Source organism: Natator depressus, chromosome 3 (genome assembly GCF_965152275.1).
Source record: "Natator depressus isolate rNatDep1 chromosome 3, rNatDep2.hap1, whole genome shotgun sequence".
Taxonomy (NCBI): domain Eukaryota; kingdom Metazoa; phylum Chordata; order Testudines; family Cheloniidae; genus Natator; species Natator depressus.
Window position 1 is genome coordinate 106,677,367 of NC_134236.1, and position 144,179 is coordinate 106,821,545.

At 42.8% G+C, this 144,179-nt stretch overlaps 2 protein-coding genes across 2 annotated transcripts; both read right to left on the reverse strand.

Moving 5' to 3' along the window:
• Positions 1–20,889: 20,889 nt before the first annotated feature.
• Positions 20,890–78,025, reverse strand: TXLNB (taxilin beta). Its single transcript, XM_074948526.1, has 10 exons — positions 77,889–78,025; positions 69,050–69,505; positions 64,923–65,014; positions 53,474–53,644; positions 44,121–44,315; positions 41,795–41,914; positions 37,046–37,120; positions 33,214–33,306; positions 25,507–25,602; positions 20,890–24,319 (listed from the first exon to the last, which is right to left on the reverse strand). Exons 2-10 carry the CDS (start codon positions 69,489–69,491, stop codon positions 23,774–23,776), a joined length of 1,830 nt encoding a protein of 609 aa, XP_074804627.1. The 5' UTR covers positions 69,492–69,505; positions 77,889–78,025; the 3' UTR covers positions 20,890–23,773.
• A 21,582-nt stretch (positions 78,026–99,607) lies between these two features.
• On the reverse strand, positions 99,608–102,380 carry CITED2 (Cbp/p300 interacting transactivator with Glu/Asp rich carboxy-terminal domain 2). The gene is made up of 2 exons (XM_074946977.1): positions 102,063–102,380; positions 99,608–101,505 (listed from the first exon to the last, which is right to left on the reverse strand). The coding sequence occupies exon 2, from the start codon at positions 101,496–101,498 to the stop codon at positions 100,794–100,796; it is 705 nt and encodes a 234-aa protein (XP_074803078.1). The 5' UTR covers positions 101,499–101,505; positions 102,063–102,380; the 3' UTR covers positions 99,608–100,793.
• Between the last annotated feature and the right edge of the window lie 41,799 nt (positions 102,381–144,179).

The following is a 144,179-nucleotide window of genomic DNA, read 5'->3' on the forward strand; positions in this document are numbered from 1 at the left end:
ACGAAGGTCAGAAGGGAAGATAGGCACATGACCCCTATGGGACAAGCATAACCTATTGGCTCAGATGGATGTGATGAGAATCTGAAACGAGAGATTGGGTAGTGAGCCAGCAGAAAAATTGTCCAGTCTTAAATTTGGAGGCAGATGTTGCACTGAGGTGATGGATACAGAGGTGGCACAATGATAAGAACCCTGTACATCATCTACCTCCTGAGTAAGGAAAGATGTACCCATACAGTGGACTAATGTATGGAGTATTTGAAAAAAAGAAAAGAAAAAGGAATACAACAATAATGAATCTGGAATTATAATTTAAAATTTTAGAGAGGATATTAAACCTCATGCTCGGGGCTTAAACCAATCTCTTATCTGGTAGAGACAGATTATTCCACATCTTCCTACTGCAGGGTTCTTACCCCTTCCTCTAAGTCACCTGGTGCTGGCCACTCTCAAAGACAAGATGGTAACTAGATGGACCTCCGGTTTAATCCAGTAGAGCAATTCCTATGTTCCTAAAGAGTAATTATTATGAGACTACAGAGGAAGGCTAGAGTCATAGGGGAAAAAAATCCTACTGTTGCATGATACAGTAGGTAGTTAAGTGGGGGTGGTGTAGGTAAATTGGGTTAGAAATGTGCTTGGCCTCATGTTCCTGCTGGAGGCATCCTTGATTGTATTAGAGGAGAGGAATAAGCTATTGAGGCTGCATATGCGTGTGGGGGTGTGTACCTAAAAATACAGATCCAAATTTCTCACAGCTATATTGGTATTTGATTACTGTTCTGACAGCGTTCTATGAAACCTCTTCTGTTCATTCCAGTGCTTGTACAGCCTAGCTATATACATCAAAAACTGGTTTCTTTTTAAGATGCAGCCAATATACTTCATCATATTGACTTACTGCATTTAATTTAGAATACTTTTGGCCTTAAGTATGTATTACTCATAGATTTTTGCAGCATATTCTTTCAGTCAGCAATGTCCCAGTTTAATAGGACATGCAGTGCAAACTACATTTGCTATTTTAGTGTATTATTCGCTAGACACAGCCTGATGCTTTAGCTGTTACCCATCTGAGTAATCCTTCAATGGGACTGATCATGTGAGTAAGGCTTGCAGGATTGGGCCAACCATAATAACATTAGAAGCTTCTCCCTGTCTAAGGTAGGTTTTCAAGAAGGAAGTCATCCTCCTTATCCTCACTGGAGTTCTGATTTTCTATGGTCCGGCCTGGAGTGCATGTATTCAAGGGTTTCTACCTGGGTCCACTTGCATAATTTAACCTGAAGCTGCAGCCTTTTGTTACACCTACAATGCATTCTTTTTGTTTTGAAAAAGACACAAGTGTAAGATCCATCCGACTGCTTCTGCATCACATTTTGCCTGCTACGTAGCAACCATTTTTTAAAAAATAAAAAGCTCCAATATGACATTTTCAAAATAAAAAACCACCATCTCACTGGTTATCCTGATAGAATTACTGAATAATAAGACACTGTTGCTCTATATAACTGCACTAACACAAGAATCAGAGCTGTGGAACAGAGACCTGGGAGATACAGGTTAATCCAACCATAAAATCAAGGAGACTTAAAAAGTAATAGTGAATTGCCAAATAACTCAGTCCTGCTTGCTTTCTCTGTCTGAGCTTTTCATGTTGGGCTGAAGGTGCTTAGAGACTAACCTATCCACCTTGTTTGGAATTTGATTAAACATAGGCTAAAGTTAATTGCTTAAGACTGGCTCCAGGAAACATCACTCAGCTATCAAAAGCAAGATAAAGTATATACTGTTCACAAACAGCAGAATCCTCACACTGTGGTCCTTTCTTTTCCATGTGTTTTGAAAGGAGAACTATATTAGTCACATATCTCTTAAAACACACAGGATAATTGAGGGCACTCAGCAAGTCTCTGCACGGGACCCTAGCCTCTAGATATCTCCCATAGGAACTGTAAGTTTCTGGACCACCCAGAATTCTGACTGTAGAAAGATATGGGCCAGATCTATTCTAAAGTGTTGTCAATATAGCTATGTCAGTCAGGGATGTGAACCCCGCCTCGGAGCTGACAGAGCTATGCCTGCAAAACCCCCAGTGTAATGACAGCTATACTGAGAGAAGAATTCTTCTGCCAGTATCATTTGAGGAGATGGTGTTACTATGCGGACAGAAAAACTCCTCCTGTTGTATATGCTGTATCTATGCTTGGGGGCTCTGCCAGTATAGGTACAAAGCAGTTGTAGTGTAGATGAGGCCTAAGACGTTGAAGAAAGTAACAAAAGTCAAATACCTTTTATGACAATGAAAAAAAAAAATGTTCCTTTTAAAGATTACAAGCTCTGTAACCAGGACTTTTTCTTTATACAAGCTGTCAAGGCTGATTCCCCACTCTGGCACTTCGAGTGCAGAAGAGGACGGAGGGTGGGGTAGGGCGCAAAGATTCTAAAAATTAATATTGGCTACTCCGTGCTTGTATTAAACTCCCAAGGTTACAGTTTTTTTCTGACCCTGGATGTGTAGATGCTGCTACCACCCAAGTGCAAAAACCCCTTTGAAAACCCAGGAAGGTGCACTTCGGAATTCCTTCCCGGGGGGGGGGGGGGGAGGGGTTATCCTCAAGCCCTTTCATCCCCACTCCGGGGAAGAGCTGAGAAAGAAAACAAAGGAAATCAGCTGTTGCCACCAGCTAATTAAACATGTGCACAAACCTCTTAGGATACAAAATTCCAATCCTGTTCTTAAAAAAGGTAAATTTTATTAAAAACAGAAAGAAAAATATATTTGAAAACTTAGGCTATTGCTAGATTTAAAAAGAGCAAATACAATAATTAAGCATTAAGAATGGTTTTCTTGAGGTCCAATTTAAAGGTTACAAGCAAAACAAAAGCATTTGGGGTGAGCGCAGAGGAGTCCACAAGCCGTAAAGAAATAAAACAGATAAACTTAATCATGTCTTCCTAGACATTTCCTTATCTACTTACATATCTGGGGTTTCAAATGAGTAGTTTCTAGGTATGATCTGATGATTTTTCATACCTGGCCCAAAGCTTTTTACAGCATAGTTCCAGCCCTATCCCTGCTCTCCGGGAGAACAACACAGACAGACAAAGGGGAAGTTTTTTCCCAATTTTAAAAAGTTCTAGCCTTCCCATTGGCTCTTTTGGTCAGGTGCCCACTCCCTTTCCTTTACCTATGGACTTTTTAACCCTTTACAGGTAAACTAAGTAGAGAACAGCTACTAACAGGGGTTTTATAGCTAACTGGCTGGCTGGATGTCCATAAAAGGGAGCTTCCCCTTCCCCCTTCATTTATCACACAAGCACTAATTAAACGGCTAAATTCCACTTCAGTTTTAGGCCAAAGATTTTTCTGAGCAGCACAGAAGTCCTCCCTACCATTGGTTAATGTTTCCACTATGGATATTTGACGCTATACAGACTGTGATGGACAGACAGCAGAAGGGGAACAATAGAAGATATCAACACCCATCAGTTATGAGTCTAGTATTGTCGCTAGAAAGGTGCAGGCCAAACAGTACATTTTGCTGAGTACATAGTAGGGCCAATTCCTGTTCTATGTTGCATGGGTTCACTGACTCTAAAGAGGAATTACCCACATAAATCCCCTCCACAGCAAGAAAAGAGTCAAATCGGATTTGTAAAGTACAGGAAGGAAATTTGGATGAAGGCACACAGCAGAACAACACAGAGGACATTACAATTAAGATCTCAATTCCCTCGGTGGACTAATCCACAATGGAAAGTTAATTAAGGGAGGGGCATTGATTTTCATTTGGCAGAGTGAGCAAGAGCAGAGATTAGAATTTCAGAAAAGGCAGGGAAGGGATTTATACCAGGATATTTTATCAGCTACTTTAGTATTCCTACAAAATAAAATTAATCTTGGGAGAAACTACTGGCAAGTGACAATGTGCCAAATTCAACCCTGGATCTTTCCTGGAATTATTGGCCTTGGACCAGGGATGAGTTTGTCTTGATAGCATTAGGCACAACCTGATAAAAGTATGTCTCAGGATCTTGAAGGGGTTGTGGAATCCTTGTGCTTAACTCAGTTCATGCCAAGGAACATGACTGCATTCTATTTAGTTTCCACATCCTGCATGGTGGTATTGCCACAGTATTACTTGAAATGTGCTAATTGCATGGATTTTGGCACACTCAGTCTGAACTTCTCCAATGAAAATGCACTGGGATCAACAGCTTTGGCAGGAGAGGTGAGTGTTGGGTAGCCCAGCTCCTACTCCTTCTGGGACATTGCCACCAACGGATCCATTGATTTCAGTTCACATGTCTCTAGTGCCAAGTCTGCCTAACTGTAATACCATGGAAGACTTTACAAACCAAAGTACTTTTTTATGGTATCCTTTTCTCCCCCTACCTTACCCCTTTTTTGTCTGTTATGTCTAAACTTAGTTTTGTAAACTAGGGCAGAGGCCATAGGCCAAATTCAGAGGGGATTCAAAGCAAGCCTAAAGAAGGTACGGATATATGTTGAGTGAGTTACACTTTCTTATTAATAAATTGTAAGCCTGGTCCACATGAGAAAATTTGTACTAGTTTAAATAAACCAATTTTAAAATGGATTGATTTCAGCAAGGGTTAAACTGGTTTTATTGTATCTATATCAGGAGGTTGCAGCGCTTAACTAGACCAATTTAAATCTGATTTAATTAAACCACTGCAACTCTTCTCATAAAGACACGGTCTAGAGTTACTCATGGAGAGTCACAGGGCTAAATTGTGAGCGAATGTAGATAAATTAGAGTACATTATACTAGCTTTGGCTCCTGTAGAGCTGTCTACAAGTGCCACCATCTCTAAAGGATTCTTAACTGGTCTCCTTTACACAGCAAGGAGGCAGAAAATTGTGCAGCTCCCACCCTGGCTTACCTTGCAACTTCCAGCTCCTCAGATCATGAGTGTCCTTTAGAAATTTGTCAAATAGCTGCAAGTAGCCCCCAGGGGGCCTAAATCCCTTCGTACACTAGTGTAACCCCATTCACGTCATTGGAATTACACCAGAGTAGGAGATCACAATCAGGCTAATGAAGTCTGAGTGTAAAGGTGGACAAACCTGTATGAGTTATTAACTTACACATGACCTCAGTTAACCCCCCCCCTTTTGTGTATGCTACAAGGCACCTCACACCCTTTAGGTACTTGCTAAATAAAATTAATTAATATTAATAATGAATAGTGATTTTTGGCTAAGTAATTTGTTTCTTTAAAAAATGTAACACTTCAAAATGGAATAAAAATGCTTTATTTTTACATAATTTCAGTAGATTTTTTGCCGATTTAAGTTATAACAAAAAGGCCATTCTTAATAAAAGCGTCACACAGAGATTTGCACCAAAATAACTGGGACTCAAGCCCAACACTCCATTTTCCACATGGGGAAATTGAGCAGAAAAATCAGTTTGTTTGTTCAAGGCACCCAGGGTTGCAAGAGCTGGGAGCTCCTGATACCCAGTCCAGTGCTCATGCCATACTTCTCTTCCTAATTTACACATGGCTTCACAGTGCACTAGTGATAATGTCAGACCTATATTAACATTCACAAACTAGGCTTGAAGGGGGCAGGAGACAAAAGCCCACTGATAAGTCAAAACGTGGAGACCTGGAAGAAGGGTTGGAATCTGGGGGGAACATGGGCCATTATAATGGGGATAAGAGAGAGACAAGAGCAAACATGGGGGAAAATCAAATCAGTATCTTAGCTGTCTGTATACTAATGTGAGAAGTGTGGGGAATAAACAGGAAGAACTAGAAATGCTAGTGAATAAACACAACGATGACATAGTTGGCATCACAGAGACTTGGTGGGATAATACACAAGTGGAATATTGGTATGGAAGGGTGCAGCTTGTTCAGGAAGGACAGGCAGGGAAAAAAGGGAGGAGGTGTTGCCTTGTATATCAAAGATCTATATACTTGGACTGAGGTTGGGATGGAAATAAGAGACAGACTTGTTGAAAGTCTGTGGGTAAGGATAAAAGGGGTAAAAAACGAGGGTGATGGCATGGTAGGGGTCTACTACAGGCCACCTAATCAGGAAGAAGAGGTGGATGAGGCTTTTTTAAATAACTAACAAAATCATCCAAAGCACAGGATTTGGTGGTGATGGGGGACTTTAACTACCCAGGTATCTGTTGGGAAAATAACACAGCAGGCCACAGGTTATCCAACAAGTTCTTGGCATGTATTGGAGACATTTTTTATTTCAGAAGGTGGAGAAAGCTACTAGAGTGGAGGCTGTTCTAGATTTGATTTTGATAATAGGGAGGAACTGGTTGAGAATTTGAAAGTGGAAGGCAGCTTGGGTGAAAGTGATCATAAAATGATAGAGTTCGTGATTCTAAGGAATGGTAGGAGGGAGAACAGCAGAATAAAGATAATGGCTTTCAAGAAGGTAGACTTTAGCAAACTCAGGGAGTTGGTAAGTAAGATCCCATGGGAAGCAAGTATAAGGGGCAAAACACTTGGAAAGAATTGGCAGTTTTTCAAAGAGACATTATTAAGGGCACAGGAGCAAACTATCCCACTGTGTAGGAAAGATAGGAACTATGGCAAGAAACCATCCTGGCTTAACCAGGAGATCTTCAATGATCTGAAACTGAAAGAAGAGTCCTACAAAAAATGGAAACTAGGTCAAATTACAAAGGATGAATATAAACTGGGGGGAGGGGGCGGGCAAACTTTTTGGCCCGAGGGCCACATCGGGGAACAGAAATTGTATGGCGGGCCATGAATGCTCACAAAATTGGGGCTTGGGGTGAGATGGGGCTGGGGATGAGGAGTTTGGGGTGTAGGAGGGTGCTCTGGGTTGGGACCAAGGGGTTTGGGGGCGGGGGGATCAGGGCTGGGGCAGGGGTGCGAGAAGGGGTGCAGGTTCCAGCTGGGAGTGAAGGCTCCGGGGTGGGGCTGGGGATGAGAGGTTTGGAGTTCAGGACGGTGTTCCAGGCTGGGATCGAGGGGTTTGGAGAGCAGGAGGGGGATCAGGGCTGGGGCAGGGGATTGGGACGTGGGGAGAGGCTCAGGGGGGTGCAAGGTCTGAGTGGTGCTTACCTCAAGCAGCGCCCAGAAGCAGTGGCATGTCCCTTCTCCAGCTCCTATGTGGACGTGTGGCCAGGCGGCTCTGCACACTGCCCCATCCACAGGCACCGCGCCTGCAGCTCCCATTGGAGCGTGTAGGAGCTGGAGTGGGGCCATGCCGTGGCTTCCAGGAGCCACGTGGTCTGGCCCCTGACCCAGCGCCCTGGCCAGAGCGGGGCTGAGCCGCATGGTGCAGCCCCAACCCAGTGCCCCAGCCAGAGCAATGGAGTGGGGCAGATTCGCGTGGTGCGGCTCTGGCTCAGGGCCCTGGCCAGAGCGCCATCGCGGGGCTGAGTCCATGGTGTGGCTTGCAGACTGGCTTAAAATGGCTCGCAGGCCGGATCTGGCCCGCAGGCCGTAGTTTGCCCACCCTGATATAAACAAACTACAAAAGCATGTAGGGACAAAATTAAAGGCCATTGTACAAAATGAGATTAAACTATTTAGGGACATAAAGGGTAACAAGAAAACATTCTACAAATTCATTAGAAGCAAGAGGAAGACCAAGGATAGGGTAGGTCTGTTACTCAATGTGGGGAGAAAGACAACAGAAAATGTGGAAATGACCGAAATGCTAAATTACTTTTTGTTTCAATTTTCAACAAAAAGGTTAGTAATGATTGGATGTCTAACATTGTGAATGCCAGTGAAAATGAGGTAGGATTGAAGGCTAAAATAGGGAAAGAATAAGTTAAAAATTACTTAGACAAGTTAGATGTCTTCAAGTTGGCAGGGGTCGGATGGAATACATCCTAGAATACTCAAGGAGCTGACCAAGGAGATTTCTGAGCCACTAGTTATTATCTTTGAAAACTCATGGAAGACAGGAGAGATTCCAGAGAACCAGAAAAGGGCAAATATAATACCAATCTATAAAAAGGGGAAATAAAGACAATCTGGGGAATTATAACCATTCAGATTAACCTCAGTATCCAGAAAGATAATGGAGCAAATAATCAAGCAATCAATTTTCAAACGCCTAGAAAATAATAAGGTGATAAGTAACAGTCAACATGGATTTATCAAGAACAAATCATATCAAAACAACCTAATAGCTTTCTTTGACAGGTAACAAGCCTTGTGGATAGGGGGAAACTGTAGATATGGTATATCTTGACTTTAGTAAGGCTTTGATAGTCTCTCATGGCTTTCTCATAAACAAATTAGGGAAATACAGCTTAGATGGAGCTACTATAAAGTGGGTGTATAACTGGTTGGAAAACTGTTCCCAGAGAGTAGTTATTAGTAGTTCCCAGGCAAGCTGGAAGGGCATATTGAGTGGGGTCCCATGGGATCATTTCTGGGTCTGGTTCTGTTCAATGTCTTCATCAGTGATTTAGATAATGGTATAGAGAGTACACTTATAAAGTTTGCGGACGATACCAAGCTGGGAGGGGTTGCAAGTGCTTTGGAGGACAGGATTAAAATTCCAAATGATCTGGAGAAACTGGAGAAGTGGTCTGAAGTAAATAGGATGAAATTCAATAAGGACAAATGCAAAGTACTCCACTTAGGAAGGAACAATCAATTGCACACATACAAAATGGGAAATGACTGCCTAGGAAGGAGTACTGCAGAAAGGGATCGGGGGGTCATAGTGGATCACCAGCTAAGTATGAATCAACAGTGTAATGTTGTTGCAAAAAAGGCAAACATCATTTTTAGGCTGTGTCTACACTGCCACTTTCAGCGCTAAAATTTTAGTTGTTCAGGCGTGTGAAAAAAACACTACCTGAGCGACAAAAGTTTTAGCATTGAAAAGCACCAGTATAGACAGCGCTTTATCACTGGGAGCCGGTCTCCAGGCAATAAAACTACCACCGCTCGTTCAGAGTGGGGTTTTTTTATTGCCGGGAGAGCCCTCCCTTGGAGATAAAGTGTGTCTACACTGCCCATGTCACAGCGTGGCCACAGCCGCCCTGTAATGTGGGCAGTAGACATATCCTGAGATGTATTAGCAGAAGTGTTGTAAGCATGACAGGAGAAGTAAGGCCTCATCTGGAGTATTGTGTCCAGCTCTGGGCACCACATTAGAGAAAAGAATTGGAGAAAGTCCAGAGAAGAGCAAAAAAATGATTAAAGGTCTAGAAAACATGAGCTATTAGGGAAAAAATTGGGTTTGTTTAGTCTGGGGAAAGAAGGCTGGGAGGGGACATGATAACAATTTTCAAGTACATAAAAGGTTGTTACAAGAGGAGGGCGAAAAATTGTTCTCCTTAACCTCTGAGGATAGGACAAAGAAGCAATGGGTTTAAATTGCAGCAAGGGAGGTTTAGGCTGAACATTAGGAAAAACTTCCTAACTGTCAGGGTGGTTAAGCACTGGAACAAATTGTCTCGGGAGGTTGTGGAATCCCCATCCTTTGAGGTTTTTAAGAACAGGTTAGACAAACACCTGTCAGGAATGACAGGTTTCAGAGTAACAGCCGTGTTAGTCTGTATTCGCAAAAAGAAAAGGAGTACTTGTGGCACCTTAGAAACTAACCAATTTATTTGAGCATAAGCTTTCGTGAGCTACAGCTCACTTAATCGGATGTCAGGAATGGTTAGTTACTGAGCACAGGGGACTGGACTAGATGACCTCTCAAGGTCCCTGCTAGTCCTACACTGCTATGATTAAGCTGTTATGCTATGTTATATCAAGTGATTTAGAAACACTTCTGTGGCAGAGACTGATTAATGAACTGGACACTTAGAAGCCTTGCATAAATTCATGGCAGTCATTACTTTGCACACACACACAGTGCAAACTATGTAGATGTGATTTTTTTTAACACAATGGAGATGATCAAGCTGCTTCGAGATCAGTGTTTGTGTGGAGCCACCTTATCATGTTTCCAACCCTGTTGATGAATAAGCAGGTTTGTTTTAAATATCAATTGTGTTTAATTTGTAAATTGTTTTTTTAATCTAGTTTTTTAACATTATGGATGAATTTAATGATCCTGAAAATGAAAGACAAATAGCATGGGTAGACTCATGCATAGTACAGGAAGTTTCAGCGCAAGCTGTTTCTCACATCTGCAGGTACATTTCTTTCCTGACCTGCACCAACCTCACTATTCAAGTCCTTAGCCTTTTTTGAGCAGACATTTCCAGTTGCGTTGAATAATGCAAGGCTGGAGGGTGGTTTTGTGATGTGTTCAAAATGTCTAGGACGGAGACCAAAGTTGTCTTCTCTTTTGATCTAATCCAGGTGTGACCCCGAATCTCCAGATGTGAAAATGCATTACCTCCCCCCAGAAATGCTGCGTTCAGTACAACTGACCATTGACGACACTGTTTATTTTTTAAAAAAGGTTTTCTAATTTCTGCATCATCTGGCTTTAGCCTGAAATGGGGGGGAAATTGTTCTCGCTGAATCTTTTTTGTGCTGGAAAGCTATGGACTGCAGATATTTTTGCCTTCGACATTTAGCAATACAAGAAACAAACAATCCAAAATAATTGAATTGGAGATTTTGCTATAGAACAAACACAAATCCAAGCATTCATCTCACTGAAGAAGTTCACCCTTTAACAATCAATGGAATTGCTGGAGCTACAAAGATAAGCTATAATGATCTACTGATCACCTTGCCACAGACACTTGATATAGCCCATCAGTTCTCTGGCTAGTGTGAGAACCACTACACCTCTCTTTCTAATCGTGAGTTTTGTATTTACTAGTACAAGCTGTAATGTAACATCCCCCTAACCTTGTGGAATTTGTGATTGTGGCATTACTTTCTTGTTTTGCATCTTTAAGAATATGTCTACACTTGGAGCTAGGGGTGTGATTCCCAGCTCATGAAGACCTGTTCCTGTTAGCTGTTATCTGAACTAGCATGCCAAAAATAGCAGCGTAGCTGGTGTAGCACACGCAATGGCAGCAGCAGCGCAGGCTAGCTGCCCCGGGTACAAACCAGCCTGCACCCCATTGGTATGTACTTGGGGTGGCGAGCTGTCCCGTAATGCTACTGCCACGGATACACTACTACTTTGAGCTTGCTGGCTCAGATAGGAGCTAGCATGAGTAGGTCTATGGCAAGCTGGGATCACATCCCAAGTTTATAGTGTAGACGTAGCTGTAGGATTGATGCACTGAGCGATACCTTTTGGGTCGAGGGTCAGATTGGGATTTAAAAAATGACCTTCTCTACTCAAATTCTGCTGTCAGTCCATGGAGAGTGGCTATTTTTGCTAAAACAATAAATGAAAGTGCTACCGTTGACATGTAATCGCATAATTAAGCTCCAGAGTTAACAAAATTACAGTGAAACAGGGCCACTTCACATGTGCTGTCTCTCTGCAGACTCATTAAGAAAGCAGTCTTTTGTTCTGTGTTTGTACAGCACCGAGCACAATGGGGGTGCAGGTCCATAACTAGGATTTCTAAGTGCTACTGTAATATTATTAAGAATATTATTACTATTTATTCACTTGTATGGGCTTCACATTTGGAAGGTTTGATTCAGATCTATCATGGCCAGAAACTTATTTTTAATTCCATGTTAACTGTTGGGAGCACCAGAGAAGTGCTAGGACTGTGTAGCTCTGAGTTCTAGCTCAATCTGAACTCACTTCTAGGGATTTGTTTGGGTTCTTTTCTATATAACATTGCTTTGACATTTGAGATGTTCAGCTTGTGATCCCATACTTCAAAAACCAGAGCCATGCAGAACTTGGGTGAATCTTTCTGTTGTTTCCTTTGGGTCATGTGGGACTGCCTGAAGTTTGGCGTTAATATGACCCAAAAAATCTCAAAGATAAATTTACCTAAAACTGACACATGTTGACTAGCTTCTGGTTGAAATAAATCTATTTATCTTTGCTTTTTCTCTAGCACCCATTGCCATGGTATATAAGTGCTTGACCAAGAAAAACTGCCGAGTATCTCCATAAGTCCCTATTTGATACTTGAAGCTTAGCTCAAGTCTACTGAACAACCTTTCTATGAGCCTGGCCCAAGCCTTGTGTTTGAAAAGAAACCTGGAACTGGGTGAGTTTTGCTCTGTTTTTGCATTTTGTTATGAAGGTTTTTGCCCAACGAGCTGCAGTAAGCAGAACAGGGCTAGTAACTGGAAGGGACACCTACAGGAAAAACTTAGCTGCAGCAGGAAGTGTGGTCAGCGGTTCATGAACGGATACTTTGCTCTCTGCGCTATTCCTGGAGCAGGGGTTAAGAGGGATTGTGCTGCCGGAGGAACTGTCTTTTGGTAAGATGTAAAAAGTCATGACCACTTGCAGTCATTAAAGATCCCCTTTTGGCACTGTTCCCCAAACAGGGATGTTTAACAGAGTGTCCTGACCAAATTTTCCTTTGAGTAACTGTGCATCTAAATGTCCCCTGCCATTTCAACTGGGTAAAATATTCACTTCCTCGGAACAAAGGAATTGCCTATGGTTTATGCAGTTCCGGATGTTGGGCCAGACTCTTAGATGATGTAAATCAGTGTATCTCTATTAACTTCAGGGAAGTTATGTAGATTTACAGCAGCTGAGAATTTGACTCTTTTTCTCAGGCTGTGGTCATACCTACGTGTTTCAGGGGAAGCTGCAAAAGAGCCCCATAATGAGCAATTAGGGAATAATCTGATCATTGGGAAAGCTTCTTCCTAACCCCAGGCAATTAATTAGTAGCTGGACTATACTCTGAAGCATGAGGAATTTATATTCCTTATCTATCTAATGAAGCCAACTGTCCTAAATTCATTTTTACTATGAACTGTGAAAAAATGGTTGCAGTCCACCACAGAGCTGGTTGTTTTTCAGCAGTGGGTGAAGTGATTTCAGAATGTCCATTGCTTGTAAAACATTTTGGGATACTATGAGATTAAAGATGCTATATGTGATATATTATTTAATCATGGGTATTTTTAGTAAAAGTCATGGATAGGCTATAAACAAAAATTCATGGCCCGTGACCTGCCCATGACTTATACTATAAATACCCCTGACTAAATCTGGGGGGGGGGATTGCTGGGGGGACACCCTGGGGAGGGGGGCACTGCAGAGGGGTGGGGTTGCCAACAGCGGCTGCTCCGGCCCGGGGACCACTGCCATGGGCCACCGACAGTGGCTGCTCTGGCCCCTGGGACTGCTGCTGGGGGGTGTTCTTGGGGGCGGGGGGGTCACTGCTGGGGGGGGTGTGCCACTGCTTGGGGGGCCCCCGGGGCCAGTAGCACCAGCTGACGGGGGCTGCCAACAGTGGCTGCTCCGGCCACCCCCGGGACCACTGCTCAGGCGGTCCTCGGGGCCAGCTGCCTGGGACCACCCAAGCACCAGCTGGTGTGGCTGTCCCCAGGGCCACCTGAGCAGCTGCTTGGGCGGCCCTGGGGTCGGCCACACTGGCCGCTGCAGAAGTCACGGAGGTCATGGAAAGTCCTGAAATCCATGACTTCCGCGACCTCTGTGACAGACATGGAGCCCTTATTATTTATGGAAAGCACTGTGTAAAACAAATGCAAATAGGAGGGCATCAGAAACATCCGTGATAAAAAATAAGGAATATGTTACAAATTCTTAAATTATATACTTGGCTCCAAAGTTCTGACATTTTAACAAATTCAGTAAGAATGAGATGATTTTCTCCCCTTATTTGTCCCATGCCTGCAGCTATCTGATGGGAAGCCTTTGCCCAGATTTCAAAATATTTTTAGCTGAGTGCGGTGTGTTTGCTAATGCTACTTTTCATTCCCTTTGCATTATCATAGGTGTGGCAGGTGAATCACAGAGAAATAATTACTTACTCAGGTGTAGACTTGTATTCTACCTTTTTTAGCAGACAGATGATTGCATGGAGATAATATTTCCAATGGGATATTAAGAGAGACTAGCCTCAAAGCACATGTGCAGGGGGGAAAGCTCAGCTGCCCTGTGCAAATGCAGGAAGTCCTCATCCTATACAGGCCTCCAAAACTGGCCACATAACCTCCGTCACTATGTAAGGCATGACTGCACCCTGTGACCACTCTGAATAGCGGTGAAGAGTATCAAAGGAACATTACTGCTGTTTCAAGAAGCATTCACTTTAACCCGCCATCTATGTGATGCAGATTTGGTCAGGGACTCAATGTACAGCAACTATTTCCTGATTCTGTACCCTGCTGGCTCTTCAGACTCTTTTCTTGCACAGCCCCTCATCCATGTGAACAGGGCGTGCATTGGATGCTGTGGCAGCCATGCTCCGATAGAGTTGCCTTTTCCCCTTTGCAGCTGTTCATAAATTACATTACACATTTATTTTTTGTGATTTTCAAAACCCACCCTTGGGACACTGAAACAAACATGCAAATTTAAGGACACCCACACCCCCTAATGCATTCCATAATTTATGGACAGCCCCTTCATCACATAGCCCAGAATCTGCTTTTGCCTTCCCACTCAGGATGTAGAAACAGGGAGCATGGGGGCCTATGTAACTTCAGTGTCCTCTGAAAGTATTCATTGTGCTGCTGGCAGGAAGGCAATTTTCTTTGTCAGGGAGGGAAACCCTAACTCTTTGTGTACTTTGTTTTGGAGGGTCGTTTTCTGAAATCAGGGTGTACCTCCCTTGCTGTGCATCATGGGAAGGGACTCCTAGCAGTTTAGGAAAGTACAGGACTTCACAGCTCTTGTGCTAAATGGAAAAGAGACATAAAAAGGGAAGCAAACTAATCATATCTAATATTTGCTCCATGTCTAAGTAAAGGTAGTTTGTTTAAAGTGTTGGGAATCAAACACACTGCAGTATAAATAAAGGACAACATGGAGGGATAGATAGGGTATAAATACCATGATTGATGCTATAGTTTCTTAAACAAACTTTTAAAATAAACACCAAGGGCCAAATTGAGCACTGATGTACATCCTGTGAATGCCATTCATTTCAAAGGGTAAATCAGCATTGAATTTTGTCCCGTGGGTGCATATGCAGTGCTCACTGATTGCAGTATAACAGGAGCTGTGTATACATATCCCAGGGAAGAATCTGGCCTAAAGTTAAATTGATGTAATTATTAGAAGGTGGGGGAGGGGGAATTTAGAGAGAGAGAGAGAAGAGGGAAGATCCTGGAAAAAGCTAGACAGGTGGCCACCCTAGAGAGTATTATAGACAGTTCTGGTTGTTACACCAATAGTTAAGTTTGCCCAAGACTTGCTGTTATAAGATCCTGTTTTCAGTTGCTTATAGTTTGGCTAAACATTTGAGCTGAAATTTTCCTTGCGGGGTGTCTGCCTCAGACTGACTTTTTGTGGGAAGTTTCAGATAAAATGGTTTTTATCTAAAATACATTATTTTATCCATGTTTGTCATAAATATAAAGGGAAGGGTAACCACCTTTCTGTATACAGTGCTATAAAATTCCTTCTGGCCAGAGGCAAAACCCTTTCACCTGTAAAGGGTTAAGAAGCTAAGGTAACCTCGCTGGCACCTGACCCAAAATGACCAATGAGGGGACAAGATACTTTCAAATCTGGAGATGGGGGGGACAAAGGATCTGTCTGTATGATGCTTTTACCAGGAACAGATCAGGAATGCAGCCTTCCAACTCCTGTTAAGTTAGTTAGTAATCTAGCTAGAAATGCATTTGATTTCCTTTTCTTTAATGGCTGGTAAAATAAGCTCTGCTGGATGGAATGTATATTCCTGTTTTTGTGTCTTTTTGTAACTTAAGGTTTTGCCTAGAGGGATTCTCTATGTTTTGAATCTGATTACCCTGTAAGGTATTTACCATCCTGATTTTACAGAGGTGATTCATTTACCTTTTCTTTAATTAAAATTCTTCTTTGAAGAACCTGATTAATTTTTCATTGTTCTTAAGATCCAAGGGTTTGGGTCTGTGTTCACCTGTACAAATTGGTGAGGATTATTATCAAGCCTTCCCCAGGAAAGGGGATGTAGGGATTGGGGGGATATTTTGGGGGAAGACATCTCCAAGGGGCTCTTTCCCTGTTCTTTGTTTAAAATCCTTGGTGGTGGCAGCATACGGTTCAAGGACAAGGCAAAGTTTGTACCTTGGAGAAGTTTTTAACCTAAGCTGGTAAGAATAAGCTTAGGGGGTCTTTCATGCAGGTCCCCACATCTGTACCCTAGAGTTCCTTGACAATGTTAAAAAAATGCGTACAGCTCGTTTCCTTGAGAAGATGTAGCAACTCTGGGAGCAGGGACTTGACATTTGGCAGGGGTATTGTGAGCATCAGGGATGTGTCTTTTGCCATCCCTGTGGAAAATCTGCCCAAATTTGGCCAAGTTATAAGCCTCTGAAAAATTTCAGCTTACACATGCTCAGGGAAAGCTTCTTAGTTTGTCAACTAAATTTGCTGAAGATTTTGTCTTCATTGAGCTTGCTCTACTCCACACAGTTCCTACATGAGACTGGACTGGGCATGTGGCCATCCCCACACAGTGACTGAGCATGCTCCATCCTGGAGCTGCAGGGGCTAAGCCAGGACTTTCGTGGCAGCTCCTCCTCCCATTTACTGCAGGCCACTGTGGTGCTGGGTGCCTTAACTAAGAGAAGGAGACTGTCTCTTCTGTGTTCTCAGTCTCTCTCTGCTGGCACCCAAGCAGTGTGGAGGAGAAGGAGGAAGCAGACTGACTGAAACACAGAGAGGTGAGTAACTATGGTAGGCCATATGGTGAGGCCCATTATTGTGCCGTGCCATTCCAGCAAGAGGGGCACTATATAGTCTGTGAAATTTGATTCAGACAATAACATGAGAGATCTTGTGTTAAAAGTCCTCTGCAAGAAACCTTGAAGTTTTTGTCATGGCACATCCAAAGTTACCTGGCTGGCAACAGTTTTTGACACCATGCTGATTAAAGAATTTTTGCCTATAATTTCCTGAATATTTGCCTAATCTTGGCCCAAGATGTTCAAAATAATTGAAGTATATTCAAAAATGTCTTGCAATGATCACTGAAAGCATAATACAGCTTATAGATGATACATGGGTGAAAACGGTCAGACCCTTGTATTTCATCTTTGAATTATGCATGGAATTGTTTATAAGGCCCAGAAGTCTGGTCCGCCTAGTGCATAATATACACCAACATTTTTCTCATTTATCATGCAAACAGATTATGTGCAATAATTAGCCATATCTCTATTTTGGTAAAATTAGTGGTGCAAAACTTTACCCCGCTCCTAATTTGTCTTATCATCAGCAATACTCATGGTTCAGTATCGCTATTAATGTGTTCCTTTTTAACTCCAGGCAAAGAATTTGGATGATAAATGCATGATATTAAAATTAATTTTTTCCTAAATATTCATAGTAACATGTCTTTTCATGGCAAACAGCATATTTTTCTTAGTGGCAGTGTTATAGAAAAATAGCACATACAGTCTTTTATGGGGAGATTTTGATGTCTTAAATGATGATACATTTGATTTCAAATAAAAGGAAGACAGTGTAGGAACACAACAAAAGGTGCTTGTACCTAGCACCACTGCATTTTTGTAGCAGCAATTAATATTTATGGCACATTGCACATACAGCAATAAACATTGTCAACCATGTAGATTTTCAGGAAGTGGCTTTGTGTTGTCTCCTAGATGTTGTGGTTTTTTTTCCCCTTCATTTTTTAGCATCCAGTGTGCAAATGTTGGCAAGTTAACCCAGTATTGAGCCACTTGCACCACATAAAAAGAGACAGCAGCAAAGCTTGGCGGCTTTGAATTTGACCAGTTCCATGTATTCAACCAATATGGTCATGCTCAAGGATGGTCATGAAGACCAGGAAATCCCTTGTCAATCATCTAAGATTCCAAAGAATCCAGTTTAATAAAACTGGTTTGCACTGTTATGTGTATCTAGCCTCAGTCTCTGGGAAATCTTGTCTTACTCCTTGGCAGCAGTTTCCTACCCTTTTGCTAGTGCTGATGATGCTCTGGCAAAAACCAACAAATCAGCTCTGTTCTATCTTCAATTCAAAGGTGGAGACTGCCTTACTGACCACATTCCAGAGAATAGTGCAATAATCTTTGATGGAATGGCTGTCATCCAAGCATTACGTGATATTCTTTCAACATTGGGTGAGCTTGCAGATGCCCTTTTAATGTACATAATTAAGCTTGCAAGAAAGTACAAGTGTACTTTCTTTGGACTTTGTCACAGATCAGTAACCCAATGTGAACATCAAAAATGTGGAACAGTCACGCTGAGCAGCAGGTGGCTCCCAAGTGGTACAAATCTATGGAAAGGACCAGAAAACCCCCAGTCATGGAAGAAGATTCTTTCTTATGGCAACAGTAAGGAAGCACTTCAGACATTCTTGTACATGATGTGAAGGGATGGAGATTTGCAAACTGTAGGAAAGGACATCATTCTCTACATAGCTCATGGAGAAGAGTGTTACTGTCTGGCTGTGCAGAAGGGTTCAGTGACAGTCACAGCTGTTGATGAATTAAGTTGTGACCACGAAGAATGTGACTATGTGAAACAGGCTGCAAAGGACTACCAGACTGTGATCATTAGGAACCCAGATACAGATGTTACAGTCATAGGCATCAGTCTTAAGTCACAACGGCCAGTCAATTCTCATTTCTTCAGTTGTGATGGGAATCAAAGCCACACTATTGATTTGGAGAAAGTCACTTCAACTCTAGGCCCGAAAGTAAGTATCCCCTTTATTGGACTCCACACGTTCACAGAATGTGATTCTGCAAGTGCCTTCTATTGGAAAGGAAAGAGAAAGGCATTTGCTGTGGCTTCTCAGAGTGAAGAGTTCCTGGATGCTTTCACAGACCTTGGGAAAGACTTTACACTTCAAGACTCAACTTTCCTTGTGCTTGAGAAATGTGTGTGCCATCCGGTATGGCCAAGCTTCACCATAGGATGTCAGTGATGCCCAATGCAAGGTGTTCTGCCTAGCTTCATCTTCACTGCCTGAACTGAGCGTGCCACCAACATGTAATGCTCTACACCAACGCAGCAAGCAGGCAAATGACCAGGCTGCTATAATGAGGTACTCTCTTGTTGACAGGATGAATGCTCATTCCCCTGGTGGCCCTGGATAGCATTTAGAAAACAAGGAGCTTGTCATGATCTGGATGGCAAGAAATCCAGCACCAGATTGTATGTTGCAGTGATTCATGCCTGTAAGCATGTAAAATGTCAAACATGGTGATGTTCCATTGTTCCTGTTTTTCTGCTGGGCTTTCCTGCCCAGGCTTGTGTCAGAAGTGTGAGAACATTGACCAAAAGGCTGCTGAACCTGTTATTCACAATGATGACGTGTCCAGCAAGAGTGATTGTGGTGAGTAGGATGCCAGACTGGGAAATAAAAATGTACTTTACTCAGGGAATAAGCAATACAGGGCCAATAGCAATATATATAATTCACAACAAACACTGGACTTGAAATAGAAAATACAATTTTGACTTATATCAATAATTATGTCAGTTCATACCAATTCAGATAAACTGCCACTTATAAATATTTGAGCAAGAAATAAAGGGGAGTCCAGTCAAAAGATTTGTGTTTTACTTGGTTCAGTGTTGTGGCTGAAGAAACATGCTCGTTGCCAAGGAAAATAACATTTTAGGCATTTTCATAAATTTAATATATTTGATGCATTTTTCTATCATTTCATGTAGTTAGGCTGGTGCACAAACACTTCTCTTGAGGGTAAATGATAACATAATTCAGCCTACAGTGAAAGGTGAGTATTGCCAAGAAAAACAAATGATAAGGATGGGGTAATACTTTGACCTATACTTACTATGAAAAGCTAGTCATGGTAATTTATTGCCCATTATCTGTTAGACTGATGGTAGAAAATATTAATGCATAAACACCCCAGTAGGGCAAGAATTTGTAATTCTTTAGCACATTTTATTATCCACAACTACTAAAAATAAAAGATTTTTTCACCCAAATTGGCTATTTGCAATATTTTTTCTTGTGTATGACTTCTAAGTTCGTCAGTCCATTCTGCCTTGCCTGTAATATACTTCCATATACATTTCAATCATTTGCAGTCAATTTGGGCCTTTACAGGGCAAATAGTAATGAAATTATGGACAAGAACTATTTTCGGTATGGTATCAAAATTGGTAACTTTGTGCCATGACAGAAAAATGTAGGGTTTCTTGCAGAGAACTTTTAATACAAGGTTTCTCAGGTTATTGGCTGTATAAATCTGCAGAGAGTAAGTGGTGCCCCTAGTGCCGGAATGAAACTCATTTTCTAAGCACAATAATGGGCCTCACTGTCTGGCCTATGTGCTGTGGGGTGGTAGGTGAACAGATGCAGGGTCGGAAGACAGGTGCAGGGACAGCCTGAGGGAGAGGAGGGAATTGGGAGACTTGGGGAAGGGAGTTAGAAGCAAGAGCTGGGATGGGAAGAGAGGCATGAGCAAAAGTGGCATGATGACATATTAATTTTCCACAGGACCTCTACCTTATTCAGTGCACAGGATGGGTGGTGTGCTGAGAATGAATCAGGGTGGTGTTGGGGGTTGAGGCTGTTGTCTGTTGGTTACATGAGCAATGTTAATTCTGGAGTTTCCTTCCTTCAGAGTGCATGACTTTGTAAACTGAATGTTCTTTTAATGTAGTTTTGGGGGATGTAATTGGATATTTAAGTTTGTAAGGAACTTAGATACAATGGTGGTGAAGACATTATAAAACAAAGACAGGTATTAAAATGACAAAAAACAAAAACAAATGAACAAACAAAAACCCCCAAACCAAACCAAATCAAAGCCCCAAACCCCAAAACAAAAACAAACCTCAAACAAACCCAAACCAAAAAATTCACAAATCACCAGAGCAGAAAGAGATTTAATGTATATATGAATCATGCTAATTTAATTTAAAAACGCCCTAACAACAAGCAAAACTATATGCTTCAAATTTATACTCAGCTTCTATAGACACAAAATCACGGGAACCTAAAGAAAGTAAACCACATGATTATAGATTTTCAACAATTGAAACAATTAATGTATAGGCTAAAAGTTTCAATGCTAGGCACCTAAGCGGCCTGATTTTCAGAGGAGATTACCAAAATTTAGGTGCTTAAATATAAAAGGAAGTGCCTAACTTGAGGCATCTAAATTTTAAAAATTTTAGCCATAACGGATAAGGCCAACCCCAGAACAAACAACTGTCACAAATCATACTGTGAATACTGCAACAGATAACTTTCCAAAAGATTGTACCAAACAGTGAAAATAATGCAAAAAATTATATTGTCTTAACCGGGCTGAATGATCTCTTTGGGAATGAATGAGGATTAAAAATGGAGACTCATTTTTGGGTGAAATGGAACAAGAATTTTGTGATCACAGTATCTGACAAATGACATCTTTCCGCCTAGGTCACCAATATTTCAATTTAAATCTGCATATATGATTTTCTAGAGCATTTGAGGGTTTCTCAGTGTTCGTATGTATGGCTGGGTTGTTTGTGTGTAACATTTCTCTTTCTAACTTCTGGACTTCTGTTCTCATATTAGTGGCTTTTTCACAGTGTTGAGATAGTCAGACCAGGAACTGGTAGCATGAAGGCCTGGACTAAGTATTCCTATTGTGGGTACTGGGATTGGTGGGCTCTGGATTAAGTGTACCTATTGTGGTAGCCAGAAGCGGGGAATGGGCGACAGGGGATAGATCACTTGATGATTACCTGTTCTGTTCATTCCCTGTGTGGTACCTGGCATAGGCCACTGTCTGAAGACAGGATACCGGGCTAGATGGACCTTTGGTCTGACCCAGTATGGCCGTTCTTATGTTCTTAAAAATGGCAGGCCTAGTCCCAACCATAGTTAAAGGCCTGCCCCCTGGTGGGGGAGGAACCACTAAGCCCAGGCCTCAAATGATTACGTGGGAGAACGAATTAGAAAACAGCAATGGGAGTGAAGGTCAAAGGTTAAAAATCAGGGATTCAGAAGGGGACACAAAGCAGAGAACCCTGACAGTGTCCACCACTCCTTAAAGATGTCTAAGGAGTCAGTGGATACCACCCACAGGAATCATACCAGTGGTATGATTTGATAAGGGACCAAAAAAGGCCCCAAAGTTGCCGAGTGCTTCTCCTGCCCCACCAAGCTTTCTCCTCCTGGTTTGGAGGTGGCCATTTTGGCCAGTGCCAGGAGCAGGTTGATGGGGAGATCTCGCGACATCCTGGGACCATGGATAAGGTGTGCAAAGATAAACAGGTGAGGGGAAAAGTGCAGCCAGAACCTCAGTAAAAGATTCTGAAGGAGCCGGAAGAATGGCTGCAGCCTGACATACTCTACATAGATGTGACCCAAGGTCTCCTTCTTGCCACAGATAGGACAGGTGTCATGGGATTCCATGAACTGTGCCAAATACATGCCTGTGCTCATTGCTCCATGGAGGAACTGCCAACTAATATCCCCAGAGAGTCATGAAACCATAGCAGAATATAGAATGGCCCACTATGGCTCCCTGCCCACTGGATTAAGTGCAGAGGATGCATGCTGGGGATGAGAGAGGGATTCTAGCAATGGGCAGGCAGGGCAGATTAGGACTCTCCATCAAACAAAACTCTTGACATTCCCTGCTGAATGCCCTACAAGCTCCCCCTTTTGCTCATGACTCTAAAAACAAGTTGATGACACACACAAGCTGGCTAAAATAGTAAGGACCAGAGTGTGAGGGGCCCTTGAGTGGGCTTGCAGATGGGTAGGGGAGCACAAGCAATCCTTCCTCTCCTATGTTCTACATTCCTGGCACTCAGGGGAGCACAGGGATTGTTTGCTTTTGTTCCACTCTGAGGAGCAGGATACCAAAAAGGGAGTGAAGAGGAAGCAGCATAGCTCAGCTCCCGTTCCTGACTGCACGAGCTTAAACACCCGGGTTTATGCTTCTGGGAGCAATCTGTGGACAGAGCAGACTGTACACCACCTGTGCACAAAGAGAAATACGGGGAGAGAGTATACCTGCCTGAGACACAATCTCTGGTGCTCCTGCTGAGGCAGGGCTGTTGCTTAAAAGCCAGGATCTGCCCCTAAAGATTAAAACAGCAATATTAGGAGGCATCTTGCGAAGAAATTTCCCCTTTCACGATGGTTCTGTTGAAAGCAATGACACAATCACAGCACTGAACAGAGATGGCAGTTGGGGTAGATGTTTGGAGTTGTGTGTGGGTGTTTAGATACAAAATTTCCAATAACAAGTTAGTGATTTGTGCAGGTAACTTTTGCAAAAATGTGCCATTATTGTATTTCTTAATGGCTTCAGTTTACCCTATCAGTGCTTCTGCTGTGATCACAAATCCCCATCACCTCATTTATTAAGCTCACCTGGCTTCTAAACAGGGCATGTTTTGTGCACCATCAAGCCAAATTGATATATTTAATTATATAGCTTTAAAAAATGTGTATCCGTATTGCAGCAATTCTTAAAACATGAAACCTCAACACTTTGCCTGGATTTTGTCAAGTGAGATGACTCATTATGCCTGGAAAGAAGATCTTGTAATTTTGTTATATTTTGCTGACATTAAGAAAATATTATGCTTTGCGTATGTCAGGGACAGCCAAAATAGCAAACCCATTATTAGTGTGGGGTGGTGGCGAAGAGGTAAGATGCGTTACACACCCTTATAAAACACATTTGAGCATGTTTTCAAGCCCCATTTTTTTTTTGTTTCAGAAAATCAGTTTTTGGAGAAAATGGAGCTGTGACTGACAGAAAGACAAGCCAGAAAACAGCATTACTTTTAATCTACTCCTTCCATGTCAGCATCTCCTGTTTGCTGTGTGGGCTGCTCTGCTGGCGTGCCTTCAAATTTTTCAGCCTTTGGCACACATTCAGTGGACTTCAGAGCAAGACTCAGCTGCCCAGAAGGATTCCCTGCCTCTGGCTGAGGGGTGGGATGGGAAGGAGGCCCTGGCTCTGTGAAACAAAGAGGACTGCATGCTTGAGGGTTAGCCGGCTCTGGATTACTGGTCTCACTGGAGACTGTGAGGGGATCCTGCACGTGATGGGTCACCATGAATGCTGCAGCTAGATTCTTCAGGATGTTCTCATCAATCATGGACAGCTCTGCACTATCCTGTTCAGTAACGGAAGGACTTGCATCAGCCTCTTTTCCCAAGATGTCATCATTTCTATCCTCCTCACCCTCCTCTTCCTCATTAGTGAATTTTGCTTCTTTTATTTTTTTGTACAGTTCATTCCTCTCTTCCTGCAGCGCTCTGCAAAGGTTCTCTAGCCTCTGGATTTTCAGCACGAAGCACTCGTACTCCTTAGCCCTCATTGCTTTCTGTGATCGAATCAAAATCAGGCAAAGGTGTAGAAAAATGGAGTTCATATTCATGAAGTTCACACACTTATGTTGCAGTTATAAAGATATAATTTGTTACATGCAACCTTTCTTCACTGCAAGGTAGCTGGAGTCCCCAAAGTAATCAGATGCAATTACAATCTTCCTAATTAAGTACTAATTCATCCCAGTTAACTGAAGTGTGTCACTTAAGTGGTAAAGAAGGCATTCTGCAGTTCCTCTGCACTCAGCTGAATTTCACCGAGAGATATGAGGCATAGGCATAGCCATGAATAATCTCTAGTGATAGAAGGACCATAAAACATTCAGAATGTCAGTACAGATAAGCACCCAAAACCTGTATTGCTTATCTGGACTTCCTGGAACACTGTGTTGGAATTTTCCTGAGAACAGGCTGCCTCATATTTTCAATCCATCTTGTTTTTGGTTGGCTGGAAATTCTGTGAGAACAGCCTTTCTTGCAGCATTTTGTGGACATCTACATTTTCTGATTCTAGCTGGACGTAGAAGTCCACAAAAATGACAGTACTGGAGGTTGCAGCGGGGACGTTATTCATTCTTTTTTCAAACCTCAGAAACTTAGTCCAGGTTACAATTAAGTTTGGGATGAAACTTTAGGTAACTTCTTATTTTATCTGAATCAGTTTCCACATCCCTACTAATTTTCTATGCAATTTCTCTATATAGGGAACATTTAGATCTATTGTGGTCCCCAGTGACTTCTATACTGGAAAATAAGCTGAATTAACCAAAGGTCTGACTTTAAAGTGCATTATTTAAAGCACATTAAAACCCCTGTGTGGACACTTTCTTTCAGAAGTCAAGGGGCCTTAATCTAAAATGAACTAAAGCCGCTTCACTTCTGAATGAGAACATCCAAATGGGGGTTTAATGCACTTTAAATTCATCCTTTTAGTCAATTAGGCTTAACTTCCCATGTGGACAAGCTGTTAGTGTATGCACAGAGCCAGGCCCAGTAATATCTTGGCCTCCACAGATACGATGTTTTTTCCAAGATCTGACCTTATCAACATATACTAAGAAAAAGGGCCCTGATCCAGAGACCATCAATATCAATGGGAGTTTTCCCATTGATTTTAGTGGGCTTTGGATCAGCCCCTAATTAACTTGAAAATATGAAAAAAATTGTGAAGTAGGTTTCTCACCTCTTCAATCATGTCCAATAGAGCTTTATTACAGTTCTCAAACCTGGCTTTCCATGTAGCTGTATCCTTTTCCAGCTTCTTCATCTTCTTTGTCATCTACAGAAGCAGGAAGAGAATCACAGCAGGAATCCCAAATGTTATTTGAAGTTAGAACAGCATTTTAGTTATCTTTTCTTAAACCTCTACTTATAGCTCTGTTACCAGTAACTACAATAAAAATTAATACAGCATTGTCAAAGAATGATGGCTGAGGACTAACATATAGCGAGAGACTGGTTTAATTTCAACTCCCCAAGCGTTAAACTTTGACACAAGTGAATACCCTCTGCCATTCAAACCCACGTGCTTCAAAATAGGAAAAATGTATTACATGGTTAAAAATGATTATACATGTTAAAAATAGTTAAGGCTGTGATGAAGGAAAGTTAATATTTCCCAAAGGAAATCTACATGAAGAAAAGAGATATCCTGGTGCCACAGCCTACACAAAATGGTTACTCCAATAGTAATGGCCAATTTCTAAACTGATCACTCAATTCTCTCTCACTTTCTGCTGCAAAGATTACAGTCTTACTAGTGTTTTAATGTGAACAAATACAAACACTTGATAGGGAGACTTCTGATTTCCTTAGGGCCCAATCCTCTGAGAAAGCTTGGGGGGCAGGGGCTGTTCTGGATTTGATTCTGACAAATAGGGAGGAACTGGTTGAGAATTTGAAAGTGGAAGGCAACTTGGGTGAAAGTGATCATGAAATGGTGGAGTTCATGATTCTAAGGAATGGTAGGAAGGAGAACAGCACAATAAAGACAATGGATTTCAAGAAGTCAGACTTTAGCAAACTCAAGGAGTTGGTAGGTAAAATCCTATGGGAAGCAAGTCTAAGGGGAAAAACAATTGAAGACAGTTGGCAGTTTTCAAAGAGATGTTATTAAGGGCACAAGAGCAAACTATCCTACTGCATAGGAAAGATAGAAGTATGGCAAGAGACCACCCTGGCTTAACCAGGAGATTTTCAATGATCTAAAACTCCAAAAAGAGTCCTACAAAAAGTGGAAAGAAACTTGGTCAAATTACAAAAGATGAATATAAACAAATAACACAAGTATGTAGGGACAAAATTAGAAAAGCCAAGGCACAAAATGAGAGCAAACTAGCTAGGGACATAAAAAGAAACAAGAAAACATTCTACAAATACATTAGAAGCAAGAGGAAGACCAAGGACAGAGTAGGCTTGTTACTCAATGAAGGGGGAAAGACAATAACAGAAAATGGGGAAATGGCAGAGGTGCTTAATGACTTCTTTGTTTCTGTTTTCACCAAGAAGGTTGGTGGCAATTGGACGTCTAGCATAGTGAATGCCAGTGAAAATGAGGTAGGATCAGAGTCTAAAATAGGGAAAGAACAAGTCAAAAATTACTCAGACAAGTTAGATGTCTTCAAATCACCAGGGCCTGATGAAATGCATCCTAGACTACTACAAGGAGCTGACTGAGGAGATATCTGAGCCATTAGGAATTATCTTTGAAAAGTTATGGAAGATGGGAGACATTCAAAAAAGCTGGAAAAGGGCAAATATAGTGCCCATCTATAAAAAGGGAAATAAGGACAACCCGGGGAATTACAGACCAGTCATCTTAACTTCTGTACCCGGAAAGATAATGGTGCAAATAATTAAGCAATCAATTTGCAAACACCTAGAAGATAATAAGGTGATAAATAACAGTCAGCATGGATTTGTCAAGAACAAATCATGTCAAACCAACCTGATAGCTTTCTTTGACAGGGTAACAAGTCTTGTGGATAGGGGAGAAGTGGCAGATTTCAGAAAAGATGTGGACAAATTGGAGAAAGTCCAGAGAAGAGCAACAAAAAATGATTAAAGGTCTAGAAAACATGACCTATGAAGGAAGATTGAAAAAATTGGATTTGTTTAGTCTGGAGAAAAGAAGACTGAGAGGGGACATGATAACCATTTCCCAGTACATAAAAGGTTGTTACAAGGAGGAGGGAGAAAAATTGTTCTTCTTAGCCTCTGAGGATAGGACAAGAAGCAATGGGCTTAAATTGCAGCAAGGGAGGTTTAGGCTGGACATTAGGAAAAACTTCCTAACTGTCAGGGTGATTAAGCACTGGAATAAATTGCCTAGGGAGGTTGTGGAATCTCCATAATTAGGGATTTTTAAGAGCAGGTTGGACAAACACCTGTCAGGGATGGTCTAGGTAATACCTAGTCCTGCCTTGAGTGCAGGGGACTGGACTAGATGACCTCTCGAGGTCCCTTCCAGTCCTATGATTCTATGAAGTACTGAGTGCTGCAAGCTCTCCCTGAAGTCACTTGTCACCTCTTGGGATGACTGAAATACTTACAGAAGCAAAGCCCCTCTTGGTTGCATTACTAAATTCAGAGTGAATTTTCTGGCATTTGCCAGGGATTCTTTCTCCCTCTTTATCAGTCTAAGGGTAGGTCTACAGTACGAAATTATTTCAAAATTATTCTATTCAAATTTTCAGAAGCGATTTTATACATTCAGTCTTGTGTGTCCCCACTATGGCACATAAATTCGGCGGAGTGCGTCCACAGTACCAAGGCTAGCATCGAATGTCGGAGCGGTGCACTGTGGGTAGCTATCCCACAGTTCCCGCAGTCCCCGCCGCCCATTGGAATTCTGGGTTAAGCTCCCAGTGCATGATGGGGCAAAAACATTCTCGCGAGTGTTTCTGGGTGTGTGTCGTCAGTCGCTTCTCCCGCCATGAAAGCTACGGCAGACAATCGTTTCTCGCCTTTTTGGTGTGCAGATGCCATACTGCTTTCAGCAGACGGTGCAGTATGGTGCACTGCTTCTTTCCTGGTACTATGACTCCACCTCACATTTCCTCTCATCTTTCTATGTAATCTCTATAAGTATCTACTCTTTCTCTTCCTCATCGACCGCTTCCACTGCCAACTCTGCTCGGCCATCATGAACTGAGCAGCACAGCTTCCGCCGCCAACTCTACTCTCCCGCTCTTGTCGTGCTACCAAGCTTCTCCATGTTGTCTGTCCTGGGCTCCCGCCTCCGTGAAAGCTACAGAAGACAACCATTTCCCACCTTTTTTCGGCGATCGTGAACTGAACAGCACCTCTTCTGCTGCCACTCTGCTCTCCTATGTTTCGTGCCCTTTTTCCAGGATTACCCATGCAGGCGCCATAGCGTGGCAAGCATGGAGCCCGCTCAGATCTCCGCTGCAGTTTTGACCATTGTAAATACCTCGCGCATTATCCAGCAGTATGTGTAGTACCTGCAAAACCGGGCAAGGAAGTGATGACAGCGCGATTACGATAGTGATGAGGACATGGACACAGACGTTCCTAAAAGCAAGGCATGTGGCGATTGGGAGATCATGGTGGTGTTGGGCCAAGTTCATGCCGTGGAACGCCAATTCTGGCCCCTGAAAACAATCACAGATTGGTGGGACCGCATAGTGTTGCAGGTATGGGATGATTCCCAGTGGCTGCGAAACTTTTGTATGCATAGGGCCACTTTCATGGAACTTTGTGACTTGCTGTCCCCTGCCCTGAAGCACAAAGACACCAAAATGAGAGCAGACCTTACAGTTGAGAAGCAAGTGGCCATAGCCCTGTGGAAGCTTGCAATGCCTGACAGCTACCAGTCAGTCGGGAATCAATTTGGAGTGAGCAAATCTACTGTGGGGGCTGCTGTGCTGCAAGTACAAACACAATCATTAACCAGCTGCTATCAAGGGTAGTGACTTTGGGAAATGTGCAGACCATTGTGGATCACTTTAATGCGCTCAGGTTCCCTAACTGCGGCGGGACAATAGACGGAACGCATATCCCTGAATCACCGGGGTGGCCAGTATGTAAACCGCCAGGGGTACTTTTCCATGGTGCTGCAAGCACTGGTGGATCACAAGGGACGTTTCACTGACATCAACATGGGATGGCCAGGAAAGGTGCATGACGCTCGCATCTTCAGGAACTCTGGTCTGTTTGAACAGCTGCAGGAAGGGACTTACTTCCCAGACCAGAAAATTACTGTTGGGGATGTTGAAATGCCTATAGTTTTCCTCGGGGACTCAGCCTACCCCTTAATGCCATGGCTCATGAAGCCGTACACAGGCACCCTGGACAGTAGTAAGGAGCAGTTCAACTATAGGCTGAGCAAGTGCAGAATGGTGGTAGAATGTGCTTTTGGACGTTTGAAAGCTCGCTGGCGCAGCTTAGTGACTCAGTTAGATCTCAGCACAACCAATATTCCAATTGTAATTGCTGCTTCTTGTGTGCTCTACAATATCTGTGAGACTAAGGGGGAGACATTTATGGCGGGGTGGGAGGTTGAGGCAACTCGCCTGGTGGTCAATTTCGCACAGCCAGACAACAGGGCTATTAGAAGAATGTAGCAGGGTGCGCTGCACATCAGAGAAGCTTTGAAAGCCAGTTTCATGACTGGCCAGGGTACGGTGTGACAGTTGTGTTTGTTTCTCTTGAAGTTACCCGCCCCCTATATATATATGAAAGGAAATAAAGTCACAATTGTTTAAAAAACATTCTTTATTATTTGTTGCACAACACATTGAGAGAAATCAGAAGGTAGACCGGGGGGGTGGAGGAGGAGGGAAGGACAAGTCCAGAAACCAAATCAAAATTTCAGATATACCAGCTTTCTGCTGCTTGTGCAATCCTCTGGGGTTGAGTGTGTGGGTCCCCGTAGCCTCCCCTGCCGTGTTCTTGGGCATCTGGGTGAGGAGGCTATGGAACTTGGGGAGGAGGGAGGGCAGTTATACAGGGGCTGCAGTGGCGGTCTGTGGTCTTGCTGCCTTTCCCACATTAGATCCACCATACAGCAGACCATGTCAGTTTGCTCCCCCATGAGCTTGACCATAGCATCCTGCCTGCTCTCATCTCGTGTGTCCCTCCTCTCTTCGTGTTCATTTAACGCTTTACGGGACTCCACAGTTGTTTGCCTCCACACATTCAGCTGGACCCTATCATTGCTGGAGGACTGCATGAGCTCAGCGAACATGTCGTCCCGAGTTCGTTTTTTCCGCCTTCTAATCTGGACCAGCCTCTGGGATGGAGTAGATAGGGGCGTTGAAACATTTGCAACTGCGGGAGGAGAAAAAGGGAGGGTAGTATTTTAAAAGATACATTTTAGAGAACAAAGGGGACACTTTCTCAGTGAAACAGGCAATTCATTTTACACAGCACATGTTCTTTCTGTACAAGGTCACATTTTGCCTCTTCTACTGAAGTGCCTGCCACTTTGGTGTGAGTAAGCCATCACACGCGGCCGGGCAACAGAATTCAGCTTGCTGGCAGCCATGGTAAGCCCTAGGGGCACGCGGGGTTCTGCTTCTTCCGCATTCATTTCAATGCTTTCAAACTGCCAGGCCCCCTTTCCCATAGCAAGCAATGCCTGGTGGGTTTGCCATAGAAAAGGAGGGCCTGCGGGCTCTCTGGGATGATCGCTTCACACACCACCCCTGCTCCCCCCACACACACCGTGTGGCTCCGATGAGGCCCTGAGCAGGGATGAGCCCTTTAAACTAAAGGCGAACAGCCCAGCGTGGCTGGGTTTCCCGCCACCCCCCACCGCGTGGCTCTGATCAGGCTCTCACTCACCAGAAGTGCCTTCTCCAGGGTCATGGTCCGAGAGCCCGCATTGGGAGTGGAGGGAGGCTATTGGGTCCAGCGTTAAGAATAGTTCCTGGATAGGGGGGAAAATGGATTCCCCACTTGCCGCCTGGCCACTGTCCTCCTCCTCATCCTCCTCCTCCTCTTCGTCCTCCAATAATTCCTCCTCCTCACTCCGTGCAGCTCCCCCCTTCCTTGCAGGTGTTCATGAACAGTGGTGGGGTAGTGGTGGCATCACCCCCCATAATTGCATGCAGTTCACGGTAGAAGTGGCATGTATGGGGCTGTGACTCAGAGCGCCCGTTCACCTCCCTGGCTTTTTGGTATGTTTGGCTGAGTTCTTTGATTTTTGTACGACTCTGCTCTGTGTCCTTGGAGTAGCGTCTTTCCGTCATGGCCCTGGAGACTTTAGCGTACGTATTTGCGTTTCTTTTTTTGGAACCTAGTTCTGCCATAACAGATTCGTTTCCCCAACATGCGGTGAGATCCAGTACCTCCCGTTTGGACCATGCTGGAGCTCATCTGCGAATCCGGGACTGCGTGGTCTCTTGTGATGGTGGACTCTACATGGTCACCTGTGATGGTGGACTGTGCTGATGGTGACCTGTGCTGATGGTGACCAAACAGGAAATGAAATTCAAAAGTTCCCAGGGCTTTTACTGCTTACCTGGCTAGTGCATCGGAGTTGAGAGTGTTGTCCAGAGTGGTCACAAGGGAGCATTCTGGGATAGCTCCCGGAGGCCAATAACATCAAATTGCATCCACAGTACCTGTAACCCGGAACTGCGATCTCAATTTTAGTGCTACTCCACTTGCCGAGGTGGAGTACAGAAATTGGATTAAAGAGCCCTTTAAATTGAAAAAAACGGTTTGGTCGTGTGGACAGAATCAGTTTTATTTCGAATTAACTCGGCTAATTCTGAAATAACCGCATACTGTAGACCAGGCCTAAGATTTCCCTACTTGAGGTCCTGCTCAGGACTAGACTGTGCCTTCCCCTGAACAGGAGAGGAGAAGGAATGGGGATTCTTTCCCTTTGTGCACTCCTGCACTGGGTCCAGACACAAAATCCTGAGCACGCTCCTGCCTCCCCCTGGAGTGCAAACCATCACAAAAGGGGCACAGGGAAGAAGTGGAGCCATGCCCTTGCTCTTTGCCCAGACTGCGGAGTTGGCTGGCTATGCTAAGGAGAGCAGGTGCAGTATGTGTCTCCTGAGGCACAACTCCTAGTGGAACACCTTCTGGGATGATCACCTCTGCAGTGTCCTCAGTACAGGCCAATAGCTAAATACCACAATCTTCCCTTCAGTCTTTACTCAGACCTCACTCCCACTGAAGACAATTAGAGCTCTTTTCAATCAGGACCTCAGAATTTTGAGCCCCTGCAACATGAAAATTATGGGCTAGATTCTCTCTTGTGTTGCACTTTGTGCAGTCATTTAAACCACCAGTGCAAAGTGGGGGGACAACTCTGACTAGGTAGAATTTAAAACTCCGTTGGCAGTGGGGTAAATGGCTGCATGAAATGCAGGGCAACAGTGAATTGTGCCTTAAATATTTATGCCAACACTAAACGTTTTATGCCAATTCATAAATGGTACTGAATGGCCATATGAGCCATCAGGTTAGATTGTAAGCAGTTCATTGATTATACTTCCTTTTTCTTTCACATACTTGTTATTTCTTTGCTGGAGAAGAGAGTGGAAGCTTTAACTTCCAGTGCTAAGACACAAGGGGCCAGATTCCAAACTTGTATAAACTAGTGTAGGTCTCTTACATCAGCTGAAGAGCTGGTCCCATAAGTTTCTGCGAAGAGGAGATTGTGGGTCTCTTTTTCTATTAGACGTTATATCAGTTGACAGAAATCAGAAACGTACACAAAGTATCAAAACAATATTGCAATATGTTTGGTCTTCCTGAGCCCTATCTCACATCCCACTCAAACTTGGACTAGTTTGTTTCACCCAAGCGTACAGAAATTTTCCAAATCAAAGATAAATGATCACAAAGGAGAACCATGTGTATCAAAATGGAAAGTGTCAGATTTTTAGAAATGATACACACTACTCACTTTTTCCATCTCCTGTTTGAAACTGGCGAACACCTCATTGCTTTTTGTCAGTGTTTTCTGAAATTCTTCAAACCTTTCAGAATAGAGGGTGAGCTACGTACACAGGAACAAACAGATCAGTTTCAGAAGCTCCATGCGGGCAAATTGAATGAACATACACCTTGTTTTAATGCTAATTAAATGAAAAGGGAATAAATATGATTCAATAATAATCTTTTTGTGTGTGCAGAGCAGCTTTCAAAGCATCACATTAGTGAACTTAGCCTCACTACACCCTGATGAGGCTGGGAACTATATTATCCTTATATTAGAGAGGAATAAAATGAAGAAGAGCAGAAATATTTTCAAAAGTACGTGGGAGCTGTGGGTGCTCAGCATTCTGAATATCAGGCTCAAGGTGGCATGTGGGATGATTTGATTGGGGATTGGTCCTGCTTTGAGCAGGGGGTTGGACTAGATGACCTCCTGAGGTCCCTTCCAACCCTGATATTCTATGATTCTATGATACCCAAAAATTGGAAGAATGTCAAATAAGTAGAGACTTGAAAAATTTTGACCTATGTGGCTTTCCTAAGGTCCCATAGGCAGAGAGCAGTAAAGCCTCGTAAACAACCCAAGGGCTCAGAGTCCTAACTGCAGTGCCTTCCAAAATGCCAAGTGTGGCCTGGGCAGTTTAAGAAGCATTTGTAACAAAGGCATAGTAGACCCGTCTTAGTGGGAGCTTCAGCTGGCAGTGGCTTGTCCCAAAGTGACACATTTCCTGCCCATTTCCATCTTGACCTTCCCTTCCTTTATCAGTCTTCCCTATTTTTATCCGTGTGTTTGTGTCTCCTCCTTCACTCTCCTCCATTTATCTCACCTTCTATCCTCTCTCCCAATTCTTCTTGCTTCTTTTTCTCCCACTTCACTTTTCCTATTTTTAAATCTTTTCCCTTTCTCTCCTTTCCTTTTTCCTTTATTCCGAGTCTTGTTTCTTTTCCTTCTCACTTTGTGCTCTTTTTATTTATTTCCTCTCTCTTCCCTACACCTTTATGTTCTCTGGTTGCTTTCCCCTTTCCTGCACCCTCTAGCTGGCCTCCTCTCACTACTCAACTCCCTGACCCTACCTGCTGAGCCACTTCACAGGGAAGCAGCAGAGTGAATTGAGAAGGAATCTAGTCAGCTTTATTTTCTGGCTTGTACCTGGAGTGGAGCAGCAGGTAGGGCCAGCAAAAGCAGGGTAGCAAGGGTCTCTTGTCAATTTCACTTTGCTGTTCACACATGAGACGGTGCAACAAAGCAGGAGAAAAGTGCTATTACAGTGTGCCAGTGTAACCTTTGGTCGGGCTAGAGTTCACTTCATTACCCTTCGCCAGTTCCTAAAAAACCCCCAACTCCCACAGAAGAGTAGCTGGAGACCAGGAAGAAAAGGAGGACTTGTGGCACCTTAGAGACTAACCAATTTATTTGAGCATAAGCTTTCATGAGCTACAGCTCACTTCATCGGATGAAGGATTTTCAGCAAGGATGCACAGGGTCAACCTCCCCACATTGAAGTCCCAAAAGGAACTAAATAAATGAGTTTAATTAAATAACTTTATAAAATCTTATGATAACGAAACAAATAATCTAATTTTTACAACATGACACGGCTATTTTATCATCCACAGACATTACCTTCACAGTTATACATAAACATAAATAAAGAAAACAAATTAAAATCTGAACAGTTCAGTCCCCACAGAAATACAGTGAGAAGAAACTGAAAGTTCCCAAAAGCTTAGGTTTTGTTCACCTAAGTCTCAGTTAGAGTCTTTGATCACCAAGTCTATACAGTCTGCTGAGTCTAAAACAACATCTTCCCTCCACTTGCTTGTAGGAATCTTCAGTTGGAATCTATGCAGACTCTTCCTCTGCTGAAATCACACTAGCCAGTCAGCTGCCTGATTAGCCAATCACTCAGTTAAGTGTCTAGATTGAGCTTGAGCGTATAGATTAATTTAAGCATGTGAGTAGTCCCATTAAAATCAGGGCCTCAACCCCCAAGTAAGGCAGTCTGAGAGAGGCTTGAATGGATTCTTTTATTACTATTTTTACAATTTGAAATGCATGTTTAATATATTCTCTCGTGTTCAATTTCATTAAACTGGCTAGTGAGGTCTGGCTGATATACAAAACTCTTTCTAGCTGAACATAAAGACTTAATTAAAAACACTCAAAGAAAATTGGGGACTGACTCCTCAGCAAGCCTGTGAGGTTTGATTGGAGAACCTATCAAATTGATGTCCATAAACAGTAGGTGCAGAATAAGTTTATTTAATATTTTTCAATTTCTTCCCTGCTTATTTTAACCTTTGAAAAACTGCATAAAGGACCATATCCTTCTCACCTTGTTGACCGTTGGCTAGACTGTCACAGCTCTTACTTGGCTGCATAGGGATGTTAGGTCACCATACTTGGATTGTGAGTCTGCCTTCCGGGGTAGACCCGGATCTACACACCCAGTACTATGCAATGTGAGCAATTGGGCAGGGAGGAGGTGTGGAGTGGGAGGAGCCCTGGCTTTGCTTCCCCTTCCTCGCAGGCCAGAATAGTTGGCAGGGTGCAGAGCAGGAGATATGCTACTCTATGAAAAGGGATAAATAACTTATTCCTCACCCAGTGGGCGTGAATTTTGACGCTCTGAGTCATAGCGCCATCCCTGGGCTGCACCTGGGAAGATGTTGCCCTTTACTGTGGGCAGAGTATAAAATTACATTCTAGCCCATAAGTAACCCCAAAGTTGCTGAGGCTCTGTCTACAATAGTCATTTTTCCATAAAACTTCCCCCCATAGCTATAGCCTGTGCAATTTGCCTGAGGATTATAACAATGGGAGCACCAGTGCAGATGAGGTATGGAGCCATTGTTAGGGTTTTCACCACTGTGTTTGGCAGACCTGCTCTGAGCTCTCCAGGGATCTCCAGGAAGTGCTCTGAGGACCACCAGCATTTAAGAGTGAATTCTCTCTGGGCTATAGAGTACTAGAGGCTGGTTTAAAAATTCTACTAAATGGAGGTAATTCTTATTTAAATCCTAAAAGAAGATCATTCTCTATGAATATTTCCATTAGGTATTTCCATAAGGCTAGGAAAATCTATCAATGTTTTCTCTTTTTGGTATACACATCCTATGTCCCCTTTTAACTGCTTACCCACATTTCAGGTCTGGTATTGTGCCACTCTGTGATGGAGTAACTGTTGTATGTTTTTATCTTAGTTGTATGTTACTTGGCTGCCATTGCATTTTGCTCCAGTCTTATCTGTGTGATAGTTTGTGTAATACATTCCATTTTAATGTATTTTTCAAACACTGTTTTATGCCCTGTTGAGCAGAAAGCACAAAAGACCCATTTGTACAAGCACTCTGTGTTTGGAACTGCCATGGAAGTTAATGAGAATTCTGATTCAGGCCCGATTCCAGCAAAGCACTTAAGGTCGTGCTTAACAACTGACTTCACTGCTACTCATGTGCTTAAAGTTAACTATGTGCTTCAGTGCTTTGCTGGACTGGAGCCTCAGAGGCGTGGAGGTCTGGGCTGAGGAAGAGTTATGGTGAGTATACTGGTATGGGCATCCAACATTATTACAGCACAGAGCTTTGCGGCTCAGTATTGTATGCACATGCAAACACTTCAGTGTGGTGCACTGTTTTACTACATGCTTGAATATAGCCTGATTCCATTACTACAGTGTCTTTATGATTCAGGATAGGCTTAGGGGGCATACATACAAAGCTTTTGGAATACTTTACCTGGAATGTGGCACGTGGGCTAAAAATGGGCACACAAAGGCACACCATGCAATCAACTTCACCTGGGCCTGTAGTACAGTCTCCTGTTCCTTCAACATTTTTGCCTGGAGCTTCCATTCTGCAGCTTGAGTCAGTAGCTGTGTTTAGAGAAATAGAGAGAAAATTGTTATATCTGTGCCTTAGCAATGATAAATCCTGGCATTCCAACTATATATTAGTATCTTTGGAAATAGCTGATATAAATTCCATCCATGTGCTGCACAAAGAATCTATCTAGATTGGGGCCATTAGCATGAGTTTGAAAATTATGGGCTGGGGGGTTCAGTGAAAAAAAACCTGGGATTTCAAAAATAGTTGGAGTAGAAGCTCCTATATGTTGTATACAACATGGCCGTACAGCACCTAAGGAAATATACCTATTTATACTTTACTCAGTCAGTTGGGTAAAATCTTAGCCCCACTGAAGTCAATGGCAAAACTCCCATTGACTTTAATGGAGACAGGATTTCAGTGTTTAGATAATTTTGGCTAGGATCCCAAGTTCTGACCAAGGTCAATTTAATAGGTGGTGATAGATACATATATAATCCAAGGGATCCTATGGAAGGCCACGCAGCATGAAGAGATGGTATAGATAACTCTTAGTTAGGTGGGCCCTAATTTCTGAGTCACTTTCTTGAGGAAGTATGTAAATAACATATGTGAAGAATACTTAATTATGTTAACATTTGCATACTGCGCTGGATTTTCAAGTCCAGGTCTCCCTTTTTGGCACCTACATGGTTGCTTCTTGAGGAATTACAGGTTGGTTGGGTCTAATGGTTTGAAACAAAACTTTGAAAAGCCTCAGGGCCATTTGGTGTCTAGGCCAGTCATTAATTCCCAAAACTGCCTGTGCTTTGATCTTTATTTCTTAAATGTTCATAAGGGTCACCTTGACAGACATCCTGGCTAGGATGATGAAGAGACCCAAGGTCAGACCCGTATGTCCCCTGCTACAACAAAACAGAGTTAAAATGAGGCAGAAAAAGTAGTATTTTTGGACAATAATGAAATCCTTCCAACGTATTATCACACTGCGCTATTTCTGCAGCTTGTAAAATCCAGGAGTTAATAAACTTTTCTGTAACATAAGCAAACCACAGATTGGCTACACAGATTAATGTGCAGTCTTAGGCAGCCCAAGATAATCTGCAAAAAACAAACTGGGAGAAACTGAATCATAAAAATTAGTATTTGTATTGATAAAATGTGAAATGATAATAAGGGCGGACTCAACTCAGAGACCAATTCATAATAAAAATATCGAATGCAATATTTAGAAAAATTATGATGTGATTGTTTGATATTTGTGTTATGGTAGAGGCCCCAGTCAGGACCAGGCAGGCCCCATTGTGGTATGCAATATAAACACAGAGTAAGGGACAGTCCCTGCACCTAACAGTTTACAATCTGTTTTAAGGCAAGGTGTAACGAAGTATTATAGGCTAGATTTTCAAATCAGGCTCTCCTTTTTGCACCCACAGAATTGCAAATTCACGTAAACTAGATGTTCAAGTACCTGACTGTGCCTTCAAATCAAGCACTTAGAAGTCTAGTAGGCCTACATTGCACCCGCATTTAATTGCAGATCCAATAATACATAGCACATTGGGATGTCAAAGCAACACCCTCCAAATGTAGGACGGTGGAGAAAATCTACCTTAGGCCATTGAAGCCGTGTGCTAACACATCCTCAGGTTGTGCTAACAGTTAAAGAAGCACACGTAGTACTAAATGTTACATTTTTACTAGAGAATCACACTCTTCATTGCTTCTGTAGGCCAAGCTGTACAGCCCACGAGAGAGAGCAGTGTATGAAGGGGCTGCCTATGACATGTCAGCATCAGCAGGGGCCGCCAGGGCGATTCCGCCATCTGCAGCCCCAAGTGGGCACTTGGTGGGCCTGATTTTCCTCTCACAGCAGAAATCGGGCTTTTCCACTTTCACCAAGATGATTAGGGCTCTGACCATTGATACCTAGAACTTCTGGGTATTTTAGAATTGATCGGACGCAGTGTTCAAAAGTTATTGTGTTACAGACAAACTCCAGTGAGCTGAGTGTGGGGCCTTGCAGGCTCAGTCAATTAGACAATTCATTTTTATTAGGTGACTAACTTGTTTTCTCAATCGGTACTTATATTAATCCTGGCCCTGCTGCCTGACCTCAATAGCGGGGATGAGTGCTCTGGATCTTTGGGGGAAGTTAGAGGAGGAGGAATAGACTGGAGAAACCTGCTTCACAATTCTGCATGCAGTGCAGTGCCATGTTTGCTTGACGCACTGGCGCTTGGAATTTCAGGGTTTGTTTAATGTTCAATGAGTAGGTTCCTAAGAAGCAAGAGCACATTTTAAAAATGTCACTGCACAAATGTCCATCCTTGTATGTTTTTGTAGATCCCGCAGCGCTTGCTGAGGGAGGTAAAGAGGTTTTGTGCTGGGGCAAGTAAACCATGTATGGGTGTTGAAGTTAAGACCAAAAAATACAATTAAAAGACTAATTGGATAACTATAAGAATAAAAACACTTTATTAAAAAACAGCTTGAAAAAGCTAAAAACTTAAGGCAAAACTGATGGGGAGAGCTCTGCAAAATGGTACATAGAGAGTTGTAAGACAGTTCTGTCCCTGAAAGACTTTTCCAGCAAGTGCTTTCTGTGATTGAAGTTTGCCCTTCTGTACTACTGAGCTCATCCTAAGAGGGCTGGATCATAAACGTCTTAATTACATATATTTTAATAGCATGGTGCCTTGAACTCAGTAGTGTGCAATATGATTCAGGTGGAGGACAAGTATAGTCCTGCAGTCTGGATACAAGACTGTGAATGATGAATTCCAGTGTACCAATCCTACTCTGACACTGACGCATCACATGGCTTGGGGCCACTCACTCATAGGCACCGGCTTCCTCTGGGCGGGTGTGTGTGTGTGTGCTCATACCCCCGCTCCACCCCAGACCACACCCCCACCTGACCCCTTTCCCCAAACCTCCACCCCCGACCCACCTCTTCCCGCTCCCACTCTGAACCAGGCCCCGCACCCACACCATCCCTTCCCCCAAACTTCCATCCCTGCCCACCTCTTTCCTGCCCAGTTCCGCCCCCTCCCGCCAGCGTGCCCCATCCCCACTCTTTCCCCTCCCTCCCAGAGTCTCCAGCACGCCACGAAACAGCTGATCGCGGTGGGCGGTAGGCGCTGGGAGGAAGGGGAAGGCGCTGATTGGTGGGGGCAGCAGGTGGACAGGAGGTGCTGGAGGGGGAGGGGAGAGCTGACTGCCCATGGGTGCTGTGATACAGGAGGGCCAGGGAGCAGTGGGAGAGTGCTAGATATATAAGCTCAAGGCCAATTAAAGCATGGTTCCCTGTAGACTAGGGAAGGTGGCCGCAGGTTAATTGGAGCACCTGCAGTCAATTAAGGCCCTGTTAGGAACCTAATAAACCCCCCTGCATCTGGCAGACAGAGGAGGAGGAGGAAGGACTGGAGCTTGGAGGTGTGTTGAGAGATTTTGAAAACCTGAGAATTGGAGTAAGGGAGACCCTGCCCAGCAGGACAGGGAGACTCCCTTCTCCCCAGCATCTAAGGACCGAGGGTAACCCCACCTAAGGGGGACGAGGGTAAGAAACCCACAGGGGTTGAGAGGGGCTGGGACTCATAGCAAACCCAGACCCCTCCCCCGCTTCCCTCCTCTACCACCTTCCCGGGCTAGTAGCAGAGCCCTCGGCACCCAAGAGCAGGGCAAAGGTGGCATCTTAGCTCCCCGACAAGAAAAGCGCAGGACCCACCAGACTAAAATCGGCCATCTTGCCACAGTGCTAAACACCTACTAATTTCTTTCCATGGGTACTCCAGCCCTGGAGTACCCATGGAGTCAGTGCCTATACAGTCACTTAACTTCTTTGACTGAGTTTGGGCTGTATTATTACCAAGTTGTAATAATCCATACTTGCCTACCTCAAAGGCAGGCTGCGAGCATTAATTCAGTTAATGTTCATAAAACTATTTAAGCATAAGTATGTATTATTATATGCCCATTCCCTTATGATTTTATAGCTAATTGAACCAGTTATTGAGCTTACTCTTTTATAGGTGCTAGTTGTTCCGGAGAATTGCAAAGAAAATTCCCCTCTCCAGAAAACCATGTACAAAGAATGTTGATTTTTCACTACTTCATGAAAAAATGGAAATAACAGAAATAGGTCCATATAGCCTGGCTAAAATACTTTTGGAGAAGGGTTTTGTAGACAGAGTCAGCAAAGGCGACAACTCTAGCCCCCACATTCTGAGAGGGACAGCACTTCTAGGGGTTCCACTTTCAGCACCTGTTGATCTGATTACTGGATGATACACTCGAAACTCCTTCACTGGCCTCTCTGTTCGCCACTGCCCGCACCCTCTAGTGGAGACACCCTCTACCAGCTGGGCCCAATTGGAATTCAGGCACATTCAGTGGGGTCATCAGAGCCCATGGGGAAATGTCATTGGCAAGCATTGATGGAGATTGGTGCTTTAGGACTGGTAGCATGATCTGGCCCCATGACTGATGAATTAGCCATGCACTAAGAAAAGGTGGCAATCTGGCAGTTCTGGAGGCTGCATTCCTGAATCTATAGTACAGTCACACCAAAGTTTCCCTCACACTGCCCTGTCACTGTCTCACAACTCAGACCTGTAGAGCCAATTATAGTGGTGAAATGGTATTCAGGGATGATTTGGGCCCATCTTTTATCTAACGACAGACAGACAAATAAGCAGACAGATTAGATAGATAAGTACGTATTCCTTTTCTCGTTCATGTCGCTCCTCTGCTTCTTTCATCATTTCCTGTGATTGCTCCAACTTGGCATCCACCAGTTTCTGTTGAAGTTCTCTGTGCTTAAATATTTTATCAAGTTGCTGCAAGAAAACAAACTCTGCTGTGTTGAAATTGCAGATGTAGTGAAAAAACAGACCTGCATGCTCACACATGTATGGCTGCCTACTAGAACAAGCATAAAGGCCAAAATATTGCAAATGGGTAGAGCCCTGCAAATCCATGGATATCTACTTTATACCTGCGGATGCGGTTGTATTGCTTACCATCTTTACAGATCACCTATTGAATGCAGATCCAATTTTTGTACCGAGAAGGGCTCTACAAATGGAAACCCCAAACATTCCCAGCCTATTGCAGTTATTAGAAAATGATAGGTCTTGTCATAAGAACAAATTGTACCAGAATTTACTCTAGAAGTGAAACCAAGTTTGTATTCGTTCAGATTTATAATAACAAAAAAGTCCTGGGGACCTTTTCCAATACTGTGCATTAGAATGTACAATATCCACATATAAACTCATTAGTAGAATCAAAAAGATTAATCATATCTCAAATGATTGCTCATTAGATCATGAACATGCATAACACAGTTTATTGGTGCTGTTAACTGGTCAAGATTTTGACAGATGGAGCATATTAGAATCAAACATCAAAGTCAATTGATCCTATAAAGTGAAAACAGAGATTTTAGGCCCCAACCCTGCAAACAGCTGTGTGGGTGCAGGGGTTCATCGGGACAGAGCTCTAAACAGGATCGGGCCCTTTGGGCTTCAGTCTGCAAGGTGCTGAGCATTCTGGCCTGACATAACAAAGCACTTGAGGACATGCTTAAATTTAAGCATAGGAGCTGTCTTGCTGAGGCAATTGGACTACACACACATGTAAAGTTCAGCACGTGCTTCAGTACTTTACTGGATCAGGCCAGAGTGCTCAGCACTTTGTGAGGTTGAGCCCTTATTGACTATTGTTCTCTCCTGGTAATTACATGTGTTCTAGCTCAACCACATAACATTGGTTTGATGCAGAAATTAGTGGGTGAAATATACAGGAGGTCAGACTAGATAATCTCATGGTGCTTCTGGTCTTTGAATCGATGAGTCTATAGCAGGCTCTCCCAAAAGAAATATCAGCAATGGCAATGACTCTTGCTGTGTTGAGTAAATCATTAGAGCTGGCTGGGAATTTTCCAGTGTAACTTTTTTGTGTGGGGGAAAATGCTGATTTATGAAACCAAAACTGTCCACAGGAAAGGGTTGCTTTCAACCAATTGCTCAATTTGAAAAAATTTTGAGAAAAAACTTTTGAAATGGTCAAAACATCCTGTTTTGACATTTTCTAATAGAAAAATTTTGTTTTATGGTTTGAAATGACTTTACGTTTCAAAATTTTAGCTAATTCATTCTAAAAAAAGCTTAAGAATAAAAAGTCTAAATCAGAACAAAACATTTTGAAATTATGAATTGACATGATCCAAAAAATTTTTCAGATTGTTAGTTCATGAACGTTTTTAAAATTTTGATATTTTGTTCTGATTTGGGTTGGGAAAAAAAATCTGAATTCTTAATCTCTTATGAGATGGGTCTATAAATCATGCCACATTTAGATAAAATTTCTTTTTATTTTGATAGAAACCATTAAAATGTATTTATAGTTCATTCAGGGGATGGTCTCATTTGTGATACGATAAGATTTTAAAATAATTAGATGGATGTGCTCAGTCCAAAGTGGGTCAGCCTCTGAGACTGGAAGTACACAGTACTTACGTCACTTTTCCTTCTGTTTTTAGTGCATATATTTGGACTGAGAACCACAATGAACATACTAATTAACAATAAAAAGTCCCACAAAGTCATGAGTTGAGATATTTACTAAAGATGGGAAAAAAATCAGCATAGTTTGAAAATATAGGAGCTTTGTTGAAATTTTCTCAATAGCTCTGAGATTTACTGAAGGGATAATATGCTATCTATATATTTTTTTACTGCGGGTCTGCACACTAGAGTCTGTTCAGATGCCGAGCATCCCTGGTTTACATTTTTTATTAATCTGCAGCTGCCAGAGAAAGGTTGAAACACTAACTTGCTTCTGATGAGGTCTGGATTAAACTGCAATGTGCTATTAAATCTTGACAATGTTATCCATGTTGCATTTCACGGAAAAGCCTCGTGAAGAACAAAAATGATTGCAAATTAAGAGGATGGGGTGGTGTCAATAAATCTAATCCTCATGCACTTCAAAACCTGCCTTTCCCTACCTCAAGGAGGCTGCATGCCTTAGTAGTCTCACCTCCTCTCTGAGTTCATACTGATCAATGATGCTTTTCAGTTTCTCGGCCAGCTCTGTGTTCTCCTGGCATAGTTTCATGTTCCTTTCACTTTGCTGCTCAATCTGAGTCTGGATATCACTCAGTGTGCCCTGGAAATGATTAGTGATCTCTTTTCTCTTCTCGTCTTCCTCCCGGGCCCGTTGAAGAGTTTCCTCCTGTTAAAAAGGTGGAGAATGTGATAATTTAAATGGGTAACACAATAGCCAGCTTTAAAAAAAAGAAAAGACTTGGACTCATCTGAAGGTTATAATGTCTCTTTAGAGCTCTGTCTTTCTTTTTTTTAAACCCAGGTAATGAGTGTGACTATAAATACATAGACTGGATTAGGCAGTAGCCTTGAAAGAAAGGAGGAAAACAAGGACTTGCATTTATACAGATTGAGTTAAAGGGAACTCAAAAACCAGAGCAGCTTGGGTATGAGAATGTTTATAGAAAATATAAATGTACCGATTCCCAATATTTCAGCATTACCTTTGCTATGAAGGAAGATATCTGGTCAAAAATGTTGCATCCAAACTGTTTTCTGATGGAAACTTGGGTTTTTGACAAAATGACCACGTTTGTTGGAAGGTGTTTGCTTTCTGTGGAAAGTTTCGGCTTTTAGTTGAAACCCCCCAAACCAAAAAGTTTTGGCCACGAACAAAAATGTTTGGTCTTCATTCAGCACCAGTAGAGGGGTTTCTCTCTCATAACCCAGCCTCTTCTGCTTCATCAAGCAGTAAATCAGACAGCTATACCGGGCTGTGTGTTGTACAGATACAGAAGTTTATTTGCCAACACAGAGCCAAATAATGGGAGTGTTGCCGGAGTAAGGATGGCCAGATTTGTTCCACACTTATCAGTGAAACTCTATTTAGGATGTTTTTATGTATAAGTGAAAGTATCAGATGTCTGGATTCAGTGTTCTAGCATTGGGATGACCCAGTTTTTTATTTTAATTATTTGCTTCTAAGGGTGTGTAATCCTGTTGTAACATTATTGGTAGCCACACCTAACATGTTACAACACATTAAGAAACCAACCTACAAATTGCATAGTGGTTTACTTTACAATCCCATAGCATAGTTCAGCTAGCATATTTATTTATATGAAATCCCTGATTACACTGGACAAGGATAATTTACTATAACCATGTGTGAATACAGCTGTAGCTGACCAGCACACTCTAATTTATATTACAGATGTTCCTCAAAGGCATAGATTTATCTCCTATTCTAGAAAAAAAAACGAGTGCGCAGTGGGTGTGTAACATTCTACACTTTCTACAAGGAACACATCTTAAAGATCTGATGAAGAGCAACTACTGCTTCTATTGGAGGTCACTTTTCCTTGTGGTGGACTGGACATGGATGGAGATCACAGAGTCATGCAGTTTTCTGGAGGAGGGAAATTTGGGATAGCATTATTGTTTGTATTACAGTAGTGGTAGTAGTGCCTAGGGGCCACAGCTGAGATTGGGGCCCCATTGAACTAAACGCTTTATGTACACACAAACACACAAAGAAGAGCTTCCAACCAAAATAGACAAGACAAAGAGTGGGAGGAAAGCAATATTATAATCTCCATTTTACAGGTGGACAACTGAGCCATAGAGAGAGAAAGTGACCTGTCCAGCTCACTCAGGAAGCCTTTGGTAATGCTGGGAATTGAATACGTGTCTTTTAGACTCCTAGCACAGGGCCTGATCCTTAAGTCGAGCCTCCATAGATACTTCATTCTTTTAGAAGAGCAAAGTGCATTAATAAAATATCATTATCATTATTCTGAGCTCAGTAAAGTAATAAATATATCCAAATGAATATAAAGCAAAACATTTCCACCTCTTGGAGATGAGCTACAATGAACCATTTTGTAGCAAGGTGACATAAAATAGCCAGAAAGTAGCAATTGTGCAAATGTTAAAACATACACAGTGATAACACTTTGGGTCTCATTTATTATTCACCTTGGAAGGAAGAATAATTGCCTGAAGCACAACAAAAGAATTGCTGGTTAAGGTTTGTTAGAGTCATCATGCATTTTTGGTGTGGGGTGCATTGTTCAATTTGATCTCCTTCTCTCCCCCAAACATAAGGCCAGACGGTGGCTTTGAGCTACTGACTGCCTTGTGGGGTTTTGGAACACTCTACAAGCAGCTGTGCAGAACTGGGAGTCCATAGAGTAGCTGGTCCAATCAGAATTTCTCATATTATGATTTTAGGTATCAGATAATGGTCACCATTTGAATTTCAAGTATTTTGAAATGAGGCTGCATCTAGCTGAAAGGAAAGCTGGTCTTGTAGTTAAGACACTGAACTGGTCTCAGGAAAACTGCATTCAACTCCTGAGTGATACTGTACATTGGTTTTCCCATCTATAAAATGGGTATGATAATAATACTTCCTTTGCCTGTCTAGGTTGTAAACTCTTTCAGGCAGGGACTGTATCTTGCTATGTGTAAGTACAATAGCTAGCACAAAGGGGTTCTGATCTCAGAGGCCTCTAGACACTACTGTAGGAGGAATGCTGACTGACTTGTCAAGAATTCCTTCCCAGAGTGTACCAGGAAGCAGTAGCTTTAGCTCCCTAGGAAAGGGAGTGGCATGTACTGCACCTGCACTGGGCCAGTGGAGAGGCAATGGCTCTCTAGATCTAGCTTAGCAATGTTTCTTCTCTCCACACCAGTTGTGCTGCCCCCTGAGCAGAGTCACACGGAAGGGGGAAGGCTGTTGCCCCCACATTGGGGCAGCCATCACCTTGCTCAAAGTAAACTTCCCTATTTGTGTTACTGTGTAATTGTTCACCTCAAGTACATCCAAAATCTCCAGTCATTCCTATCCCTATTAATCTGTGAGCATTCCCTCTATTGCCTGTTGCTCTTGGTTTCTCAGGCTTGTTTCTGTACAGCAAGATCATTTAAGTTTTCTTCATAATACTAAAGGTTAAGAGTCAGATCTGCTCTTGCTTACAGCTGTTAAAGCTGGAGTAGCTCCACAAATCCAATGCTCTGGATTCACACTGCTGTCACAGAGCAGAATCTCTTCCTGTAGGATTTCCTTTCAGCATGTTCGAAGCATTCAGAACATGCAAATCATATTTCCTTCATTAATTAGTGAAATCTACACTCACTTCTCTAACAGTTGTAAATTATGGTTTGGAGTTTTAACACAAATAAATATGCTGCATCTCCTCTATGCTTACAGGTGGATGAGCTTCCAGAAACTAAAATTCATTCTTAAGATATCCCCTTGATCCAGTTCTACTCTCTCCTCCACCTCGCTCTCTTTTCTTAATTCCCATATTGGAGGTATATCCATACCTCATATGCCAATATGATACTGATATAGCCTTCCTATGTTTCACTGTTAAAAGTGCAATAATAAATGTAATAAAATCTCATAACATCTGAAAGAAGATACTGTTATGAAGTGGGTGAAAGCTTGTTATGTGTTGGGTTAAAATGCCATTGAGGGTGATAGCTGTCAACTCACCCTTCAATTAACTTAACTATAAACATAAGCCTCACCTAAGACAACAGGAGTGTGTAAAGCCCCTCAGGAGCTTTTGGGCTGCGTATTGTTTTGGGGAGGGCTGTGTGGGACTGTGAGAGAACATTCAGATACTGCTGAGGTCACAAAGAAGAAGAGAGAGAGAGAGAGAGGCAGAGGAAAAATGGCAAGAAAAACCAAGCAGGAGCCTGTAAGCACAGTGGTGTGATGCTGGAGTGGGAAAAGCTAGAGAGTTTTTAGGTCTGGTGTTGGCCAAAGAGGTCTGGGGGGCTGGTAACCTAAGGACATGCTCCCTTTTGTTCTTGGTTCCTTCTGTGGTCAGGGACACAGGATTTTGTGCATTCCTTGTAAATAAACAAGGCTGCATCAAAGAAATACCTGGCTGCCACCAATTTCTCCTTCCACCTCAAACTCCCACATAGCCCTGAACTTTGACTAGCCACTTGGGTCAAAAAGGGGCAATGCTACCTTATGTGTAGGCTTAATCATTTTAATGAGTGATATTTTATGAATAAAAGACCTCATAGAATTAAGATTATCCAGGCTTGATTTTGATCTTGTAAATCAAGAATACTGTAATTCCACTGAAGTCACACCTGCGTGAAAGGAGTGCAAGTGAGATCAGTTTACTACTCCCTGATTAGGTTGATGATCCTGTGATTCTGAGGCAGTGCAGTCTGACTCACAAACTGCTTTGGTCATGCCCAGAATCAGAACTGGTGACTGGCTGGTGTTTATGTAAGAGTCTTTCACTCTTAACTGTCCATGAGCAAGAAGCACAAGGGACATGAGATATTTATGTCATTAAACAGCCACCAGACTGTCAGCTAATTTTCAGAACAATAACACAACACAGAGAAATGTGTCACTGGGGGTATTAGCTGACTTCTGTAAAAGACAGTGGGATATACAGTATAACAATGAGAATAAATTCTGTTATTTTTAGGAACATGTATTTTGCTTTTCTTGAGGGAGAATTAAAAATCTGTTTTCTGCTGTCAAGTGTAGTTGTAGGGAAATCATTTGCATGGTTGGTTTGTAAATGCATAAAGATTTGAGGTTCCTGATATTAACCAAAAAAAGAACCAAGACAAACTCTCCTTTCTGTTGTATATTTCTTGTTTGTAGTACAATTCTATATTGCATATTCTGCAGCACTTCAGTGCATGTCAGTGGGAATTCCACACACTGAACGAGTGCAGACTATACACATGATATTCACATGACATGATGTGCATATAATATGCCATGGCAAGTGAGAGGAGATTCATAATGTGGACAGGAGAGGTAAGTTTTGCGCTTTGTAACTTAAGTGACACTATCAGCTGCTTTCTATAGTTTCTTTTCCCCATGATTTATAATATAAGCAGATTTGCCAACCCCAAATGTTCAAAAATTATGTGCCAGGCTCTCCTTCCCCTCCCCCCACCAATAATTAAATTGGGTTAAAACCATGGTTAAAATAATACACTTTGGATTCTTTTTATTTGCTTTCTGGTTTTTTAGCCTCTCTCTCTCTCTCTCTCTCTCTGAAACCCTAAGGGCTAGAAATGTAGCTTTACTTTTTTTCCCCACGTAATCACATGACTCCAGAATGTGGGCCTTTTAAAAATCCATTAAATACTACAAGGATCATGTTAAATTTGTGAGAGTTGACAACTGACTTTCTTCATTATGAATTTCATTCTTACCCATTTTGGAGACACTGATATTTTTTCCTATAGGCTTATTTTATTTTGCTTGCTTGTAATGTCTGCACAAGGCTGGAGTAGGCTTAGTGCTTCTGTGTTTTACAGAAAGGTCTATAGCATCTTTATGTCCACACTACGAAATTAGGTCAATTTTATAGAAGTAGATTTTTAGAAATCGCTTTTATACAGTCGATTGTTTATGTCCACACAAAGCGCATTAAGTCGGCGGAGTGTGTCCTCACTACCGTGGCTAGCATCGACCTATGGAGCAGTGCACTGTCTCTGCCGCCCATTGGAATTCTGGGTTAAGCTCCCAATGCCTGATGGGGCAAAAACATTGTCGCGGGTGGTTTTGGGTACATGTCGCCAGTGGCCCCTCCCTCCATGAAAGCAATGGCAGACAATCGTTTCATGCCTTTTTTCCATGCAGACGCCATACCACGGCAAGTGTGCAGCCCGCTCAGCTCAGCTCACCGACACCGCTGCTGTTGTGTCCTAGGTGCTGCTGGCAGCAGACGGTGCACTAGGACTGCTAACCATCGTCATCCACCGCTTCTGCTGCAACTCTGCTCTGCTGCTATTGTCTCAATAGCGAATTTCTCCATGTTGTCTGTCATGGGCTCCCAGGTAAGTGTGTTCTTCCTCGGGAGCAATATTTTGCAAGATTTCACAATGTAACCAAACTCCATAAAGAAACTGGAGATATCCAGGTATGCTCTTTAATTTATGCGATGGGAAAGTACCCAGAGCACATCTTTAAGTATTTTACCTTTACTAAAGAGAGTCACAGAGATGACTGTGAAAGGTTTCTGGCTATGTTTGATGAATACTTTATACCTCATGGAAATGTGATTTATGAAAGGGCACGTTTTCACCAAAGAATTCAATAAACAGGGGAATCTGCTGAATCTTTTATCAGAACTTTACATGCATTAGCAGAAAACTGTGATTTTGGGCCTGAGAATGCAGCTGCTTTGAAAGATTTTATCTACGAGCTCTATGATCAGTTAAAAACAGAAAACCCTACAGGCAGCTATTCAAATAGCAAAGTATCTGAACTGGTCAAACAGCAAAATCAAGAGCTATTTGCCAGACTTGAAAGACAAGAAACTAGCTTACAAGCTGTAAAGAGGGCTAAAAGTAATTATCATAGGACCTCTGAGGCTAAGAGGGATATAGTCCAGGCTAACTACATACTTTTTGGACTAAATGCATAAGATATGGGAAAATTCATAGCCCAGGGATCCATGTCCAGTCAAAGGCGCAATATGTAATAAATGCACAAAATATGGACGTTGTGCAGCAATTTGCTGCACTAAAGCAGTTAGGGTGTTGACTCATATTATAGGCAATCAAGAGCCATAGTTTCTGGGCTTTATCATGTGTGATGACACAGAGCCCACCTGGAGAGTGAAACTGGATATTCATGGAAAGACTATTGATTCAGCAGCAGACATGAGTCATATTATCAGAGGGGACTTACAATCACCTTCAGCACCTCCCAGAGCTGAAGTCACCTGACACATCTCTGACTAGCCCTGGAGGTATTCTGAACTGCACAGGCCAGTTCCCCACAGAAACAACATACCCCCCTCACCCCCCCCCCCCAAAAAGTTTTGCACTCAAAGTGCATGTGATCAAAGGATTAAAGACCAATGATCTTCTCAGCTTCTGTATGGCAGCCATGATGGGACTAGGGAGAAAGGTGGAAGAACTCAATGAAGTATTTGATGATACTGGAGTTTTAAAAGGAGATCCAGTAAAATAACTTTAAGAGGCAATGCTGAACCACATAGATGAAGTGAGCTGTAGCTCACGAAAGCTTATGCTCAATAAATTTGTTAGTCTCTAAGGTGCCACAAGTACTCCTTTTCTTTTTGCGAATACAGACTAACACGGCTGCTACTCTGAAACCTGTCACATAGAATAACAACTCTACCAGACAGGCCTTGGAAGAGACTAGCTGCAAATTTATCATTAGCTGGTTGATAGTTTTCCAGGTATATAGAAATGTATTTGAAAGACATAATATGTCTTAGTGTTATTGAGAAACTGATGTGCACTTTTGCTCATTTTGGTATTCCAGAACAACTAGTGACAGACAACAGACCACAATTCACCACCGCAGAATATAAGTAATTCCAACTGAAATATGATTTTGATCATATTACTAGCTGCCCGCATTACTCACAAGCAAATGGAGAGTCTGAGAGAGCTGTTCAGACAACAGGAAGATCCATTTTTTGCTCTTCTGATTTACAGATCAATGCCTATATAATCCAGTACAACTCCTGATGGGAAGACCTCAGAACTACTGTTAGGTTCTTTTCCAAAGTCATATCTCCAAAGTGGCCAGACATGAAGGGAGTAGCCAAATCAGCTAAAAAGGAAACAGCTTATAAACTCTTTTACAGCAGAGGTAACTCAGAGAACTGCTGGGTGTAGAACATGATCGTGTTTTTGTCAAAGCTGAATGGAGAAAAAGGATGGAGAAATCTAGCTATTGTAAAGGGGAAAAAAAACCCTCATGCCCAGATCATATGTGACTGAAACCAACATGGAGAGTTCAGCAGAAACTGTTGACAACTACAGTTTGTTGCTGAGAGATCACAATCAACAGAGCAAACTCTGCAGATGGTAGGTACATAACAAGAAAAAAAAGACACAGATTCCAAACCAACCATGGCCAGTTGTTGCAACTATGGATAGCCAGATGATCGAGTTGTTACATGTTCAGGTTGTGTAATTAGAAAACCAGTATGATTCAGAGACACTTAACAGACTAATCCATATTGAACTTTAAAGACCGTGTCCTAGTGTACATTTTGTAAATGATTGGAATGTAAAACTTAAAGGGGGAGATATAGTGCAATATAAAGCTGCATTATAATGTTTTGCCACTAGGTGGTCTTGTGTGAAACATACTTCACCTGAGTTTGTAATAAGCCAGAGACTAGCAATGCATTAAAGCAGCGGTTCTCAAACTTTAGCAACCCGAGGACACCCATTTTGATTTAAAAATTTTCACAGACCCGCAAGCCCCCCTGCTCAGCCCCAGGCCCTGCCCCCACTCCACCCCTTCCCCCAAGGCTCCACCTCTTCCCACACCTGTTTCACCCCTGCCCCTCCTCTTCCCTGCGTCTTTCTTCCCCCTCCCCAGAGCACACCCGGTCCTCGCTCCCCCCGCCTTTCTCCTAGCTGGGGAACAGCTGTTCCCCAGCATGCAGGAGGCACTGGAAGGGAGGGGGAGGAGTTGATCAGTGGGGCTGGTCACCCTGGACATGATTCCACTCCCTCCCACAAGAGTGCCCCATCCACACTCCTCGCCCATCCTCCCAGTGCCTCCTTCACACTGCTGAACAGCTGTTTCCCGGTGTGCAGGAGGCACTGGAAGGGAGGGGAGGAGTTGAGGGAGAGAGGGGGATGGAGTTGATCAGCCAGGCCCGCAGACCACCTGGAGTACCTTCATGGACCCCCAGGGGTCCGCAGACCCCAGTTTGAGAAACGCTGATTTAAAGGATCTCATGGCAGGCACATCTGATGTATCTCTCTCTGTAAAGGAATCTCTGTAGCCTGTCCACATCTGGCACAAGAGTCTGAACTGTTAGCAGCAGTCCTGCAACTTACTGTGTACAAGAATTACATGACAGAAAGGGTGGCAACATCGATTAGCCACTTGAGTAGCTGCCCAGGGTTCCAGGCATGATTGTACAGCCCCTGCTGCCACCCTTGCTGCAATGGCCTCACTGCTATTGCTATTGGCATTAGAGAGATCAGAGCTAGTTCAGGTATGTCTACACAGTCTTCAGTCACACCTCTGATTGCAGTGTAAACATACCCTGTGTGTCATTCACACAAAGGGCCCTTTGCACCACTCTGACAGCATAAATAAGGATTACAATTGGTGAAAATGTCATTTACACTCACCTAATGGCCCTTTTACAGAGCCAGAACTGGGTAAAGGGCCTTAATGTAAGCAGGAATGAGGCCTACGGTATATAATTGCATATTGTATACATTAATGTAAATAATCTTTTCAGTGTGATGTTTGAACAGCATAGTAACGTTTCTGAGCCTGCCCACACAGTATGGGGCATATATCCTGCTGTATAGTTTGAGAGGCCTCTTACTAACCTTGAGGGTTTTGTTGTGTCTCTGGAGCTCCCGGCAGAGACTCTCAAGTTTGCTGCGGGCAAGGATGGCTCTGCTGTGCTCACTCTGCAGCTGGTCCTTCTCTTTGATGATCTGCGCCTGTCTCTTCTGTAGATACTTTAGCTTTTTCTGCTCAGCACGATGTTCTTCCAGCTAAAGACACAGGGGCAAAATGTAGGTAAAAATAGAAATGCAGTATATTGAAAGGAAGGAAAAGAAAATGCGCTCTTTGGTTTTTAACTAAGTTCCTCCTCTTTCATAACTGTTTGGAGAGTTTTTTGTATTTCTATCAGCACCTAGTGAAGAGATGCAAACTACTGGCAGTAAAATCACAATCTGTACAATAGCCCAGTGAATGATGTGTTTGTGTGTGTGCGGGCGCATGTGGATGGGGGGAGCATGAAGGTAATTTTTAATATTCTGTCCTCCCGTTTCAACCCTTTCTTCTTCAGTCTGCCAGATCCAAGTTTGAATGTTTTTGTTCTGTTTTGCTGTTTAAAACTGAGGCAGTCACTGGAGCCTTATGCAGTGGGAATTCTCATACCCTGTCATGAGGTAACTCAGTGATTACTCATTTATACTGTGGCTTTGTGAGAAGTAGACCGGTCTTTCAGACAGGCCTTGTTCACTTATCACTGCCAGAAAGCAACAAAACTCAAAAATTTACTAGATACCCAAGCAGCTGTTGAAAGAAAAGCCCTTGGTAATCAAAAATGTAGCCTTTCTGTGGGTTTCTGCTGTCACTGGCAGTGCATTCTTTAGTGGTACAAATTCCTTTAGGGCACCAAAAAATAATATCATGCTATATTGGCTGAAGTAAGTATTTGGTGTGAACTTCCAAATATTTGCCACAACTACGTTTCAGTGGTGCATTTGATCGTAGAATTACAACTGTACTTTTGATTGGTGCTGTTCATTACTGTGACAGGGTGACTGGCTACTTTAAGAAGGAGGGGATCCAGTGCACCTATGACTGCCCAGTTGTGCTAGAGCAGGGGTGGCCAACCTGTGGCTCCGGAGCTACATGCAGCTCTTCAGAAGTTAATATGTGACTCCGGGGCTGGAGCTACAGGCGACAACTTTCCAATGTGTTGGGGGAGGCTCACTGCTCAACCCCGGGCTCTGCCACAGGCCCTGCCCCCGCTCCACCCCTTCCTGCCCCCTCCCCTGAGCCTGCCATGCCCTCGCTTCTCCCCCCTCCTCCCCAGATCCTTGTGCATGCCATGAAACAGCTGATCGGGAGGTGCGGGGAGTGGGAGGCGCTGATCGGTGGGGCTGCCGGTAAGTGGGAGGCGATGGGATCGGGGAGCTTATGGGGAGGCTGCTGATGTATTACTGTGGCTCTTTGGCAAGGTACATTGTTAAATTCTGGCTCCTTCTCAGGCTCAGGTTGACCACCCTTGTGCTAGAGAAAGTCACCTGGGCCTTATAAAAGAAGAATCTATGGCAGAGTGAAGCTGTAGAGAATTAGAAGGTTGCAGGAGAGTCTGAGATTTCAGGGACCAAACGACTCCAGCAAGGTAGGGCTGGGAGTGGCCTGCCAAAAATAGGGAAGAACCAGAAAGGCTTGGATCTTCTTTTGGGAAAAGGGGAGAAGCCCCAGGATTGAGTTTGTTTTGAGTTAGTCACCCCTGTATTCACACTCTACGCACTACTGCAATAATATTTATACAAAATATGCCTTATGAGGTATCATATGAAAGCTAATACAGTGGTTGTTAGTATCACTGTAAAATGCCTGTGTTCGTGTTATATGTGAAGTTATGAATTCCCTCTGTATGATGTTACTAAAATGTATTTGAACTAGACAAATCTGGGGAGTGGAGAAAGAGGGTTTTTCCAGGCAAAGAAAATGCTTATGCTTCCATTCCGGTACAATCACAGACAACTAGTAATTATAGTCAAGTGATCAGCCGTTGGCATATTGGAGCCTGCAGGGACAGATCACTTTGCATTGTAGAAAGCATGAGCAGGGAAGAAACCAGGAGGGAACTTTCTCCATCAGACTCCATGGCACTTTTCCTCACAGCAGAGGCACTGGACTTTGGGAAGGATACATTTCAAAAGTTCACTGGTGTATAAAAGAGATGGGCAAAGAACCCTAAGTTATTTTTCACCCAAGAAGACAAGGGAACCAAGACTTTTGGATTTTGTGGGAGATCCTGACTAATGGGTTGGTCTGCCATCTTGCTGGAAGGAGCAAGGTAAGAGTCTTACCTTGAATCAAGACTGTAGTTTTGTTAAGACTTTGTCACTAGAAAGTGTTTTTCACTTTTATTTGCTTGTAACCATTTCTGACTTTATACCCTGTCTCTTTTTGATTAAATAAAATTAATTTTTACTTTTATTCTAAATCAACCCAGAGCTTGTTAGAATTGAAGTGATTGTTAACACTAGTTAAAGAAACAAACTGCTGTGCTTTTGTCTCTTTAAAGGAGCAACAGACCTTACTACTCTTCTGAGTGATCCAGGAGAGGGCTGGGCATTTCAGGACAGATGGTTTTGGGGAAATTTGGGAACTACTAGTCAAGTATTGGAGTCACTTGACTAGTAGTAACCAAGGCTGGTGGAGTCCTGAGCATGGCTGTGGTGTGACAAGTAGGCTGCTGGAGTCAGAGTTGCTGAACCAGGGCTGCTTAACTCACACAGACTCAGTACATGCTTGTATGCAGGGTTGGAGCGTCCAGATGGAGAGCTACAGCAGCAGAGCATTTTAAGGCACTCAGGGTTACAGGAGAAGCAACGACACAACCTCTCACTGATCTGAATTACAGCCCTGAACATGACAAGATAACAAACAGCACATGGAGCACTGCTTTCAGTGCTACACTTCTTTGTCCATTCACAGTGCAATTGATCCCTGTGATAGAGTGGGGCTGTCCAACATCAATAGAAGTAGCAAAGTCCACAGTTTACTTCATGGAGCCCCTGACGTGTCTCCCTTTATGAGGTCAAAAGTATGCTTGGGGGGTAGGATGGTGATGGGTCTGTTTGTTTTTCTGGTAGGCACTGTGGAGTAGAAGGGGATATCTGGGTATGCCATTCTTAGGGTGGAAAGGCTTTGTCCAAGAACAATTATCTATGTCAGAAAATTAGACCCAAAAGGGAAATGTTTAAGGACTCTGGCCTGGTGGAGTTTAATTAAGGTGTTCAGGAATAAGGGAAACCGAGGCAGGGTGCTGTTGAAGCAACCTTGACCATGAGGGGCTCTTGAGAGGCACCTGATCCTGTTACAGTTAGAGGGAATTACACATTCTACAATAAAGTAGACAATTCAATATTTGCACTGTGTTGGTCAGTTACATTGTATTATTTATGTTCCCTGATGGTTGACATATGCAACTGACCAATACAGTGCTGATGTGAGTTGTGAATATTACAATAGAATATAAAACTTGAATTTTAGACTTTGTTGATTAGTTACGTAAATCACCCAATCTGTGAACAGAAACAATACCACATGATATGTGGCTAATTAAAGCAGTGGAAACTGATTTATCTATTCAACTATTAATTAATCTAAGTTTCAATATCCACAACTGGAATGCTCTACAGGCCAGGAATTATTCACTGAAGAAACTTGTGAATAACGTTGACCTCACAATCCCCTACCAAAAAAATACTCCTTGGACAAAGTCTTTCCACCATAAGAATGGTAGTTACTGATTCCCCTTTCTACTCCGTAATACCTACCAGAAAAACAAACAAAATTACCACCCTACCCCAAGCAGACTTTTGACCCTCTAAATGGAGAAGTGCCAGAGACTTCAAGAAGTCAGATAGGGTCTTTGCTGTTCTATTGATGCTACACAGCACCACTCTTCACCACAGGGATCATGTTGTGAACAAAGACATGTAGTACTGAAAGTATGTTCCACAAGTCGTTCACTTATCTTGCCATGTCCCTGTGAATAGTGTTGTCTGGTTTAAAAAAAGACATTGTGAATCACTATCTTATCAGAAATATCACAGAATGGCCTCTGAAACACTAAAACGGCATGACAAGGAGAATTCACTAAGTGAAATGATATGTAGCTCAAACCAGAGGACAATCTTAATGAATATTGTTTTATACTTCCATTGCTTCAAAAATATTTGCATCTTATGTCCAACTTTCACTATACATATTCATATTTTTATATGTAGCCCAAAACTGTGTTTACATATGATCAGACTGCACTTGCTGAAATACGTTTTCTACCATTATAGAGAGTCACTAGCCTCTCTATAATTAAGGCTGAGACTTGTTTTCCTTTATAAGTCTGATTTTTGACCCACTTTCCCTCTCCTTTTAAAAATATAACAAATATTCTCTTTGCTTCAGATTTTGCATGTGTGACCTGTGCCCAGCAGATAATATTTTGTCCAAATCGTAGATGACTCAGTCAAGCTCTTTTTGAGACACTGGACTTAGAAAGAATTAGGTCTTAATCATGACTTGGAAATTCTTCTTCTGCTTTTTTGCTACATCTTATAAAAACGGCTTGCCCTAGAAACTTGTATTTGAAAGTTCTTGAGAAGATGGTATTTATTTTGAAATTGAAGAATCTTTGGGCAGTAACTCACTGGCAAATTAAGAATGACAGAATGGCCATCATATTCAACTTTACAACATCATATTCCACTTTACAAGTGGACTTGTAAAGGTTAACAAATGACAGTTGGAGACCTAAGCTTTCAGTAATGATATTACGAATAAAAAATGTTGCAATCATGGTCCCGCTGAAGTTAATGGCAAAACTCCTGTTGATGTTGGTGAGGCTAGGATTTCACGCTAAGGTTCTAGCCCTTTTTTCCAGATAGGGAGAGCCTTAAGAGTGTAAACTGACCACAAGGGAGTTTGGCACAATGCTTTGTGGGGAAAAATTAAGATAAACCACACCCTGCTCCACTAATCCAAACCACCTTTACTGGGTTGTGCTGGGCTAGAGCACAGCTGGTAGAGCAGAGTAAATAGCATAAGCATTTGTCAGCAAAACCTTTGGTTAATTTTGTTAATTTATTCACTTTAGCAATGTCATAAGAACAGAAGAACGGCCATACTGGGTCAGAACAGTGGTCCATCTAGCCTGGTATCCTGTTTTCCCACAGTGGCCAGTACCAGATGCTTCAAGGGAATGACTAGAACAGGGCAATTGGTGAGTGATCCATCCCTTGCTGTCCAGTCCTAGCTTCTGGCGGTCAGAGGCACAAGGACACCTGGACATCCCTGATCATCATGGCTAATGTATGTCAGAGTTATATCTCGAGAGGCAGCAGAGCATGAATGCTTTTGTGCTTCTCTTCTGATAGATTCTTCAAAGCCTCTCCTCTGCAGGGGCAGTTGGTGGTATGAGCCCATATTTTCAAGCTGTGATTGACTGTAGTGGAGAGTAAATTATAGCAGGACCGGTCCTGCTTTAACTTATGCTGCAGCCATGAGGTCTCTGTAAGTATGTGCTTAAGTCCCATCAAAGTCAGTATAAATCACCCAGGTTACTAAATTAGGGCATTACTTGAAAAGAGCACAGCTCAATTTTGTGATGAAGCATCACACATAACATCAGAGACACTTGTGTATAAAACCAATTATAAAGCCAATGTTCTGTGAGGCAAATGTTCAGTACTCTGCAAACTGTACAAATGCAGTGGTGTTTCCAAATGGAAGATATCAACAGGCTATGGCTGTGGAGTCCTTAGAGCACTTAGAAAAAATCCTTAGCCCCAAAATAACACATCTTGCAAGGTATGAAAGAAACAAAGAAGGCTGGTGTGGGAACAGGGGTTTGGTGCGTTTGACGGTTCATTCCCATATTCTGTAAATATTTGGGGTTTTGGTTTTTTTAAGTTTAACATTGACTCTGAATATTCTGGTTTTTTACTCCTCCTCCCTCTTTTTTAAATAACTGAAGTCATATTACTTTTACTCTTAGAATCATAGAATCTCAGGGTTGGAAGGGACCTCACGAGGTGATCTCGTCCAACCCCCTGCTCAAAGCAGGATGAATCCCCAACTAAATCATCCTAGCCAGGGCTTTGTCAAGCCTGACCTTAAAAACTTCAAAGGAAGGAGATTCCACCACCTCCCTAGTTAATGCATTCCAGTGCTTCACCTACCTCCTAGTGAAAAAGCTTTTCCTAATATCCAACCTAAACCTCCCCCACTGCAACTTGAGACCATTACTCCTTGTTCTGTCATCTGCTACCACTGAGAACAGTCTAGATCCATCCTCTTTGGAACCCCCTTTCAGGTAGTTGAAAGCAGCTATCAAACCCCTCTCATTCTTCTCTTCCGCAAACTAAACAATCCCAGTTCCCTTAGCTTCTCCTCATAAGTCATGTGTTCCAGTCCCCTAATCATTTTTGTTGCCCTCCGCTGGACGCTTTCCAATTTTTTCACATCCTTCTTGTAGTGTGGGTCCCAAAACTGGACACAGTACTCCAGATGAGGCCTCACCAATGTCAAATAGAGGGGGACGATCACGTCCCTCGATCTGCTGGCAATGCCCCTACTTATACAGCCCAAAATGCCATTGGCCTTCTTGGCAACAACGGCACACTGTTAACTAGTATCCAGCTTCTCGTCCACTGTAACCCCTAGATCCTTTTCTGCAGAACTGCTGCCTAGCCATTCAGTCCCTAGTCTGTAGTGGTGCATGGGATTCTTCCGTCCTAAGTGCAGGACTCTGCACTTGTCCTTGTTGAACCTCATCAGATTTCTTTTGGCCCAATCCTCTAATTTGTCTAGGTCCCTCTGTATCCTATCCCTACCCTCCAGTGTATCTACCTCTCCTCCCAGTTTAGTGTCATCTGCAAACTTGCTGAGAGTGCAATCCACTCCATCCTCCAGATCATTAATGAAGATATTGAACAAAACCGGCCCAAGGACCAACCCTTGGGGCACTCCGCTTGATATTGGCTGCCAACTAGACATGAAGCCATAAATCACTACCCACTGAGCCCGACAATCTAGCCAGCTTTCTATCCACCTTGTAGTCCATTCATCCAGCCCATACTTCTTTAACTTGCTGGCAAGAATACTGTGGGAGACCATGTCAAAAGCTTTGCTAAAGTCAAGGAATAACAAGTCCACTACTTTCCCCTCATCCACAGAGCCAGTGATCTTGTCATAGAAGGCAATTAGATTAGTCAGGCATGACTTGCCCTTGGTGAATCCATGCTGACTGTTCCTGATCACTTTCCTCTCCTCTAAGTGCTTCAGAATTGATTCCTTGAGGACCTGCTCCATGATTTTTCCAGGGTCTGAGGTAAGGCTGACTGGCCTGTAGTTCCCCGGATCCTCCTTCTTCCCTTCCCTACATTAGCCTTTTTCCAGTCATCCGGGACCTCCCCTGATCGCCATGAGTTTTCAAAGATAATGGCCAATGGCTCTGCAATCACATCCGCCAACTCCTTTAGCACTCTCGGATGCAGCGCATGCAGCCCCATGGACTTGTGCTCCTCCAGCTTTTCTAAATAGTCCCGAACCACTTCTTTCTCCACAGAGGGCTGGTCACCTTCTCCCCATGCTGTGCTGCCTAGTACAGTAGTCTGGGAGCTGACCTTGTTCGTGAAGACAGAGGCAAAAAAAGCATTGAGTGTATTAGCTTTTTCCACATCCTCTGTCACTAGGTTGCCTCCCTCATTCAGTAAGGGGCCCACACTTTCCTTCACTTTCTTCTTGTTGCTAACATACCTGAAGAAACCCTTCTTGTTACTCTTAACATCTCTTGCTAGCTGCAACTCCAAGTGTGATTTGGCCTTCCTGATTTCACTCCTGCATGCCCGAGCAATATTTTTATATTCCTCCCTGGTCATTTGTCCAATCTTCCACTTCTTGTAAGCTTCTTTTTTGTGTTTAAGATCAGCAAGGATTTCAGTGTTAAGCCAAGGTGGTCACCTGCTATATTTACTATTCTTTCTACACATCAGGATGGTTTGTCCCTGGAACCTCAATAAGGATTCTTTAAAATACAGCCAGCTCTCCTGGACTCCTTCCCCACTCATGTTATTCTTCCAGGAGATCTTGCCCATCAGTTCCCTGAGGGAGTCAAAGTCTGCTTTTCTGAAGTCCAGGGTCCGTATTCTGCTGCTCTCCTTTCTTCCCTGTGTCAGGATCCTGAACTCGACCATCTCATGGTCACTCCCTCCCAGGTTCTCATCCACTTTTGCTTCCCCTACTAATTCTTCCCGATTTGTGAGCAGCAGGTCAAGAAGAGCTCTGCCCCTAGTTGGTTCCTCCAGCACTTGCACCAGGAAATTGTCCCCTACACTTTACAAAAACTTCCTGGATTGTCTGTGCACCGCTGTATTGCTCTCCCAGCAGATATCAGGGTGATTGAAGTCTCCCATGAGAACCAGGGGCCTGCAGTCTAGTAACTTCCGTTAGTTGCCAGAAGAAAGCCTTGTCCACCTCATCCCCCTGGTCCGGTGGTCTATAGCAGACTCCCACCACGACATCACCCTTGTTGCTCACACTTCTAAACTTAATCCAGAGACTCTCAGGTTTTTCTGCAGTGTCATACCGGAGCTCTTAGCAGTCATACTGCTCTCTTACTTACAATGCAACTCCCACACCTTTTCTTCCCTGCCTGTCCTTCCTGAACAGTTTATATCCATCCATGACAGTACTCCAGTCATGTGAGTTATCCCACCAAGTCTCTGTTATTCCAATCACATCATAATTCCTTGATTGTGCCAGGTCTTCCAGTTCTCCCTGCTTCTTTCCCAGGCTTCTTGCATTTGTGTATAGGCACTTGAGATAACTCACTGATTGTCCCTCTTTCTCAGTATGAGGCAGGAGCCTTCCCCTCTCGCGCTCTCCTGCTCGTGCTTCCTCCCGGTATCGCACTTCCCCACTTACCTCAGGGCTTTGGTCTCCTTCCCCCGGGGAACCTAGTTTAAAGCCCTCCTCACTAGGTCAGCCAGCCTGCTTGTGAAGATGCTCTTCCCTCTCTTCGTTAGGTGGAGCCCATCTCTGCCTACCACACCTCCTTCTTGGAACACCATCCCATGGTCAAAGAATCCAAAGCCTTCTCTCCGACACCACCTGCGTAGCTCTTAAACTCTTAAACTACTCATAATTACAACTTAATTAGTTTTTAAAAGCTCTGTATATTATTATTGAGAAAATGATGCCTAAATTATCTCCACTCCTTTTAAAAGATCCTTAAAACCAGAGTATAATTTCCTGTTTAAAAATTATATATACATACACAAACACACACATAAATATCAGTCTCAAAAGAAAGGAAATGGAAAGTTAAGAATGTCAGTCATTCTTAGCTGTGGAGTGTCCATAGTAACACCCACTTCTGAAAGCAGGGATTCCACTAATCTCCAGTGTGTGTTGGTTTGATAGTGCAAAGCCATGCTCAGTTTCTCAGTTTTCTTTTAATCTGTTTTAGGAAGCAAACAGTGCAGGAACCAATACTCTGAGAAAATCATTGCCTGAGGAAGTCAGGCTGTCAAATGCGATAGGCTGTTAACTTTTATTGTTTTCTGGTTTTTAGAGAGCTGTTTAAAGTACAAACTTGACCTGCTCTCTGTTTCATCAAAACCAAGACTTTTGGTTGGTGATGTAATTGGAATTCTTAACAGTGTTTTTCACAAACATTGGTTTTCCTAAGCACAGTGGATATTAGTAGGCAGGTTTCCAGTGTATGAAATCACTGATCCCTACAATTTTAAGGGTCACAAATCACAGGCCACCTTGCTGTTTGCACACTTTTGTGTTATGATAAGCCAGTTTTCACAGAACTGCTGTTTCAGTTACACAAACAAAACTAGATGGATCTCTACCCATCTCGGTCACACCTCTTCTGATTCCTTATCCTTAATAGTCTAGAGATGGATCTAAAGCCAACTCCCAGAAATGAACACCCCTGAACTTTGGAGAAGATTCTTTTCCAAACCTTGGTACTTCAGCATATCTCTAAATGTGCATGAGAAAAACGATTTAACAAAAGTTGCATTGAAGTATTTGCAGCAGGCAGAGTTAAGAGAGAATGAAGACTAGTGTTCCCTGAAATTTTCTCTCTAAAGTGCTGTCCAGTAGCAAGTGCTGCCTATTTTACTACTGCACTCCATGTTCATGGTACATGATCACAGGTGTCACCAAGCAAATTCCTTGCACACTGTGGCAAATTTAGTCCACAACATTTTTATGGCTGATTTTTCTTGGTTCTTCATCAGGTCTCTTATCATCCTGCTCCTAAATCAATCAATGTACCTACCTAATTCTTCTTATTTTGTTGGTGCCCACACTGGGCCAAATGTAGCCAATAGAATTACACAGAGGATGAACTAGATCCTGATCCCACAATTAGTTCAGCATGGGAAGATCACTGTGTTCACATGGACCCAGTTTACTTATGTTGAAAATCAGCCCACGCTGACTTAAATGGGGCTCTGTATGGGAGGGAGTGCAGAGGTGCTGCCTGCAGGGAGCTCACTGCAGGATCAGGCACTTGGATGGTAGCTATAGGGCCCACTTCTCTCCTGTCTGGGAGCTTGTGTAGTAATTTACACATGTGAAGTGTGGGTATAAAACCCTACCAAATCAGAGTGGTAGTGTTGTCCATCCACTTTGTACTGGTGCTAATACTACATGGAGCAGGGCAAAGGAGAATCAGGCCCTTAGTGGTTTTACAACCACTCTGAAAAGATGTAAATAATTACACGAGGTGCAAGTAGGGAACAAGCCTGCCACCTGTATATTTGTGTCAAAGATACTTTACTTAGCTTTCCCTATGTTACAAGTGATATTGGCCCCAGGCCTGATATCAGTTCTACCCAGTTACATCCAGAATAGAAAATCAGTGGAGCTACTCTGATGTATATGAGATAAGATTCTGACCTAAACTATGTGCTCAGAATCTTCTTGTGAAAGTTGCTTGTGTGATGAGGGGGCAGGCAAATCTTGAGAAATGAAGAGGAGAGAATACATGGAATTAGAAACAACTGTTCTGGTCCTTGGTAAATAAGCTTATACCTATAGTATAAAAAAATAATATTTAGTCTTCTTTAAAAAGGACTAGGAATAGTAGGAAATATGCAAATTTAATAAGGAGAAAATCCTTTTTCAGCTGCAGTAGATGTTAATTCTTTATCATGGCTGTAGCCTCACAGCTGGTTGGCAAAATGCATGTCTTCAATTCGGCTGCACTTTACCAAAAGGTTTGGTACATATTTCATTTAAACTGCCAATGTTCTGCCTCATCAACTCTCCATCTCTTTTCAGTTCTCCTCTGAAAATATATCTTTTGGTCCTTGCCCTTCAGTTTTTCTTCGGCTATGATTTATTATTTAACCCTGAAAAGTGTTTTGAGACACAGTTTGTATAAAAGACTTTATACAGAATAAAGTCGTAGCATATTGCATTGCACATCTTGTTTATCGCTTCAGGTATAGATTATTTTTTCTCACATAAGTCAACAAATACTATACTAACCATCTCAGCATACTTCCTAAATAACACGTCCAGCTTCTCTTCTGGCGTACTCAGCTTGCTCAAGCTTTGCATCAGCAGCGTGGCTTCCTTCCCTTAAAAAAAAAGAAACAGAGGATTGATGAGACAGCAGTTAGTATATGGTATGCTGTTAGGAAATAGGCTGTTTGATGTGTTAATCTAAAAGAATCAGTTTGAAATGAAACCTCTTGGTATGAGAGGAATAATTTTCACCTTGTTTGTTTTTCTTTTTTTTTAAAGAAAGACATGAACAGAGCCTGCTGATCATAAACATTTCTAGAACTTGATCTCATTCTAGAACTTGGTCCTGAACAGTTTTCTAGCTATAGGTGTAGATTTTTCAAAAGCACACTTAGGTGCCTAAATTCCATTGAAAGTCGATGGGAGTTAATTGCCTTTGAAAATCTGCCGGGATCCTAGTTTTCTATAATACAAAAACCAAAATTCTCCAGTAAGAAACCATAAAAATCTGCATTTTTCTAGAATTAAAATGAAAAGCTGAACTTTAGTTTTCCTAGCAACAATATATATAGGTATCAGTTAAACACAATGTTTTATTGATATATTTACAACGTTTAAGAGTTTGAAGCCTACCAGTGCCATCAATCATTATAATAAAATAAAATTAATAGAATGATCCAGTCAGTGTTTCTTTACTATTGTCGATTGCCCTGCTGTTTCAGCCTCTTGTTTTCATTTCTTTTCATTGATTGCTTAGCGCTTTCCATGTGTCCTACAATTATCTGCCTTTTAATATACAGCCGTGCTGCATAAAGTTCAGAAGAGCCCATTACCATCCACATGAAATTTGTCCTTGCCAAACTCAGTGACATGATTTAGGGTGATTTTTAATGTTTTTGGCATCCTTTCTTACCCACGTCTGGAAGCTGAAGTGAAATTTGAGACGCACTAAAGCACGAACCCCCTATACGCAACGGAGTAACCTTTATTCGCGGAAGCAGTTTATTGGAGTATGTTTAGCTGTGCAAATTTAAAGTGCATTCAAAAATCAACCACAAGGTGGGGAGGTTGCACGCATTGAATAAATGACATTGGTATTTTCAATAAAATTTAGTTAATAGTTAATATATTTTTTATTTTTTCACAAACTTTAAAACCTAAAGATCCTCCTGTAAAAACCCAAATTCTGCATTTTTCTGCATTTTTTCCATGACAAACGAATTTCTAGGATCCCTGCTCATGAACAATTTTTATTCAATACTTTTTAGTAAAGTGATTGGGTTATATGCACAGTACTACCCTAGAGATTTCTGGGCCAGACTCTTTGTATGGTGCAGAAGGGCTGGATTCTGGCTGTAACATATAAGAATTCCCTCAGCAGGTGGATACTCTTAGCTGGTGCTGTGTCATCCTCTTTGCCTAGTATAGGGGGCATGCTGGTGCTGGGAAAGCTCATGCTGGGGGCCTGCTGAAGTGAGGGAGGGACAGGGTAGGATTGTAAGCCATTATGCTGATCATCTGTGACCACATGCCATTAGCATAGATGGAAGCAGCCCCCAGGCTACTCTATCGAGGACCAGTGCAGACTTGCCCATGCATTCAGGTAGCCACATCTGGCTCCCTGATCCCATGTGGAATCTCAGATGCAAGAGAGAATCTGGCCCTATATCTTTAATGCACTGTACATACATTGCCAGACTTAAACCCACACCCACCCTTGAGGTGGACAACTAAATACTTTATACCCACCTTTGTAACACCAATATTCTGGTATTGTTTGGGGACAATTTTGACCATTGGTATAAATTAGAGCAGCATTAGTGCTGCTCTAACTTACATCCAGCCTGCAAAAGGTCCCTTCGGGGTTGTGTGCAGTTGAGCATAGTTGGAGCATAGTATGCTGTGGTCATGGCCCCTTCTGTTCCCACAATACTCTTCCTATTCCATAGGCTGTGAGGGGAGCTAATTTACCAGCTTTACACCAGCTGGATACCTTTTTAACTCCGGGTGTACTCCCTGTAGGAAAAGTCCACTGTTTTCGCCCTCATACACCACAATAGCAGCCATGACCCTTTGCATGCAAATTAGGTGCAAGTGGACAACTCTGATCTGATAGTGCTTTACACTCACTTTGCACAGGTATTCTCAATCTCATGTGCATGCAGTCACAATTGGCAATCGCATTCTCTATTGGTTGTGTTGATGGTTTTGTTATGGACTGACATTGGATTTGAATTCCTGGGAAGCTCAGAGACTTGAGGACAAGCTATGTCTCTATGAGCTGAGGGTGGATGGGTATGTCTATGATATACTGGCTAAACTGTTATGTGATTATACTGCTCTCTAGTGGCTGGCCCACAGAAATCTAAAAGCCATGATAGCAGGAAGAACTAGCAGAGACTTTTGTTTAGCTCAAATAATAGAACCCTGTGTCTTGGAACTGAGGGTCCTGATTTCTATGCCCAGGGAGTTGTCTGCATATATGTAATACATGGATTTGTTACATATTTTTGCATCAATTCCAAAAGCTTATTGGGTAAAACATCACACAGAAATCTGCATGCCTTGCAGTTTGACTTTGCAACTGGTTCTGCAATTTTTCTCATGACTAATCCTCATAGTGTCGCAACAAACACTTTGTCATTATTATTGATAAGCTGTTTCAAAGAAGTTGGGGAGGAGAGATTTGTTGAAGTATAAGCTAATGATCAGATTTTCCTTTTCTGAAGGTACACCTAATAGGAGAGGGAGATTTTTGGTAGCCCAGAGCCCAGTAACATGCCTGGACCACTGCCTGCAGCTGGAATACCACTTGTTATGCTCATTGCTGAAAACAGCTAGAAAGGCTGTTTCTGAGATCTTAGCACAACTAACTGACCAGAAGGGCAGAGGGAAGTGAGTGACCACGAGGAGTAAAGATGGCCCTGTGCCATCCTGACTTGAGCTTTTTGCTGAAGCAAGACGGAAAGTCTGGCAATAGTTAACTATGGTTATGTGAAATACAGCTGGTTAACGGTTGGAAAATTCCCTGCCTGACAGGCTGGAGAACTCCACACTTAACTTCTGCTCAACAGGTTTTTTGATGAACAAGCCATGGTAATACTAACAAAGGATATAAAAAAAGGAAGCGATCTGAGCTCAGTGGACACTTGTTCACTTGGGACACTTTGGACATTTCTTGGACACCTCTCAAGTTCCCCTGCAGATGGAAGGTGGGCTACTGGAAGTCTACAGATATCCTCTGAAGACCTTCAACCCTCAATCTGGGGTTAATTTGGGGTGCTCTGCTAACCTGTGTAAGTGCTGGAGACTAAATAAAGTAGAAGCTTTGAGTGAAAGCACTTTTGTTTGTCTGCTTGCATCAACAATCTATCGGCCAGACGTTCTGTGTCCCCACTGATTTATTGCCACTGCCTCGCAAAGAGTAAAGTTACCGAGAACTTTGGATTCAGCAAAACACCGGGTAACACCTCTCTCCCCAGCATATTCTCCAACCCACAACTTCCAAACTGCATTGACTAGGAGAAAAAAGTGCTAGTTGGGTGGCACAATATTGTATAATATTCTCCTGAGTGTCCGTGTCATTAAAAGGCTCAACATCTGATGCAGCCTAAACTTATTTCTTGGATAATTATGTAAAACCTATGTAACTAGATAAAGTTTGCAACAACAGTCACACTTCTCCACACGTTTCAGAGTAACAGCCGTGTTAGTCTGTATTCGCAAAAAGAAAAGGAGTACTTGTGGCACCTTAGAGACTAACCAGTTTGAGCATAAGCTTTCGTGAGCTACAGCTCACTTCATCGGATGCATACTGTGGAAAGTGTAGAAGATCTTTTTATACACACAAAGCATGAAAAAATACCTCCCCCCACCCCACTCTCCTGCTGGTAATAGCTTATCTAAAGTGATCACTCTCCTTACAATGTGCATGATAATCAAGTTGGGCCATTTCCAGCACAAATCCAGGTTTTCTCCCTTCCCCCCCCCCCACACAAACCCACTTCTCCACACGTAACCAGAAAATTCTTACTATCAATGACCAATAGAGATTTAATGTGGGATTCAACATAGATCAGAGTGTTTCTTTTTTCTGTTTTAAGCAATGACTCATAGAAGGGCTGCATTTCAGTTACATAAATACTTGCCTAGCCCTTTCAGGATTTTCTTTTCCAGTTTTTGCTCCTTATTTATGCTGGATTCCTTTGCTCCCGAGGCATCCCCGGTAGCTATCTGCTCTTTCTCGCTCTCGTCATTTGCATCGTCATAGTCTCCTTCCTCGTTATTGAATGATTCTCCCTTCTCAGGCCTGTCAGTTCCTTCAGCAGCTCTCTCTTTCTCCACTAGACTAGCAGCAGACCCATAGGTTTTAATAATGTCCTCCAGCTGTCGGCTCAGCTCTTCAGATATGTCACAAACTGTTGTTTCAGGCTGAACACTTGTTTCATTCTCTGGGGGTTGGGGTTTGGGAGAGGATTTCTCACAGTCTTGTTTCTCAAGGCCATTCTGATTAGGTGATGTTGAAGTGCTATTTGCAGGAGGGAGTGCTTGGTGTTCAGGTTTGAGATCAGTGGACTGGTTATTCTCCATACTTGGAGTAGTACCTAGTAGCACACAAATGTAAGTTTAACATTAACAAATTAATGTAGCCATCTAATAGTACACAAATATCACACAACACACTAGTGGTTTTGTCTAGGTTACAGGGGAATGTGCTTTTCTGTTACTTGATAAATATGTTATGTAAAAAACTTTAGCATCTGAGGCAATTTATCCCCAGTGAAAAAAAGCAAATTTTATACATTAAAAATGGAAAATGCCCACATAAAACTAACATTAAAAAAATCCTTATCCCCATTGCCAGTGATACCACAGATGATTAAACCAGATATTATCTAATTTACTGTGTTTTCTGAGTGTACTGTATGCCACTTGTTTTATTTCTTGCATTTTTTCCCCAGCTGACTGAGGCAGCTTCACTTTACACCAGAGGTTCCCAAACTGTGGGGTGCCCCTCTGGGGGTGGGGCAAGGAGGAACATTCGGGATGGTGCAGCGGGGCCCAGGCCATCTCCCAAGGGGGGGCAGGGAGGGAGAGCCACCCAGCCCTGCTCCCAGCTCTGCTCTGGCCCCACCCCTGGCCTTGGCCCCCCCACCACAGCTCAGCTGTGGCTCCGTACCCAGCTCCGTTTCCGGCCCTGGCCCCACCCCCAGCCTTGGGCCCTGGCCATGGCTCCATTCCTGGCTCCGGGGTGGGGTGGGGGACACGCATAGGATTAAGGGGGGGCATGATCCTGAAAAGTTAGGGGACCATTGCTTTAGACTTTAACCAGTTTCACTTTCTAGTTCAGACTCATTGTGGCACAATGTGTCGTACCTTCAGTTAGCAACACTGAAGAGAAATATTTAAATCTAAAACTGCTATGTAACTGTACAGCATCTAGTATGGTGGGGCCCATCGGCACTACCACAATAAACCAAATAATTAATAACAAAATAAACTTCTGCAAAATGCTATTCTCATATTTAATTAGTACTGCTAACTGTGTGCTTGGCACTGTACAAAACATAGAAAAAGACAGAATCCCAGCATCATAACATTATTTCATGATGCTTCACTGGTTACGCAAGAGATGAATCTGGTACACTCTGTGTTGCCCTCCTCCTTGTAAAGCTAAACAAATAAAACCCATAATATTTCTCATCCACAGTCACTAGTTTAAATTATGCTGTGCGTTAATCCTCCTTTATGTTCCCCAAACCCTGAGGTCTGGACTCTGCGTGAAGGCTGCTCTAACTTAAACAGGAGCCTGGGACCATTCTAGCAACAGGGGTCATTGGGGCATAAAGATGTCTTGGCCACACCCTGAAGGCTGGGGTCCTGGAGGGGGTGTGGTGTAAGAGCTAATACTTTGAGTCTATGCCATTCAGAGATACAGTTTAAACAAGGGAAATCCTCAGGGAATAAGTTGAGTTGACTTTACTGCTACTTTGCACTCCTGAAGTGGTGCAAACCGGTAGGATTAGATCCCAGAATTGGTTCCTGATACTAGAACTAGTTCACACTGCCCTTGGATTTCTCTCTTTCAGTCTTGTCATATGTCTTATTTGTTGTTGTCCCCTTTAGTGATAGCACAGGTCACACATCTGGTAAGACATAAAGCCCCAGAGTGTCTAGTAAATAAGAATTCTTTGTCTGCTTTTAATCCAATATGTAAGATCAATGCTGTCTTATCCTGGGAAGATGAGCTTGCTTTCACAATAAATAGGGCCCTATCAAATTCACAGTTCATTTTGTTCAATTTCATGGCCCCTGGTCTTAAAATTGATCAGTTTCATGATTTCAGATGTTTACATCTGAAATTTCAGGGTGTTGTAACCATGGGGGTCCTAATTCAAAAGAGGATTGGGGTGGGGGCAAAACTGTTGTGGGGGGGTTCCTGGATTGCCATATTAACTTCTGTGCTGCAGTTGCAGAGTTTCCCACAGCTGGAGGAGGCTCCCAGAGGTGGAGGTAGGTCCGATCTCCCCAGTGCTGCAGGGAATGCCCCAACTGGGGGCTCCTAGCTGCTACTCAGGGCCAGTGGTGGATTAACGCATGGGCCCATGGGGCCCGTACCCAGGGGCCCCAGACAACTTGAAAAATGGGTGCCCCAGCCCTGGCAGGAGCCACGGGGTGGAAGCCCTGAGCCCAGGCAGGAGGGGGAATGGGAGTCCCAAACCACGGCAGGAGCTGCAGGCGGCGGCAGCAACCCCCAGCCTGTGTGCCCTGACCCTGGGCAGGAGCTGCAGGGGGGTGGCAGCCCTGAGCCCTGGCTGGAGCCTGGGTGGCCCCCCAGCCTTGGTAGGAGCTATGGTGGTGTGGGGGGGAAGAGCAGCTCCGAACTGCAGCAGGAGCTGCAGGTGGCGGCAGCTGCCCCCAGCCCAGGTGCCCCAAGCCAGAGCAAGAGCTGCGGGGGGCGGCAGCCCGGAGCCCAGCTCTGTGGCTGTTGCAGCGCAGAAATCAGGGCAGTACACCCTCACTGCTGTGCCTGCCTGTGGAGGTGGGTCTGATCTCCCTCTGATAACAGCCGTGCAGGGGAAGGACAAGTCCAGTCCCTCCCCAGCCCGGCTGATTTCGGAGAGATCAGATTTCGTGGGGAAGAGCTTATTTCGCAGTCCGTGACATGTTTTTCATGGCTGTGAAATTGGTAGGGCCCTCACAACAAAGCAATATGACAAAACTGAGAAATGGTTTAAAGAAGAAATTTAGTTTTGATCAATTGCTCTGTACTCTCTGCAGTGTCCAAGTTGCTGCTGTTTTAAAAGGCAGCGTATGATGAGAGATGTGCAATGTATTTGTAATACATGACTCTGCATATCAAACTCCTACCAGTCAAATTGATCTTGGGTATTAAATGTTAATATTCAGAAGTCCGGCTACTTACAGATAAGAGAGTCAACCTTCTATAGCCTATCACGTCCTCCAGCAATTAATTGTGGGCATAACACTGGGAATCTTTGGGGGAAGACCCTTCAAAATGTTGGCCTACAGACTTGTTCCTACAGTCCTTGCATAGGCAAAACTCTCATTGGCTTTAGTGGGAATAAAAAGGGAAGGAGGATCCTGGAAACTACAGCCCAGTCAGCCTCACCTTAGTCCCTGGAAAAATCATGGAGTAGGTCCTCAAGGAATCAATTCTGAAGCACTTAGAGGAGAGGAAAGTGATCAGGAACAGTCAGCATGGATTCACCAAGGGCAAGTCATGCCTGACTAATCTAATTGCCTTCTATGATGAGATCACTGGCTTTGTGGGTGAGGGGAAAGCAGTGGACGTGTTGTTCCTTGACTTTAGCAAAGCTTTTGACACGGTCTCCCACAGTATTCTTGCCAGCAAGTTAAAGAAGTATGGGCTGGATGAATGGACGATAAGGTGGATAGAAAGCTGGCTAGATTGTCAGGCTCAATGGGTAGTGATCAATGGCTCCATGTCTAGTTGGCTGCCGGTATCAAGTGGAGTGCCCCAAGGGTCGGTCCTCGGGCCGGTTTTGTTCAATATCTTCATTAATGATCTGGAGGATGGTGTGGATTGCACCCTTAGCAAGTTTGCAGATGACACTAAACTGGGAGGAGAGGTAGATATGCTGGAGGGTAGGGATAGGATACAGAGGGACCTAGACAAATTAGAGGATTGGGCCAAAAGAAATCTGATGAGGTTCAACAAGAACAAGTGCAGAGTCCTGCACTTAGGACGGAAGAATCCCATGCACCGCTACAGACTAGGGACCGAATGGCTAGGCAGCCGTTCTGCAGAAAAGGATCTAGGGGTTACAGTGGACAAGAAGCTGGATATGAGTCAACAGTGTGCCGTTGTTGCCAAGAAGGCCAATGGCATTTTGGGCTGTATAAGTAGGGGCATTGCCAACAGATCGAGGGACGTGATCGTTCCCCTCTATTCGACATTGGTGAGGCCTCATCTGGAGTACTGTGTCCAGTTTTGGGACCCACACTACAAGAAGGATGTGGAAAAATTGGAGGGCAACAAAAATGATTAGGGGACTGGAACACATGACTTATGAGGAGAGGCTGAGGGAACTGGGATTGTTTAGTCTGTGGAAGAGAAGAATGAGAGGGGTTTGATAGCTGCTTTCAACTACCTGAGAGGGGGTTCCAAAGAGGATAGACTGTTCTCAGTGGTAGCTGATGACAGAATGAGGAGTAATGGTCTCAAGTTGCAGTGGGGGAGGTCTAGGTTGGATATTGGGAAAAACTTTGGGAAAGTTGGGAAAACATAAGTTGTCAGACCTTTTCACTAAGAGGGTGGTGAAACACTAGAATACATTACCTAGGGAGGTGGTGAAATCTCCTTCCTTTGAAGTTTTTAAGGTCAGGCTTGACAAAGCCCTGGCTGGGATGATTTAGTTGGGGATTGGTCCTGCTTTGAGCAGGGGGTCGGACTAGATGACCTCGTGAGGTCTCTTCCAACCCTGATATTCTATGATTCTATGTTGCCTGTGCAAAGACGGCAGTGCCTGGTCCTACGGACAATGCTATCATATCATATCATATCTCTGCTGCTTTGTCACTACTGTAGTCAGTACCCCTGTGTGAAATTAGTTTAAAATGTTACCATTCTGATTTGATAGCATTTTGTGCCTAATTTACTTAGAAAAATTAGGCCCAGCATAAGTGATTTATCCAAACAATTCCTGTTCGCATTAATATATTTGTCTAGCCTAGAGTTTGTGGTCCTATTTTAACTTGAGTCCATCGATTGCCAATTATTCAAATTAACTGCCATGATTATAAATGCTAGTCTGGATGCTCTACAAATGTTTGTTCCAGAATACAAACATTTGTGAAGTGTTTAGATTAGCATTTACAATTGTGGTCATTAATTTGAATTAATTGGCAATAAATGAACTAGAGTTAAAACAGGACCACAAACTCTAATCTAGGCAAACCCAGTGTGAAATTCATAACTAACATTCTATAACATATAACCTTAAATGTGCTACAGTTGCTCAATGGTACCACACGTTAGGTCATATCTGGTTATAACAGACACATGAATATGTTAATATTACCCCTTGAAATATCTGTTCCACCTTGTGTTCAGCTGTGATACTCTGAGTATTGTTCCCAGGCCTGAAGAAGAGCTCTGCGTAAGCTTGGAAGCTTGTCTCTCTCACCCACACAAGTTGGTCCAATAAAAGATATTACCTCACCCACCTTGTCATTCCCTGCAGAGTAACCTGGCATTGCATCAGGAATCCTTCCTCATCAGGCCATAAAGCAGTTATAGAATCACTCTGGGTGGAATCCACAACAGGATTTAGGCATTGCAATGCTGAGAGTCACAGTGCTTAGAAAATCACATGAACAACAGGCGATCCACAAAGTCAAGTTAGGTGTTTGGACTTGGCTCCAATACAGTGAATGGGGAGAGATAGGTGCCTAAGAGTGGGATTCACAAAAGCCAGCATGCTAAGAGGGGAGCTGCCTAAGCTAGCGGATGGCAGATACTGATATGCTGAGCCCAATCCCTTTCTCAGAGATAGGTGCTGGGAGGTGCCAAGCTCTGCGAGCGATCCATGAATGGGAATCCCTCTCCTGGCTTAGGTGCCTGTGTAGTTTCCCGAGGAAATGAGTTAGGTGCCTGCCTCACACCACACAAAACGGCCAGAGGTGGTAAGGCCCAACTTAAAATTTTTAGCTCAGTGGTTAGCACACTCACCTGGGATCTGAGCGACCCAGGTTCAGATCCCACTCCTGCCAGGTAGAGGGGGAGAAAGGATTGAAACTGGAGTCTCCCACCTAAGAAAATGCACTATAGATATTCTAATGTCAGGCTCTCTCCTGTTGAAGCTGTTGTACTCTGGATTAAATAATGACAGACCGATTGGGTCAGAGAAAGAGAGTGGGACTGACTCTGTAGTCCACTGGTGAGGGCACCCACCTAGGGGGCAGGAGACTCTAGGTCAAATCCCCTTGCTTCAGTCACTCTTCCATTATTCAGCCAGAATAGAACAGTTTCAACAGGAGAGCTGAGACTCAGCTCAGAATGTCTCACAGCTCAGTAGTTAGCGCACACACCTGAGAGATGGGAGGGCCCCCGTTCCAATCCTTCTCCCCCTGCCATGGGGGAGGGAACTGAATCTGGGTCTCTCCCATCCCAGGTGAGTGGTCTAACGACTGGGATAAAAGTTATAAGGTGGGCACAACTACCTCTGCTATTTTGAATGGGGCCTGATCTGGTAGGTGCCCTCTTAGTCTGCCCACTGGATCAGGCCCGTTGGGTGAGCGAGGCAGCGGAAGTCTGTCTTCTCCTGGTTTGTGAATCACTCTGGGGCTGAGGCGGGAGACAGGTGGCCGGATGCTTAGATCAAGGTTGTAGTGTGCATGCACAGAGGCAGAAATGTAGGTGCTGAAGGAATTTTTACTTTGAAAAACTTCGGCACCCAATGAGTTTGGAGGGTAGGAGTTTTATGGATCACAATGGGGGACTTAAGTGCCTAAAAATGGGACTTGGTGGCCTAAATCTGGGTTTAGGCACCTAAGTGGATTCCACTCTCGGTGAATACTACAACTGCCTCATGGCTGTGGTAGTTCCCATATGGGCTGCCCCCTATTCTGTGGTGAGGGGGAGGAGGAATGGGCAATGAATCTGTCCATTCATGAATCTATGAGCCCTGCCTTGTTCCCCAATTTGGTTGCATGCTGGAGCTTAGGAATCATGGAACTGCACTGTGTCCCTGGGACCAGAGCCATTTGGGCCTGTCTACACAGCAAAGAAAAACCCGTGGCTGGTCCATGCCAGACAACTCGAACTCACAGGGTTAGGGCTGGGGGCTGTTTCATTGCTGTGTAGACTTCTGGGCTGGAGCCCATTGCTGTCTACACAGCAATGAAACAGCCCTGCAAGCCCAAGTAGACTCGCATGGGTCAGCTGTGGGTTTGTCTTTGCTGTGTAAACCTACCCTTTGTGCCTTCAGGGGGGCAAAGTTTTGTTGGTGGGAATGTCGGTTAGGACACTGGAATTATCCTCTAATATTCCTTTTCAAAACAAATGTAACAAGACTTTAACTTCCACTGGAGATAACACCCCACTTTAACAGCCAGTCCAACTTCTAATATTGCAGTCAGCCCATGCACTGTTGGGGAAATTCGAACATACAATCTGTTTAGCCTGAAGGGAGAGAGAAACTGTGGATCCCCGTTGGATAATCCCAAGACTGTCAGTGTTGTCATATGTTGTTTGTTTGGATCTAAAATACAGCATCCTTTTAAATGTTTTCTTACAGTGACCCTTAACATCTCACTTTCAGGTCTCTACGTTTACTTTAAAGGCCAATTAGTCCCAAAATAGAAAAGGAGAGTGCCCTGATTTAGCAGTATTGTGATAATAGTATTCTTCTACTGCTGGAAAAAATAGTCACCCATGCAGTACAGACGCTCTGCAACCTTGTTACATTCTGCACTTAGGAAATACTGGTCTATTATGAACAGCCACAAAAATAAATGTTTTTTTTTTCTGTAAACAACGTAAGTCCTTTAAAGTGGGGATGGGGGTTATTAAAAGTGTCATTTTCTCTGCCACAAGTATTTCTTTATCATTCCCCTCTTTCAGTTTGCACTGCAAGAAGGGTTGCAAACACTTGTCTATATTTAGTTCTTGCCTTCTCTTGTAGCAGGCAGAAAGACACATGGCATCTGCTTTGCAGCCAGAAGCTATTTTAAGCACTTCTAAAATGGGTAATGGTATTTAGCACTTTATTCCTGAAATTCATTAAAAATCATCAGTAAAGCAGAGTCTTCAACATGATTAAACCAAACAGCATGTGTTGATCAAAACTAAAGTGTTATCTTGAAATGAACTCAGCCTTAAACTAGCAGCAAAACTTAAAGCAGTAAATGTCAAACTCCGGCAAGTCCCATGTCAGATGAGCTCTGATTATCCACAGACAAATTGATGTGCCTTGTATTATCCTAAACCCTTCATATTCCTTCAAAAACAATAATAAACCTGACATGACTAATTATGTAACAGGTATCAAGGATTTGGCATTTATCTACAACTTCTAGGACAAAGATCAGCAAAGTAACTGGATGCTGCAGGACACACACCCACAGAAGAATAGTAGGAAACCAGACCCAGAAATTTTACTAGATGACCTGCTTTACGTCTCATGCCACACCTGAGTCCTGATTATATTTGTAGCAAAACTGCCATTTTCCTTCATCTCACATAAGATCCATCTTCATCTAATTCTGTTTTATTTTTTTAACCTTTCTTTAGAGAAATGCATGTCTGGCTGACAGTGGCAGCCCCCACAGGGCCGTTATTGTTATATCGGCTTTGTGTCTCACACACACAGCACCTATGCTTTCAAAGTAACGCCCCCAAAATAAACTTATCTTGAAAACTTGCACTGACAGTACTGAAGTGAGGCATTTTGATGAAAGGCACAAAATAGTGTCAGCAGAGAAATTGTTTATCAGACTTACCAGAAAGAGAAGAAGAGTTGAGTGGAGTAAAAATCAGGAGCAAGGCGCAGGAAAGGACAGGACAGCAACAGGACTCTCACCGGTATTCCAGCTAGCAAGAGAGAGAGGGACTGAGCGACTGAGGGAGGGGGAAGGACTGGATGACACAGCAAGAGAGAAACACTCCAGAATTTGAGTGCAAGCATCCCAGCGGACTGACTCTAATAGCAGAGCAGAGAGGCCCCTTGCAAGTTGACTGCCCAACAGACATTTCTGCTCCTCGCCTTTCTGACATCCTAATGAGAGAAGAAAGATAATGACAGATTGAGGCCCTATAATCTTGTCTGCAGAGACTCAAGAGCATGAGTACCAACCTCAGGGCAGACTAAGAACCAGGGCACAAACCCCAAATTGGTTGTGAGTTAGATATACAATACCAATTTGGGGTTTGTATAGATATAGTATATACTTAGATATCTGCAAGAATGATCAAATGTAAACTGTTTAGGCATTATAACAGCCTTGACATGGAGTCACAGACAGTCCCCTGGAGTACTCTGATCTATCTTGCTACCCGGGTGAGTGTGCCTTTGTGATAGATGGACCAGAAGATGTGATAGATGGTCCTTTACTCCAAAAATCACAATATTCAGGTTACTCCCAGCCCCAAAGGATCAGACAGTTACCCCAGGTAAATCGCACCTTAGATCTCACACCAAAAATAATGCTTGTAGCCAATCCTATAATTAACTATATAAAGACTTATTAAATAGGAAAAGGGACCACATAGTTATTTGCAAGGTTAAAGCAGGCAAACATACATACACAAATGAGTCACAATCTTAAGTTTAAAAATATAATAGAAGCTTCTATAATCAGCAAGCTCTACATGTCCCTTAGGGCTGAGGGACCCATTTTACAATGTGCTGGACCAAATCCTCAAGACAACCCAGCTCATTCGATTATTAGAGAGCCCAAAGGATACCTTAACTTAGGACAGTGAGGAAGCGGAAAATTGCAGGTCAGTGAACTGGGTGATGAGTGAGAGTTGAGGCTGGACCAGAAGATGCTCAACATGTTGCCAGGATCTCCACCTGACTTTAGGGGGAACTAAGGATCCTAACGCAGCAGTAGGCACAGTGGCTGAGCTATGGGAAAGAGTCCACATATGCACACTTTGCATGGAGTTTTGTTGCTTGCTTTTATTTCCCAACATGGGAAATATGGCTTCACACATTATCCAGGGGGAATCCAGACATTATGGCTTACAAGAAACATCAGTCCTTAAGGGAAGTCTGTTTTTAACTTGACAGTGCCTCTGTAAGCAGGGAGGGATGAAGTAGGACACTTAAAAGTAGGGTCCCTGAAGGCCCAGCATCAACACAGAGAAAACCCAGACAGAATTTACCAGCATTACCGACTCATATGCTGCTACTGATTCAAATTTATTAAAAACTGGCAACGGCAGACATTTTGGGTCAGATTGTTCCTAGCCCTCTGGGAGTGCACAATTGGGGGGGGGGGGAAGAGAGGGGGTGGGGAAAGCTGGGGTAGTGAGTGCCATGAAATCCTGAGCAAGAATTAGTAGCGCTGGTTGGAAAAAAATTGGCATAACATGTTTTTGTCAGAATTTGTCAGTTTGTCAAACTCAGCATGTTCTGCAAGACCATGTGGATTTTGATGAAATTCTGTCAGAAACCTGCCTTGGTCAGGTCACCAATTGAGCTTTCTCCCGTCTGGGGTAACAGAATCCAACAAAATATATACAGCCCAAAGTCCCCGCAAAAGAAAAATCTTCAGCCCACCTCCAAGCTGGTTGTGGGTGACACACCCTTGACTCAGTGCTTACAATGTCCCTATCCTCTCCTTGGGGCACGGGCTTATACCCCTTCCACAAAAAGGGTGGTTGCTAGGGGAGCCCAGGCTCTTGCTCTCCACCATACTCTGACCCTGAGCCCTATGAGAGGCAGTGATATCAAACACCCCAGAATGCTTCAGGGCTGCCGCCCTAGGGCACTTCCTACCACTTACTTCCCCACAAGGCATCAAAATCCTTCACTTCAAGTCCAACAGAAGATAGCAAACACAACTGAATCTTCAGCTCAACTGGTAGCCTTTTTCCTTGCAGGCTGGACCCCGCTTCAAGTTCCTGGGTTTCATTCCCACTGCCCAAGGCTGTCATGCTCTCTCTCAACCCATGGTTTCAGGCAGGCTACAGTCCCTGATCAGCCCTGTTTCCAGCCAGGCTCCCAGCTCAGGGCTCAGCCTCCCAGGCTTCTCTTAGCCCTCTGCCCAAGAGGGAAAGCTCCCAGCTGGATCTCTTCCATAGCCCCTTTTCTAAAGCCTCGAGCAGCTGCCACTTGCAGGCCCCACCCTTTCAGGAAGGACTCTGGCTGTACCCTTATTCAGGAGCTCCCAAGATAGGTCTCCTCTCCTCTCACCTCTTTTCTACCTTGCTCCCTCCCTCCCCTCTCCTGTCCCCTTCTGAGCAATCTCCCTCTTAAGCTTCTCCTCCCACTGCAACAGGGTCTAAAGATGTAGAGGGATGGAGTCACCTGGGCCCAGAACAGCTCCTTAATTCCTTCTGTCCCTAGGGTGACCAGATAGCAACTGTGAAAAAACAGGACAGGGGTGGGGGGTAATAGACACCTATATAAGAAAAAGTCCCCCAAAAAGGGACTGTCCCTTTAAAAACGGGACATCTGGTCACCCTATCTGTCCCAGTGAGGGGTTGTGACGTTACTGACATAAACTGGGACTGTACAGATCATTGTTGCAACCAAGGTCTTGTAGTGGCATCAAATCTTGTATAAAGTGGTCAAATGAGGTGTCTAAGATAAGGTTATGGTTTGCTGGTTATGATTATGCTGTCTATATGTGTGTATCATTTTTGTAGTTAAAGTTATGAATATTGGCTCTATACTGTCTGTACTTCAAACTTGTGCTATGCTTCTGGGGAACACTTCAGACAAGTTGGTGTCAGCTCTGCCTAGCCTGCTTGAGGGCCCATTAAGGACCATCAGCTATACAATTGACCCACTGAGAGAAGGCAGATACACCCTGTGACTCAGCAAGGCATGCAGGGACATGCCTATGGACAGAACTCTGAGGTTTTTCCAGGCCATGTGATGGACAGCTTGTCTTTGGAACAAAGAAAGAAAGACCACATGGCAAGAGAATATAAAAAGCTGCTGCAGCTCCTCCATCTTGTCTTCAATCCGGCTTCATACCTCTGGAGGAACTTTGCTACACTGAAGCTTTGAACCAAGGACCCCAGCTGTGGATGTTCTCCAGAGACTTGATTTGAACCTACAGTTTATTCTATTACTGCTGCAAGCCGGAACCAAGAACTTTGCCATTACTGTATGTAATTGACTCCATTTAACCAATTCTAGCTCTCATCTATATTTCTTTCCTTTTATGGATAAACCTTTAGATTTTAGATTCTAAAGGATTGGCAACAACGTGATTTGTGGGTAAAATCTGATTTGTATATTGACCTGGGTCTGGGGCTTGGTCCTTTGGGATCGAGAGAACCTTTTTTTCTTTTACTGGGGTATTGGTTTTCATAACCATTTGTCCCCATAACAAGTGGCACTGGTGGTGATACTGGGAAACTGGAGTGCCTAAGGGAATTGCTTGTGTGACTTGTGTTTAGCCAGTGGGGTAAAACCAAAGTCTTCTCTGTTTGGCTGGTTTGGTTTGCCTTGGTGTGCACAGAAACCCCACCCTTGGGCTGTAACTGCCCTGCTTTAAGCAATTTGTCCTGAATTGGCACTCTCAGTTGGGTCCCGCCAGAACCAGCATCGTTACAGGGGTTTACACACAAATGGGCAGAATTCATTCCTGGTGTAATTCTACTTCAGGGATAAATTTGGCCCATCATATTTAAACATATGTGCAATGTATTTTACGAAACACGTAAGAGAAGTATCATGTGGAATGAACACTATATGACAATTGTTTCCAGGATATGTGGGGACACATTTTGTTGCAAACAATGCAGAGGCTTGTGCTTAGTCTGGCAGTGTTTCTCTGCCTTATAGAGCTACAGTTTTGTTGCCATCGGGTCCTACACAGGGGTGCTGAAACTAGGGGTGCTGGGGGTGTTGCTGCATCCCCTGGCTTGAAGTGGTTTCCATCATCTACAGGGTTTACAGTTTGGTTCAATGGCTCTCAGCAACCCCACTATACAAATTGTTCCAGCGCCCATGGTCCTTCAAACCCCTACTGTGAGTCATGAATTGTCTTCTTTCAGATTTAATTTACCCCTGTAGGAATGTGGTAAACATTTGGATCAATCAGATGTTTATGAATGGTGACCTTGCTGGCAATGGGACGAAGTTCTGCTGTCACCAGCAGCTCCCACATCAAAATGGAGAAGGGGAAAAAAATCATATTTGCATATGCACATATATTTATTTACATACATAAACCAGGTGTCCCATACAGTATTCATTTCCCTCTGATTTTCTGGCTCCAAATCAATCTCAGAAGAGCTGTGAGTTTATGATTTGCCTCTTAATAACATTTTATGGCCTTGAGGGTTTCTTATATAACTAAGCTTTTGCAGCTTTCCTCTACAATTCATAGATCCTGGATACCAATGACAAAGTTAATAACACAGCCAAATTAGCAGATACTGAAAATCCCTAGAGGTAACAGAGTTGTCTATTTTAGGCAAATAATTTCATTCTAAATTTACATCTGTAACAGTATCATTTCTGGATTTAAGCGAGAAAGCTGCTCTAGGAATCTGGAGGAATTCCCCATGGCTTGCTGCTGAGCAGTTTTGATTTGATCTTGGAAAGACTCAGGACTTTCAAAATCTTAACAGCAATAAAAATCAGTTATTAGGGTTTCAATTTTCTCCAGGCAATTTCCACCACTTCAGCTTGCCTAAGAGATAAACTCGCTATAAATCTGTTATGCTATCTGCCGTTTGAGGAACTTGGTGAGTTGATTAATAGTCTCACGAAAAATTCCACTGAAGGTAACGGAATCCCTCAGGTGGTGCATACAGTCATATCTGAATGCATCTCTGCAGTTTTGAAACAGCCTTTCTTTACGCCAATATATGCAGGAAATCTAATGAGAAGAAAAAGGGCCAGATTTTCTGCTCAATTATTCTGTTACTTCAGTGGAGCTACTGGGGATTAACACCACTGTAAACTGGAGCAGAATCTGAACAGAAGTGCAAAAAAATCCTTGAACAGAGGACAGTTTTTTTTCAAAACCATCTATTTCAGTACAACTGCCTTAAAAAATGTGTCACCCCTCCACCAAAAAAGACTTCATATCAACACACCTGTGGGATCCAAGATTGTCTGGCCAAATTTAGACCTGGTGTAAGCAGGTATAATCAGATGGAAGTCTCTGGAACAAATTAAAATGTAAATAGTGGTGTAAATTATTTCAGAACGCAAAAATGGCCATACTGGGTCAGACCAATGGTCCATCCAGCCCAGTATTCTGTCTTCTGACAGATGCCAATGCCAAGTGCTTCAGAGGGAACTGAGGCAGCAGTGGTACTGAACCAAGCAATAGAAGAGACAATGAAGTTGACCAGATGTGGAAGCTGCGGGATGTACGTGATCTTGGAGCGGGTATCTGAAAAAGGCTTAGTTTGTATGAAATGCTGCCTGATAGAACTGATGGAAGAGACAATCTAAGGTTTGGAGATGCAGGAGAAAACTATGGTTGAGTTTTGAAGGGGATTCAAGCAAATGATGGAGGGAAGGCAAGAGGAGGCTGAAGGGAAAAGTCAAGATTTGAAGATGCAAGCTGGACTGAAAAACTGTGATGGGAGACTGCTGGATGAGGAAAGTAACAATTGGAAACATGTGACTATGAGAACCAGGCAGAGGAAAAGACCAGATAGTGAGGGAGAAAGTGAGCTCATGAACAGGTTTGCAGAGTTGGAAAATGAAGAATGGGCAGAGCAGGCTGTAACTGAAGGAGGGAGGGCAAGGAAGAAGAGAAGAGCGGCTAGTCCTATAAGAAGAGAATAGCCAATGGAAATACCTGTAGCTCAGAACCACAGGAGAATACAGGATGACTCGCAGAAGATTGCAAGGGAGAATAAAAGACAAGAGGACTTGCAGCCAGAAAGAACAGGAGGAAGGCCAGAGAATCACACCATTACCAGGAAAAGGCAGGTCTATGTGATCGGTAACTCTCTACTAAGAAGAACAGACAGGCCTGTCACCATAGCTGATCCAGAGAACAGAAGGGTGTGCTGTTGGCCGGGAGCTAAGATACGGGATGTGGACCTGGGGCTGAAGAGGATCCTAATGGGAGCAGGAAAGAATCCACTGATTGTCCTTCATGTGGGAACAAATGACACAGCTAGATTCTCACTCGAATGCATCCAGGCTGGGGAAGCCGCTTAATGAAATGGAGGCTCAGGTGATCTTCAATGGGATTCTACCTGTCCCTGGAGCAGGAGAATGATGGTGAGACAAGATTATGATGATCAACAGATGGCTCAGGTTGTGGTGCTATTAGGAGGGCTTTGGGATATTTGACCTCTAGGAGACATTGATGGACAGAAGACTGTTTTCATGAGATGGACGCCATCTGAATAGGTTTTAGAGTGGTAGCCGTGTTAGTCTGTATCAGCAAAAATAATGAGGGGTCCTTGTGGCACCTTAGAGACTAACAAATTTATTTGGGCATAAGCTTTCGTGGGTTAGAACCCACTTCATCAGATGCATGGAGTGAAAATACAGGAGCAGATATAAATACATGAAGGGATGGGTGCCTAATCTGATGGTATCCAGTTTGCAAATTAATTCCAGTTCTGCAGCTAACCATCAGATTAGGCCTGAATAGAGACTGGGAGTGGTTGGGTCATTACAAAACCTAAACTTCATTTCCCCAATACTAATTTCTCCCTACTGTTACTCATACCTTCTTGTCAACTGTCTGTAATGGGTCACGCTCTTACCACTTCAAAAGTTATTTTTTCTCCCTTGGTATCCTTCTGTTAATTGATTTATCTCATTAGACTGACCTCACACTTGGTAAAGCAACCCCCATCCTTTCATGTATTTATACCTGCTCCTGTATTTTCACTCCATGCATCTGATGAAGTGGGTTCTAACCCACGGAAGCTTATGCCCAAATAAATTTGTTAGTCTCTAAGGTGCCACAAGGACTTCTCGTTATTTTTGCCATCTGAATAGGATGTTGAATTAGTTATCCTCCAGTCATCTGGTACAGAAGCTTATTTAAGTGATAGGTTACATACCACAATTAGTGGTTGTGCAATTTCATATTTGAGTTCCTTCGTAATTTATTTGTGTTTATCAATTTGCTCCAAAACCTTCTCTATTGACACCTCAATCTGGGACAATTCCTCAAATTTGTCACTGAAAAAGAATGGCTCAGATGTAGGAATCTCCCTCACATCCTCTGCAGTGAAGATTGATTCAAAGAATTAATTTAGCTTCTCTGCCACGGCCTTGTCTTCCTGGAGTGCTCCTTTAGCATCTTGATCATCTAGTGGCTCACTGATTGTTTGGCAGGCTTCCTCCTTCAGATGTACTTAAAAAAATTGCTGTTTGTTTTTGTGTCCTTTGCTAGTTGGTTTTCAAATTCTTTTTTGGCCTGCCTAATTATATTTTTACATTTGACTTGTCAGAATTTATGCTCCTTTCTATTTGCCTCAGCAGGAGTTGACTTCCAATTTTTAAAGGGTGCCTTTTTGCCTCTAACTGCCTCTCTACTCTGCTGTTTAGCAATGGTGATAATTTTGGGTCTTCTTAATGGTTTTTTTATTTGGGATATACATTTAATTTGAGCCTGTATTATGGTGTTTTAAAATAGTTTCTATTCAGTTTGCTAGCTTTCACTTTTGTGACTGTTCCTTTTGATTTCTCTTTGCTAGCTTCCGCATTTTTGTGTAGTTCCCCTTTTGAAGTTAAATGATACTGTGGTGGGTTTCTTTGGTATTCCCCTCTACCAGGATGTTAAATTTAATTACCTTATGGTTGCTATTACTGAGTAGTTCAGCTACATTCACTTCTAGGACCAGATCCTATGCTCCACTTAGTGTCTCTCCTCTTGTGGGTTCCAGGACAAGGTGCTCCAAGAAGCAGTCATTAATGGTATCTAGAAATTTTATCTCTGCATCCCATCCTGAGGGACATGTACTCAGTCAGTATCAGGATAGTTGAAATCCCCCATTATTATTGGGTTTTCTGTTTTGGTAGCTTCTCTAATCTCCCTGAGCATTTCACAGTCCCCATCACCATCCTAGTCAGGTGGTCAGAAGTATATTCCTCCTGCTATACACGTATAATTTCTGTATGGAATTTCTATCTATAGCGATTCTATGGTACAGTTTGAGTCAGTTAAGATTTTTACTATATTTGACTCTATGCTTTCTTTCACATATAGTGCCACTCCCGCACCAGCATGACCTACTCTGTCATTCCTATATATATGTTACTCCGGTATTACTGAAGTTTCACATAGCATGTAAACTGGAGTAATTTACATGCCAAGGACAGTGCAGGGGACAATAAAAGGGAAAGCAACTATACCAAAGGTGTGTAAGATAAAGTAGGATGGGCTTACTTTATATAATACTTTCTTACATTGCTAGTTGTTTTTCCTGCTACATCCTCCTTCTACCTCCTTAAGTGTGAAAATAACATTCACTTACATCAAAGTTGTTATCAACATGCATCACCGTTTAGGTCATCACTAAAACTTAGAAATAGAAAAGATCTACCAAGGGCCCATTTCTGCAGCTGCTCTGTATGTGGCACTTCCCTGGATTTCACAAGCAACACCCGTTAATGAGAAGAATAGAAAATAAGAAAGTTGGAAACTGAAGGCTAGATCCTCAGCAGTGCAGGAGACATGGGCTGTAAGGCATCTCAGGATTGGAACCAAAAGTCTTTATCTGGAGTGTCCCTCCCAGGACCAGGTTCTGATGACAATGAAATCTAAGAAAGGAGATCTGAACAATATTTAACTAATGATACAAATGGGGAGAATAAAGATTGATACAGTAGAAGGTTAAAAATTGAGATAGTAGATGTACAGTGCTTGGAAATGGTAAGGACCATTTGTGCTGGAAGACAAAGAAATACAGATAGAGATAGAAATAGTAATAGACACAATGATGGTGAATTAAGTATAATGATTACCCTGTTTTCTAGACAGACTGGCAGATGAATTGTTTGTTCAGAAGGGAGCATGCAGTGAATAACAGAAAGAGCAGATATTATTGTGTGCTGTCTAAAGCTGTTTGTGGTGCAAACAACAACTTTTCTGTATTGAAGCACATTTTAAGATGTCTATGGGCACAGAATCTTTTCCATGAGGCCTCTCAGTACATAGGTATAAAGATGTATTTCCATTCACAAATTAAAGTCGTGTTGCAGACCTAGCATATGCGTATGTAGGCGTGAGAGTTTGCCTGCTATGTATGTGGACTCATCTCCTCAAACATGCTTCTATTGAGAACAGTTCAAAGCTCAAGTAAGTAAAGACATAGGAAGAAAAACAAACACATAAAAAACAGCAGGGGTAGAGACAAATAGAAAAAAAAACCAACCAGCTCTGATATGGGGAATATCAAGTTTTATTGACCTGAAAGGTAAATATGACTGAAGTGAAGCCAAGATCAATAATAAATCTTCATGTCCCAGATATAAAAGTCAGTGTGTGTGTGTTGTCATTTACGGTAAGCACCAAGTTCTGTCTTAAATTATACCCTTGCCGCCCCACTGACTTCAGTGGGGTTGTAGAGAGATATGTGGGTGGTATTTAGCCCTGAATATCTTCAGATATATCTTAACATTTCTCTATTATGAATTTCAAAAAGTATAACAAGTTTTCCTCTGCATATGACATTGTAAAGGCAAGATTATGATTTAGTTTGTAGCATTTCTCCATTACCTCCCAGTGATTATGTAAATCAGACACCCCAACCTAATGAGAATGCAGGGAATTGCAGAATTAGGAAAAACCTGAATCAATAATTGTTATCCCCCCGAACAATTCCATTTCAGTGCAGTACCTTATAAGCAGGAAGTACCCCAAAATGATCATCCGCATTCTGATTATTTTATTATAGATTTGAAAGACATGTGACTGCTCACATTTTCATTTTGTTCTTAAGTTTGTTAATCACTTATTCATAATATTAACGATGGTTTTATCACATTGCTTGAACCGAACAATTGTTTATATACAGATCGTGGATTAACTAGGTTAAAATAAACAGGCCTTTTTTAAAAACATAGGTCAGACTTTTCAAATTAAGAACTAGTTTTGATGTTAAAGGTTAAAGGACAAATAAAGGGGTCTCCTTTGCTCTTTGTGATAATGCTTTCCATTTATATAGTAATTTCCATGCAAGGATCTAAAAGTGTTTCATAAACATCTATTAACAGAGCTCCACAATACACTTTGGTGAGGTATGGAAGGCATATATTATTGTACTTATTATACAGATAGGTAAACTGAGGCACAGAAGAGTTAAATAGAAATACACAAATATAATGACTGGCCCAGATCACAGAGTGAGTCAGCTATAGAGCTGGGAACAGAATGAGTTCTGACTCTGTCTCTTGCTTTAATCGTTAGACACACTCTTCATACATGCCAATGGGAATTATTCACATACTTGGAGAAAATGGAGCCACCTCAAAAAGGGTCTTGGGGCCTTAGAGGATTTCCATTTACTTCAGCAGGCTTTGAATCAGGACCTTGTTTTAGTTCCTGCTAACTGACTTGAATGCCAACGCTCTAAACCCTACCACTATCCTTCACAGTATAGGGTTCACAGGAGGAGCTTGCAGGATATGAGGCTGTTAAATGTTTGGCCACTTTCAGTGGTCAATAAAAAGTAGTCCTCCGTGTTCAAAATAGCTGTTGTTTTAGTTCAATATACACACTGCAACTGGGAAATTAACATATGAAAGTAATTATTCCTTTGTGACAAAATTTTGTGGTTGTCCCTTAAACCATCACAGTCAACTTGCAAATACAATTCCCGGCTCTGCACACATCACCATTGTTGTCATTGTAAGAATACATTACTTACTAATTGTATTTTTCTTATAAACTTCCCTCCTTTCTCTTTTGGTCTAATAAAATGCAGTTATACTTGTCTCATTGCTACCCTGTGCTCCCCTCCCACCCTGTCTTATACAAAGACAGTAAAATCTTTGGGGAACGGACCATCCTTTTGTTCTGTGTTTGTACAGTGCGTAGCACCATGAGGTCCTGATTTCAGATTGGGGCTATAGGTGTTACCGCAGTACAAATTAATAGTAATAATAAAAATTAATAATGATGTCACTGATTTTTTAAATTATTATTATTATTATTATTATTTTTAAATATTTTTTAAATATTTTAAATTATTTTTTATTTTAATTTTTAAAATATTTTAAATTATTATTATTATTATTTATTATTTTTAAATTATTATTATCACTATTTTCAATGCAGGGAGTCTGTTTAAATTCTTAAAACATATAACAGGCCATTGAAAGACATGAATCCACAAGAACAGGTTGGTAGACCTCAGGTTTTTTGCAGAATGGATCATTAGATCATTTATATCATAGTCATTAAATTTCCCCTAGATACTCCTATATTAAGCCCACTAAATTGAGTTGGGCTGAATGAGACTACACTGTTATGTACCACCAGCAGAGACCGAGGTGCCTCAGTGTGTAGCACTATATAGAGTGCTCTGCAGTAGTCTAATCTCAAATGAACAAAGTCACAAATCATGGTAACAAGGCTCAGAACTGAGACAAACTTACTGGCCATGTATAGCTGAAAATGAGCTAGGTTGGGCACTGCTGCTATAAGACTCATTGAGTATGCATAAATTGCAGATTCTTATAATGAATTATGGGCACATATCCTCACTGCAGCTTCTCGTGGCTTTCCCATTCTACCAATATCACTTCTGTCTTAACTGGACTGATATGCAGTCAGCTAACCCTCTTCCATGCTCCAGTCTGTTTTGAACACCTGCTAAAGTATTTGACAGCACTGGCTGGATTGGATGAGACAGTTATAAAACTTTATTGTCTCACTAACGCTCCTAACAACCCCGGATACACACTGAACAAGAGGGAGGACATGATGGAGCCCTGAAGAACCACACCTGAGACTGTCCAGGGGACACAAAGTGCAATTGCACAAAACAATGCTTGTAACCTCTCCAAAAGAGAGGAATTAAGCCATTGAAAGTAGGGGGGGGTCTCAATTAATTGCAGGTAACTCACACGATTAACTCAAAAAAAGTAAATTAAATTAAAAAAATTAATCACGATTAATCGCACTTATAACAATAGAATACCAATTGAAATGTATTAAATATTTTTGGATGTTTTTCTACATTTTCACTATGGATATCGATTACAACACAAAATACAAAGTGCACAGTGCTCACTTTATATTATTATTTTTGATTACACATATATGTACTGTAAAAATTATAAACAAAAGAAATAGTATTTTTCAATTCACCTCATACAAGTACTGAAGTGCAAATCTCATTATCGTGAAAGTGTAACTTACAAATGCAGATTTTTTTGGTTACATAACTGCACTGAAAAACAAAACAGTGTAAAACTTATAGCCTACAAGTCCACTCAGTCCTGCTTCTTATTCTGCCAATCGCTAAGACAAACAAGTTTGTTTACATTCACAGGAGATACTGCTGCCTACTTCTTATTTACAATGTCACCTGAAAGTGAGAACAGGCGTTCGTATGGCACTTTTGTAGCCACGTAGCAGGGCTATTTACATGCTAGATACGCTAAACATTCATATGCCCCTTCATGCTTCGGCCATCATTCCAGAGGACATGCTTCCACGCTGATGATGCTCGTTAAAAAAATAATGTGTCAATTAAATTTGTGACTGTACTCCTTGGGGGGAGAATTGTAAGTCTCTTGCTCTGTTTTACCCACATTCTGCATATATTTTATGTTATAGCAGTCTTGGATGATGACCCAGCACATGTTCATTTTAAGAACACTTTCACAACAGATTTGACAAAACGCAAAGAAAGCACCAATGTGAGATTTCAAAAAATTGCTACAACACTCGACCCAAGATTTAAGAATCTGAAGTGCCATCCAAAATCTGAGAGGGACGAGGTGTGGAGCATGCTTTTAGAAGTCTTAAAAGAGCAACACTCTGATGCAGAAACTACAGAACCCAAACCACCAAAAAAGAAAATCAACCTTCTGCTGGTGGCGTCTGACTCAGATGATGAAAATGAACATGTGTTAGTCTGCACTGGATTGTTATCAACCAGAACCCATCATCAGCATGGAAGCATATCCTCTGGAATGATGGTTGAAGCAAGAAGGGACATATGAATCTTTAACGCAACTGGCACGTAAATATCTTGCAACGCCAGCTAAAACAGTGCCATGCGAATGCCTGTTCTCACTTTCAGGTGACATTGTAAACAAGAAGCAGGAAGCATTATCTCCTGCAAATTGTAACCAACCTTGTTTGTCTGAGTGACTGGCTGACCAAGAAGTAGGGCTGAGTGGACTTGTAGGCTCTAAAGTTTTACATTGTTTTATTTTTGAATGCAGTTTTTTTGTACGTAATTCTACATTTGTAAGTTCAACTTTCATGATAAAGAGATTGCACTTCAGTATGTGTATGAGGTGAATTGAAAAATACAATTTTTTTGTTTTTTACGGTGCAAATATTTGTAATCCAAAATAAATATAAAGTGAGCACTGTATAATTTGTATTCTCTGTTGCCACTGAAATTAATATATTTGAAAATGTAGTAAACATCCAAAAATGTTTGAAATAAATGGTATTCTATTGTTGTTTAACATGCGGTTAATCGCGATTAATTTTTTTAATCGCTTTACAGCCCTAATTGAAAGGCATCCTGATCAACTCCTGCTAAAGTTCACAGAGAAGCCAACATCACCTGAGCACGGATACCTGAAACCTGGTTCTCCAGTCCACTAAGGCCACTTTGTGCCACATAAGCATCACAAAGCAGTCTTAAAATGACCAGAGATGGCTTGTGGAGAATTCCTCTTGCTTAGGACAACTCTCTGAGGGTGGAAAGCTGACAGAAGTGGCTGCATTGCCTCCCACACAGCTAAGATGTGGAGGACAAATCAGGACCTTGATCTTTATCCAGTGCCAGTAGGAGATCATCTATCAAACAACCGGAGTAGTCAGTGTGTGTAAGATGGTGAGTAGTTTCACCAGCCAGGAAAAGGAAATGAACCTCCAAGACTCAGTCCTGCTGAGGCTTTTTCCTCCGGGCTGGCTTATTATCTCTACCAAACAATCACCAAAAGAAAATCAACTGGAAAAAAAAATGCTCAGTCCTACCCCAGAGGTTTTCCCTGTTTTAGCCAGCCAGGAGAGAAGGCACACCCATTCCCTTTGAGCCAGGTTCCCCTTCCGTTTATACTCTGTCCCAAGCAGACATGTGACCAACTGCGACCTGTTAATTCTTTTCAGGCTGCAGTGCCTTTACCTAGTCATATTATGCCATAACCAGGTCTGCTCCCAGACTATAGACACTCCCAGTCAAGGAGGCCGGAGGCATCTAGATGTTCAAAGAATTGTCTTGTCACAACCTTCTCAGTAATCTTGACCAAAAAAGGAAGAAGATACCAGGAAGTGGATTGATCCAATTTCGGTATGGGAGACTGCCTGCAATTCAGACTGGAAGTGAACAGCACAGCTACATCACCAACCCATCAATCTTACATAGTTTTATGCTGTTTCAAATACAGGTCATCCCCTTGTGCGCCAGAACAAGCCCAGCAACATCATCGAACCAGGTTTTGGTGATGCTTGCAAAGTCATGGCCCTTATCTCCGGTCAAATCATGGATCGATGATTATTAACCACTCTTAATCAGCATGCACCACAAACCAGGATCCTTGTCTGCAGATACTCCAGCCTTCTGAGAGCTAGCTGAAGATGAAAGCAATGAAACTGAGAGTAAATATATTGATCCTGCTTTACAGCTTACTCCAAATCTTTTCTTGGTTTGTCTCCCCCATCCACAACCAAAGAGATCAGTGTTGTTCCACCTTCTTGGCCACCTTATAGTGACCATTTGAGGACTGCAGCTGAGCACCTGCAAAAAGGACCTGCAAGAAAGACTACAGAATTCTCCTTTCGTCTCTTGAACTGCAATAATAAGCAATGGTTTAGCTTTGGAATTAGGTGACATTTCAATAGGTTGGCAGCTGCAGAGCTAATATGGGCAAATAGAGGCCCTAGTGATAGCACTGGGGGAGGTGACTTTCAAGACTTCTGTGGACTGTGAACAGTCTCTCAACAGAAGTGGTGAAAAGCCCCATTGCTTGAAACATTTATGGCTAGAATGAACAAAGTAAGGAGCTATCCTGGACTGGCTGGGAAGAGGACAGAGTGGATGACCGTTTCCATATTACTCTTATTTCTGTGATTACATTACATTATGGAATTTTGAGCATAGTATGATGAAGTTAAAGAGGAAAAAGAACAACTGTCCATTAACATGAAGCACTGTTCCTTTTTGTTGACTGCCTTTCAGTTAATTAAGACGTACATTATAAATCAAATAGAAATATCTATCTCTAACTATATGCTTAAATAAGACAGAACTTCAGCTACATCTAGTGGCCAGAGGCTGAGTACTGCAGACTCTCTGCAGCCATGGCAGTAGATTTTTTTTTTAATCTGTCATGTTAAATTACTCCTGTTCTATCTCAGTATGTACAATGGGAATTAACTCTAAACATTTTTCATGTTAGAGTTTCAACAATGTAAGCGGCTCCTTAACAAATCTATGTGATCATCTGTACACTGTTGTCTTTCATTTGCAGTGTTTGATTAAAAGCTTCGGGAAAAAGAAGCTCGCTTCAAAAGGTGAGAACATTTTCTAAAGAGCCATGTGGCTTATGATCTAGTGGTTTATCGCACAACGTATTGTTGCATGGAGGATCCAGATCAGTGAACACATGGACTAGGTAGGTTACCTATGTAATGATGTTCTCATCCTTTGTTGGCATGGGGTCAATTCTCTGATAGGTCAATTCAGGTATTACATACTATTTTGGGGTGCAAGCCTGCAAAGAGTCCCAATGTGTATCTTAAAGGCAACTCCCCTTCCCCAAAAACAATAAAGTACATTTTAAAGTGTTTATTTTGGTATTTATTTAACCTAAATTAAACTGATGAGTGTAAAACTGAACTGTGCTCTCTGCCAGTCTTCTCAAAAAGGGGATTAAGTGAAGTTGTGCAGAGAGAGATCAATGGATCAGGGGAAATAGAGGAATGATAGCCTAAAACAGGTTGAGCAAAAGGCTTAAGACTGCATCCTGGACAAGCCCGATCTGAACTTTGTGATTGACTTGAGAAGGCGAAGGATCCTTGCTGAATTAGGTGAAGCAAAGATATACCAAGCACTTATTTAAATGAAGGCAGAATGGACATCTTACAGACTTAAAAAACTTCACACTTTCGTGTGCAGTGGTCTAACATTAGCTGGCTGGGCTGTGATATAGAATTCACAGTACTTTTGAGTGGCTCAAAATCTATTCCCCTTTCACCCCCCCTTGTATTGTGCTTCTTTGTTTAGCTAAGCAGCAGATAAAAAGTCAAAATAGGTTTCAAAGTCCTACCATGATCCTAAAATCTTCCTACACAACAATCAAATGAACTATCAACTTGTTACATGGCATACAAAGAGGCTGAGACAGGATAACATTTGTCCCAAAGCACCCTAGTGTATCTATTACTTGGAGCCTGATTTTATGAGGTGCTGAGCACCCATACTTGCTATGAACTTTAGCTGCAGGTATAGGTGTTTGACACTTCTGAAAATCATGCCCATTATCTTTTATTTTACTTTACCAGTAGCCTTAACAATAGTCAAGTTGGTGAATAGCTTTCCTGGTAAACATTCTGCTATAAGAAACCATCAAAAAGAAGACTAGGGAAAAGAAAAGAGATGAGGAAAAGTGATGAGCATTTTAGGAATACTGAATATCAATGGATGGAAGCCTTTTATTTTTTTCACATAGCAAATCTCTTTTTCTTTGATATGGCTATTAAGATTGGGCACTGATCAAACTGCCCATCAGAGTGTGCGTGTATGTGTCTGTGTCAGATGGACTGGGATTGAAACACCTGACCCTTCTCTATTAAAATCGTGATGTTGCAAATGTCTTTTCTATAATGGGACAAAAAGGAAAACAGAGAACATACAATAATAGTGATTCATCTGTTCAGTCATTTGATGTGTTTCTCTATTGTTGCAGTTCCTGAGACTCAGCTTTATCCCGTATGTGAGCTCTGATTTTAACGATAGGGGCATGCTATTGAAATGAGTAAATACAATTTCTGAATCTCTTGTCTACTGACAAAATGTACTTGAAGTACATGCAAGCCTGAGAAACTGCCTCTGCCTTGGGTCCCAAATTCCTTTGATTTCTAGACTTATTTCTATGTTCCTGACAATGTTATCTACCAGTTTTTAAAAAGTAAATGACTTTGCCTTCATCATTTATTCTGCTTCCCTCACTGTCAGGTCAAATTTGGTCCCGTAGTTAGTCCCCAGTGACTCCTCTGTCAACATGAGAGATGAGAGACAGACGGAACAGATGAGTTTAAGGGGTAGGCCAGATCCACAGCATAAGCCTTCCTTGCCCCAGTAATATGGGAACACCTCCGTGGCTGCTCTGCAGGAATTGAAGGCTCCATGGGTGAGAGGATGCAAGGCCCATGCATGGACAATGGTAACTTTCTGTTCCATCATTTCCTCTATCAGCCCTGTAAAGGTTTTCGGTATAAATGAACACTGGTCCCTTCAGTAGTAACTAACCCTGTACCCCCTATTGCATGGTAATATCTCACTCAGGAGAAATTTTGGGAGAAGAAGCCAGTGGGGAGACAGACACAGGAGGGCCATGAAACATAATGGGTATGGGTGTCCATACAGATAGATGACGGTAGCTTCTGGTCAATCTCCAAAGATACATAGGTTGCAGAATATAAACTCCCTGTCAGATCTGGGTGTGTGGAAACCAGTGTCTCTGCCAAACAAAAATTTAAATGGAAACTCCACCAATCCAGACTTGAGAGACAAGGTCAGTGAGGTAATGTCTTTTATTGGACCAACTTCTGTTAGTAAGAGAAACAAGCTGGTCCAATAAAAGATATTTCCTCGCGCACCTTGTCTCTCTAATATCCTGTGACCGACACAGCTACAACTATACTGCATGCAACCAAGACTTGGGCAGTTTCCAGTCCCTATCACAGGAATAACTTAAGCAGGGGACAGTTTAACTCTTAGATTTTGTAGAACAATAAACTTTTACAAAACATGAGCCTGACAAATATTTTCATAATTTTTTCTAATTATAATGGAAAACTTCTTTTTTAAAACAAACATTCTTCTGCAGCACTTGAAACCCAAACTCTGTAACACTGTGCTAGTGAATAAGAACAAGAAAAAGGAACTGACTCAAAAGTGATCAGTGTCCATGCTGAGAGAAATATTAAAAGTAAACAAAGAGCAATCATAGTGAAAAGGAAATGTTTTCATTTTTAGTTACGTACAGTGCGGTATGTAACATAGAAAGGGAATTTGTTTACTTTTAAATACATGACACCTCACTCTGGCCCTTTTTACAGAAATAAGGCAATTTCCAAGCCAAGTAATTATATTTTGACTCCTTGTGGGTACGATTGGATACTTTTATTATTCACTTCATCCCCCAGTAGTGTGGATAATGATGCTAGGGTGCAGAATAGTTGCCGTCTTTCCACCTGAAAGTGACTGCACTTTAGAGCTTTCCTGTTTACATATACTGTATTATACAACAGTGTTTTGGACTGCTCCTGTAGAATACTGTAGCACTGGTTCCTGACTGGGAATTTTCATGGAGTAAGGAGTGCAGTAAGCTGCATACAGTGTGTTATAACTCTGTCATATAAGGTTATTTTCTTCTGAGTTTTAATGTACCGCCTTTCTCCAGTTTTTATTAGTTTGTTTTCAGAATCCCTTTAATTGAACTGGTCATCTGTCATTCAGATGTATGCTTGTTATTCCACAGGTAAAAATGGTTCTGAAAAAATATCCCTTTAAGAAAATAGCTGCTTTCCTTTTAATATGCAAACCACAAGGGGGCGCAAACACCTAATATATTCAGGGTTGAAAAGAGTTTATATTTCAAAATGACCACCCATAACAGATTAGTGGATTAATATTTTGCTCAAAAGAACCTGGCCTTTACTGATGTCATCAATTTATATCCAGCCCAGGCTTTTACAGTTGTAAAAGTCATGGAGACTATAAACTTCACAATAGATGTCAGCCTATTCTTGGTGTGCTCTGTAGAGCACCCCATAAACAGCCGTGATGAGGTAACTGTTCTTGCAAGACCCAGCTAAGGCTGTAATGGCTTTATCAGCACCAGCAAAGCGGCCGTGCCTATATTTTTCCAACCACAAGACCCTGAAATTATTTTATTAATCAGGATCTATTTTTCTGACAAGTGTGTTTGGTGTTATGTGAAAGCTTATCCTTGATCTCCCCTGCAACTAAAGCAGTGCGTCTATTTATGGACATGGCTTAAAGAACAGTAGATCTCATGTACCATATTAGAACTTTTTGAAAAACAGCCAAAGTACAGAGGTCAGGTTTCCTGTACTATAAGCAAATTAACAGGATGCAAGACCACAAGGTTTATGAATATCGGGTAAACTAGGTCACTGTACATATTTCACTAATCATTTTGCTCAAACTACAAATTATTTAAACATATCTATAAACACTACAAAAGCCAGCTAGGACCAACTCAAGGCCTTCTACTGCTCCACATCAAATCAGTGAGAATTTTACCATTGCCTTCACTTCAGAGAGAGTAGGGTCAGGCTCTAACTGTTGTTTGGTAGACAATGCTATGAAAAAGAAAATGTAGTTTGAAATGTAGCAAAAGAAATATAGTTACGATCTCCACTGTGATCTGACTCTTTGTTAGCAATTAGGTGACAATGTAGGTGATGTGATTATAAATGTTCTGCAAATTTATCTGTGGTATAATCTCAAAAGTCAACACAAATTCTTTGCACTATTTCTCTCTGGAAAAAACCAGTGCTTTTTGCAGTTCAGTCTGATCTGACATTGTCTGGAGGAACTGGAGCACAGGAGTTATGCAATAAGGTGTATGCAAATAGATTTTTCCTGTGTGCCTATAAAACTACCTATTTATGGAAAAGCTTATATGGGAGGATTTATCACTGCACACAGACTAAGTAGTAATGCTTCCACTAAGAAGAATCCATGTTTTCATCAACTTTATAAATCAAGAATCTGTAGCAGTAAATAGAAGACTATTCCCTTATGTTTTAGGAGTCTACTGAAGAGGACTTAAATAGCAGTAAGTATAGTATTCAGATAGTTTGTTTTATACCAGAAAAAAAAAAAAACATAAAGGAGGCTGTCAAAGCAATGTGTAGGACAAACAGCCTCAAAAATGGAAAAAGATTTATTTAGTGCCAAATTAGGCAGCAGGTATTAAGACTATATCTGCATTCTTCAAACACAAAGTTGTAGGACATTTGATAAGATATGGTTCAATGGCATTTGGTATTAAATTTAGTGTCACACAAAATTAGTGATCATGGTCTGAAACATACTGTCGTCTCTTCAGAGGCAGGTCGAAGGAAAGAATGAATGTTTCCTACCCGGAAATACTGGGGAGTAAAGGATCATTATAATACTGCCCCCACAAACCTGCACACCTGCTTGTCTCTAGTGTTATCTGTTGGTGTACTTTATGAACATTAGCCATTTTGAATATGAGTATGATTTGTCACATAGTAACTAGTTACAAACTTGTTTGTGTGTAAAAAGAGTAAGGTAAAAGTGATACTTTAGCTATCAGTTGTTTGGCAATACTAACCAGCTTAATTTCCCAGCTGGATTCATAACACTGTAACTTACAAACACAAATACTCTACCTGGGGTTATTGTCCTCTGTTTATACACACCCATGTTCAAAAATTCAACTACATAATAGTTTTGTTCTTTCCCATCACACTTGAACTGACAACACTGAAAAAATAATTTAAAAAGAATTAGAAAGAGGATGGTGTCAGATCAGTGTCAAACTTGGGAAGCATAGCTAAATGAGATTATAAGTATTAGGGATATGATTTGCTGTCCTTACTGAAGTAAGGATTTACATGGAAGGGATTTTGTTGGGTTTTTTTTTTGGGGGGGAGGGTAGGGGAGCAAAGAGGACAACAAGATTTGGCCCTTAAAAAGAACAAAATGTATATATTGCCTTATAATGAAAGGAGGTTCCCCCAAATACTGGAAACAAATGGGTATGAATTCATTTAATTGGGAATTAGTTGGCAACCATGTCTGGGGGGGGGGGGGGGGGGGGCGGGGAAAAATGGATTAGGGCTGTCCCACAGTAGAAAACTTATAACTGCTAGGTATTTCCTTTTCCTAAATAAGAAAAATAGTAGATTTCAATGTGATGCATGTCTTTTAGTTTCATACAGCATCTATGTAATCCAAATAATCAAAGATGGCATAGAAAAAAAATCCCTGCCACCTAATGAGTCCATCTCTTAAATAACTCTTCAACATGACATAGTAAAAATACAAAAGAAAAAAAGTCTAACATGTAAGTGAAAGAGAATTTATAAAATTACAAGTTTAATAGATAAATATAATAAATACTTTATGCATCATAATTCTGGACAACTACATTTAAAGCAACTATGCTGGCAAGTCACACACAAAAAGTTGCTTCTTGGCAACTTTATTTTTGATAAAACCACACTGACAGGCATATTACAATGGTTCTTATTAAGCTTTATGCCATAATTATGTTTAAATCCTGCTCTCCTGAGCTCAATATACATTGGTGCAATGTAATTCTACTTTGGAATGTTTTCCTGCACACCAACACAGTTTTACAGGTAGATGTTCTACTTACCAGGGGTAAGGGGAGTTCTGAAGAAAAAATTTCGTAAATGACTTCTAGAAAAACTAAAGCATTTCTTAACTTTTTATTGACATTGGCAAATTAAAATAGAATAAATTAACAATATTTTCTCAAAAAAAATGTTTTGTACAAAAATACTGTCAAAATTTCCTAAAAAGCTTTCAACACAGTAGTATCTTTTCATGTACTGAATAAACTATATTAGCACAGTGTCAAAAATGCTGAAGACAGAAACAAAATAAAAATCTGTGAAATGTTTGCCACTGACTAGTCAACATTTCATCCACACCATATTATTGTCTATACATATGGGGGAAGGGGACTGGGTAGCAGACTTTAAGTAACATTATTCTTTTCCTGATCTAGGAGGGGTTGGCCCACATCTGTTAAGCTTCCAGTTTAGCATATTTAAAAAAAAAAGTCTGCACTGCAATGCATAGTTAAAAATGAAGCAAGATGGCAGCATTTGTGCAGTAATATCTGCCCTTCAAAGTTCATGCAACCAACTAATGCAATTTTTTCCCTGTTCACTCAGAATCTGAATGCAGTTCAAGTCATTGGAAATCATTGTTTACAAAATCCACAAGATTAAGCAATTTGCCAAGATTAGTATCTAACAGCTGAGCACTGTAGAAATTATGGACATGTTACTGTGAGGAAATTAAGAGGTGGGGGGAAACCCATAAAAAGCCAGAGTTAGTCAGAAATAATTATTACAGGAAGCGAAGTGAGTGTCAAAGCAAAAAAGAAAGAAAGAAAGAAAAAGTGGCAGCAATTATTTAAAAACAACCCCAATTTATACAAGCTCATAGTTTACTCTGTTTTCCAGATTCTCAACCTTTCAAGCACTGAAAAGCGAGATACTGTGTCTAAGGGAATGTTTTCATTCACACGGATAGAAAGTCCTTTGTTTGTTTTAAGGAAGTCAGCAGCTCACTCTGCTGGGCTGTTGTTTGCAAACGAAGTCTGTCATGAAATCAAACTCGTTCTGTCCCAACCACAGCTCAGGAAGCTCCTTGATGCGGTCCAAACCCATTTCTATGACTAAGGACATGAGCACCTCCTCATCTATGAAGTCAGTGTCTATGACATTGGGAGGCAGCATTGCTGCAGGGACATGGGGGACTGAAGGAGGCATGCCGCTGCTGCTGCTGCTATGCTTTGGGTTGCAGTCTCTGAAATGCTGGTTTGTTCCGTTCATCGGATGATTTGCAGGGTGCAAGTCTGGCATATAGTGGTTGTGAGGATAAGGATGGTGGCTAAAATACTGGTTGTTTAGCTTCTGCAGCTGCATGCTGGCCGTTAAGGGGCCTCCTTGGCTTGCAACAGGGGGGGCCATGAACTGAGAATTATTAAATCTTGCCGTGGGAGGCATGCTGCTAGGAGGATGCCCCCCATTCACGTTCCCTGGCCCCATTGCATGTCTGATCCCGCCATTTGCGTTCATATTTCCAGCTCCATAATGTATATGCTCGCCCATCAAGGCGCTGAAGGCATGTTGCTGCTGTTGGTGATGGTGATGGGGGCTCGGAAACTGACCCATCCCCATTCGATGTGCAGGGTGGTGATGAAGCCCGCTAGTTCCATCAGGGAATCGCCCATGATTCATGGCCATCATGTGGTCTGCCATTTGCCACCTAGGAAGTTAACATACGGGAAGAGGTATTTCTTAAAATCCACAGACATTACCCACACTCTTTTACACTTACAGGAGTCCCTTAAAAAGCGAGCTCAGTAGCACCCCTCCCCTCCGAGAGAGCGTGCAGCAGCGCTCCTCCACACAATGCTACTGATTTCTTTGAAAGAAGTCTGCAGTCCCTGCTGCGAATCCAGACAACTCACCCACCTTCCCATTGCAACTCCTGCACACCTAGCACCTAAAAGTATCGCGTACAACAGGCGAGTGAGCCATTCTTCCCATTCCAAGCCATGGAAACCTTTCAAAGGATACCCCGCAAAGAACAGCGAAGGAAACAAGTCCCACCTCCCCGCGTCAGCAACTTTTGGAATTAAGTCCACCAGGCTTCTCCCCCCCCCCTTTATTTTATTTTTATAACACGCATTTTAAGGCGCTTATGGTGCACCGCGGAGAATGACCCGTATTCTTTCTTGCGCCCTTCACACCCGGGCTGCAGCCGCACACCAAAGTATAAACAAGCAAAACAACAATCAAAACCCCCTCCATTACCCTCACCTCTCTCTCTCTCTCTCTCTCTCTCTTTGTGTTGTTGTTGCTCCAAGGGTGTTGATGAAACCAGTCAGTAAAACTAGCCCAGCATAGAGAGGGCTTTTCTTTTTCTCTTCCCTGTGGTTACGTGAGGATACGAATTATTAATTAGCGTTGGTATTACTGCGGCGGCGGCTGCAAAAGCTGTTTCTCGCTCCTCTGCGAGGCTCATCAGCACTTGCCAACAATGAGCTGTGTTTCCCTTACCCTGCTTCGGCCACAGTTAATATAGGATTTCAGAAGGGAGGAGCAAACGCCTCACAGGCAACCAGAAGTAAAACCTGGAGCAAGCGAGGGGGGCGGGGGAAGAAAGAAAAGGGAAAAAAAAGCCAGGCGGATCTGGAAGGAATCCAAAGAATCCTGTTCGTTCTGGTTCAGCGACACGTGTGTTTGCTGATCACTTATGCGGTGTCTTCAGATCAGCTAATGCTAGGAGCCATATCCCTGCTACACTCCTCTTATATCTCAAAGCGAGGGAGGGGGAGGGGATTACGAATCTATTGCATAGAACCGGAGGAGAGAAGACTGACAGGGAAAATAGATTCTGTATCATAATGGACACTGTTGCAGCCACTGCTAATAACAACTTAACAGGCTTCGGTTTTGTCACATAATATGGTACTCAACTTGCACTGCCTCCCAGCTCAAATCAATCAGGCTGTTTTAAACTGCCGTCGATTTGTGGAGCAGGGGTTGTGTGTATGGTATCCCCCCCCCCCCCCCGCATGCAATTCTGCAACATTGCTTCCGATTACAAGCCTTACACTGAAACCAACTGAACAGCCTTGCTCGTGCCTTGTTCACGGCTGCTGGGCTTCCTCGATACCCCTCCAGACACGTGAGAATTAATGCTGTTTATGTGAGCGTGTCTACTTTTTTTTAGGAAGGGGTAACTCCCTCCCCCACATCCCTCGAGGTATTTCTTCCTCTGCCTCTATTTGGAGGGGGCTGTCGCACGCTTAAAGCAGAGGTTGCAGGTGGCAAGGAATAGAACTGGGGATGTTTGTCTTCCATGGCACACAGAGACACAGATCCAATCCGCACTTTCCGGGTTACACTCGGCTGCTCCATGTACGTGTGCTTTTGCTAAGTTTGTGTTTACCTCTCTCGGTAGCTTTGGCATTCACACGGAGGCGACTCTGCTCTGTAAACAAATTCAGCAAGACTCATTCCCGAGATCCACCTTTTTACACATACACGGTTGTTGCTGCTGCTGCCCTTGATCTGGGAGGTGGGGGAGGAAAGAGGTGATTGCAAAGTTGCACAACCTCTCGCCTGACTGGCTTTGTCTTGTGGTGATTTGGGGCTGATTTAGAGGGATCGGGTTTGCAGGAAACGAATATAAGCGCTATTTGATACTGCTTTTTTGCTGGAAAAGAAAAAAGAAAGACATAAACATGGTAACTGCTTTGTAAATACAGTAGTCCTGTAAGCTGAGGCACATCACCATAAACCTGCCCCTCAGCACATCACCTCTAACATTCAGCACTCATTTGGTACGGTGGGATGGCATGCAAACAGAACCCCACATTTCAGAAATCCTGGATTTTCAAAATGCATCTCTAGGTAAAAATCCACCAAATCTTCCCAGCTGCACTAAATTATCACACAAGAGGGAGAGGGCAAGGGGAGGAGGGTTGCAAACACTGCAGTGAAGTTGAATACTGTCCTATTTTAAATCTTATCTAGTATAAAACTCTTAAGAAGGGACACTATGTCACAGCTCACTGGGAGTGCTGAAGGCTCTGGTTCAGCTCTATGGCAGCTGTGCTTGGAGACAAAGAATGGGGCATACCCCTTGTTAGGTCCAAACAGCCATCAAGTAGCAAGCAGTAATGCTTCTGTCCCCTCCACTTCCCAGTGCAAGAACAGAAGTGTGCTGCGGGCACACATGCATCTCAAAGAGTAGAACTACAGGGCACTGCTGTGACAGCATAGGGCAGGCTGTAGGGGCCCTACTGGGGAAGGAGAAGTCTGACCCTCTTTTAAAGCAGTTTGACTGGCCAGGGCCTTACTTGTCTACCCTGGCCATAACCTATTTAGAGGTCAGTTAAAGGTGATGCTTTTATGCCTAAATTGCTCTGGCGGCAATGTTCCCTCTAATTTTTTCCATCCATGTGTGGAATGAATTTTGTTATGTGCACCAATATGGAGGTGATATGTGGCGGCGGTGGGGCTGAGAGGTTCGGAGTGTGGGAGGTGGCTCAGGGCTGGGGCAGAGGGTTGAGGTGCTGGGGGTGTGAGGGCTCTGGCTGGGGGTGTGGCCTCTGGGGTGGGGCTGGGGTTGAGGGGTTTGGAGTGCAGCCTGTCCTGGGGCTGCGGCAGGGAGAGAGCCCTCTCTTGCTGCAGCACCCCAGGGCCTGGGGGAGAGTGCCTTTCCCTGCTGCAGCAGCTCTGGGGCTGTGGCCTGGAGGAGAGGTGTCTCTCCCCACTGTGCGCCTGCATGGCCCTTGATAGCCTGCTGCACGGGCGCGCAGCTTAGAGGGAACTTAGTCTGGTGGGTAATGTTAACAGTGCTATTGGAACCAACTCGGGTTCAGGATACAGATGCAACTGGAGCAGAAGACGTGCAGAGGGCAGCAGTCCTGCACACAGCGGGTAAGAACCAAGCACAGAGCTGATAAGTGAACAGAAGGAGGGGAGAGGCAGACCACTTAAAAAACAACAACAGTGAAGTGTGACAAGGATGGAGTTCCCTGGGGAAAGGGGTGGCAGAAAGCATTAAAAGATTGGAGCAAGGACATCACCAGAAGAGCTTTGCTAAGGAAGTGACCTCATCATCTGGCTTGAATTTCTACAGGAATTGAATGGGGTCTCAACCATGTGATGCAATATCTGGCCTGCTGGAGAGGATAATCAGGTGTTCTCTGGCACATTTGAAGCTCTTGATTTGGGGAATATGATTTAGCCATGGTCTCCAATCTGGGCCATGAGTGATAAGAAGAGGGACAACCACCATCCTGGAGATTTTTCCCTTGATGGTAGTAGTAGTTTTGTGGGCAAAAGAATGAGTATTGAGGACATACTGTTGCTGTTTGACAATTAGGCAGTTGTGGACAATATGAGCAAGCAATTTGCTAAATACAAATCCATGGTGACACTGGTAAGACCATTTGTATTGCAATGCCTTCTCAAAGCTCAACACATATCAGTTAGGATTAACACTGCTTTGGATGCCCTTTCTTATTTTCAGTTTTACAGATTCTGGAAGCTGGCACCAGAAGTAGAGATGCCAAAGCAGATTGTGGAGAACTGGCACATGACACCAAGAAAGATGAGTAGGCATATCACCCAATACACTATGGGCCTGAAAGGTGTTTTCAGGCATTTACATCTTATATGGTGTTTTCTTCATCAGAGGCTGCAAAGCAACTTAGTTTATGGTTCACCAGAGGGATGCATAGGATTCTACAGCAAATCGGAAAAAAACAGGAAGACAAGGTAGGGGACGGGTAATGGGGAGTACTCGGTACAAAGCATGAATCCATCAGTTTGCCAGTCCCAGTGTGAAGCACAATTATTTAAGGCAGCATACACATTGGTGTTCTCTAGGGCCTTTTGCATAACTGAGCTGGTGCTGCCATCAGCTAATGAGAAAGTAGGGCACTGCGTATGCAGGGAAGGCATGCAATGGGAGTAAAAGTATGGCAGAGAAGTTCAAAAGCTGACCCAGCTGCAACAGGCTCTTGGGTATAGTTGGTACCTGTGTTCAGAAGAGGAATGGAGAAATATCTGACAATGTGCTAGCACAGGAGTATGAAGATGGACCCCCCCCACTTGGGAGTTAAGAGTTTGAAGCAGAAGGCCATGTAGGATAGTGGGATCCTGAGTGCTTACTCCTCTCATTCCTTGCACATTAGAGCAACAGCAATAGGCATAGCAGAATGGAAAACCAAAAAGAAGAATCCAAGCAGATGCAATAAATGTTATGCACAGCTGCCTTTCCCAGACCTGCAGAAGAGCTCTGTGTAACTTGCAAGCTTGTCTCTTTAATCAATAGAAGTTGGCTGAATAAAATATATTACCTCACCCACCATACACCTCTAATTTCCTGGGACCAACAACAATGTTCAGCTCTAGACATACAATGATAGGAAGATCAGGGTATCTCTCTGACTGGGACAGTGAATTTCAGTGGGATTTGGGCATCTGACTCTCTTTGGCGCCTTTGAAAAGCCAGGCTGTACTCATTTGTGACCTTGCCAACGTAAACCATCCTGGAGTGCATTTGTGAGCATTCTATCACACATTGTACAGAGCAGTGGACAAAGACTAGTTCAGAAGGACAATAGTTAGGGTTGTCTGAGGAGTCTGTCACTTTTACTTGGTTTGGTAGAAGGAGAATGTAATAGACACAGCTGGTGCCAGCACTGCAGAGTTGGTTATAAGCCTCAGCACCAGATTCCCTGATTATCCAGCTGGAAGAAAATGACTTTGGCAAGTTTTCTAGTTTGGATATCGTCAAAGTCAGGAGGATAGAGCTGGAGAAGCTACAGCATGCAATGTCAGGCACAAGCCTCATGTAATCACTGTTGTTGTTCCTTCCACTGGTTCCGTAGACAAGCCAGGAGTTCCCCAGAGCCTACCATATGTCTTCCTATTTAGAGCATCCTCTCACCACAGTGAAGCTAGCTACTTAGTGAGTCTATAAACCCTGGCACATAACCAGCCAACCCTGGTGTGGGAGAGCTCCCCCAGTGGGAATCCCCTCCAGTAGTGGCATGATGCTAAAAGATTGATAGACTGATGACAAGCACCTGCAAGATGCAGAATCTGTAGTGGATAAGCCACAGTCAATTAGTATGGGAGAAAGGAAAGCTAGAGAGAGAGTTATCTGCACAGGTCAGATTTTTTTCTTTGCTGGGCTTCATAGGGCAGTTAATGCCCTCTGGTGACAGATGGTCATGAGGCCAGAGTAAAGTGACAGTGGGGAGCTAACAACACACTGCCACTAGTGAGCGGTCCCCCCATACCTAAATTACCCAGTTACATGCCAGGAACCATAGGTTTGTTCAGTGAAGAGATGTTCTAAGCTGAGGGACATGTGCCAGGAGAATGATAAATTGGGCTAGTCTCACCAGCACTTCCCCACATGCCTTCTTTCAATTGTCTAGATGGCTCAAGTTAGTTTATATATATATAGTGGCTGTATCCTTTGCACCATAAACCTGTGTTGTCTCTTCACTCTGAGAGAATCCAGGGATAATGGGTGGTTGCCAGGATCCATTTTTTTTGTACTGTGTCCCCTTCCCCGTACACTTACTTCATAGCTGAGGGAACATAATTAACATTTTTGTTTTGTAAGTGTAATTCTATTCTAAGACATTTTCTTTTAAAATTTAAATCTGAAAATGAGACTATTCAGAACAAAGTTATTTCTCAGGTGGTTCAAGAAGATACAATAATCAAAATAATCATTAAATTTCATCTGTTTGTATTCTCTCACACCTAATCCCAGTGTGGACATCTTTAGTACATCTCTATATCTTTTGGATATTGTTATTAAATGGGACTAAATAATAGGATTGGGAACTTCTTTGGGCATTTAGGAGATTGGTAATGGCTTCTGAAGTAAGCTCAATGTCACTGGGCTCAAATTCAGTCCAAATTAGTTGTGACGAAAAGTACTCACCAACTGATAGCCCAGTGGCCGCCATGAAATAAATTGAAGGTCTCTGTCCAGTTTCTAGTAGACAAATGTCCACATTAAAGAAACATGACAAATGGTATAAAATGCCATCTATCCTTGTTGCAAGTCTCAACCAAAAAGGTGAAAGACTGAATAGGCACAAAGATTGAACGACTCTGTCTGAGGTCACGAGGAGAGAGGAAAGAGATATTGGGGGAGCAAACAGCACATTGCTACCTAGGTGGTACCTCAATGGGTGGGCTCTTCCAAACTGAAGTTGTCTGGCTGTGTACTAGGGACCTTCAGTGAGGTATCTCCACAACTAGACTGAAACATTGATGGGACATGGGAAATTTACATTGTCTCTGCCCACACTGCCTCTTCTGTGAATAAACAGAAGACTTTGGTTTCCAGATATGTTAATTTAGTACCTTTCATGAGCACAGTTAAAAATATTTAAGTATGAATCTTAAACATTTTACAATGAAAAGGAAATGTCTCAAATCACCCCTAGGTTTATATGATTTACAAAGGTTATATGAAGAGGGAGTAGAAATAATGATAGATTTAATCTAGTTTAGAGAGAGTTCTCTTGTACCTTTTAAAAACAATTTAAACTCTTTTTAAATATGATTCCTATATTCATAGATAGCTAGTTATGGTTACTTATAAAGTGTAGAGAATAGTGGCCATATACCAATGAGAGTTTCAATACTGATGTTCACCATAAATTAATCTATTGATTGTTTTAATAAATTAAATCTCTCTCCTTTACTACCTCATAAGGCAAATGCTAGGATTCTCCAGAACAGAGGATGCCAAGTATGCTGAATTGTACCAGACTCTATTGTAGTTTTGTTATGTGAACAAACATTCACTGGGAGATAGACTAAGCTCAAGAAACCATAGATAAAAATGAGTTTAAATACAATTTGAACCTAGATCTCCAGCATAATTTTGGAGTCGTCCAATTTCAGCCATAATCTCACATTCTTTACTTGGTGCATAAGCATCTGTAGAATGGAGACCATATTTAGAACTGTAGTTGCTGTCTTGATTTCATAGACGAGACCATTGTGATAATCCAGTCTGACCTGCGTAACACAGGCCAAAGGACTTCACTTAATATTTTATGTATCAATACCACAACTTCTGTTTGAGCTATAGCATATCTTTTAGAAAGAGCTCCAGACTTGATTTTAAAGCTTCAGGTGACAGACAATCCACCACATCCCTCGGTAAATTGCTCCAATTGTTAATTACACTCACTGTTAAAAATGTGCGCTTAGTCTGAGTTTGTCTAACTTCAGCTTCAAACCCAGGAATCTGCAACCTTTGGCCCGTGGCCCATCAGGGAAAGCCGCTGGCGGGCCGGGATGGTTTGTTTACCTGCAGCGTCCGCAGGTTCAGCTGATTGCAGCGTCCGCAGGTTCAGCTGATCGCAGCTGTGATTCGCTGCTCCAGGCCAATGGGGGCTGCGGGAAGCGGCGACCAGCACATCCCTCGGCCCACGCCGCTTCCCGCAGCCCCCATTGGCCTGGAATGGTGAACCGCGGCCAGTAGGAGCTGCGATCGGCCGAACCTGTGGACACTGCAGGTAAACAAACTGGCTCAGCCCGCCAGCAGCTTTCTCTGATGGGTCGTGTGCCAAAGGTTGCCAATCCCTGTTCTAACCATTGAATCTCCTTATGTCTTTTTCTGCTAGATTAAGGAGTTGTCTACTATCAGAATTTTTTTTTCTCCATGAAGGTACTTGTAACCATGATAAAATCACCTCTTACTTACAGCCAGTAATTATTGAGATGGCTGATGTCCACACTGCCCTACTTCTGGTGGTGGTGTGCGTTCTAACTTGGGACTTGGGCTTGCTTCTCACTTTAAACTCAGACCCCTTTATACCATTCTTGTTGCTTCATCTGATAAAATATACTACTGTGGACCTGAAGTACACAGAAATTCATCAAAACCTCCCTTTTACAAGAACGGACAACAAACACTAAAGATAGATGTCAAATTGAGAAAAAAAAGCTGGAGGTATTCTTCCAAGTTCCACACAGAAAATAAGCCCTTCTTCTGTGAATTGGTAAGAGGAAACACTACTCATAGTAGATTGTACAGATGTTAAAAGTAAGACTGCATCTCTCTGAGGAACATTGGGCTCCTTGAGCCTAACTCTCCTTTGGTGGGCCTTGCCCATGCCCATAGACTCTGCTACGTTCCTAGAGCTTGGCTCCTTGATTGAGGGGGGAAAAATAAGTGGTGCTATCTCCTAAATGCCAGCTATTTGTGGCACCAAAATCAGATCTCACTCATAGTACATTTTCAGATCTGTGATCCTTCCTGTCCTTTCTTACAGGTGGAATGAAATAGTTAACATAAAATTATCATCACTGGTCATCTCAGTTAACACCTATCAAATGAATGGGGCAGTTCATACCTCTCAGAGCCATTGTGTCAGGCTCTTTGCAGACTCGTGTAGACTTCTCCACATTGGTTACTGTCTGTTCACATATTTGAGGTTTTCTTTACAACTACAACTGGTAATGACTTAGGGCTTGTCTAAACTGGCACTTTACAGCGCTGCAACTTTCTCGCTCATGGGGTGTGAAAAAACACACCTCGAGTACTGCAAGTTTCAGTGCTGTAGAGTGCCAGTGTAGACAGTGCACCAGCATTGGGAGCCGCGCTCCCAGCACTGGGAGCTATTCCCCTCGTGGAGGTGGGTTTTTTAGAGCGCTGGGACCTGTCTCTCAGCGCTCTGCTGCGCCTACACAAGCCACGTTAAAGCACTGCTGCGGCAGCACTTTAACATTGCTAGTGAAGACGTGCCCTTACTGTTAAAAAATGAAGGCTGAGATCTGGAGACCAAGATAACCCCTGGAGGGAGGTACTTGGACACCATGCTACCACATACTAGCTGGATCCAAGCCCTGGTACAGATGACCTTATAAAAGATAATCATACAGATACTATGTATTCTTGTATTGTATAAGTGCATGCAGATGTCTTGGTGGGACATTTCTGAAAACTTCTTTGGTACAGAAAATAGAGAATTCCCTCTAATTATATCCTAGAGGTTGAACATGTGAGAAAATATTCCTGGAATAAATTATTTAATTGGTAGTTGACAAGTAATTTGTTTGATGCAGACCACCGACATTATTCACTGGATAAGTTGTTAGACTGTGTTGCTATGTTCTACAAAAAAAAAAAAAAAGCAACTATTGTTCACAAAGATTTGTGGTTACACCCATACCGGCCCCAATCTTGCAAATACTTATGCACATGACTAACAGCTCTATTATATTTTTGTAGATCATTGCACATTAGAGCCTTGCACTTCATTCCTTGCATACCACAAACTCACATTTAAATCAATGGGACTACCTGGGAACTGACTGCTCAGCATGAGCAAGGTTAACAGAATCTGGCCCATTATGATTATGATCTAAAATGACAAAACCTGGGCAACTCAGACATAAGCATGATGTCAATCTCAGTTCTGACTTCCGTAGGCCCAGATCCTCAGCTTGTGTAAATTAGCATAGCTCCACTAACGATATGCTGATATACACCAGCTGAGGATATGGCTCAAAGATTTTTCATGTGAAATCTAAAATGTGAATGTACTTTTCTATTTACTAAACCTGCATTTTACCTTTACATTTCCATTATTACATATATGTAAAAATATTAGACATATTAAGATGGACTGTAATAAATATTAGGATATCTAAGAGAACTGTCTTTGGTATTATACTTCACTTCAGGTTTAGGTAAGTACAGACTTGCATACCCTTCTTGGATCTCACATCTTCATGTGGAGCAGTATCTTCTAATCTGCACACACAAAATTGACTTCAATGGCACTCTCCGTGGGCTCAAAATTCAGTACATGTGTCTGCAGGATTAGGGGCTGTGTATGTAAGTAAGTAATTCCTGCTCTGTTGCTGTCACTGTGACCATGGCTGCCACTAGTGCTTCACCAGCATCCTTGCTAATTTTAAATGTTTATGTTGTATTTACATACATTGTGAAGTATTTGAATCCTTCCAATTTACTTTTGGTGATAAAGGGTTACAAGGAGTGGTGGCAGTGGTCATGGATTATGCACTGCTGACAGTTGCAGAATTAGTTACATTTTCCCCTTTGATTTGATTCTGTTTTTCTTCTAAATTAAATAATTATAATGTGTATACAATGTGTGTAATGACAAAAACATTCACGCAAGGACTATCAGGAATATGTTGTGGTTCAGGGGAATTTATAAGCTCTGAGCCTTCTTATTTTGTTCAGTCAGAATTTTGTGAGACTCTTTCACACACACTTCCCCCTGATTTGATTTCCTTCTACAATTATAACCCCCGGGAAAGGGAAAACATTCCAGTCTGACCAATCTTTTCAGAAGCCCTTTAGTACATATCTTTAGTTACAGGTTGGTAATAATTTTTATTGCAAACCCTTAGGTTTCAGGCTTTGTAACTCAGGCCAGCTTTCAACTCAACACTCCCCCACTGTCTCCCTCAGGCATTTGAGATAAGATAAATTGTCCTGGTTTTTTGTCATAAGAGTTAATCTTATCTGGGTAGGGCATTCTCAGTTCAGAAGCTACATGTCTGTGGATCTCCCTTCCTGAACATATCCAGAGGAGACTTGCTGTTACAGCCATCAAGACTTGTTCTAAGGCAGGGATGGGCAAACTTTTTGGCTCGAGGGCCACATCTGGGTATGGAAATTATATGGCGGGCCATGAATGCTCAAAAAATTGGGGTTGGGGTGTGGGAGGGAGTGAGGGCTGTGGTTGGAGGTGCGGGCTCTGGGGTAGGGCCAGAAATGAGGAGTTCAGGGTGCTGGAGGGGGCTCTGGGCTGGGGCAGAGGGTTGGGGTACAGGGGGGAAGTGAGAGCTCCAGCTAGGGGTGCGAGCTCTGGGATGAGGCTGGCGATGAGGAGTTTTGGGTGCAAGAGGGTACTCCTGGCTGGGACCAAGGGGTTCAGAGGGCGGGAGGGGGATCAAGGCTGGGGCACAGGGTTGGGATGTGGGAGGAGGTCAGGGGTGCAAGCTCCAGGCAGCGCTTACCTCAAGCAGCTCCTGGAAGCAGCAGCATGTTCCCCCACCGACTCCTATGCAGCAGCATGGCCAGGCGGCTCTGCATGCTGCCCTGTCTGCAGGCGCCGCCCCTGCAGCTTCCATTGGCCGTGGTTCCCAGCCAATGGGAACTGCGGGGGCAGTGCTTGGCTTGGGGGCAGTGTGCACAGCCTCCTGGCTGCCCCTCTGTGTAGGAGCTGGAGAGGGGACATGCTGCTGCTTCCGGGAGCCGTGCGGAACCATGGCACGCGTGGAGTGGGGCAAGTCCCAGACCCCACTCTCCGACAGGAGTGCCAGAGCGTGGCAAGCCCCAGACCCTGCTTCTCCGCAGGAGCTTGAGTGCTAGATTAAAACGTCTGGTGGGCCGGACGCAGCCCACCCCTGTTCTAAGACCTTTCCATTTGAATTGTGTCCTTTGGGAAACCTCACTTTTTTACTTTCTTTTCCTTTTGGATAACTTTTGTGGGTGCCTATTTTCATTTTTGTCAGTGGCTGGTTCTTGGGCCATTGGGTACAATGAGAAAAGGAGGACTTGTGGCACCTTAGAGACTAACCAATTTATTTGAGCATCAGCTTTCGTGAGCTACAGCTCACTTCATCGGATGCATACTGTGGAAATTGCAGAAGACATTATATACACAGACACCATGAAACAATACCTCCTCCCACCCAACTCTCCTCCTGGTAATAGCTTATCTAAAGTGATCATCAAGTTGGGCCATTTCCAGCACAAATCCAGGTTTTCTCACCCTCCGCCCCCCCACAGACAAACTCACTCTCTTGCTGGTAATAGCCCATCCAAAGTGACCACTCTCTTCACAATGAGTATGATAATCAAGGTGGGCCATTTCCTGCAGAAATCCAGGTTCTCTCACCCCCTCACCCCCCTCCAAAAACCACACACACAAACTCACTCTCCTGCTGGTAATAGCCTATCCAAAGTGACCACTCTCCTTACAACCTGCATGAAAATCAAGGTGGGCCATTTCTAGCACAAATACAGGTTTTCTCACCCCCCCACCGCCATACACACACAAACTCACTCTCCTGCTGGTAATAGCTCATCCAAAGTGACCACTCTCCCTATCAAGGTGGGCCATTTCCAGCACAAATCCAGGTTTTCTCACCCCCCCCCCCCACACACAAACTCACTCTCCTGCTGGCAATAGCTCATCCAAACTGACCACTCTCCCCACAATGTGCATGACAATCAAGGTGGGCCACTTCCAGCATAAATCCAAGTTTAACCAGAACGTCTGGGGGGGGGGGGGGACGGACAAGGGGAAATAGGCTACCTTGCATAATGACTTAGCCACTCCCAGTCTCTATTTAAGCCTAAATTAATAGTATCCAATTTGCAAATGAATTCCAATTCAGCAGTTTCTCGCTGGACTCTGGATTTGAAGTTTTTTTGTTGTAAGATAGCGACCTTCATGTCTCTGATTGCGTGACCAGAGAGATTGAAGTGTTCTCCAACTGGTTTATGAATGTTATAATTCTTGACATCTGATTTGTGTCCATTTATTCTTTTACGTAGAGACTGTCCAGTTTGACCAATGTACATGGCAGAGGGGCATTGCTGGCACATGATGGCATATATTACATTGGTGGATGTGCAGATGAACGAGCCTCTGATAGTGTGGCTGATGTTATTAGCCCCGGTGATGGTGTCCCCTGAATAGATATGTGGGCACAGTTGGCAACGGGTTTTGTTGCAAGGATAGGTTCCTGGGTTAGTGGTTCTGTTGGGTGGTATGTGGTTGTTGGTGAGTATTCGCTTCAGGTTGGGGGGTTGTCTGTAGGCAAGGACTGGCCTGTCTCATGCTCAAATAAATTGGTTAGTCTCTAAGGTGCCACAAGTCCTCCTTTTCTTTTTGCGAATACAGACTAACACGGCTGTTACTCTGAAACCTGTCATTGGGTACAATGGGTCCAGATAGATTTTAACTGTTGTCTGTTTAACTGTTGGAATATGTACAGTAACACAGATGAGCCCTCTGGGAAAAAACTAAGTAATTATATTTTAAAAATTAATGTCTAAAATATAAAATTACTCATACTTTCTAAAATTATTTTTAAACTTAAATTTTATTAATAACAATAGCTTAGAAACCTAAAATTAAAACCTGTTTTTTAATCAAATATATGTTAGACAATTGTGCAATTTTGTAACTTTAACTTTTAGGCAAGCTGAGCAGGTTGTATTGTCCACGTACGTCAGATTAATTATATCATACTCATGCACTAATAATAGTAAATAATAATAATACTTAATATTTACATAAAGTAGCACCTTATGGCTTCAAAGGACAATACCAACATTAACTAATTACTCTAGAAAGCAGCATGCATTCTTTTCTATTTACTTTCTAAAGGAGAAGCATTTGATATATTTAAATAACTATTGTGTAATCAGAAAAGTAAATTAGAGTTATATAATGACTTATGTAACTTGTTATAGCAAGGGACTGGGAGTCAGGTGGGCTTTTTTCCCAACTCTGCCAGTGACATATAAGTCAATAGGAGTTGGACATCTGATTTCCTTATGCACTTTTGAAAACTCCATCCCCTCAATCTCAAATGCACCTCATCTTCTCTGTCTGTAAAATGGGATAATAACATGTGCTTACTTCTGTAAAGTGCCTGGAGGTTCTTGGATGAAAGACACTACATTAGTTTGAGTATTATTATTATATGTAGTTGTTGTCATACAATTATTAAGACTATGCTGGTTCCTTGTTTTTATTTAAGATCGTGGGTGAAATCCTGGCCCAGCTGAAGATAATGGGAGTTTTGTTATTGACTACAATGGAGCTAGGATTTTGTCCTATATATATATTTAAACCTATACTACAATACATTTCCAGCTCCCTATCCTTGGCTGCAGTTCCTTTCCACGCTCCCAAACAGCAGAATTAATGGATGGATGTGAGAGCAAACAGCAGAATTAAACAATGATTTCTACTCTTACCCTTCTGTGTGTCCCAAATATCCCAGCTCCAAGACCCTTACAAATTACCCCTGCAAAAATGATCCTTTTGGAGCCCCTGCTTCCTCTCAACTCCAGGATAAAGTATCCTTGCAAACTCTCAATCTTCACTGTCTATGCTCAGTAAGATCACTGCAAATTTCTTTCCAAATTACCCATTTCCTGAGGTTTACCTGCAACTCCCCATTAGAAAAATATCCTTGATACAGCAAACAGTAGCAGCCTAACAAATTATCCATGTTCTTCAACAGCAGCTTCCCTCGCCCACAACCCTGTCCCCACCCTTCTGCTGCCTTCCAAACAAACTCTCCCAAAATTAATCCCAGGACATCCTCACCAACCAGTTTGCCCACTCACTGAGCAAATAGTCCCCCCCAATAACCCCCCCATAGCTTGCTTCGGGATGTGAATGTGTGTTGGTGGAGGGGAGGGAAGCCTTGTGTGAGAGCCCTCACATCCATCTGAAGTTGTCTTAGGGATAGTCTCCAGGAATTTTAGTGAAAGATGTTCTCAGAGGAGCATCACTGACTCACTTCTCTATCTGCCATGGAGTCCTGCCTAACCCACCCTGGATGAGGATGGTAGTAAATCTGGTAGGGTAAGGCTTGTTATTAATACACTAATAAGCATTTATGTAAAGCTTTTAATCTTCCACAGGCTTTACAAACATTAATTGCTCAATAATTTCATTTACAGATTTTCTAAAGGTCTTCATATTTGAGAAGAAAACTTCTGTCAGCTTATAATGTTTTATTAACACTTCAGTCATTATCTTAAATGTATAACTTGTCAAGGGCAGTTGATTCCTCACAGAATACTTATGATGGGCTTGCAGAATAAAAACAAACAAACAGCTCTGTGACTGTAGCAGGCTTAAATTGAATTTATGCTATTTTTACCCTAATACTAGGTTTGTTCTTGCTCATGTATAGCCTTGGTTTATTTTTGTTTCGCACAGTGCTCAGGGATTTGATTTCAGGAAGGAAAACAAACAGCTAAAAGGACATCTGAAGTTCAGTCACACATCTTTTGCCTAAACATAGGAACTGCTATGACAGAACAGGCTAGTGACCCATTTAGTCCAGTGGATCTGGCCTCCAAGTAGTGGTCTACATTAACTACTTCTAATGAAGACTTATAATGCACCTGCCAATTGAACGATATTATACCATGGATGAATGGGAAGAATTTTTTCCTGGCCCCATAGTTCAGAAGACAAACCACCCAAGATAAAGCAGCCAGCCAGTTACGTATACAGTGGTGGAGATATATGTTGGAGGGGGTTTCTATCTTAATCCAGCTGGCATTCAGTTTTGGCCTCAAAACAGGAAGATGAATAGCTGTTGTCAATTTTATCTTTCTATAACTGCAGATGCTGGGCCAGATCCCTAGCTGGTGATCAAATCAGCATAGCTCCGTGGACTTTGAAGGACCTACACCAATCTACACCAGCTACAGATTTGGCCTGCTCTTTTTTGCATGTGGCTAATCCATTTGTGAATTAAACTAAGCTATTTGCATCAATAACATTCTGACAGTGAGTTTCACAGATTAATTATACATTGCAGAGATAAAATATATCCTTTTGAATAGCCCCTTATTATTAAAGGACAAGATAAAATAAGGATGTCACATGGTCTTCTCTCTTCCATCTTTCATTGTATGTGTATATATGTATATATAAAATTGTACTTTTTGCAACCCCCCCCCCACAAACAAACAAACAAAAAAACCCTTAGGCCTTTCTTCTGTAAGCTGCTGAAAACCTGAGCTAATACTGTAGTCAATTCTAGTTCAGGTCACTCAACTTTGTAAGATTGAGCCCTAAAGTGTCATTCAATTTTTTTCTCATACAGAGTTATCCCCACATACCGTTAAAGATAAAGGTGACCAAAACAGAATAATCAAAGGGAGAACCTACTTAGCAATGTTTTATATAATGGTATTACAATATTTTCTGTATTTTTCTCTGTTCCATTTTTTATTACAGCCTAACATCTTATTCGCTGTTTTTGACCACCATAGCATATTGAGCAGACATCTTCATTAAGCTGTCCACATGGATGCTTAAATCCTATTGTTGAAAGGTTACAATTAATTCAGAACCCATCTGTGTGTACAAATAGTTTAAATCATTCCTTCCAAGGTGCATTACCTTGCATTCACCTACACTGAATCCCATCTGCCATTGCATTACCTAATTATTTAGTTTTGTCAAGTCATTCTGTTGTGCCTCACCAATCTTGTATAACCTATGTCATTTGTGAAGAGAGCAGATTTCAGTCTCATTAGTCAGCATCTCCAGCAGGCCCTTAATAAATATATTAAACAACACTGGGCCTAATATTGATCACTGGGGCACCCCACTATTAACTTTCTTCACAATGCGAATTTGCCATTTATTCTTATTCTTCCCCCCACCCATCTCTTAACCAGACTTTAATCCATGATTGACAGGATTTACCTCTCCCTCTGTGGTTAGCAACTTTCCCTAATAGCTTCTTGAATGTTTAAATAAATTACATCCACTGGATCCCCATTATCCATTATTTTGTTACCATTATAAAATAAATAAGAGCATGTAAACATAACTTCAGAGTCCTTTAAAAACATGTTTTGATCCAGCAGTTTTCAATGTAATATTATTTAGCAGCATTTTTTAAAAATCTTATGTCATCCCAACATGTTCCAAAAAATGCAGGAGTTTTTAATCAAATGCCACAGCAGAAAGGAACTATTTTGCAAGGTAAATACATTCAAGAGGCTGATCCATTTTGCACGATTAGAAACCCTCCAGGGGCAAGGCTTTCAACCACTTGCAGGCTTGTTTAAAAAAAAATAATCAGGAAAATCAAGTTTTCCCAATGAGAGAGCACCACAGACCTGTTCTAGGACTAATATTTGACAGGTCTCACTCCAGTGAAGGGTTTATTTTCACCCCAAGAGCCACTCAGGTGGCTCGTTTTTGCACATGCATGACAGCAAACATTGCAAAGGTGAAGCCATATTTTAATCACTTCCTCTCCAGGGTGTGGGTGTATGTCTGGGGTGGGGGGATGGAGGGTTGGTTAGCTATATTTGTTTCAGTGGCAGACTCTCCTGCATACTAACTGACCCTACAGCCCTAGACGATTTGGGGGCAAATCCACCCTGTTCTCTTTCAGTCAAGCTCTTGCCAACCAAACGCCCCAAACCCTTCTTCAGCCTTTCCCTCTTCTCCCCCTCCCCTATCGCCCCATTCAGCCACATGTCCACCTTCTCCCTCCCCCCAGCTAAGCCTCTCCTGTCCCGCCACATCCCCCACCTCCCTCAAACTAATCAGCTGGACACCTCCCCACCAGCACAACGCCAGCCCCCATCTCCTCAGCCAATAGCCAGCCTTCCTCTCCCCGCCACTGCCGGCACTGGGCACTTCCCCCACCGTGCAGCGCCTATTAGAAAACCCGGGAGGTGGGCGGGCGCAAGCCCTAGCGAGCCTGCCCGCGCGCGTTCCATCAGCGCTGCGCCGATGTTGCGCGCTTCTATCTCCCTCCCTCCCCACCCCTCGGGCGAACAAGACGAGCTGCGAGGGAGGGGCTGCTGCGCCGCGCTGGACCTGCCCTCCTCTCCCCTCCCGCTGTGGTAGGAGGGGGGCAGCGTTATTGCGTTAGCAAGAGGCAGCAGGGCTGCGCTGCGGGCCCGTCCAGCTCTGCGGGCAGCTGCCCGGGTGGGATGACGAGGGGGGTGTAAACCGGATCCGCTCTGTGCAAGGCTGTTTGTTGTTCCCTTCTCAGCGTGCAGTGGAGCTGGCGACTGCTTGCAGCCAGCTAAGAAGACAAACGCAAGGGCAAGCGGGCGTGGCGTGAAGAAAGCAGCAGAACCACCTGCAACTGCATGGCCTTTTACCGGGTGGCACCCACATACAGCCTTGCGAGCCCCAAGCATTCGGAAATCGTGAAATTGGCTCCAACATAATGAGATTGTTTGTTTATATTTGCTCTCTAGTTTCCAAGTCCTCAGGGTGCGCTTGGTTCACATTTACCAGCAGTGTCTGTGCGGGCGACACTTCTTTATTTTTCATTGAAAGCAGAGGTTTTCATGTAATCCCTTGATTCCAGCTGCTGGGCTTCAGGAAAACCACCAAATATTGTGAGACTTGAAATAAAATTGTGACACTGCACTTAGAACACTAGGGGGAATTCGACCCTCTGTTTTGAGGGCTGGCCTCAGGCACAAAGACAGAATCTGTTTGGACTCCTGCTCTTCTGAGGTGCTCTGTTTTGGGGGGGATCCCACATCCCATCCAAGTTCTGCATCTCATAACTTAATCCAATCTCCCTCCAGTTGCAGAACTGAAGGTAAAGAGACAGCTTAAGGCCAGTTCCCCCTCACCTAGTATTGCCAACCACTCGTGTTCAAAAATCATGAGTTAGACCCACCAAAATCATGAGATTGGCTTAAAAAGGATGAGATTTTAAAAACAATACATTGGTTATTCTTTCTGTTTGCCGTTAGGGTGGACTCATGTCACATTTTCAGACTTTCCTTCACAGCCTTGAGGGCTAGAGAGAAAGATAGGAAAGGAAAATCATCCTTTTGCTATTTAATTTTTAAAATCATCTTGCTAATGGTGCATTGAGAAATTTAAATAATCCACTCATCAGCAAAATATTTTAGAGTACTGATGTAGCTCATAATGACTCAGAAGGAGCGTTGATAATGAATCTTGTCAATGAGTATTATAGAGGGCCTGCTTCTAGTTTCTGCTGAAACTCCAGTTGACCTAATTGGGAGCTTTGCAAGTGGAGTAGCTGCGGAATCAGTCCCAGGATGAACAACATATAAAATAAAAATATGCTGGATTTTAGGGGTGCTGGAACAGTGAGGCCAGGGGGCCATGGCCCCATCACTTTTTACCTGCCTTAAGGGTCGGTGATGGGGACGAAGGGGGTGGAGAGGAGTGAGTGGGGCAGGGCCTTGGGGAAGAGGCAGGGCAAGAGCAGGGCTTTGGGGAAGGGACAAAACCATGGTTTGGGCACTGGTGGCCCCCCCAATTCTAGGGAGCTTCCGGCACTCCTGACTGGACTTTTATTATACCTGTACCTTCCATATGAAAGTCTCGTGCTTTACAAATTTGAACTAACTAAGCATTATGACCTGGATCCACTAAGGGACTTGGGTGCTCTGATGCTGAATGATGCAATGTCTAACTTTTAGGAACCTAGAAAATCACAGGAATAACACTGTCATCCACAAAGCCTGAATTAGGCACATAGGCTCTCTATACAATGAACAGGGAGAGCTAGGTGCCTAAGAATGGGATCCGCAAAAGCCAGCATGCTAGGCAGGGAGATCTCAAACTCGCCAACAAGAGATGCCAAGGACAGATGTGTGTCCTAAGCCCTTCCCTTCCCAAAGTGATAGGGGTCTAAATCCAGGCTGCAAGGATTGCTGTCTCTGCTTGCAATCCACAACTGGGAACCCCTCTCCTGCAGCCAGGCAGCTTAGGTGACTAAGTTTAGTTTTGTGAGAATGAGTTAGGTGCCTGCCTTACTCCACACAAAACATCTGGAAGAGGAAGTGGTGCCCACCTTATAATCTTTAGTGCAGTGGTTAGAGCACTCACCTGAGGGGGAGAAAGGATTTTAATGGGATCTTTCACACACCTCAGGTAAGTGCTTGAACAGCAGAGCTATGGGATAGTCTGATATGGGGCTCTCTCAATCTCGCCTGTCAAAGCTCTTTCCACTGTAGATAAATAAACAGTCATCATTGGCGCAGAGGGACTGGACTGTGTCTCTTACCTTGATGCAAGGGTATGAAGTCCTTCTCACACACGAACACACACTCTCTCTCTCTGGCCCAGTGACTCTTAAGTATTTATACAAACTGGAAAAATCTTCCAACAGGAAAGACTGAGAGCCCTCCACCCCCCATCATAACTCAGTGGACTCTCCTGAGAAGTGCATTCATATCTTTTCTCCCCATCAGGTAGAGGGGGAAATTGAACCCAAATATCTCACATCAGGGCTGTAACCACTGCAGCTTTTGAATGGGACCTACTCTGGTAGGTGGTTTCTGTACCTGCCTGTCAGATTGGGCTCCTCATGTGAGATAGGCAGCCAAGGCCTATCTTCCCCCAGTTCATGGATTAATCTAGGGCTTAGGTGGAAGGTAGGCACCTGGATGCCTAGCATGGGCCAGCAGTGCACATGCTCAGAGGCAGAAACTTAGGCACCGAGGGAACTTTTAACCTGAAAACTGAGGCACTGAGTGAATTTGGACACCTACAGGCTTTTTTGGGGGTGGGGGGGGGGAGTTTTGTGGATCACAAGGAGCCTAAAAACTGGGATTTAGGTACCTAAACCCCAGCCTAAGAGGCCTAAGTATTTTTGTGAATCTCACTCTTTAATACCCGTATGAGGTAGGTAAGTATTAGTATACCCATTTGTAAAATGGGTAACAGAGGCACAGAGAGGTTAAGTGATTTGCCCAAGTATACACAGCAAACTAGTGGCATAACTGGGACAAGAACTAGGAGTTTTGACTGCCAGTCCTCCGCTCCAACCACCACTCAGACTATAGCCCACAATGTGCTGTGTGATGCATTCAAAAGAGTGGGATGCAATTTTAATGTTTCTTATACCTTTCAATTAATTGGTCATTATTATGTATGTTAATGTTATTCTAATGAGTCCAAATATAATCAGTCAATATTAAGCAAGAATCAATGGGAGCTGTGGGTACCCCACTCCTGTGAAAAAGCCTCTTTTATTTAAGGTGTCTACATTTTTAGGAACCTAATTTTTGGCACCTACATTTGACAATCTGGACCATTGTGTGCATTAGGGTATAACTGCATATCTCCTACAGTTCCTGTAGAAGAATAATAAATCATGTTTCTCTCTGGCTTAATCACTTGGAAATGGCATCCTCTCAATTTGAAATAGCTTTTCCCTATTAACAAACCCAGGCATGGTTTCTAAGCTCCGTCCCTCCCACATCCACCCCTCTTTAGCTTACTTCACCAGCTGTGTCCTGCATAATTCCAGAGCTCAAATAACAAAGCACTATCCACAGGGTGAGGGAGTGCTGAGGGCGGAGGCACACTGAGAGGGTATAACTGCCCACTACAAATTTAGATCGCCTTTCACTGAATCAGGTGAAAAAGATAGTACTTAACATCTTTAAACGAGGGCTGCCTGTGTGACAAGTACAAATTATACTTCATGTTCCTGTAATTTGACCGGTCAACACCTGGTCCAAAACAAGTGCTATAATGTTAAAGAGAATTCCAAAGCCACATCTAACACAGACATATCACTTTTCGTATAAAATCAACAAGCAGTTAAAAAAAATAAAAACCTTCCAAATGAGATTAAAATAAATGAAGGAAACAAAGGTAGCACAGTCCACCAGCTTATATTTACATATGAGTTTAATTTTTTTATGAATGGTTAAATAAATGAATTTCCAGATTCTGAATGGAAACATTTTTAGATATAATCTACAAAACAAACAGTTACTAGACAAAAGCTCCATCAAAATAAGTCTGGTTTATCGGTGTTGGTAAATTAAAGAGCAATTGTTACCAAGACCCTTTCCATTTAAGCAACAACAAAAAGGTGCAGTATTTTTATTTTGTGTATATAAATAAGAAAACTGAAGCACTCAGATGGCATTGGTTTAATAACATCCACTGAGAATTATTCTTTAAATTCTGTGCACTGACAGAACAGACTGTACAGACCCAGCAGACCAAACAAAAACAAAACAGTAAATAATTGTTCAAGAAACCACTTCTGAATTGTGGCACTTGCAGTAATAACTGTTTGGTTCACTTTAATGCACTACCTAATTGAATCAGGAAAAATAAACCAATTGAGGGGGAGGGGAAAACCTCTTTATACAAAAAAAATGACCTAGTCATAAAGAGCAATTGAGCGCAAGAGCAAAATATCATGTGCCTGCTTCTGTAGTCTTGGTTCACTCCAAACTTCTGTTAGCACGAGTGGAAGTTTTGGGCATACAGGAATGCAGGACTGGGCCATGTATTGTATTACGTCAGAAGAGTCTAATCCTGAGAGGTGCTGAGTATGCACAACTCCCATTGACCTCATTCAAACTGCTTGTGTGAATTAAGGGGTTTCAGATAAGGCCCTAAATTCAGTTTGGCTAGTTCAGCAGGCAGTCACACAATAGCAAAATCTACTTTACAGTGGTTATATAACCCTTCTATCTATATATAAACATTTTAAAAAATGCTCAGTAAATTACAAGGAAACTGTTCATAATAGAGAATGATTCCCAGGATTAAATCTGAATAACACAGTATTAGTGTTAATGGTATATATCATATATCCCCACAAGAATAATTAATAGTTATACAAATAATTACAAATGCTGTTGTATAGGTATATATTAAAAAGTTTTAACAACAAAATGAACCATTCGTTAAGGAAACTAATTGCTGACCTATAGTGCTCTTTGAGGCATTGTCACCATTGTATACCTAGGTCCCAGTGGGTAGATCCTTGAGCCCACATGAAACTTCACTTAAATTAGTGAAGCTCCGGGCAGGCACAGAAATCTGCCCTTATGGGGTATATCTACACAGCAAACTAAAACCCACGGCTGGCCCATGCCAGCTAATTCAGGCTCATGGGGCTCGGCCTACAGGGCTGTTTTATTGCTGTGTAGACTTGTGGGCTCAGGCTGAAGCCTGGGCTCTAGGACCCTGCTGGGGGGAGGGTCCCAGAGATCTGGCCCCAGTCCACACCCAGAAGTCTACACCGCAATGAAACAGCCCCACAGCACTAACCCCTGTTCCTAGGGGCACCCAAGATGTAAATCCAGCCCTGGATGCAGACCTGGTAATGAAAAATTGAGTCATTGTTGAGTGGCTCTATTCTTTTCCTGAGGAGAGGGTTGATTGTTTTACCCACTGTCTTGCCAGAATCAGGGTATGCAATGTAATCCGGACAAGGTCAAGATAATGCTGGTAGGTTGGAGGAATAAACTGGAAGAAGTAGCAAGAGTTGATAGTTGCTCCCTCAGCTGGGGGAGTATGCACACCTTGTGTTACACAGATTCACTAATCATCTGTTTCTAGATGTCCAGCAGGAGTGTCTAAAAGCACTTACCATTTACAACTTTTCCTTTCAGACCTCACCACAGTGACCCATGCTTTTGTCAACTCATGATTGGGTTACAGCAAAGTACTTTTCATGGGGCTGCACCATAAGAGCCTTCCGAAACTTCAACTCCTGTAGATGTGGCAGCCCGCTTGTTGAGTAGTGTTTGTCATACAGAGCACATTGCACTTCTGCTCTGTGATCTGAGCTGGCTTTTGATATGTTTCCGGATGGAATATAAGGTGTTAGTTTTAAGCCCTAAATCCTTAAATGTATTTGGTCCTAGTTAACTCAGGGACTGCCTTTCTCCACAGGTGATAATACGGCACTGGAGATATTTAAGAAGCTTGAGCTAACAGCCTCCTGATTTTATTAGGGAGATAGATGGGTAGATGTGGTAATTTTTATTGGACCAACTTCTGTTGGTGAGAGAGAGAAGCTTTTAAGCTACACAGAGCACTGCTTCAGGTCTTATTTCAATATTTCTTCAGATCCTGATTTTGTTTTGAGGGGTTGTAATCAAGGCAAATTTAGTGAGGGTATCTTTTATACTATGGAACATACTTCCTTCATTTATTTCCCAGAGCCTTAATTTGTGGACCTTCAAGTCATAGTATCTGTCCTTCTGGGTCTTTTCTTGGGGGAGTAAGATAAGAGGATGAGAGAGGTGTTACCAAGACATTTTTTAATATGGTTGCCGGGGGAAGTGGGAGAATCTCCAGTTTTGGACCTTGGCCCTGTTTATTAATATATAGTTTGTAAAGATTGTACCTGCACAACAGCATATGGGATAGGCACATTTTTACTAAGTCTAAATAAATAAATAATAGAGGTACACATCTTTGAAAAACATCAGTTAAGTTACTGCATTTATGGTCACTTTAACTCATGGAACTGGCATTCACATGATAGATAACCCAAGGTTTTGCTGACCTTGGCAACATTATAGAGTAATCATTCATTAAGTAAGCATGAAATGTTCTTGAACAATTTACTCAGTGTCTTAGGCACTTAACATACTTTCCTTCAACAGCAACCATCTTCTCGTTCCACCTTCTATTCTGGGACACATATTTGTACTAATTCAAACGATAACTCCATTCTCCATTTACTGTTTGCCTTTTCCTCTCCTTTGTACAGTATTTAAGGGGTATGACTAAGTAATACAGCTTCCTGTTCAACATTTATTTTTTTGCATACGTCGCATCTCCCTTAATAAATTTATAATAATACTCAACCTATCACATCTTCAAGAGCAGTGCAAAATCCAACACTCAAGGGCCTAATTCTACTCTCAGATAAATAGGCACAATTCCTATTGAAGGCAATGGAAATTGTGTCCACACACACCTATGGACAGAACTGGGACCTAATTAATTTTCATGACAGCTCTGTGAGGGAGGCAAACAAGAATTATTATATTAATTTTTACAGATAAACTGAGGCAGAGAGGCTTAATGAATTGATTGAGTCCATGGAAAAACTAATTGGTAAAGCTATTATTAGAATTTAGGAGTTCCTGGGCTCCCAGTCAAGTGCTTAGTCCACAAGATCAGAATGTTAAATAACCCCCCACACCAGGAGTTAGTTTATTTTAGATTTTTTTGGGGGGGGGGGGAGGGAGGGTTTGTCTATTTTCCTTATCTTGGCATGAGAACAACCAAATGGTACCCCTTGTCCCATCTTTTCAGTGTGTGAAAGAGAGAAGAGAAAAAGTATGAAAGAGAAGCAGCAGCTAAAGAGGCAACCAGGTTCATGGCTAAAGTACACGTGTCATTCACTCTTTTATACATTTGTTTTATTCCTGGACCAACTGTGAGAACAGAGATGGACTGTCACATTCATGTAGTTCTGATGGGCCAGCAGCAAAGTGACAGTTACTAGAATTCTCACCTTTGTGGCAATATTTGTGCTTAGTATACATCACTAAGGATTCTAGTACATTTCAGAACAGAGTTGGGGGAGGAAATTGAAATTGAAAAAAAGAAAGGGAGGAATGGGAGGAGTATGGGAGGAAAAAGCTGAATGTGATATGAAGAGAATATAAAACTAAACTCAGCAAAACATGGATATTGATTTTTGTCACATTTAGGATCCATTTGGCTAATGGTTCTATTTTAAAATGATCCTGCTCATTTTGCAATTATTGTAGATAGATTTTTTGTTTTTACTCCAGAAGTGATTTAGCATAAAACACATTTATTTGTTTGTTAGTAATTGTTTTCTTTGAATCTTTTGTTCAGTTTTATTTTACTCTTCATAGGCATCTCTATACTTCACTATTGACTGAAATTAACTGTTTCATTTTAGCCATATATATTGGTAATATTTATCTAATAGAGATCATCCTGGGTAAACTCTTATGTGGTGCAACACCATTGACTTTAGTTGAATTACACCAGCAATTAATTTGGCTCACTAGGCATAATGAGATGACTGCTTCAGAAAATGATGGGAATAATCAGAGGGAAGATGTTAAGAGAAAAGATTGGGGCGATATATTTTCTTGTAGTATATAAATATTAATAGCTGATAGCTACCACCTAGGACAAGAATTAGTTATGTGGGTATCAGAAATTATTAGCTAAAATACATTGTATTGAACCAGGTCTTCTCAAAAGGCATTCACCTATTCCCACTAAATTTAATAGCAAAATACTCATTGACTTTAGTTAGAGCTGGATCATGTCTGTACATTGAAACCATGCATTTTCTACGCTCTCCTTCCTAAGATTGGGGGCCTTTCTACTACACTGTTCATTCCACATTAGTATTTGCAGAATATTTTTTATGGTTGAATTTGGAATAATGATGCCCATATCTATCATTTATACTTTAATATAAACTATGCGTAACTCTACCTGAATGAATGCTCTTTTATTTTGAATATTTTAAAGGGACACTGTCAGCTCGATCTTTTTTAAACTTAAGAATTTTAAAAAAACAACAAAAAATCTAAACAGATTTCTGGTAGCTTGCCCTTTAAATAATAGGTTCTGAATTAAAACAAAATCTTTTAAAAATTAAGGTTTTCTATTCCCCTGCTGCTGTTTATAAGGGTCTTTTTAGCCAGGCAGAAACTAAGACCCTGATCATATAAACAGCCTGATTGTAGAGTGAAGCTGCTTACACATGATGGTCAAATGGCAAAGTAAAAGTACTGAAAAGAAATAGCAAAAATCAAAAAACCCCCAAGGCTAACTCCTTTCAGTTATAGTAATCTTAGGTATTATTTTTTACTGGGATAGATATAACATTTTGTAGGTAGAAGAGAAATGTGGTTAAATAGTCTGAAGCTAATGCACCCATCCTGCTTCAAAGAAGATCTGTGAATGGGAAGGGGAAGGAATATCCATGCATAAGTGTTTAATCATGATTGAAGCTTTGGTTATTTTTAAGATGCCGCAGAAAATTACATTTCTATTGGAAGTCATATTGTAGGCTTACAAATGAAGGCCTGATTCTGTAGTCCTTATTTGACAAAACTCCTGTTGAAATAAGCAGGAGTTATGCCTGTGTAAGATCTGCAGGATCAGGACCATGGTAGTGTGCATGTCGTTTTTATTATACCAGTGAACACAATTTTGGTTATCACTACAACCCTTAATAGGATATCATGGATGAAAAAGATCTTCAGTGTAGTATAATGAGGTGTTCAAATAGCTAGACTTTTCACTTGATTTGAAGAATTCATTTAATATCAGCTACATTTTAAATACCTATTAGTACAACATAAAATTCAGAGAGCCAAATCTCAATGATTAGATTCTGTTTGAATATGTTTTAAAACAGCTGCTTTAACTTCATTAGATTACTTTAATGCCCAGTGGGTAGCCATTTATAAGTTATTTTTTATATACTAACGTTCACAGGGAAACTGTCTGATATAAAGCATGGTAATGCTTATGACTAGCTTATTTTTTAGAATGGGAGGCAAATGCACTCAAATAAATATTAGAGTTAATAGGCTAAATTTCAAGCTTTTGCATAGAGAGACTGAAGTGGATACCTCCGCTACCATTCACAATTGCTTAGACCACTGTAAACCCGTAACCTTCCTGTGGCAACTGTAGCAATTTTTTTACAAGGTAAAATAGTATTAGGAAAAGATGTATTCTTAGCTGTCTTTTAATGTGTTAATTGTTTTGTTCTGTTTGAAAAAAGTGAATCACCCTATCTACTTTTTCTACTTATTTATCTCCTCCTCTCAACTGTTGTTTCTCTCCGCTGGTAACAAGGAGCAGGAGCCAATACCATGTGACCTGCCAGCTCTCTAGGTGCTGTATGAACACAAAACAAAAAGACAGGCCCTGCCCCAAGAAGCTTGCAATCTAAGTATAAAATAAGAGACAACAGATGAATACAGACAGACTCTTATCCTGTGCACTTATGACTACAGCACCGTCCTCTGCTCTGCAGGGGTTCTTCCTCTGTAGTGTCCTGATTCTACAGTGGTCTGCTGCTTCCAGGGCCTAGCTCTCTGGCCAGGTCAGCTCTCAATCTAGCCCCACAGTTGACAGGAAACAAATTAAAACTCAACTCAAAAATAGCCATCTGGATGTTAAAGTCCATAATATAAACACTAGTCCTTCATAGAGAGCCAACACCAGTGTTGTCAAGGTTAGGCCCCTGACCAGGCCACGTTACCTGGGTTAGGACAGGGAGAGCCTTTCATCCAGACCTGGCCTGATCAGGAGGGCGCACCAGGAAGGGGCTGCCCTGTGACAGAGACCAATCAGACAGTGTTGGTTAGCATGACAGACTGTGGTCTCAGCACACCAATAACCTCACTGTGATCACTGAGCACCAGATTTTAAGATCCAGGCTCCAATTTTAATGCCAATTCTTGAGCGTGCAACCAATCGAACCCACAATCAAGTTAACTCAAGTTATAACTCAAGGGTTGCTCCTCCTAATCCAAGTCCCTTCCACACACAAAAGCCTTTAGATCCAGTGCCATCATGCTTTTAACACAAGTGGGCTGTCCTGTTAGGAGGTATAGGCTAAAGCTTGAATAAACACAATTTGTCCCCTTGTAACATGGCTACTCTAGTGTGAACTCTGTAGTATGAACACAAGCTAGCACCACTTGAGTGCTACTAGTTCTCCAATACCTTTCCACAATCCCCACCGTGTGCCCAAGAGGGACAGGCAAATTCTCCCACAATTCACGGGGGAAGAATTCCTAAAGTGGCTTAGTTTAAAGTTTACTACAATGCAAAAAATCATGGGATGTTCCCCCAGAAGTCTTTTTAGTACACACAAATGAGTGCAGTGTCAGTGTGGACAAAGCAGCTGGAGTGTTATTTCAGTGTGGCCATTCTTTCTTGAGTGAGGTTAAGTCAAGATAATGCACAAGTGAAGACATACTGTGAGTCACATAAGGTATTAATAATGATTCAGGAGTCGTCACAAAATTTTGCCCATCTACAGGCACAACCCTGTTCTAGGCAATTAATAAACCACCTGAAATGCAACAGACCCACCACTGATTCCTGAGGTACCCCACTGGTGACTTCTGTCCACTGCAATTGTCATCACACTAACTTTTTGCTTATGCCCATTTAACCTTTCTAATTTATATATCTGCATTCCACACAGAAATTGGCCTCTCTGAGCCTCGACAAGGATTTAAAGGTGTGATGTTAGCACACGTTAACTATAACACATGCTAACCTGGCTGAGTCAAAGCCTAAGCTCCACCTTCTGCTGTATCACAACCAGCTAACATATGTTAAAGGCAGTATTCCTTGCCTGTGTGAGACTTTTAAAATGTATTTGCCCCACCCCTTAGATTCTAGTCTAGACATAGCCCTAGAAAGAAATGCTTGGCAAAAGCTTTACAGAGACAGTAATATAGACAAATAGTTTTACTCTGTTCCTCTTTAAAAAAAGTTGTCCTAACGTACTTTTGTAATACTATATATCTTTGTTTACTTTATTTATAAGCCTATCATTTTGTCCTTTATGGTAGATTCCATAGTTCTACCTACGAATGGCTGAAGCCCTGTCTACGTTGTTTTGTTTTGTTTTTTGTGCACTTATGTAGCTGCACTGGTGTTAATCCCTAATGTAGACATGCTGCATCAGAATACCCAGGCTAAACTGAACTGGTGCAACTCATTTTTTGCACCAGAGCAGTTTGTCCACACTAGGGGTTTGCATTGGTGCACCTTCATCTGTACAGCTACAGCAATGCAAATGACAATTCACACCAGCTGAGGATCTGAACCCTCCTCACCGCCCTCCGAATAGATAATGCCCTAACATTCCATAATTCATGCCTTTTAAAAGATGGAGCTAATATGAGCCCCTTTCCAATTGTCTAGTATATGCCTGAGACCTAGCACATATTGCTTACAGATGCTAAATGGTTTGAAAGAGCTCCTTTAGTATTCTGAGGTATAAAGCATTTATGTCTATCAGTTTATGTATAATTTTTGAACACAATGCTTGTGGCTATTATAAAATCATCTTCATCTCTTGCCCTCTTGCACACTTAAAAGCATATATTTTGGATCTCTCATCTCCTAATGTTAATAAATACCTTTGAAAAAAACCTTAATTCAGATCTTCAGCCATTCTCATGTCCTCTGTCAAGGTCTCTACTGCTTCAGTGTTCAAGAGTCCTACATCATATTATTTTAGCTACCATGCCCTTTACACATTTTTGTCTGTGATTCTTCTTGTATGTGCCCAAGATAACTCATTGAAACTAGTCTTCATTTCATTCTTTCACCTCACCCACTACATCCTTTCACCTCACTACTCTTCCACTTTTTATAAAGACATTTCTTTTTTGATCACATAATTTTCATCTCTCTGGCAAGCCAAGATAACTGGTTTGTGCTTCTACTTGCTTTCTTGAAAATTGGGATAAATCTGCTCTGCATGATAAGTAGAACCAAATTAAATATGTTCCATCAGGATTTCACTCCCTTACCTTTAAAATACTGAACTGTACAGTAGTTCCAGTTAAACATCTGAATGCATTTTCTGAAAAATAAAAAACCTTGCTTTTCTAAAGTTTCCCATTAAACATCTTCTGTCTGCTCCTGCCCAGCAATCAGAGAACCAAATCATCAGAGAATTGATGCTACCAAGAGGTTCTCAGATATCCAGATAAGGTCTGCAGGATCAGTTGTGGCCAGGTCCAGTAGCACCTTCCTTCTCACTGGAAACCATAGAAATGGTGTGAGAAAGTTCTCCTAATAACTCAGTGAAATATAAACACATCTTTTAATAACCTATACTCTGATAAATGTAATTAAGATTGGAATTATTTGGAATTGGAATCATATATTTGATTTCATTAGGCAGATGTATGGAAAACACTCATTCTGCCATGTGAACATAACCCTTGCCAGCTCATTGTGGTGCTGTGGCATGGGTTATATGAACATTATCAAGATGTATTATTCTGGACTGACAAGAGATTTGCTATTATTGGGCCTTCATGAGAGCAGGACGCAAATGTCCTGTAATACACCAAATGCTATGCTTTGTTCAGCAGCACAAAGTAGTCTTCCATCCATAATGCACAAAACTTATTTGGAATCATAAGGCAGAACAGGACACCTGCATCCGCATGGTTTTTGTTCATGCTGACTTTCCTGATGCAGGCATGAGATGCTTCAAAAGCTGTTGCCTCTTCGTCCTTTGTCATTCCCCTACCTACACATATTTGACTAATGAGTCAAGGAACATATTCCAGATCTTCACATTATAAGATGAGGAAAACCAAGTATAATCACTTAAATATTGAGGGACCGATCAGCCCCTTCTGCAGCAATGCTTGCAGGAGGGTACAGAGAGAAGTTTTCCATTGGGGTGGGGGAGGAAGAGTTTTCCCACCTGCAAGCCCTACGGACCCCAGGACTCACCCAATATCCTGAAGGATCAGCAGGAGGACAGGCTCACCAGTGCACAGGCTCTATGCCTTTGTCTGACACTGACCCCATCTCCAACAACTAGGCAGTGTGGCTCCATTAGAACTCTGCTGCTAGGGCTTCGGCAGCAGGTGGCAGACCCTGGGACTCCACCTTAAAGAAGGATCCCCACCACAGAAGCTGTATTACATTCCCACTCTACTGGGTTCTACTGGACACAGAAAGAATGATGTCTGGTCCTGCCCCTCCTCCCCCAGCCTTCCCACTGCCTGTTATCTCCCGCTGCACAGATCCATTTTTTCCATGGAAGCTGCAGGGGTAGTTGTGGGGAATGCTGCTGCAAAGGCATTTGAGACCACTTCTGCATGGGAGGCAAAATCCATATACAAAGGTCCCCCTCTGTGAACAGATCTTCGGGGCACAATCAGTCCCTGAATTATTGGGGCAGACAGTTTCTAACTACTGCTGTGTTCTCGAAAGTCAAATGCAGAACACTATATTCTATCAGTACTTTGGGCTAGGGGGAGGCACTGTTCATCATAAGTTTAGTCATTGAGTCCAGACAGACAAATACAGTGGTGCACTGCAAGAGGGAGATGAAAGAACCCTAAAAGGGGCCCGCTTTCCAGAGGCTGGGTGCTCAACACTTTCTAAAAGTAGTGTGTCAAGGAGGGTACCCAAAATTTGAGGACCCCAAATTACTAGTCAGGTCTGAAAATCTTGGCCAAGCTTGTCTAATTCAGGATCTTGTAGTCTAGATCAGACAAATGCAACACTTAGAACAAAAACAAAAGAATACATGGAGAAGGGGACATCAAAGGGAATGGAACAAAAACCTGGCTTTTTTAGATCAGCTCAGCTCATTGGTCCATGAAGTCCAGTATCTTGCTTCCAGCAGTGGTCAATCCTCCATGTGGTAAAGGAAGGCCAAAAAAAATAAAAAATAAAAAAAAATCTACTTTATAATGCACCGTGGAGAAATCCCAAAGAACAGGGCTTCTTTGCATTGTTCATTGTAAATACATTGGCTAAATAAGAATGAGGAGGAACAAGAAGACACGCATTCCTGTTGATGAAGGAAAGCATATCTGTGTCTAATATACTGGCAAAATTCTACAAGAATAGTTCATCCTTAGGAAAATATTATCCCTGTAATGCTGCCAAGTTCAGTGTCTGCTTGAGTTATATATGCTTTGTGTGGTAAGTGCTGGGTTTGCAAGTTAAAACTGTTTGGAACAACTGTAATTTGTTGAGTTCTCAGAACACTTTTACCTTCTTCCATTCATGAATGTGAATTCATTGCTCCTTTGTGCATGCTCTAGTGCCCAAGGAAGGTCATAATGCCTGAGAGGAAGGACAGTCTGGTGCTTTAGGGTGCTAGCCTGGATGTGGGAAAGTGGGGTCCAGTTCCCTGCTCTGCCACAGATCTTCCTGAGTGACCTTGGGCCTTATTATTTAGGTCAAGATTTATAGACAATATTTAGGCATGGCTCTGCTTGATGTTGCAATGCCTAACTAACTTAGGGTATGTCTACACTACGAAATTAGGTCAAATTTATAGAAGTTGTTTTTTTAGAAATTGTTTTTATGTAGTCGATTGTGTGTCCCCCCACACAAAATGCTCTAAGTGCATTAAGTGCATTAACTCGGCGGAGTGCTTCCATAGTACCGAGGCTAGCGTCAACTTCCGGAGCATTGCACTGTGGGTAGCTAACCCACAGTTCCCGCAGTCTCCACCGCCCATTGGAATTCTGGGTTGAGATCCCGATGCCTAATGGGGCAAAAACAGGCCCTCCCTCCTGCCCTCCCTCTGTGAAAGCAAAGGCAGACAATCATTTCGCGCCTTTTTTCCTGGGTTACCTGTGCAGACACGGCAAGCATGGAGCCCACTCAGTTCACTGTCACTGTACATCTCTTGGGTGCTGGCAGACGCGGTACTGCATTGCTACACAGCAGCAGCTCATTGACTTGTGGTAGCAGACAGTGCAATAGGCCTGATAACCATCGTCATCATGTCCTAGGTGCTCTTGGCCGCCTCGGTGAGGTCAGTCAGGAGCGCCTGGGCAGATATGGGCGCAGGGACATAAATAGGAGTGACTCGACCAGGTCATTCTCTTTAGTCCTGCTGGCAGTCATATTGCACTGTCTTCTGGTGAGCAGTCAGGAGATGAGGATGGCTAGCAGTCCTATTGCACCATCTTCTGCCGAGTAGCCAGGAGATGAGAATGGCTAGCAGTCCTACTGCACCGTCTGCTGCCAGCCTAAGATGTAAAAGATAGATGGAGTGGATCAAAACAAGAAATACACCAGATTTGTTTTGTAGTCATTTCCTCCCCCCTTCCTGCCTCTGTGAAATCAATGGCCGACAATCATTTCGGTGAGGTCTGTCGGGGCACCTTGAAAAGTTTAATGGAGATTCAGTCCTGCCTGGAATACCGGGGGGAGGGATAACCAGTGGGTTGAGCATTGGCCTGCTAAACCCAGGGTTTTGAGTTCAATCCTTGAGGGGGCCATTCTGTGTGACAGTTGTTTTTGTATCTCCTTGATGTAAAGCCACCTCCTTTGTTGATTTTAATTCCCTGTAAGCCAACCCTGTAAGCCATGTCGTCAGTCGCCCCTCCCTCCGTCAGAGCAACGGCAGACAATCGTTCTGTCCCTTTTCTCCGTGCAGACGCCATACCACGGCAAGCATGGAGCCCGCTCAGATCACTTTGGCAATTAGGAGCACATTAAACACCACACGCATTATCCAGCAGTATATGCAGCACCAGAACCTGCCAAAGCGAAACTGGGAGAGTAGGCGACATCAGCATGGTGACGAGAGTGATGAGGACATGGACACAGACTTCTCTCAAAGCACGGGCCCTGGCAATGGGGGCATCATGGTGCTAATGGGGCAGGTTCATGCTGTGGAATGCCGATTCTGGGTCCGGGAAACAAGCACAGACTGGTGGGACCGCATAGTGTTGCAGGTCTGGGATGATTCCCAGTGGCTGCGAAACTTTAGCATGTGTATGGGCACTTTCATGGAACTTTGTGATTTGCTTTCCCCTGCCCTGAAGCACAGGAATACCAAGATGAGAGCACCCTCACAGTTCACAAGCGAGTGGCAATAGCCCTGTGGAAGCTTGCAAGCCAGACAGCTACCGGTCAGTTGGGAATCAATTTGGAGTGGGCAAATCTACTGTGGGGGCTGCTGTGATGCAAGTAGCCAACGCAATCAAAGATCTGCTGATATCAAGGGTAGTGACCCTGGGAAATGTGCAGGTCATAGTGGATGACTTTGCTGCAATGGGATTCCCTAACTGTTGTGGGGAGATAGACGGAACGCATATCCCTATCTTGGCACCGGAGCACCAAGCCAGCAAGTACATAAACCGCAAGGGGTACTTTTCAATGGTGCTGCAAGCACTGGTGGATCACAAGGGACATTTCACCAACATCAACATGGGATGGCCGGGAAAGGTACCTGAAAGGTTCAGGAACTCTGGTCTGTTTGAACAGCTGCAGGAAGGGACTTACTTCCCAGACCAGAAAATAACCGTTGGGGATGTTCAAATGCCTATAATTATCCTTGGGGACCCAACCTACCCCTTAATGCCATGACTCATGAAGCCATACACAGGCACCCTGGACAGAAGTAAGGAGCTGTTCAACTACAGGCTGAGCAAGTGCATAATGGTGGTAGAATGTTCATTTGGACGTTTAAAAGCGTGCTGGTGCAGTTTACTGACTCGGTTAGACCTCAGCGAAACTAATATTCCCACTGTTATTACTGCTTGCTGTGCGCTCCACAATATCTGTGAGTGTAAGGGGGAGACGTTTATGGCAGGGTGGGAGGTTGAGGCAAATCGCCTGGCCGCTGGTTACGCACAACCAGCCACCAGGGCGGTTAGAGGAGCACAGCAGGGTGTGCTGTGCATCAGAGAAGCTTTGAAAACCAGTTTCATGACTGGCCAGGCTATGGTGTGACAGTTATGTTTGTTTCTCCTTGATGAACCCCCCCGCCTCCCTTGGTTCACTCTACTTCCCTGTAAGCTAACCACCCTCCTCTCCCCCCTTCGATCACCACTTGCAGAGGCAATAAAGTCATTGTTGCTTCACATTCATGCATTCTTTATTAATTCATCACACAAATAGGGGGATAACTGCCAAGGTAGCCCGGGAGGGGTGGTGGAGGAGGAAAGGACAAGGCCACACAGCACTTTAAAACTTAAAAACGTATTGAATGCCAGCCTTCTGTTGCTTGGGCAATCCTCTGGGGTGGAGTGGCTGGGGCGTCTGGGTGAGGAGGCTATGGAACTTGGGGAGGAGGGAGGGCAGTTACAGAGGGGCTGCAGCAGCAGTCTGTGCTCCTGCTGCCTTTCCTGCAGCTCAACCATATCCTGGAGCATATTAGTTTGATCCTCCAGCAGCCTCAGCATTGAATCCTGCCTCCTCTCATCACGCTGCCGCCACCTATCATCTTCAGCCCTCTCTTCAGCCCACCACTTACTCTCTTCAGCCCACCACCTCTCCTCGCATTCGTGTTGAGCTTTCCTGCACTCTGACATTGTCTGCCTCCAAGCATTCATCTGTGCTCTGTCAGTGTGGGAGGACAGCATGAGCTCAGAGAACATTTCATCGCGAGTGCGTTTTTTTCGCCTTCTAATCTTCGCTAGCCTCTGGGAAGGAGAAGATCCTGTGATCCTTGAAACACATGCAGCTGGTGGAGAAAAAAAAAGGGACAGTGGTATTTAAAAAGACACATTTTATAGAACAATGGGTACACTCTTTCACGGTAAACTTTGCTGTTAACATTACATACATAGCACATGTGCTTTCATTACAAGGTCGCATTTTGCCCCCCCCCCACCATGTGGCTACTCCTCACCCTTCCCCCCACCACGTGGCTAACAGCGGGCAACATTTCTGTTCAGCCACAGGCAAACAGCCCAGCAGGAACGGGCACCTCTGAATGTTCCCTTAAGAAAAGTACCCTATTTCAACCAGGTGACCATGAATGACATCACTCTCCTGAGGATAACACAGAGAGATAAAGAACGGATGTTGTTTGAACGCCAGCAAACATACGTTGCAATGCTTTGTTCTGCAATGATTCCTGACTATATGCTACTGGCCTGGCGTGGTAAAGTGTCCTACCATAGTGGACGGAATAAGGCTGCACTCCCCAGAAACCTTTTGCAAGGGCTTTGGGAGTACCTCCAGGAGAGCTGTATGGAGATGTCCCTAAAGGATTTCCCCTCCATCCCCACACACATTAACAGATTTTCTAGTAGCTGTACTGGCCGCGAATGCCAGGGCAAATTGATCATTGAACATGCTTCCTTTTAAACCATGTATAGTATTTTAAAAGGTACACTCACCAGAGGTCCCTTCTCCACCTGGCAGGTCCGGGAGGCAGCCTTGGGTGGGTTCGGGGGGTACTGGCTCCAGGTCCAGGGTGAGAAACTGTTCCTGGCTGTCAGGAAAACCGGTTTCTCCGCTTGCTTGCTTTGAGCTACCTTCAACCTCCTCCTCTTCATCTTCCTCATCCCCAAAACCTGCTTCCCTGTTGCCTCCATCTCCATTGACGGAGTCAAAGCACACGGTTGGGATAGTGGTGGCTGAACCCCCTAAAATGGCATGCAGCTCATCATAGAAGCGGCATGTTTGGGGCTCTGACCCGGAGCGGCCGTTTGCCTCTCTGGTTTTCTGGTAGGCTTGCCTCAGCTCCTTAAGTTTCACGTGGCACTGCTTCCGGTCCCTGTTATGGCCTTTGTCCTTCATGCCCTGGGAGATTTTTACAAATGTTTTGGCATTTTGAAAACTGGAATGGAGTTCTGATAGCATGGATTCCTCTCCCCATACAGCGATCAGATCCCGTACCTCCCGTTCGGTCCATGCTAGAGCTCTTTTGCGATTCTGGGACTCCATCATGGTCACCTCTGCTGATGAGCTCTGCACTCACCTGCAGCTTGCCACACTGGCCAAACAGGAAATGAGATTCAAAAGTTTCCGGGCCTTTTCCTGTCTACCTGGCCAGTGCATCTGAGTTGAGAGTGCTGTCCAGAACGGTCACAACGGAGCACTCTGGGATAGCTCCCGGAGGCCAATACCGTCGAATTGCATCTACACTACCCCAGATTCGACCCGGCAAGGCTGATTTAAGCACTAATCCCCTTGTCAGGGGTGGAGTAAAGAAATTGATTTTAAGAGCCCTTTAAGTTGAAAAAAAGGGCTTTGTCATGTGGACGGGTGCAGAGTTAAATCAATTTAACGCTGCTAGATTCGACCTCAACTCCTAGTGTAGACCAGGCCTTAGGAGCCTAAGTCATATTTGTAAAAGTCACTTAGGTATTTAGGATCAGATTTTGAAAGAATTTTAGGTGCCTAAAGATGCAGATAGGTGCCCACCTAACTCTCATTGAAATCAAAGGGGTCAGGTGCCTGGGTGCTTTTGAAATTCCCACTAGACATCTGAACACCTTTAAAAATCTGGCTTTTAAAAGCCAAAGTCCCACTGACTTTCAATGAGACTGAGGCCAGGTCTCCACAAAAAATGTACATCAGTATAATTATGTCGCTTAGGGGTGTAAAAAACCACTGCACAGACTTGCACTGAGGCTCCTGAGTGCCAGATTTTTAAAGGTATTTAAATGCTGAACAGAGGAAGGCCTACATTCCATACCTTTAAAATATGACCCTAAGCCTTGGTCTACACTGGGGTGGTGGTGGGGGGATATCGATCTAAGTCACGCAACTTCAGCTACATGAATAACATAGCTGAAGTTGACGTACTTAGATTGACTTACTGTGGTGTCTCCATCGCGATGAATCAACTGCTGCCACTCCCCTGTTGACTCTGCCTGCACCTCTGGCGGTGCTGGAGTACAGGAGTCGACGGGAGAGCGCTCGAGTGGTCAATTTATCGCATCTAGACTAGACACGATAAATTGATCCCCGCTGGATCGATCGCTGCCCATTGATCCAGCAGGTAGTGAAGACATACCCTTAGTCTCTCTGAGCCTCTGTGTGCCATGAAATACGGACAATAGTACTTCCCTACCTCACAGGATAAATACACTCATTAAAGATTGTGAGGTGCTCAGATACTATGGTAATGGAGCTCATGCAGTTAGCCTTGTCTAGTTACGATAGATATTCCTTCCTATTGTCCCTCCCCGCCGCATCTTCTGCTTTTTTTGTTTCAACTTATACACCCTGTCGCAGGTCATGCACGCCCTGTCCCCTTTTGGGAATGGGGCACAGTCATTATAGGCCCATGATCAAGTCTGAGCAACCCCCTCTGGGTCTCAGAGTAATGTGGCCTAACAGCCAAAGTCAATCCACTTGCCCTCTCTATCAGGGCTGTGCAGCCTAGCGGCCAGAGTCCATAGGGCTGGTGAGGCAGGCTGCCACCCCTGGGGTGGGCGGCAGCCAGGATAGGGGGACCCAGGCCATCCCTCTAAACTGGGTCCCAATCCAGGGCCCTGACGGTGGCAGGGTTGCCTGCCATCAGCTCGGCGGGGATCTGGCGGAAACATGCCAAGCTAGTCTCCAGTTCTCCAATCACCTCCCCGCAAAGTCTTCCTGGGTTACTTCTGCTTCTCCATGGCTTGTGGTCTTGGAGTTCCCCCGGTCTCTCCTCCCTCTGTGGCATCCAGCCCCTGGGGGTCACGGGTGGCTGCTGCCTGGCTGGCCTCTGTGTCATCAAGTGTTGCGGTCCTTCAGCAGGAACCTGCAGGAAACCGCCTTCCTTTCTGGCAGTCAACCCCAAATGAACTGGGCTGTTCCCTTTTATACCTTGCCTCCAAACGGAGCATACCCAGAAGGGTTGAGGGGGCATGGCCTCCTTGGCCCAAAGAGAGGAATTATCCCCTGCAGTCCGAGTGCGGGGCATGCACGCCCTGTTACACACCCTTTCCACTATGTTCTGGTGGAACATGTTTCTGGTCTTAGGGAAACACACCTTGATGAATACTGATGTCTGAGTAAGTGTTGTGGAAGAGGTACCTAATGGTGTTTTTTCTACAAAACTTCCACAAAAAGTAATCATGCACCATTCATTAATATGTCCCAGTTGCTTTATGTCACTATACAGAGTATAGATCACTGTATAGAGTATGGGGCTCATATTTAACTATAGTACGGTAATACACAGTCAGATGTTGATGCTACTGCTGCCATTTCTGAGTCCCCCTGCCCAAAAGCTGCTGCTAATAAATTACAAACACATTTGCTCTCATTAATCATTCTTTGAAATGGCAGAGCAGTCCTTGCTGATTGAAAATAATTATTAGCTTCTCAAAAGAATTAAACAGCCTGTTTAGATTTTCATTTATATTGCCATTTTGATGGAGTGATGTGCGGGTATATATACAGCCTTTGTCTTAAAAGTAATAATAATAATCCAGTTTAACAAAGAGTTACAGAAAGTCGCAGTACAAAGGGAGAAAGAAAAGGCAGACAAGGTGAGCAGCGGAATAAAGTAGGACACAGAAGACAGCATAAGATTGTGTTGGACAGGAAGCCTCCTACTGTAGCAGAGGAGTGATAAACACAAAGGAAAATGCAACATTCCCAACATAGCAGTGGAGAGACTTGAAATTTCTGGCTAACATTAAAATCTGAGCAGTGTAATTAATCTGGAATTGAAAGAATACCACAGATGTTTAAAATTATTTTTTTCTACTGACTCAGTATCCTGCACGTTTACAAATTGTAGGCTGTGGATTAATAGCCCCTGAGGTTCTTTGCCCAATGGGCTTTGCTCCAAGCTTTGTATTTGCACTCAGTGAAGCTCATTTGGAGTTAGACTCTCGCCTGAGATCAGGCTGTAAGAAGTTTTTAAAAATAAAATCTGTTTGGTCTCACATTGTTCCACAGACTCTGTGGGATGGGTTTACTCATATGAAAAACAAACAAACAAAAAGAATAAAATTGCTGGGTGAATAGGAGAGGCTGGAAAGCAGCAGTGTGACTGCATAGAGGTTTTGTGGGATTCTGGCTTTGGGATAGGAGGGGCTGCAGCAGAATGAGGGTAACTAATAATAGCTCAGATTGGCCTGATTCTTCAGAATCAAAATTGCAACCCTGCCAGAGCATCCAGTTGGACTGCTTACTACAAATAGTAAAAGTTAGGAGATGTAAAATATAACACTTTTAACTGGGCCTTTCAAATGAGGAACTCGACATGCTGTACAATCCTTAATAGAACATCACACAACACTCTTTTGAGGTAGGGAAGTGTTTTTACCCCCATTTGACAGATAAGGGAACTGAGGCACAGACAAGGCACTGTGGCTTGTCTTCACTTCGCTCAGAGTCAGTGTCATAGTTGGGACTAACATCCAAGAGTGCTGACACCCAGTTCCCTGCTCTAAACACTCAGTCACACTTCTTCCCCACTAAAACAGAAGTCTAATATGGCTCCACTAAAGCATTGCTTCTTTTGTTCTTCAGCTTGAATTTGTATTGGATTCCAAAATATAAAAATCTACCTATAAAAACCCGATAGTTTTTATAGCACTGGACTGGGATTCAGGAGAGGCAGCTTCAATTTGTGTGAGCTTGGACATGTCACTGAACTAGTCTCTATATCTCAGTTCCCCCTCTGTAAAATGGGGATAATATCACTTCATTTCTCCCACACTTTGTCTATTTAGTCTGAAAGCACTTTGGCCAGGGACCATCTCTTAGCGTATATAATGCCTAGTGCAATGATTTCAGATAGGCCCTCTAGGAACAATTGTAATACAAATAATAACAATATAGGATGTGACAGAGGCCCTGTAGAGGTTCTGTACAAACATAGAGTTAAAGACAGTCCCTGTCCTAGAGAACATGCAATCTAAATAAAAGTGGGTTTTTTAGCAGCTATCCACATAATTCTGATGTAAATATGAAAACTGTCTGTGCAAATGTTTGGAAGTGAAAAAACAGTTCCTTTTCCCAGAGTTAAATATTTGACTATCTATATCTGTTTTCTCATCCAGTGTCTACCGGTTAGGTCCAGATAGGGGGTTATTTAATACAAATTTTAATGTAATCATGAATAAATGTTTTGCATGGTTATCATATATGTGTAGTATATGCTTTTTCGACTCTTCAGTGTCTTTAGATTCCTACATGCAGGATCCATTTTGTGTGTATTCTTAGCACTGGAGGTTTTGTTTTTCCTAGTTCCCTTTGCTACTCTGAGATCTCCTTTCTGAGAACTCATAGTACTGAAACAGGGTCATGACCTTTCCTTTTCTTTCACCAGCGTACTCACTAAGTATTGCATTAGTACTACACCACATTCATTTCTGTTACACTATGTGCATATTCTTAATCAATCATTTTCCATGCTTTACTCTCTTCTTTAAATGTATGCACATGAATATGAAGAAATATATCTGACAATTACATTTTATATACTCCCCTTGCATAAGTCCATTGATTTCACTTGGAGAAGGAACCAATCTAAACCTATAACTAGCTAAGTCATGGGTCAGCTCCTTCTCTCCATGAAATCAATGGCCAAATTCCCTTGACTTCAATAACAGCAGGATTGGGCTCAGATTAATTAACCTAAGGAAAATATGTGTCCATTTAAACCTTTAAATATATCTACCATGTAAATAAGACAATACAATTTATTCATATCCTCCACACTATATCCTAATTCCATTGGGCTCGTTTGTGAGCTGCTTTATGCACCCATGAAGGGGAGTATGTCCCTGTGTGGGCTCCCCTCATCCCAGCCTATGCAGGAGAAGAGCATTGCTGCCATGGGCCATTTGTTCCTTTCCAGCACAAAGGGGTAGGGAGTGAGTGAACAAAGGCAGGGAATGGGAGGAGCCTTGACTCCACCTCCCTCCATGCACTGGCTAGCAGAGCTGAACCAGTGTGGAGGAGAAGGGAAGCAGAGGGAGGTATAAGGGCTGGTGCAGTTTACCTGGAAAAATGGGGAAGCAGGAACCAGATGTCAACTTTCTGATCTACTGGTGCGATTCATGAGTATGACAAAAAGATTGCATATTAGCTCCCATTTATATTTATACACTACTAAGATGATATGTCTATTAGAATTAGATGGTACCTGGTGAGTACTTCAACCTTTGGGCTATCAGGGCTACTAGCTGTGAACTATATACAACAAATATAATTACAAGCCCAACAATCCTACAATAACAGTGCAAGAGCACAAGGATGGAGAAAAAATGGTGGTAAAATAGCTTGTCTGTCTCCTGTGCAAACTTCAGGATGATTTACTGAATGTCAAGCTGTATACATGGGATATCTTTATGCATTTTATAGAGCAGAACACATTTGCAACTGCTAACAGCATTGAGGAAGTGGGAGTATACAGGGCAGCAATATATACTGAATATTAATGTGGTTTTTCATTATT

Bases quoted from the DNA above. Each gene is read 5' to 3' on its own strand.
- TXLNB (XM_074948526.1), bottom strand. From the start codon at position 69,491: ATGGAGAATAACCAGTCCACTGATCTCAAACCTGAACACCAAGCACTC. The intron at 65,015-69,049 runs GCAAGTATTTAT...TTTTTTTTTAAG, and splicing joins GAAAATCCTGAAAGGGCTAG to GGAAGGAAGCCACGCTGCTG. The intron at 41,915-44,120 runs GTGAGACTACTA...GTTTTCTTGCAG, and splicing joins AGTATGAACTCAGAGAGGAG to CAACTTGATAAAATATTTAA.
- CITED2 (XM_074946977.1), bottom strand. From the start codon at position 101,498: ATGGCAGACCACATGATGGCCATGAATCATGGGCGATTCCCTGATGGA.